Genomic DNA, 144,179 nt, shown 5'->3' on the forward strand with positions numbered 1-144,179 from the left:
ATTTTGAAATGAGCAGCCACTGTTTGGGAAGGGGAATTTGGCCAGAGAGCATGTGTTTGGACCAAACCCCTATCTCAGTGTCAGCCCACTGCCTGCATTGCATCATGTGGTGATGGCACTGGAAGTCACCATGGCACTGACTGTGTCCTCCTGTTTATCAGTTATAAATCAAAAAAACATTCAGTTCTTCCTGTGGTTTTTGCAAAATAACTCCTGTAGAAGAGCCAAGGAAAGGTGTGACAGAACTGATGTTTAATTTACCTTCCTCACCAGGGTCAAGGCAGAAAGCAAGATGAGATGCTGTAAAGAGCCTTTGGCTCTGTCACAAGCCTTCAGCCTGTGGAGGAAGTTCTTTCCCTCAGATCAGCCACCAGCTGATGCTTTGACTCGAGGAGAAGTGAGTACAAAACAAGATGTCTTGGAGGGGCCCATGTACAATTCATGCTGTGCAAATGGGAGAGGGGGGACAGAGAAATCTCCCTTCCCGTGTGTTGCAACCAGCCAACATTTTTAGGGCATATAATGCCATGCTGCAGGCGCTGATGCTCCCCATGCTGTGGCAGTTAAGAGACCACAGCCATGCGCTTTTGGCCACCATCTGTCACCTCCTCAGATGCCCCTGTTGCTGTGGGTAGGCTGTAGCATCAAATCCAACCCTTGGAGCTTACATGAAAGGTAGGGGGAACTGTTCTTTGAGCTGTGGATGTGCCCAGGCTTCAGATCTGAACACCTTGGAGAAATGGTGGAAGTTAGTCCTGATCCTGGGTCTTGGGTCGCCACATCTGGCTTCAGGCCCACTGGGCTAGTTTTGACACAGAGTCAGTAGCTAGAGAGGCAGAGTGGCCTCTTGAGTTGAACATGATGAGCCCATGTCAGGGCTCAGCCATTCAGCTATTTGACTTCACTAGCTTCGTGCACATGGAGGGCCACACTGCTGGGGTACTTACTGAAGCAACCATCACTGAGTCTGAGTCTGCTTCAAAGCCCACTAAAGGCAAAGGGGAGTCCCTCAGTGATTTCGTTAGGGAATATCATTGGGGAACTCGCTATGGAGCTGCTCGCAATAAAGGAATCTCGTTCTTGCAGGGAGTTACATCCCAAAGCAGCAAAGTATATATGTGCTTAACAAACTCAAGATCAGTTCCTTTCAGAAACCAAAATAAATTGTTTCCATGCCTGCCTGGATTCTAAATTAACAGAACAAACAGTCATTTAAAATGAATGATTTCAAGTCAGAGGAATACAAATCGGAGACAGTATTTCTTCTCACTGAAAGAATACTGCAGCATCAAAAAATATTACCTAGAGTTTCGATTGTCTAGAAACTGGGCAGATGATCTTCATTATCATACAGTCCACACACAATAAAACCAGCTCTGACTCCACATCTAACATGTGCCTTAACACATAACAAGGATTGCCAGCTACTGAGGCTCACATCTTTATTTGGCTTGTGTGCAGTTGGAGCTAAGAGAGTTTTGCCCCAGTATACGTTGAGGTGAAGTTTCTCCACTCTACTAAATGCTGCAGGGATCCCAGCCGCTGTGGCAGAAGATGGATAGAGAGGGACCAGACAGCCTTTGGAGAAAAGAGGGGGGGAAAAAAAAAAAAAAAGTCATGAAGAGCCATTAGGAGACCTTCCTACATCTGACGTGCTCTGACCTTCATTGTCAATATTGTCATTGTCGTTGACCTGATGCCTCCATGTCCTGTCGTGCCCAAGAGCTATTCTGTCCTCCCTGCCCCATTCCCTCCCTCACTTTTCATTGCTAGACCTGCATCCTTTCCTGAGCTGTACTCTGTCTTTTTTGCCATCATTGTCAGCCATTCTTTCTTTCACTTGGGCCAAAAAACATTATTTTGCATGGAAGTGGGTTGGAATATATTTATAAGAGATGACCTTCGGACAATTTTATATGTGTATTGAACATATTATTCAAAACGGAGCTCAGAATTTGATACAGACTGTTGGAAGAGTCAGTACCAAATTCCAGTTGTGCAAATAAAAAAAATCTGAGTTCTTAACTCTTCAGATCTGATTGACTGCTGCAGTGTCAACAGGAGTCTTCTCACTACTTTCAGTGTGTTTTTGATGTGATCGTTATTGAAGAAACAATCAAGAAAATAACATGTATAGAAGTTGTTTACCTGGTCTCCAGCCTCTTGATGAACTCTCTGCTACATCGGATAAGTACAATTTGGGCATGTGAAACTCCAAGCGATTGGAACAATGCTGCTATAACTGGGGATTTCTGGTTGTAAGTCACTTGTCTGTGTTATGCAAGAGGTAAAACTGCATAATTTACAACTGTTCTTTCTGCCCTTAATCTGCTCTAAGTTCTCTCTCACATGAACTTTGAACAGCTGCAAGTGTTTTCATCAGCTGTCAAAAACCCCCCATTACCCCTCACCCTTTCCATGACCTAACATGGCTCCAAGAATGTCATGATGATGCCCTGAGATGATCCAGAGGATCTCATTTATTTTAACTGCACAGCTGTTTATTATTCCTTGCCGGAGCAGTAAAGCTATCAATTGTCCAGACGGAGAACATTTTAAAGCACACTAAACAGCAAATAATCCTCTGCTCAGGATATTAAAATATCACAAACCACAAATTTCCCAGTGTTATGACTTTATAGCTGGCATTTCTTTATTATAGCACTTGGGGCCCATCAGCTGAGTAGTAGAGTTTGATACCTTCCTCTATAAACGAGGAGGTGCCTTGCTCAGTCAGCCTTGGCTAAGCAGGGAAAGGATAGCCTTGTGCAGTCTACAGGTAAGGATTGCTTTTACAGTCCCCTACTCATCAATATATCAGCTTATAATCAAGCTGGCTGTGCTCTGTTAATGGTGCATTCTCTTCACAGCACCTGTCTGAGGTACAGGACTCAGTACTGGCAGATGTGCCACGTAGAGACTTGGCCAGTGTATCTGGCATGGAGCACTGTGTCAAAGTGGGTGTTTGCCACCAATCTCTGCTTCATTTTGGGTCCTATCTACTTTTTGGACCTTGGAACTCTTACCCTAGTTGTAAGTTCACAGGATGCCTTCGCCCTCACTGCAGCCTCAAAAGCAGTTGTTAAGATGCCGACTAGGTCATGTTGCCAAGACAGATACTTGGCTCCTGCAGTTGAAGAGAAAACGAGGCTTGGACTAGATTAATTCCAAGGGATGTACATTGATTTCATTGGAGGTGCCCTAAGGGTGAATTTGATTCTTGATTCCTTAATATTTTCAAAATAAAGCAAAATCCAGGTAGGAGGCACTACATTTTTCCTTTTTTGACCAGTTGTTTTAATGCAAGCTGCCATGACTTAAAGCTTAATCCTATAGTTCTGCAGGAAGACAACTGTTTGCCAAAGAAAAGGTGCGGCCTTCACCTGTAATGAGCTCATGCGGCCTTTTGAAAGCTTTCATTAACTTCAGTGATGAGCTTGTCTTTCAATTTAAAGTACCTCCAGCTTTGAATCTCGTGAGTTCATCCATCTGATCTCTCTCTGAAGTGTGCTGGTGTGTTTGCAGAAACTTCTCCCAAGGAACATATCTCTGAACAGAAAAAAAAATATATTTTACTGAATTAATAATAGATAGTCTCAAGCTGCAACAGTCAAAGCTTGATTTCTATGCGAATATGGACTCCAAGCTTTGGGCATGTCTAGGGCTAGGGTTAGTGCTACTTGATATTCAGATAATCTGATTTTTAAACTTTTCAGCTACCGTTTTGTAAAAGATGGATTTCTGGTTATAGAGGGTGTAAAGTGCTACAATAGTCTGGTGGCTGTGTTTGAAGGGTCAAAAAAAGTGAGATGACCATAGGGTTTAAAATTTGGATTCAGTTGTATGGGGCTAATGCACAAGGGAAAATCCAAAAATGGAGAATTTGACCCAGAGCTTCATTGATGGCTAATGTAGGTCTCTGAATCCCCATGGGGAGTTTTCCCTGGACAGAGCTCTGGTTCCACATGCAGACTGCAGTCTGAATTCAGGTTTAGGCTCCTATGCTACAGCATGACTATTCCAGTAGGAGCATCACCTGAACTTGCTGGTGAAGGGGAAGCCTTCTTATGCCCTAAGTATGACCTTGTGAAAGTTTGTTACATTCTCATGCAAAAAGTACTTATCTGAGGTTAGAGTGAACTTCTGTAGTTTTATCACTAAGCTATGGGAATGACAGGAGTATCCTTTTATTTGTGAGAGGGTGAAAGTCTCCTGCTTCCACACCAGAAAGAGATATTTTTCAAGTGTGTTGTTACCTATTAGTTCTGCTTTCCATTTTGTCTGTTATCAGGAAGCACAGAAAACAGTGGAAATTAAAAATGAAAATAACACAAAGTTAAACACACCTCTTTTTGATCTTCAAATTGAGTTACTGCCAGGCAAAGATACATCTCTGATCTTGTGCTATCTGCCCTGGATCGCGCCTCTGTTTAACTGTGAATTGAGTGGAGCTATTTCACTTGCCAGTCAGCTTGTGCAGTAAGTTGGAAAATGAAATTAATAAGATACAACGTGAGAGTCAGATCATGTAAGTGACCTCTCCCAAGGCAGAGCAGCATAGGAAGCTATTTGTCTTTGCCAGGTCCCGTTATGATAGTATCAGACCGCATTACAAGCCAAAATGTAGTGATCCTTGTAAAGCCCTGTCACAGGACTGACTAGTGGCTGTTAGGGACATCAGGCACCTTGCACATGAGCGCACAGGCTGCAGCCACAAACACCAGCACGGGAGAGCTACATACGTCCCTGTGTCTCAAGTTTTGGGATATCACCTATGAGGGTCTTCACAGACTAGGGTTCTTGGAAGCAGCATTATCCAGGACAGGGTGACCCTTGGCTTTTTTTCTTTACTGTGTCCCTAGAAGTGGATGTTTAGCAGAGCCCTGTCATGCCAAGGGAAGGACTAAGCAAGGAGCCCACCTGAGTTGGGGCACTTGGTTTGAGACCGTGCTGCCACCTCAGCAGGAGCTGCTCTGCCTCAGCTGCCTGGAGGATTCAGCATTGCCTCCCAGAAGGGGCTTTGACCCCGAAGAAAGCAAAACATCATCACATGTAGGAGTTAAGCCAGAAGCTGGTTATAGAGGTTTAAATGTCTCCAGTTTACGGATGCATTTTCCTCACTGAACTCCTCTCCCAGGCATTCAGGAAAGACTGAGAAATGACAGACCAGCCCCAGGTCTTGTGGTTCAGCCCTGCAGCATGATGGGGTACCACAGCAGGTTTGCAAGGTGTCCATGCTCAGCTCAGTGCCCTTTACCTCATGGATTACTGTGGCTGAATCTCTGTCCCCTAGTTCTTCCTTCACCTCCTGTGGTCTCATTTTACTGCAATTCTTCAAAGAACCATTCTGTCTTCTCTGAGATGCAACAATTATTTGCTTCTTAAGAGCAGCAGTACTTCAGTTTCCAATGCATAGTAAATGTGGGTGCATTTTGAGCCATAGTAGAAATTGTTCAGTTATTTTATGTATTAAGCTTTTCCATTCCCCTTTAGGAGTTCAGAGGAACAAGCTGCAGCTTCTGCAGCCTTCCCTAGGTAGAGGTGCAGTCACTGGCACTAAAATGGAGCCTCCAATTGCTTTTCTCCTTGCATTTTTTCTCAGAGTTCAAGGAATTAAATGCACCAAAGCCTTAATTTCTGAAAGACAGCAAGTTTGATATACCTTGATTTCCACAGTGTCATTTACTTTTACTGTCTGGCCAACAATTTCCTCCCCTGTGCTCCCCCCCCCCTTTTTTTTTTTTTTTTTTTTTTTTACTAGGCAATGAGAAAGAGGGGTAGTAACCAGCTACCTAAAATACCTAAAATGCAGATTAGCGCACAAGGTTAACACAGCAGAGGCACACTGCTTTCTTCTCCCAATTCTGCTCAGTATTTAAACTGAGATATTGAGTTCCCATGGGGAAAATTGTACTAGAATAGGAAAAGGCGCAGCATGTAGCTAGTATTGGGGCAGTGATTGTAATGAGCATGGAAAATGGAACAATATATAACCCATTCTTAATAGGCTCTTGGGAGGGTTATCCTCTGCTTTGCCTCAGATCCCATAACCAGACACTTATCTTCTTTCTTTTTTAAAAAGGTATTTTTTTTCCTTTTTGGAAAGCCTAGATTCATTTCTATTATTCAGTAAACATTAATAGCATTTCTTAAAGATGAATTATCCCCATGCCTACATCAGCATGTGATGCTAATGAAACAATTTTCTTCTGTCTTTTCTAGCAGCTGTTGGACCACAGTTCCTGGCCTTTCCAGAAAGCTATGAAAGATCAAACGTTCCTGCCCTGATCTGTGGCTGCCTCAGACGGGGAATGCCCTGGAGTCTTGTCCTCAGGGCACAAGTGCAGTGCATGCTGTGTGCACCTTTCACAGCGCTCCCCGCTTTCACACTGGGAGATGAGCCCTGGAGTCATGCTGACCTAGACTTCCACTGCTGCAAAAAAGGTACCCAAAGCCCAGGAGGGAGGCAAGTGGGAAGAGGTCCAGCCTTTCTGTGCACTCAACACTGAGTTATGCAAGTGTCATGAAAAGAAATGCTCTGTCCTGAAATAGTAGTTACTTTCAGCTTTAACTTGTGGCCACTTCAGTGGGCAGCAGTGCTTTACTACTACAATTCCTTCAGCAGCTACTGGAATAACTAGGTTTGAGATGTGGCTATACATAAATCTCATGCTAAAAATATATCAGGTGGGCTATGAGGAGTTTTCCTGTCATTAATCGAGGTGTCTAGCAAAAACAGCAAGGGTAACAGACAAGGTTTATTCCCTTCTGGTGAGGAGGATATCAGATTTGCTTCCTCTTGTTCCATGGAAACAGTCTTCAGTCATCCTGAAGGAGATGTGGGAGAGGGAAGAGGTGAACGCCATGGAAACGACTTCATGGAGGAAGTGCCATCATGTTTAGTTTGATTTACTGGGAACGGGATCTAGACCTGCAGACACTCACTTGCCCCTTTCCCCCTTGTTGCAGTTTATTATACAAACTCCAGCTTCATTTGCTTCAGCTTTGCACAGAACAGTGTGGAAATGATGTCCTACCAGGGCAGGTTCACGCTCGTGATGTACAATCAGTGCAGTTGAAGGTATAAAGGTGTAAAGTGAGGCCCGTGCCAGCTTAGAGGACTGCATAGGGATCTATCAGCCAGACCCTATCTGAGAGCAAATAAAAAAATGTTGGTGACAGGCAACTTTCAAAAAGCTGCTTTGTTGAATGTCAGCTTCTCTTTACAGTGTATTGTCATTTTGGTGCCAGCCCTGACACTTGAGGAACCGACTTGTTATCACAGTGTCATGCTTTTCTTGCTGGCATTTTTCTGCATTTTTTTTCCAGTAAATTCCTGATGTGCCAAATGAGCTATGTTAGCAGGTTTTACCCTTAATGCTTAGGTGAGAGGGGCTGTGTTACATAGCACGTACCGGAAGAACAGTTTAGCCGTTAAAAATTAAAAATCAGTCAAGGGTGAAGCAAAATGAATCCTTTAAGTGTAACCATATTTCTGTGCTGTGAAGTGCTTTCTGCTGTTGGGCTTGTAATGTCCAAGTTCTACTCAGTCAAAAATCATGGCAAAAAAAGTGTGTTATTGTGGGGGCAAAGGCCTGCTATAGATTCAGCAGAGTTAGTTACTGAGAGCTACTTGAGCTCAGCTGAGCTTCTCTACAGCCAGCATCCACCTCCAGGCCTGGGTGTAGGAGTCTGGGGGTGGGATCTTGGCTCAGCCGATGGTGCAGCACAGGTGCTTGGTGTATCGATTATTTAGGGACCTGCTAACTCAAAGTAATGGTTCTTGAGGCTCCCTTTCTTTGAGCCCCACAACTCTCCAGAAAGCAAAACAGAACCCACCTCCCCCCAAATTTAATTTGGAATTCGTTCTAGTTTGTCAGCAAGCTGCAATGTAGGCAATGACTTGTACTAGGTAAGGCTGGAGCGGAGGGGGGAGGAGTGGGGCCGTGTTGCCAGGCTGAAAATGTTTGAGTGAGCTGGCACTAGTGTTGTGGGCACTCGGAGGAGGGAAGGAATAAGCCAAGCCTTCATGACTCGCAGCCCTAGAAAGCCTTGCTGCCAGGCCCCAGTGCGCCCTTACAAGCTAACATTTGGCACGGTTGATGGACACGGTGCTTTGATGTTGCCCACGCAGGCACTGGTGCGCTCTCTGGCCATACAGCACAGCCGGCCTGCTGGCTGCACGTAGGTGGGGAGCTCAGTGCCGCATTAGCCAGCAAAGCCGTGATAAGAGGCTCTTTATTTCAAGGTTTCAGCTTTTCAAAACACAGAAAGGACATGCTTGAAATTCATTCCTTCATGCTGATCCTGGGAGTCGTCCATAACCTTGAAATTTGGCTCTCTTGGTTTCTGCTCTTGCTCTGCACCCTTACGGAAATGATCACCAACACCTGCAGCACACCCACTTGCTTGGGAGCGCATCAAGGGGGCTGGAAGGAGCCGAGTCCTTGTCTTGGTCTTGTAGGCTCATGTCCCTTCCCCCCCCCCCACCCGCCCCCACTCACTGACTGCCAGCAGCCGGAGAAGCTTAGCCCCAAGAATTAAGGTGGTGTTTTGAATTTTTTGTTTTTGTGTGTCCATAACTTACTTTACAATCACTCCTGGCACATAATGCCAAAACTTTGGGCTCTTTCTCTCCAGCTCATGGGCCGTTCAGACCTGTTACTTTATGTCTGTCTAGGTGTTTGGGCATTTGCTGATTCACTCTGCTTGTTGCTGCTCATGGGGGATCTAACAGTGGCCTAAACACCATGACCTTCAGCCTCAGCAGCAGTTGTTTTTTACTACAACAGCTGTGTAACATCTGCATTTTGCTGCTCCAGTCTGCAGACCTCCAGTGCAGAAAGAGGTGAGAGACTGAAGTAACACGTATGGGACAAGAAATGCTCTTTGCACCTCTATCCCTGTTTGCAGCACTGCTCGCAGGAATGAAGGTACATTGCTTCTTCATTGAACACCCCCCCCCCCAAAAAAAAAAAAAACCACACACACGCATGCACGCACAAGGGGAGACTGAGCAAGGCAGGAGCAGGGAGAACAGCTTTTGCCAATGCCCGTTAATGCCATCACTGCGGTGAGTGAGCATGCCACTGTCTCCCTCGCCTTTCCCTAGTGGCCGTGTGAATTCAGGCCTTCCACAGCCCTTCTCCACATCTGCCCCTTTGGCTCTTGCCCTGGCTCAGCGCCCAGGCTGGCTGCAGTGGCAGCGTGTGCCATGCCACATGCGGCGTGTGACTGGCGCAACATGCTGGGGCATCGCCTAGGAAAGCCAAGAAGGGTTATTCTTGGCACCTGACCGGGGGGGGGTCACGAGGGAAAAGCACAGTTCACACTCTCCTGTGTAATTTGGAGAGCAAGCCATTGCTGCACCCAGGTCACCTCAGCTTTTCAGAGCTTTTCTTCCAATAACAGGCTCAGCTGGGCTGCGGCTTTGGTTTAGAGGGACTTACAGCTTAGGCTTTGAACTTGTGTAAAATGAGATGTATGTGGAGCCTTAACACATAGCGAGAGCTTGGTTGCAAGAAGGAAAAAACCAGCATCTTCTCTGTCTCGACTGAACACTCACTCACTTGCACACTCACTCATGCTCACTCCCCCCCCCATATCCACCCCTCTTCTGCACACCCCATCTACTCTTTCCTCGCACCCATTTAAATCCATGCCACCCTCTCATATACCTCATGCATCATCACTGCCATGTAACAGCAAGTATTTCAGTTACTTCCTTCACTTCGTATTTTAAAGCAAAATGCCTTCCCTCCCCTCTATCTTCTAACTCTCCCCTAATAAATATGATCATTTCATCCTGGGAGACCTGAAAACCCATTTCCGAAACTCCCCTGGCAACTCATATGGTAAAACAAAGCTATAAATATAAATAATTATGATAAAAAGGCATAAAATGTGAGACTTGGGTCAAACAAACTCGCATAGTGACACTAGCAACAAATAACTTACACGATAGTTGAATGTAGATGGAAAAAACTGAATACAGAGTAGCTAGTTTGTTGCCCATAACTGTCAGACTTCTAATTTGGACAGGCCATATTTTATTGATAGGAGAGCAAACACAGTCATAATCCATCCCTACCTTTCCTGCTTTGTGAGAAATCCCATCCATCCCCAGGGAAGCAGGAATAGAAAAAACAGTAGTGTGAACGTGATGTGAAAGTATAAGACAGAAAGCACAGTCCCCGTCTTCGCAATACACTTGTTTCCTGCACATCATATGCTAAGTTCAATTTTCCAAAAGCTTTGTTTTATTTTTAAAGGTAACATCTTTATTATTATTATATTTATTAATTATTATTATTATTATGCAGAGATGAGATTTTTTTTTCCCCCTTTGATCACAGAGCAAACAGTTTGCTTTTGAAAATGTTAATGGAGTCCTGATTTAAAACATTTTTTTCACTTTTTTGTGTTTTTTTTGTTGTTGCTGTTGTTTGTTTCTAAAACGTTGAAACAGGCAAGATCTGTGGTTCGATGCCTTCATCCTACACAAAGAAAGATTCTTGAGTTCGGACTCCTAGCCACTACCGGTAGGTCCTGCCTTGCTCCGTTTGTCGTGGTCTCAGTGTGGTTTCGCCAGGTGTGGTGGGTAGGTGAGTGGGAGGGGAGCAGTTGGACGAAGGGAGGGTATTTGTCAGCTATGTCGAGTCTTGGTTAACAACTTTGCCTCCATTCATGGTTGGTGTCCCTGAACTTTTCCTTGAGCGTCCTTGTTTTTCTCCAATTTCATGCAGCGATGGCTCTCTGTACATGCACACTGCAAACAGAAGAGACACCAATTAACAGCCCTGCAGTCACAGAGCTTTTTGACCACAATGAGTTACTTCTTTGTATGTGACGCTAAAATCCCCCCTGCCAGTACACACACTTAAAAAACGTCAGTGACCCAGCAGTAGATCCTGTTGTCATGCAGAGCGCCTGCCTTTGCTGCCAGAGAGATTCTCCTTCTGTATCTCTACCCTTCCAGAGGCACAGACAGAAACACGGGACCTCTGCTTTCTTAGTGTTCTGTGCGTTATTGTTTTTAATGATACATTTATGTATATAAAATAACCATTCCAGTTCAGAGCACTATGTATTGTCTCAAGATGCTGACATCAGCTATAGTAGATCCAAAAATTACCCAGTCACCAAGCCTTAATTTTTAACAAGAAGCCCTTGAGAATCTCAAATCAAAACTACTCTTGCATCTGATCCATCCAAGCCTTCTCGATGTTAAGCTCTGGATCTGGAAATCCAGAGCTTAAATTCCAGCCCATTTTGGCTCCTTCAGCCAAGAGCTGACATCTGCTCTCAGCACCTCTGATTCCTCCTGTAAATCAATAGACAGCCAGCCTGTGAGCAGACACATGCATTCACTGACAGCAAGCCAGAAGCCATCACAGCTTGGCATGGTCACCTGGAAGCACCTGAGAATGAGGTGGACGAAGGGCACCTTCTGTCCAACACTGGCTAAGCAGTGTGTGCCTCTAAAAATGTGTTTGCTGGAGCACAGAGAGCCTGAGAAGACAGTGTCTATCCAAGACATGGCAAATTTCAGTGTCCTGTGTGGCATAAAACATTTACCTAACTAGCCATGTGGACTATTTTCTAATAGCTGTCTGCATGAGGTGTGCCAGATAAGGAGCACTTGCAGAGGGAGAGCTTAGCATCTCACACCAAACGGAGTAGCTCTGATGATCTCATTGCAAGTGTAGTGGGGTGTATATGTGATTGAGATATTGAGGCATTTCAAGGGCCAGTACATCAGAGGTGAGAACTTGAGATGATAGGTCAAGACTGCAAATCACATGCCTGGATCTTAGGAAAAATTAGGAGGGAAAGAAAAGATTGTGTACTTCTTCAATTTGTAAAGCTGTCACATCTACTGCACAGAGCTCAAACAAGGGGGATAGAGCCCATCATGTTTTAGTACTGGGTAATCAACAACAACAAAATTTCAAAATCTATCTATCTGAAGAAATGAAACGAATATTCCCATATCCAGAAAGGCAATGTGAGTGCTTATATTTATAACCTTCCCTGATTTGCAAATAAATCCTGCCAATTAGATCTAGGCTGCAAATGACATTATTGCTCAGCATTTTACTCCTAGCTAGATAAACAGTTATAGCAGTGTGCAACAATACAGGACAGAGATAAAGTGCAGCCAACTGTGTATTAATAGGAGGGATATTGCATTGAATATATGAGCAGTGAAAAAATATTATTTTTCCCGTAGAGCATCTTTCATCCAAGGTGCACTTTAGGCACATACATTAGCTGAGCCTCCCAATGTCTATGAGCTAGGTACTGCTTTGTAAGCTATTATTGCTTATTATAGCTATGCTTTGATAAAAATGAGGAGAAAACAGCGAGAACAAATGACTTGTCCCATGTGTCTGGGCCTGAATGAGGATTGCCTGGACTGCCCATGAGCTGCCCAGATCAGCTCTACTGCTTGAATGCTGCAAGCAAAGTGTAGACATGGTGGCAACAGAAGGAGAAGGGCACTCACATCCCCTCTTAGCTGCCCCTTACACTTTGGGAGGTATTTGTGATAATGTACTTGTCTGTGCTGGCAAAGTGCCTACCTGCACTATAGCCTTAAGTCTACCGAGACTCCTTGGCAGAGGTGTTGGAAGGGGCCTAATGCTGGAGAGTAAAAGCTTAAAGAACAGTATGAAAAAGATTCAGAACTGAGGAAAACTTGTGCTCATGTTGTCTTGTAATTTCTTAGACTAAGTCCCATGACTTTTTGATATCACTGAAGTTTCTGAGAAAGAAATTTAAGGCATAGTTAGGGTTTGAGGGGCAATACTAGCTTCGTAAATAAATCCCCATACCCTGCTGATCCTTCACAGTGCCTAGTTCATGGTGGCAGCACATTGGTGGTGGGGCACAAGAACTCCCACCGTCCATATTCTGGGCATTTAGGGAACTAACGCATTGATTAGTGCAGCAAGGAGAGGGAGTGGTCTGGAGATAACGTGCAGGTACATAGGAGACAGCGCAGGAACTCTGATACGGCAGATCTTTGCAGTGTACTTTACAGACAAGTCATTTATTCTCGCTGTTTTTTCATTTCTATCAAAGCATAGCTGTAATAAGCAATAACAGCTTACAGAGCAGTACTTGCAACTTTACCAAGCTGAGCTACATGCTTAAACACAAGGGCTGACAATGAGCCAAGTCTGCAGCAGCAGCACACCTGCACGTTCCCGTTCCTCGGCTGTCCACTGCTCCCTGCCTCTCACCATGGACTTCAGGCAAAAACATTGAGTGAGTCGCTAACAAGGCCCACGGAGTATTGAGTATAAATCAAGCTACAGAAGTAAACAACTTTTACAGCTAAAAATTAAAGCAACCCTGTACCAAGCAAGTAACTCGGACAGAAATTAGAAGTTTATCTTCCAGTCTACTGAACAAGTATTGACAAGGGGCACAGCTGGAGGCAGCTGAGACTGGGCTTTTCAGACAGAACTGTCAAAGCATCAGCACAAGACGGGCTGTACCAACAAACTATACCAGAAAAATCTACAGCAGCATTGGACAAGTTTGTTTTCAATATTTAGACACACCTACAGTATCAGTATACACAGTGTTTATATGGTGTCACTAACTACAGCCTGATACTCTCCCACACAACAGGGTTGGGTGCACGGTAGCAAACCTGTGCACACCAAGACCCCCCCCCCCCCCCCAGGAATGTGTGCACACAGGCACATGTAAGCATGCACATGGCATTTTTAAGGCCAGCGTGACATGTTGTGCAACACAAAGTCTTTGATTTCAATTTGTACTAAGGAAACTCGACTGTGACTCACACACAGGGATGGCAGTCAGGCACCGAGAGGTGGGGGAGACGATCTGTTTGTACACGGACCACTGTGAGGGCCCAGCAGATTTTTTTCCCAGCATTAAGCCAAATGCTTATACGACAGCTTTGGAAGGATGAGCAAATTTGGCTGGTACAAGGTTCCCCTCCCTGCTTTTCCTTGTTTCTCCCACCCACCCACACCCACACACCAAGCCAAATACAGCCCATACTGTCTGTAAACCAAGCTTTGGAGCTTCAATCAGATAATCAGCTCTCATGTCCCAGATTCTAATCAACACATACATATTCGCGCTTTAATTGGAATGTGCCATTAGTGTTATCTGCTGTATAGCCATGGGTGTAAATGGAAGGGGGCGACCAGGAGCAGAGCTGTGCCCATGACTGCAGCTTTTTTTATTTTTTTTTCCCCCTCCCCCCAATTCTCTGCATGCCTGCTATCCAGGAGTGCCTAACATTCACATGCACAAACAAACAAATTTATGAGCAGTTAGTTAAGACAAAAAAAAAAAAAAATGACTGGGAGGGTACAAGTAAGCTAGAAGAGGAAAGGGCCCTAGCAAGCAGCCCAGGACACAGGCCTGCTTCCCATAATAGATGCCACAGCTCAGGGCGTCAGTGGCTGCAGTAGCGGGAGGCAACGGCTACTGCATTAGCTAATGCTTCAGTGGAGAGAATTAATTGTCTAAGCAGCAGCTAGGGGCAGGAGGGAGCAAGTGATTATGCACCCTTGTTTTCTGCTTCTAATTACTCTGTTTTAAACCCAGTCCCAGCTGATGCATTTCAGAGCCGTTTGAGCTTGCATCCGTCTGGTGGCTAAATGTGCCAGGTGGAATCACACTTGGTTCAACTGAGAAACAGAGCACAGTATGACAAAAAGCCAAGGAAATGTATGGTTAAGATACATTGCATTTGCTGTCGAATAATATGATTAGGAGTTTTGATTGATGAACAAGTGAGTTAGTTAGTGTGGGGAAAAACAACATACCAAAGATGGTCTCCTGCAAGACAGACCCATAAAAAAGAACTGTGTTTAACAGAAGACTGATAAAGAGTTTTTTTCTTTTTTCTTTTTTCTTTTTTTTTTTAAAAAAAGAACACTGCTTAACACTTTGCATAGATAAAGGTGCTTATGCTTATAAAGCATTTTCGCCAGGCCTACCACATCTTCCTACTCAACAGTATCTTTCCACTTCTTTGAAACATCTGAAGCCTCTGCTTTATAAATCTGGGATGTTGTTACCACAGGGAAATACACTGGGAAAAATCTAGGGGCTGTCATGCTGTTCCCTGCACTCTAATATCCATCACTGGTAGAAAACAGAACAGACCAGTCATTACCAGGGCACCCTCACATCGGCTATCATCCTAAGTCATGGGGGCTGAAGCACCATGAATTTGGAGTTAAGGGACAGCTCTGCTGACTAGGAGGAAGTGTTGTCTTCCACTTTCTGTGGTTGGATTAGCAAACCCAAATACACTATGGTTTGGGTCAGATAAGAAGTGAAATGTAGCTCTTTTGGGAGAGCAAATCTGGAAATGATGTTTTCATTTCCAGATTTCATTCTGATTGATATAATTCTTAACGTAGTGAATGGAAAAGTCTCCCATTGTTTGAGCTGGGTATAGCTGTTTAAAAAAACAACAGGCACCATGGATGATGGCGTTTGTCCACCATTAATCACTTCAGACACTTAGAGAGACTGAAATTGCTTTAAAAGTTTGCTTGGTATCCAAGTGACAATTATACTCAAGCTAATCTGTTGTGCAGTCTGGTCCAATCTATATGTCTGCACTTTAAAGGCTCATTTAGCTTGAATGATCAGTGATCAGAAATAAAATATCAAAAGAAATGTGTTGGGTATGTGTGTTTTTAACCAAAACTGGCACCTGGCAGTACATTAATTACTCTCTGCCAGGCTGTTTGCTTGGCTTTGCCTGTACGCAGATGGGAAAGGAACTTAATATTTCCCCTGTTATTACTCAGTAAGTTTTTCATGCTTTTATATTGATTAAGCTTGATGTTATTTCCAAAAACAAACAAACAAATTCTACCTACACTAAACCAAAAAAAACCCCATCCTATCAGAAAAACACCAAAACCTTTCTAGTTTGTGTACAGTAACTTTCACACAGAACAACTCCAATTTGCTGACCATCTATCTGAATCAAAGTATTCTGTTCTATTAGCATAACATAAAACTGTAGGTGTTATTAAAAACCACAGACAGCTAGATACACACACATGTATATACAAATGGAAAGCAAAGGGAGTAAAAACTATCCCTGAGTTGCTCTATGAGCAATCTGGGCTTTTCCACATTCCCTGTTCCTGCAAACACTTTCTTCACTAAGCTGCTGCATAATTTTTCTGGGAAGTTTCATCTCAGACATAATTGCCATTGAAGTGGTGGGTGAAGTGATTCCTAGCAATGTATGTAACATCTCTGTTTCCCAAGGGACTAGATTCATCCTTGCATACATTACTGTGTCAGCCATCATGTCGCAGTACTAATGCTCATAGTGGTAACCTGAACAAAAGGAAACCTGGGTACATACTGCAGATGAGAGCTGTGACATACTGGGAGGAAAAAGCAGCAAAGCCCACAAGCTGGGGCATGCCATGGCATTCACCAGAAGGGACGTGCAAATGTAGCAGAAGAGTGCTTTGAATACTCCTCAGAGTCATGACAGAGAGAAAGATGCTCTTAAAACAGGGAAGGAATTACCCCTCTTCTCTAACATATTCTCGCAAGCTCTGCTCAGAGACTTTGATGGATGCAGTGCAGACAAGTCACGTGGAGCTGAGCTCGTTTTACTCCCACCCTCCCCACAACCCTCTGCTATCTACAATGAATCTTAGGCTGGAGAACAGAGTCCTCCGTCTGGAGTCACAGTCCCAGACAGCTGAATGCTTTGGGAAGCTGACACGTGCCTTGGCTTGGGAGACTGCCAGCTCTTTGATGCAGCAGCACTCACAGAGCCTGACTGCAAAGCCTGTGGAGGAGGGAAGGGGTGGAGGAGCCCTTAATTTGGCTGCCAACTTCCAAAGCGCTCACTTGCTCGGGAGGTTATGTGACAGGTGTGATTGAAGCAAGCGTGGGAGGATGCAATGCAGGAACGGGAAGCTCTTGGGTTGGGCTGGGTTTTTCAAAATGAAAGACATAGCGGCATTTGCTGCAATGAGAATGCTGCTGTGGGTCAAGCACCTCTGCTATGGCAGGGCTCAGCTAAGAGAGCCACAGGAATGTCCTAGTTAAATGCATGCAAAAGACAACTATTAAGCCATTCAACAGACACTAAGTGCACTACATCAAAAAAGAAGCCTGCACTCAAAGAAACCCTACAGGCAGACAGCAAATACCAGGAGCTAGGAAATGCAGCTGTGAAAGCTATCATTTGCAAAAGACTCACATCCCAGCCAAGGCAGGAGAGAAGGAGACAGAAGAGAAGCTGGGGACAGACCTCATGCCCCAAACAGGCCCTATTCCTTAGCAAAACATAGAGTGGGCTCTAGGGAGACAGTCCCACTAATGCCCAAAATAAATAATTAAAAAGCTTTCAGCTGCAGAAAGGCTATTGAAAACAAGCACAGGACAAGAAGACTCCTCGCCACTTTCCTCTCATTCCTTACCTCCATCTCCTGTGCAAAGGCCAGAGATACTCAAGGAATGCTCAGAGCTGAACTTCCCTACCTGTCCTTTTTCTCAACAGTTCAACAGAAGATTTCACCCTGCCTTCTTGAATTAGCCTTTCACTTATATACACAGACACCCCTTGGCCCCTGGGCCTTTGCTGTGGAGCCGTAAAACAGATACAGGTGCATAGACCTTAGCTGAGGCCTCCACTGTTTGTGTAGTACCTGTCAGCAAAGCATCAGTTGCTTTCTTCCACACAGCCATGCATCTGAGGCCAACCACTGGCTGCAGTGTCCCCAGGATGGCTACTAGTAGGTCAGGGATAGAATCAGAAAGCCAACAAGGAAGAGGCAAGGAATGGACTGCATGCTAGGTAGAGAAGCCAAACTAGGAGCCAAATGGTTACATTTTCATTTTTACCTACTTTCAGGATCAAAATGTTGCGCTTTTTTCGTGCAACAGAAAAAGAACTTGGAGTGTTCTTGCTTCTGAAATCAAATTAGTACCTGTCAAGTATTACAGTCATCTTACTGGAGATTATGGCTCTCCATTTATCCGGTGGGCCAGTCCATAAAAACCAAAATCCCCCAGCATGAACCTGTGGCACACTTCAGGAGTGTGTAGTCAGTTGTAGCAGAAGGGCAAAAATTCAGTTCTACTTCTTTCACTGAAGCCTCATGCTGTGATGGAGGCAGATGGGATGACAGCAGCTCACCTAACTTTGGACATCTATGGTGGAGGTATCTGTATCAACAGTGACTGACTTACTAAAGTCTCTTCACAGACAAGGAAAGACATGTGAGTAAATCTTTTTTTTTATTATTTTTTTTTTTTTTTTTTTAAGGTAGACATACAAAATAAGTCTACAACTGTGCTGGAAGAACATATTTCTCTCTCATTACAATGAGCAGAGGCTCACAGTCTAAAGTCAGGTGAGATAAATCCTACCTGTACTGACTCAAAATGGGACTGGAAACCCACTGAATGATGTTGAGAAAATCATCACATTACAAATTTTTCTGATTCTAATTCCCTCTAAACTTTTGGCCCAGATGTAAAACATAGCTGGAAGACTCCTTTCCCTACCCAGCAGCTTCTCATGTGGTAGGCGATTTAAGTTCATCCTTTTGTACTCCAAAGCTGAGAATCCTCTTTGGGATAATGTGCAGACACAGGAAGGAAAGTGGATGAAACGCTAATAGTGCAGCCCAGCACTGCTCAGAAATTTTGCAGCTACTGTCCTTGCTTCCCGATCTTGCTCCCTAACGCCCCCCATTCCCACACAAGCTGCCCCATATCTGCAGTTGCAAACTCATCCCTCCCCATATCCCATTGATGGAGGGAGAGAGCAGATTCCATACCTTCAATGGGTTTGGGTACAAAATGTGATGAAGGTTTGGTTTTCTTCACTCGGTTTCCCTTCATAATTTGACCTTCTTTATTGAGTCCCAGGAACCACGCTCGTCCGGATTCTTGCTGCCGGTACAGTGTGGAAGAATAAATAACGTAGTAGTTTTCAAAGACAGATTCCTTAAATTTGCACTCTGGTGTGAAAACATCCTGCAGTGAGAGAGAAAGGAAAGAAAAAGCAGTAGAAGGAATTAATCACCAATCTCCTAAATTAAGCAGCACTGAGTGATACACGATGGTCACGCATTACAGTCAGTTTAACGACAGAAAACAACAGGCATCAGCAATGCCAGCTCCCAGCAACAACACAGATCCAGAAAACTCCCTGCTGAAAGAGAAGGCTCTCACCTTCACCGACAAGGAAGAGCTGCAGTTTACAAAACAACCCACAGAAAATGGTCTTGAAAAATGTGCAGGAAAACTCAGTAATCTGTGCCCCGGTAAGCTGAAAATACAGTCAGAGCAATGCCCTTGTCTGCATATCAAGAGCCACAGATTTGTGCCAGGAATCTTGAAATATTGTGGAGGACGTATGTTTTCCCAGATCTCATTTCTAAGGATTTGGGCTGAATACTAAGCAAAAAAATAAAAACAGAATTGAGAAGCAAGATAGTGGCTTGCCACTCTTCTGGTGCTACCAGTGCCTTCCTTTGGGCTCACTCTTACCTTCCCTATGATGGGCCAGGAGTGTACAATAGTTGGTGTCCAAAACACTGTCACTTCTTCAAATACTTGTAGGCAAAAGGTTGCTTATAAGGGACATTTAAGTGGATGTGGAGAAATGGAACACAAGAAACTAACACGCAACTTACTTATTTCCAAAAAGGGCAGGAGAAAATGCTAATACAAAGCCTAGAAAATTTTCAAAGAAAAAGAAAGGATTTAAAAAAATTTTGACATCTAAATGTTACTTCAGATACATAGATGCAGTCTCACATCTGCCCAGGAACAAAAAACAAATGGGTCTGTTAAAGACATCTCCTCCTGAGCCTGTGTAGGTGGTGGGGGAGATTAAAAAAAAAAAAAAGGAAAGAAAAAAGGAGAGAGAAAAAAAAGAGCCCCTATGGGGAAGCTACGTCTTTGCCATTTGTATTGTATTTGCATGAAGTCTCAAGGAGGAAGCTACTCTCAACTGTACCCAGGAGGAAAACTTGATAACTACCACAAATTTTTCAAGACTTAAAAATCAGGGAATACTAATAAACCTTTCTTAAATCAAGAGCCAGCTGGGGGCTCTGTAACAGTGGCCTCAGTTCAACTCTTCACTCAGCCAGACACGGTTGTCAGGTTGCTTATTTGTTTGTTTGGTTCTTTTTCCTAGACTTTAAATTTGACCAGTAAATTCATCCTGGCCAAATGAACTCTCTTACTGGCTTCACTAAAACTACCACGTTCCTGCAAAAAAAGCTTCAGCTGCAACAAGTAAGTATCTTCTGAAGAAACACTCTCATCAAAAAATCCCTTCTGCAGGACACAGACAAGGTAGGACGCTGCGACCCTCCGTACGGGAAGGCAGGCGTCGTCGTATCCATCACTCGGGTAAGCAGTGCTCTCTCAAACAAGCTCTACGCTCAAGCTCAGCAAATCTTTTGCCACTCACAAGACTTAAGGAGTTTCTCCAACCTCCCTAACGGAAAGCCCATGACCATCATCAGAGCAAAGCATCTGGAGCATTGCCACGTATTTACTGCAGACCTCATTTAAGAGTGAACATTTTGAGCATTCAGCAACACTCAGGAGGTATGTATTCCCAAGTGCTTTGGGGGTTATATAAAGTGTTGCTGGTATGACAATAAATCCAATGTGCAACCGACCTATGGAGCCAGGCAGACTTGACGTCGCAGAAGATAAAGAGCAGCAGAAAGCACAGAGCTGTGCCGCGTGCATGAAGTTTGCATCAATCATTAGCACCATGCAGATAAAAATACTTTCAGCCTAACGGGTTGTTTTGCCCTGTCTGAGGCAATCTTCCTTGCTGTAGAAATAAGTATTTTAGGAGAAGGGAGTGAAACAAGTTGAGAGAGATCCAGATGACTTAGAGCACTGTAAAACAGTGTTTGAATAGTTTCCCAAAAGATCAGTGTTTAAGCACTCCTTAAATCTGCTCTTTATCTCCAGGCTTTGTCTTGCCTTGGAACACATAGCTCACGTGGGAGCCAGGCAGGTTTCAGTTGACTTCCTCACCAGTCTGCACAGTGTCACCAGGTAATGTCTAATCTCCACAGACTGCAGGGCCTGAGGCTCTCCTGGGCATGGAGAATAAACTAGACTGGACAACTTGATCCCATTCCCTATGGCTTACTTACCCCCATTAATAATAATAATAATAATAAAAGTATTAATAAAATTATCTTTACATGGACTGAAAAGTTTGCAGCCAGTGAGGGAAAGCTACTAGGCTGCCCAAAACATGGATTTTATAGTGCGTGGGATATTTGGATTTTCCACATTTGTTTTAATTTCAACTTGGAGAAAAGACTATTCTTTTAGTTTTCAATGAATTAGAAATTTAACAGCAAATGCTTTTTGAAAATGTTCTATCACAAAATAAAACTTTTAGATTCTATTTAGAAGTTATATAAAATTGAAAGTTCTAAGATAAATATGTTTTAAACTTACTGCAGTATAATGTTTTCTGTAGTTCACAGAAGCACATACCATAGCATATATCATGTGTACAAAATAAAGCAGTAAAATTATTCTGTTAAAGTGGATATGTTTAAAGACATCTACTTAAGGAACATTTCAAAAAGTAAAGCAAAAAAGGTGATTTCTATTAAGAGTTTAAGCCTCCTCAAAATAACACAAACAAAGAAAACTCTCCAATTGTTTTTTGTAAGTTGGCTGGTTGATTTCTCCTTCCTCACAATTTAGTTGAAACACCACTTTAGGGCAGTAACAATTGCAATAACACCAAAAAACATTCCAGTTATGTCCATTAGGCAGTTTTAGAAACCCCACAGATATGACAGATAAGTTCTAGCTAAATAATGCCATTTTTGTTCATTACGAAATTTTTTTTGTTATGCATATCACTACATCAGCAACAGCTGGGCTCCCACTGTGCCATGCAAAAACAAACGTACACTGGGATAATATTCCTTCTACCTCCAAAATGGTAATTTAGTATGTATAATTCTATATTGATGACAGACAGTAAAAGCCTCTAAAATAAACTACACACACAAAGTCACGCACGCAACATAAAATGGGGCAGGCAGCAGGGTGGTGCAGCGGAAAAGCACCGCAAGGGATCCTCAGTTACTGTCTTCACTAACCCCTTAAGAAACGGTCTCAGTTTTCATGAAAACACTCAAAAAAGTTCCTTTCCAATTACCAGCCTGTCACCTGCCTGGGATTTTGAAGCTCAGCTGTGGCTTTCCCCGCCATGCAATCTCTCACCAGAGAAGACGACTTTGTGCCTGCAATCCAGCAGATGCTTTTGCTACGGCAAAGAAAGCAGAGAGAATCCAGCTCCGTCCTGTGGAGCCACCACAGGGCTCTACAGGTTCAAGCACCAGAAATCTCTACTGCAGACCCCGTAGGGTCTGCCTGCAAAAGGAAGGCAGATGGAGAACAAAAACAGGCTCATGGAAAAGAGGTGGGACAGACAAGCAGGACATGGACAGTACTTTTGAGGGGCTCAGGCCGCTCTCCTAAACACTTGCACATTTGGCACGTCTTCTAAATCTATTTTGCACTCACGCTTGTATATTTTTCTTCATCGCTATCTTCTTGGCAGCCAATGTCAAGTCTCCAACATTTACAACGAACAGCTATATTGTGTCACTTAGTTTCTGCCCACATCTCTCATTGAGGGGTTAGTAGAAATCAGTAATAAAGAGCTGTTTGGATACTCTAAAATTAGTTGTGGTAATTATGTTAAATCAAGTGGGAACTGCTCTTTCAGTTGTCTCGGACTGAAAAGAGCTGGACAGAAATAGGAAACTGCAGGTGAACCTAACATGCTTCAGGCTAACAAGGTAGCTCTTAACAACAAATGCTTCATAGAGTGAAAACTCAGATAACTGAAGGCATTTTTGGAAAAGCACTGAACTACTGGCTAGACCTCAGAGGCAATTTTTTTTTTTTTTTTGTTAAGATGAATTCAGTTTTGATAAAACATGCTAAATGGGCAAACTTAGAGTTCAATGTTTTCTCTTCATCCCAAAGGTACCAAGTAGCTTAAAAGCAGCAAACAACAGCAAAACCTCAGAGCATCTCCCCCTCCACACTTCTGACAAGACATCCTCCGCCAGAGCTAATGGTAGGATAAGCAGTACCCACTTTATAACTTGGTGCAGAGACCTCTCAGAACATCCTTATAATAAACCCCACTCATTTAATTTCCCTGCTCTTTACTTGGTGGAAATAACACGACCAGGTACAAGACAGTGAGAAGACAGATGGCTTCATCTTCCAATCAATAGCCTTTTTAGAGTCTTTAAATAAAGCAATAAATTGTGACTCTAATCTTTCGTAAAAACGCTATTAGACTCTCAGTTCCTTGTCAGCACCACTGTGAACTCAGCTCATTCAGAAAACCCACCAGTTCTCCTCATTAAAGATTATATTTGTGATTTAGAGAAAAAAAAAGTTTTATCTTCACAAGAAATATATACTTTTAACAAAATAATTTTTAGGCAGAAAGTAAGTAAGTAGATATAGATCCTGAGGCATTTTGTTAAATGTCTGTAGATATTACTGAAAACATTTTGAAAAAAAAAAGTTCTTTTTTAAAAATGTTAAACTAAAAATCTGCATGAAATATTGGTAAAAGAAATCTTAGTAATTTCCATGCAAAATGATTAGCATCTGCCTGCAACTTGTTTTCTATATTTCAATCCAATCCTTTGAACAAAAGGCAATTCTAGTAAGATAATTAGATTGGTTTTAAAAAATAAACATGTCTGGTTTGTGCTAACTCCATTTTTCTTATATTTGAAATTGCAGAGTATTTTTTTAAAAAGGCAGCTATCACACAGAACATTAGGGAGACATTCAATGACACTTTGAATCAAAGAGGAGAGCTAAATGGACACGACTCTCATTTGGGGGGTTTTGCACTATGTCAGGCCTGCTCAGGGAGGGCATAAGGTACCATGGATTGCTCCCTAAGTTGTTTCTGTTTTAGAAAAAAAGCAGATGTTCAGTTTATCCTTGATCCCAACAGTAGTAAGTGCCATATGTAGATGGAAATGTGGACTGGATGTCCAAATGCAAGCTTAAACAACCTCGATATAATCTGGGTCAGGCTGCTCCTTCAGGAAATTGCTGGCTGCATCTGCCGCCCTCCTCTTTCCTTCTAGCATAAACTCAGGGTGGGATGTGAAAGGACAGATTTCTCCTGACCTGTCATGGTCAGGTAAACCTATCCCAGGCTCTCAGCCTCGAATGCAAAATGTTCAACTAAATTCTCCTTTGCACTTCTGCAAAGCAGGAGAAGCTCTGCAGACCTCTGTGGAGAAGCGTGGCTATTGAATGCGGGCATGAGGCGGAAGTCAGGTCCAGGATACTCGGTGAATGCAGTCACCCCCTGAAGCCGAGTCAGCATTCAGCTCCTTTGAAAAATGCCCACCGACACGACCACCCAGATGCAGGCGAATGGTCAGTTAGGGTGATGGATTACTCTATATTCCATCGATGCACGCACGCACACTCAAGGAAGCCATTAGAGGAGCCTGTCTGGGAAACCTGCAGTCACCCGGGGATTGCTTGTGATTTCTGGGAGCTGCTGGCTGCCAGGGGAGCGATTACTTACTGCGCTTGGCGGCTCTGCCACCGCTCATTGAGAAACAACGAGCCGGGAAGCTGTCCAGGGAGGCTCCGCAGATGGGGCATGCAGCCGGGGCCAGGCAGCCGCAGCCTAACTCCAGAGCGACTGCTCTGCATGGAGAGCGTAACGGCGCGGCAAGGTGACACCACGCTCCAGCGGTGCCGGCACAACGATGCCGCTGCAGCAGGCCGCCCTGGTGCTGCTCCGAGCGACAGGGAGCAGTGCCAGCCGCTGCCCAGACGAGGCTGGGCGCTCCGCTGCGCTGGCACGCGGGGTGTCCTCAGCCAGGAGGCGCAAGGAGTGGTTCCCCACATGCGTGATGGCATGGTGGCACTTGGTACGCACTTCTGCCTGACCACGAGGGCCAGCGAGTGCCTGCCCTCTGATTTGCCTGGGCCAAGCTCTGACTGGCACAGAGGCACCCACCGTTCCCCGGTCGCAGCAGGAACGATAACAGGTTTTCCTGTGCTGCACTCTAGGACAGCAAAGAAGCCAGTGGGAAGGATGTCACTGGCTGCTGTATCCCAGCTGCTTGCTCTCAGCATCCCTCTGGACTAGGAGACTTGTTTGTGCTGTCTGCCATTTCCTTACAAACATTCTCAAAATTGCCAAATAAATAAAGATCTCTTTTTTTTTTCCTGAAGATCTCCCTTTATTATAACCCAAAGGAGAATCTCAAATATACACATCCACACACAAACCTAATGACTTAATAAATTTAGTCACTGAAACTAGCAGCTATAAAAGAAAAAGCCCATTCTGCAAGTAGTTTGTGCCACTGTTTAGGAAAGGGATGTTAATTATGAGTGTTGAAATAGCTAACAAACACATTCCCAGAGTAATAGTTTTTCTTTTTTTACAGCACTTACGGGTTTCTCTTTACGTTCTGCACAATTACTGTGCCAGACCTTCAGATGGGATAAAAGCACAGAACTGCACCAAAGTCTATGGCACAGCAAGGATCCCCTCACAGAGAATCTGGCTTAGGATATTCACTGATGTTCACGTTAATACTTAATGTGTTCATCAAAAACACATTAAGTAGCCTCCTGTCAATAGCGAATCACAAGCATCATCAGAGCTATCAGCAGATGCACTTAACTAAAGTTATTGAGGTAGACCATAGAATGACTGGATCATGTTCACTGTCTGTACGAACTCTGCTGCATTCAAAGGAAAAGGATGGCACTGGAAAAGAGCACGTACTTTACTTGGCTCTTATCTGGTAAAGCCCATTCCACATTGCCCACTGATCTCAGCCAGAGCAGAGTTTAATCAAAGCTCCCTTTGATGCCATGATCACTGAGCATCTGACATGTGACCACAAATCTCATATTGACAAGCTTGTTCTTGGCATACTTGTATTCCCAGGATAAGTTTCTAATCACATAGTTCCTTTTCACAGGACACACCCCACTGCAAACAACTGCAGCAGTCCCACAGCGAATGACACCTTATGTACAGTCTGACTGACTTCAGTGTCCTCCTACTTCCCTGTAGTTTCCCTGATGATCTAGGGTTGCATCTATCTGGAAATAGTTTTAAAATAATTATAGCTGAGCTCTCTCTTGGCACGTGATCAAGAACTGCAAATCTGCATCCAGACTTTACATCTCATTGCATCTTTGTCCAGGTGGCAGGTGATATTCTACTGTTCACACTCCACTTTTTCTCCCCCTTCTAGGTCCATAAGAGATTGGTGCCAAATCTTTTTGGTGGGCTTTTAGAAGTAGGAGAGAGGAGATACATTTTAAAATAACAAGCTGCTACAAAAATATGGGAGTCTATAGCCCTGCTACAGAACACAGATCCACTTAATTATACAGTACAGCATCTGCAAGCTCTTTGGCTCTGCCTGGGACGCCTGGGGGTTGAAGGGAGCAGGTTTGCAAACAAATAGGCAAAGAAATCTAGATTAGGACACTCGTCCAGCTCTCTGCACTTTGTAATTAAGCTACAGATCTTTGTATGTGAATACAAGCTGTTCTAAGGCACCCTTTGGTGTGTGAGGCTTGATTAAACTACCCATGTAACCCTAGAGAAGGTTTAAGGATGCTGCAGATACAGATGCGATTGCAGCTCATGTAGATGTTTGCAAGGTAACACTGCATCAGAGCAGCAAGGACATCTGCCTGGGCGCACGGCTCAGTATTGACTGTGACAAGCCCAGTGGCAGGTTCTGCAATACACATCAAGCTTTCTGCCTCAGCTAACTAGTTACCTTGATCAAAACGAGCTTGTACAGATCTATGCAAGCTACAATCTCCCACTGGCTACAAAGCAGATAAACCAAGGAGTTTGGGGGATCCAAATTCAAATCTGACTATCCTATCACACCTCAATACAGTGTTCTCCTGCTTTAAGCCCATTTTTACTAAGTAGTTCCTAAGGTTAAAAATGCCCCAATTTATTGTACTGGCCTTTGGCGGGCTGCTTATCATCCAATGCTGATATGAACACAGCTTTCAATTTAATGAGTGCTGACAGGAACATAACTCAAGATGACTCTGAAAGCTGGACTGCTCACTTCCACGTCTCCCTGGAGAGCAGTAGGTTTTGCTACACATGCCTGGGCAGGCTCGGTGAAAGAACAGGCTCAGGGAGTAAGATGCGGGTACCAACGAATAAACAGCTTTATGTACAGTATTATCCAGGGATGACAGTGCGCTGAGCAAATCGCAGACAAGACACAGAGAGCAAGTGGCGTATTTTGTTGTTTGCTTCATGATGGACCCAAAATTTAAGTTAATGGCTGGATGGAATAAATTTTAGTCTCTTCTCTTCAGAACATAAAGTCTATTTGAATTTTAATTGTTTGGGTTTTTTCCCATAATTTTGGGTCTTATTTCAGGCTGAAAATTCAACATCTTCTAAAATTTAGAGTTGTTAATAACTGGAGAAGTGATCACACTATAGCTCATTCAAATGGCAGTTGACCCATGCAGTTCTGCATTACTCTTCTAAAAAAATAATTGCTTCCTAAAAAGGGGGTTTTCTGACAGCAGCCTCTTGTGCTCTACTACTGCTAGCTTGGGCATGTCGTGAATCCATTCCAAGACCAACTTCTCGGTTCCTAATCTGGGAATCCCAGTTCATCTATTGTCTTCTCTGAATTCTATTTTTCTGACAAAATATCTGAAATTGGAAACAATGATAGAAACTCCTTTTACTCCGAAGCAGGAGCCAGAAATACATCTTTGCGTTCAGAGATAATGATCATGAGACAAGATAGAGATATGTTAGTCGCACACAAGAAAAACAGATTTCCTAAATTAGCATCTTACTGCCTCAGCTGCTAAAGCCTGAAACAACCATGAAGAAAAATAACAATATAAACACCCTAAAAACTCAGCCAAATGGGATGCTTTGAGCCTGTGATCTCTCCATAAGGCCTGAGAGAGTTTCTTGGCATCAGTTTGTCCGAGTCTGAGTACAAAGCACCATAAATTGGTTTGTGGCCTTTGGTCACTTTTACAATATTGCTATTTTTCATACTGTTGATAATAATAACAATGTATTAAGTAAAATAATGATTATGCATTTATAAATATGATCCTTTTGTTCTAACATTCTACAGAAACCTCTTAGTTAATAATTAGCTTTAAATATTTTATATTTATCACATTCTTATTTACGTTAAGATTAGCCTCAAAGGCTCAAACCAGAGTACCAATGCTCTGGGCATTTAAGAAAAACACTCTCATCATGACAGAGTACAGGGAAGAGCTCTTATTTTCTACATTTTTGTGCGGAGATTTTGAGCAGTGGAAGACCAGTTGGTTTGCTGAGAGTTTTGTAAAACAAAAGATGTCAAAGTTAATATACAAATTAATTTTCCCCGGGTCCCAGTTCAGTTTCTTACGTGAAACTCCTCTCTCTCTGATATGGGCAGAAGATAGCAGGACTTGCCAAGAAGCTCACCAGGCCTATTACAACTGTAAGCTTCTGATGTACTAAGATTGCCTCTTCGCTTTGACTCTTAAATTCAAACTGCAAGACTCAGTAGAAATGCACCATCATGGACATACTCACTATCTTTTCTAATGCTGAAAAGATCTCTCCTGCATTAAACCAGTTTCAGAGTTGTCATGACCAGGGCTGGAAATTCAATTTCTTTGCTGCTAAAACTTCCATCCTGAAAATGAGTGGTGCTATATTATTAATATTTTGACAACTTACTGACAGGTTGGCTACAACTGGCCAATTAACTGCAAGCCCTGTGGTCTAAAACACCAGTGGAGGCTGGGGTAAGCTTGTTTTGGACAGACAGGATCTTACAAACCACAGGAAATTTTATGAACTGTCACAATCAATATGGTTCTTTCCTCCCCCTTGTTACAGCTGTAGCAGCACCTACACACAGAGAAAAGAAAGGTTCACAGTATATTCTTAGGTCAAGTCCAGCTCTGCTACCCATCAGGAAGGCCAAAGGAAGCCCATCAAGATCTGTGTCTCAAAGCCTAGGTTTGCAAGGTTTCTGCTGATTCAGCTAAGCAAAAAAAAGATAGTGGTGTTTTCCTAACAACTTCCAGGACAACACAAAAGTGTCTGGCCCATCTCTCCGCTGGGGGCTTCTCTACCTTCAGCCAAGCAAAACACATGCCCAATGCTTCAAATCCTTCTGCTCATTGTCCAGACCACCATCAAATGTGCATTTGTGCTATAAAGGCAGTCTGTGAAGAGAAGCTATGGGCAAATTTCTGTTGGTCCTGAATATTATTTACTGGCAGTGAAGAGAGCTTGTTGGTGAACTTCCATCATATAACTACAACATTCAACTGTAACTCCTGTGAGCAGGCTCCTCTGCTGGTCCTTCAGATTCCATGTTCTTGAGCCAGATGCTCTAGGACCAATGTCCCATCTGGAAGTCTTTACATTTTTACTGTGTATGAAGAACCTGTCTTTAGTTATATATGATACATAGAGAGAAGATACTCAATATGAGGAATGAATTAGCCCCCAGTTCCTCTGAACATTTTTAGGGAGAGGTGGAGAGAGGGAGGAAAGGTGTGTGTGAGAGAGAGAGAGAGAGAGGAAGTGCAGATAGCCCTTTGTTCATTTATTTCCTGGGAATCAGAAAATCAGCCAACTAGGTTGTGATAGAAGTCCTATCTGTGTATTGACCACAGTATCTCTGCTTAGCCTGAAAGAGCTGACAAACCTCACAGCCCAAAACAACTTTCCTGAGAGGACTACGTTTATTTATACCTTGAGTGGATTTTCACTGTAAGTATGCTCTGATAGCCTTGCTTTTTTCCTCCTACAGTGTCATTTTGATGTGAAATACCATGTGGACAATACACAAGCATTTTGTATGGATCCAGACTATGCCACAGCTCAGATTAGACTGTTTTAGTGTAGAAAGTCAAGTGATCCATCGTAGCTGACTCTGCTTCCCCGGAATCAGACAGATGGAAGTATATCGTAAGGGAGTTTTGATAGTGGTTATAGTGAAATTTTTCACTTTGCTGCTAGAGTACTCAGATTAGCTTTGGCATCTGATCCTGTTCAGAAGCCAACTAATGACTGCAATTTCAAATCTAAAATAATATAGTCACTCTAGAAAGAGAATAATATAATACAGTGATTCTATTTGGCATAATGCACAGTAAAGTAGGAGACCATTTTATTGTGTTACTAATATATAGAAGACTGTACAACTGTCTTTAAATTATACAGCCCAAAATGGATCAAAAAAGCAAGCTAGAGTTAAGAATTGGTATCTGCTATTTGTAGCTTATTGCAAGAGTCTCAGATCCAGGGCTTACAGTCAGATCTGTGTACATTTGATTTTGGTTTACAGAAGTTGTGTCTATAATGCAAGTCATGGGGTGCAACAGGAACAAATGCGTTGACTGAAACTGTTGGTTGTGAGGATCCAACATCTGCATTATACACATGTCAAGGTAGGTTCAAGCTGGCCTAGCTGTCATCTGGTTCCACAGCCTGAACATCTAATACGCTAGGGGTACTCCTGAAGTGTATTCTTCAGTTTAGCTTCATCCAAAATGCAGTGTGTCAAAGGCCAGTCAACGATGCAAACCAAAGAACAGTAAATGAGAATGATTGGAGGATTTGCTCCAGAAGTGTACACTCAGAGATTTCTTGCAAGCAAAATTATTTAGCAAAACTCTATCATCAGATGATATATTCAAACTAACAGACCTGAACAGTAATTTCTGGCCTTAGAGTCTAGGTCGGGTCAGTAACAGGCGTGCAGCCTTTCACCATGTTCAAAACTGCCATGTAGGGAAACAAACAGTATAGCTATGAACCGCTCTCAGCGTATTTCAAAACATGAAAGCATTTGGAAGGTGAAAACCTGTGAAGCAGAAATTCAATCAAGCAAGTGGGAGAATGCTCATAAAATCATTGGACTTTATTTACTAGTTTTACACTACTGCTTTTCTATTGACTTAACTGAAGCAATTATATTGCTAATATGCTCAGAAAAACATGCAATGAGCCTATGCACTTAGAGGAATATACAGAAAGTAAGAGCACCACGCAGAATATTTTACTTAGAAGAGGGCAGTAAAGAAATATGAGGCATGTGAGGCACAAGAAAAAAATAATGAGAGCTGTGAGATTTTGCTTTTTAAGCTGGTCATAAAAAAAAAGCTTTCAGCTGACAGGGATTCTTTAAGAAGACTCTTTTCTAAATTTAACTTTGGTATTGAAAAGTCTTGGGTTTTGTTCTTTTGTTTTTTTCATTAGCGTAAACTTGATAAAAAATGAGGAGTGATAATCCTGGTGCTACACATTTTCAAAAGCCATTTTTTTAGCTTTAGCCTCTTCAGAGGCTGCAGATAACATTTGCATGGATACAAAGCCAGAAAGAATGTTCCTTAAGGGCAGAGCTGGCTATAAGGTCTAATATGATAGGACCGAGATTCAAAATCAGCAGCATTCACATTAATAGCCATTAAATTATTTATTCATATCAGTCAGGCTCTGGAAGTCAATAGAAAGACTAGATTGCTCTGCACGGCTCAACTCATGTAAACTTTTTTCGCATGACGCTTTCAGCTGCTGTTCTGAGCAAGGTACATTCATTTTCACAAGTCCTGAAAACACATTAAAGCTTTTTTTTTCCTTCCTTCTCCAATTTTCTAGAGGATCAAAAAAATCTGTGCACCCACTACCATATATATCCAGGAACAAGTCACTGTGGTGCAGCAGAGCCCATGCTCCAACACAGCAGGACAAAGAGCGGGCAGCGTGGAAGGGACTCCCTGAACTATTTGATCCAGTCCTTGCTACTCATGACACCAATTCTGATCAAAGCTCCATTTCATAACCCTTTGGTTTCTTTCCCCTGCTGCTTATACTGCTAGGTGCTTTCAGAAGCCCACTGCAGCAAGAGGTACAAATCTTCTCTTTTCCAACCAAAATCTAACCCAAAGTCCCCAGTGAAAGAAGAGTCAGGTTCATGGGTCTCAAGGGCCTCCTGCGGAAAGGCAACCCAAACCACCCTGGAAGGAGCAGCCCCTACCTTCAAACACATTTGCCCCCTTCACTCCACCAGTCACTTGGAGAAGCTGCTCTGGCCTTCTCACCATGACCATGTGAAAAGCTGAGACAGGTTGTCACCGATTGTCACGAGCCTTACTGTTTTTCTGTTTCTTCTCAATACTTCACAGATCCAAAGTTGCCTTTCTGTGCCTCCTCCCTCTATTCAATAACATTTATGAAATAGCCCATCACATCTTGTCTGCTGAGGCCAGAAAGACAAGCAGCAAGGCCACAAAAATAACTGGAATTGCAAAAGCAGCCAACAAAGTGGCATTCTGCACTAAAAAGTTCTCAGCTTTTTTTTTCCCCCACTTGTGTCCTGAGCCCTACTGCTGACCTTGATCCATTTAATTACTTCCATAACCAAATTACACTGTAGTAGAATGTAATTATGCAATCAAGTAATGAGCTGGAGTTTTGCTCTTGGTCTTGTGTGCAAAGCCATCTTTGAAGATGGCGATAAAAGAAGCGATCATTACAAAAGGACAACTCAGCCCCATGTACCAATTACCGGGCATGATGCAGGGGACAATATCAGCTGGCGACACTGATACATCAGCTGCTTCTCTCAGGCAGCTGGCAACTCTCCCTGTGTTGCAGCCTCACAGTGAGCACTGTGGATTTCATCCCGACGCCAGACACGCTCACAACAGGCACGGTGGGGAATGGGGCACCGTTCCTTATGACACCAGCCTCTCCAGTGAGCCATCTTGGTTTCAAACACTCGTATTAAAATTGACTTAAGAACAGCTGTACTGAGTCAGACTAACTGTCAGGCAATGGGCAGTAGCAGATGCCCAGGTAAAAGTGTAAAAACAGGCCAAACTTGTAGCAGAAGCTTCCCTTGTTTCCAGAGGATGGGGAGCTCACGACTGCCAGGTCAGGAGACAGGAGATATGGATCAGATACAGGAGCTGAAGTAGCTCCTCATGGAGAGGCAGAAAGGGTCTGAGAAAGGAAAGACTTCAGAAAATGGGATGGGAGTGAGGTTTCCAGACAGGGCTCAGTTCAGAGGAGCATCTCCAGGAATGCATGTTGCTGCCCAGCTCTGGAGCAGCAGAGCCCCTATTGCTTACTGATTTCACCAGTTCTCAGGAGATGGAGTTGGACCTTGACACTCTCTTTGGTCAAAATGATGGTGCTCAGCAGGGAACTGGTAAAAAGATTCTGTTGGATGACCTTTACAGCCACAACCCCAGCCCTGCTGTCTCACATTCCTTCTGGTATTATTTCCTTTCTTGACCTTCTGGTATTACTTTCATTTTTGCTATGCCATACACTCTGTTACCCGTCAGGTCTCGGCCCATGGAAAATTATTCTGTGTTGCATTAGATTTGGGGGTAGATAGGAGGAAATGACAAAATAGAATGTGGTATTTTAGAGAGAAAAGAAATTAACAAATGCAGTTTAGACCATCATGATACTTAGCTGTTTCATGTTAGGTCCAGACTGACATAGGCAGTTCTACAGGACAGAAGCAGGATCAGTCCCATAATGCCACAACTAAGGGTGGAGGTTTGTCCCCGCAGGGAACAAATGGTACCTCTCATCTGAATATTTCCAGCTAAGTTCACTCCCACAAGAGTACTATGAGGGATGGAAGAAGACTTCATCTCAGTGAGGAAGTAACTGAACACAGAGAAATGAGGTCAGTTGCATAAGATCCTTGGAAAGGCTGTGTCAGAGTCAGAATTTGGATTTTCTGAATCCAAGCCCAATTCTTTAAATGTAAAAGCATTTCTCTACCCTGTTCATGACAGTACAGGAAGGCAGTGGAATACCAGGCAAACTAGGATTCACTGCAGGCATGAAATGATGCCCTTTGCTGTTCAGCTTGCATGAAAGCTCCACTTTATAACACCTTTGGAGTTCAAGAGACATTGCACTGAGTCACGATGCTGCTGTGGCCTGTCTCCTCTTTCTGATTCTAGTAGTAATAGCATCAAATGTTTTGGGAAACAAAATAAAGTTGTTAAGCAACGATGCCAAGCAAATACACATCAGAAAACCCCCAAATGTCCATGGAAATGAATTCCCTATCATCATCAGCAGCTTATCCCTTTGCAAAAATAAATAGCTTTTTATGTATGCAGTATATGTGCTAGCATGTACTCTACAGCTGACAATGTTCAGCCTCCAGTGTAACTTGTCAAAGCCTGATACGCCTTCCCTTAATCAATGTGGCAGGCTTCTGAACACCATGTGCTTCAAGCAGTGGGCTGTTGTCCCTCTAGGCAAAAGAATGAAGCACGCTGTCATTCTTGCTCCTGCTTTTCAACACAGGCATCTTCTAGTGATCAAAAGCCAAAACAGAGCTGGATTCAGCTTCCCCAGCACAATCCCTCTAAGTCATGGCTCCTGAGAAGGCCCCAAGAAAGGGTGCCACCGCATGCCTTGGCTCAGTGTAAAGAAGACAAACTAGAGAAAGTGATGGCAGACAGTAAGGGACAGCCACAGTGCTTCAAAAGCCTCTTCTTGTCCCTGCTCAAATTGTGCCATTTCATGCTCTTCATTTTGAGCAGAATAGGATGAGGGTCTTTTCTGGCTATTGTCCCAGCATGAATCACACAAAAAGTAAATTCTCTTGTATTAACTGCTCTACACCCCTGCGCAATGCTGGGACAAGGGATCAATCTGTGCAGTGACTAGTATTGTAAAGTTAGGAAAATTCATGGTCAGACACTCACTCACTCCCTGGTTTACAAGGGGAATTGCTGAAACTAGACAGTTTATGAAAATCTGATGACCACAGAGCAACTGGGGACACTTGGGGTGCAGCAGGCAATCGCTCAGCTTCAGATGCCATTTGAAAACCAGAAGCGTGCACTCAGGGACAGGGCACCAGGGAGATGTGTTTGCATTCACAGTTCATGCATAACAACTGCACTGACTGCACTTTCGGGAGAAATGTGCTGGAGACAGCAGGGAAGCACGGTGATTTCATCTTCATCACATTTGACAACATCCCTTTCAGGGATGATACTGCAGGGTGTTTCTTCGTAGGGCTGTTTGGATTGGGACAGGGATTGTTCCCTCGTGTGCTCTTAAGGGTACTGGTGTGCTCTAAGATCTGTCCCTAAAGAACTGTCCTCTTTCCAGTCTCACAATATGGGCAATGCCACATCATACAAACTTCTTCCCCTTCCTTCTAGGCATATTTATTTTTTCCACTTCTGATTCCTTTTTCTCTATTCTCCAACACTTTATTTCAACATAGAAAACTTTTGCTTCTTCCTGAGCCACAGTTTTATGCAACCTAGATCACTCGGAAATTCAGCTGCTCTGCCGAGTCCTTCAGGCACAGATCACACTATACTGTATTTTAGAAAACATTTAGGTGCAGAAAAATCTTTGTTTCAATTTCAACTGATTATAAGAAGCAACTTCTCTGTGGCCACTTCCCTCATAATGACATGCAGAAATGTGATACAAGAAAAAAGGACTTTTGAAGCAAAATAAGAAAGAGACATGCTGTTTTCCCACTATAAACTTTGCTCTCATAATGTACCAAGAAAGTAACAGGACCAAGTCAGTGTCAACCTTCAGCTGCAACAGAGAGCTGCAGTCATGGCAGTCATGGAAATCTCCAAGTACAGGTGAAATAAGTTCCATATAATTGTCTTCTGCACATCTATTACCCTCTCTACTGCAGTCTTATATCATGGTGCAAAGCAATGAGAGAGGCCCCCTTGACTGGCTGGCTAATCACAGGGGACAACATCAGAGCCCTGAACTGGATCCAACCTGGGCTAACAGCACACCTCATGCCTACCATGAAATGGCTACGGTGGTCGGCCACCTGTCTCTCATCTGCTCTCACACATGCAGCCAGAGTTCCTGGTACATAAGCAGCCATCATCACCTTCCCTGACATGATAATGGCAGGAATTTAGGAAAGCCTCCAAAGAAGAAGATATCCGGCCTGTGCACTACTCAAACAACCAGAGTAGGGAACTTCCTGGGAGATCTTTTGCAGTCCTGACCCCACTGCAGGAGAGGGGGGGCAGCTGTGCAGTTACATAGCTCCTACCCACCTTGCAAGCTGTGGGAGTGCTTGCTGCTAAGGTTTATCCATTCCTGTCACTCCCCTACATGAAATACAGATATATGCAGCAGACATACATATATTTAACCCATCCTGGTGCATCAGGAGTGCTGCATAGATACTGCATAAAAAGCTTACATGAGTTCATGCAATTAGATAAATCAGTTGTGAATTGTATATATTGTGCCACCTACACATGCACAGTGGCTGTTTGTGTGGGACTTGCAGAGATCTACCTGCCTGGACAAAAACCTCAGCAACAGTTGAACCTGTCTGCTTCTGCCTGGGAGAAATTTTGGTGTGGAAAAAGTGTAACCTCTCCTACTGCCAGCTAGGAACCCCTTACTCTACCCTTCATTCCTCTACACCACATACAACTCTCACAACAGCTGGTAAATGCTGACAAAATGTGGCTCCTGCCCAAACTCATGACTGTTTATTGCTGTTGCTGTCAACTGACTGTGTTGAAAATAATCCAAACTTCAACAGTGAGACTCTTTGGCCAAACAGATTAATTTCCATGAAAAAGCTGTTTCCAAGGAAGGAAAGAGAGAAAATGTGCAGTGATTGCTAGTCAGGTGCAACTGTACATAGAAATTTAAACCTTGAATGTAATCATTGGGACTGAACAGGGTTTGCACATAATGCCCACACCACACAGAAGATATCCCTGCTCTTATTAGAAAAGACTAGGAGAGCACAACTTCACTTCCATTGCCAGTCAGCTCTCTGCTGTATAATCGTGCAGTCCAAAGCAAATTCACTGACAGCAATCCCAGGGACTGGAGTGTGGCAGCCCTGGTCTCACAAGGAAAGTTCAATCAGAAATTGAAACAATCTCAAACACCATCCTCAAAAAAAAAAAAATAAAAAAGGATAATCTCACTGATTCAGTAGTGCGGATCTATTAACCCACAGCACTCATACAAAGGGAGAAGCAAAAACAATTTTTTTTCTCTTAGTAGGAAACTGCTTTCATATAATCATTCCCCTGGTTACTGGGGTCATCACATCTTAAGCCTAAAAATACAGCAACATATAGGCAAAATTGTGCCTGGATCCCTAAGACACAAGCACACAGAGGCATCTCCTCTCTTCTCATGCTTATCTTTGTACTTAAACACACACAAGCAGAGAGAATTTCAGTAACTCTTGCTTGTCCGTTCACACCATGTATCGCTTTTCCCAGGGTAATCAGAGACTAGACCTTGGCCAACAAAGGTGACATCACCCCTTGCAAGAGAAAGCAAGAGAAAGCAAACCCCCAAACCAGCTCAGGAGTCTGGCAGACATAATACATTCAGGCCCTCATTTCCAAGGTGTCTTCTCATTTTTAGAACAGATATAGTCACTTGCCACAAAATAAAAACTCATTCCTCAGGAAAGCACATGTCTAAATAGGTTTAACGTTCACTTGCACACTTATCCCTACCTCTACTTCAGGAGAGGCTGGCCATGCAAGATGAAGTAGCGAGCAACCCTTGGGAAAAGAGCAGAGGGGCAGCGTAGCAGCGGGTATAACCTGGGCAGGGCCTGGCATAGAAGGAAAAGGCGACAGAGTGTGGCTCGCCAGGTTCCAGATTTCATAACCCATCAAAGGTGGCTCAGATCAGTCCCAACACCAGAGATATTCTATGACAAAGCAGGGGACTTGACAGCTCCAGGGCAAAAGGCACATTTTTAGTAGAGGATCTCTGCACAGACAGCAAGTTTGGTGCCAGCGCATTACACAGTTTGTGCTTTTTAGATTTGAATTTGTCCAAATTCATACACTTGCAGAGAGGATGAAATTAGTGTTGTAGTTTGTTCTGCCTGTAAAGATTTCATTGCACTGCATCTATCTCCTAATTGCTTGGGGGTGCGGAGAGCAGGACAGATACCCTGAGGGCATTTTTGACTTCAGAGCAGTCCCTCTTGCAAGTAACTGAATATCTAAGGCGAGAGATGCTCAAAGTGTGGATACCTTATTGATGGTGTGGGGACTAGAAAAAACTTCAACATGCATTAAACTAATCCTGGGTGCTCTAGCTGACCGTCTCTATCTTTCATTGAAGCATCAAGGACCTCATCAAATTCTGAACATCCACCTTGATTTGATGGTGCCTACATAGAGCAGCAAGAATTTTGGTGCAAGCTGCAGTGTTAACTGAAAACACAGGTGGTCATTCTTGGAAGACCTCTGTTCCTGTGATGGACAGGACAGATTGTAGCTAGCTGTGGCTGATAGCAGGATTTCCCTGCTGTTCCGTAAATATAAGTATTATAATTAATTGCAAGTTTCTACACCTTCAAAGAAGACAAACACACTTCCTCTGGATAGGTTAAACTTTTCTGAGATTCCCCGACCTTGACGATCCCTTGTCAGAATCCTCTTCTGTATTTTAAATGCTGTTGCTATATTATTGATGAACCTTTCAGTCACGCCTAGTGAAAATCCTTTAGACATTCAGGATATCAGAGATTGGCTATTTGGACAGGTGACAAGCCCATTTCTGCTAAGCCAATATTTTTCAAATCAAAAGTCACCAAGCAATGGCAATAACAGTGAAACAAGATGAAAGCTGGAGATATCATGCCGGCTCCCAGCTGATTTCCTGAGTATCTTGCCAGCCAGAGTGTGCTTCTGTGCTTCATCAATTTAAATTGGGAGTTTCTGAAAACAAAAAGTACTCTCAGCTTCTAATCAGAGCGTAAAGGTCCTGCAACTGATCAGCAGGCAGTGAACGCTCAACTGCACTTCAAGAAACTCATTCTTCTGAGATCTTTCTCCAATAACGATATTTTCACTGTGCAGCACTTGAAACCGAGACAAATAACCTCAGCAGCAGGACAAATAAACTCTCACAACAGTAGATCCTGAGTAATTACTCTGGGGTCCCCCACAGCTGGCCCCTGTTGCAGATCAGCTCCCGGCACAGCTCCTGCAACTGCTTTTGCTGCGGGAGGGAGCTCTAACTGGAGCCCAGCACTGCCTGCCTGAGTGTCCAGCTGGTCCTTCCCAGCTGCTTTATTTGCTGTCTTCCTGTTTAAGGTTCCATCTTCATTTGGGAAGATTTTGCATGTTCTTGGCCCCAGGCTCTCAACATACCATGATAATACAAACCAGTGAATAACAGAAATGGTTATTACTGAAAGACTTCTTGCTACATTACTCTTCATATAGACTCTCAATTTACATCAAAACAGTCACCCTTCTCCTAACGCATGCATGCACACTCAGTAAGCTGTGAAAGTACAACTTTATTACCATGGATTTACCTCAAAGGGTAAAACTGAGCCAAAAATCAATTCAGGTTTGCTGACAAAAAGCAAAATGCTAATACTAGTGTTAGGGAATCAAAATGTCACTCTTTAGCACTTGCATGAATATTAATCATCTTATTTTCACATAATATTTCCTTTCTTTTGCTCTGCAGCTACTTTGCAGAGTAGCACATACCTTTCTAAGTTTGGTCTAGAACCAATTCATGCCATTTTCTGATGTCAGATGTGGTTTCAAGTTTGGGGGTCAGAGGCCTTGGGATTTAAACAAATTGAATTTGAATGCTTCCTTGAGTTTTGTCATCAGCTTACTAATAAGCCCCAGGTTTAATGGCTTCAGGTGTGTATATGCAGTAACATAGGAGATGGTCACATGAAGTTTGGCCCTAGATTTTGACCTAAAAGCATCAGCATTTCCTGCTTGAATTACAGATGGACAGTACCAGAATACGTTCTTGGATGCCCATCTTCCAAGAGACGTTCAGCAATTTCAGCATGTAGTTCATGTTACTCACTAAGGTCAAGAAACAGCTTAGGCGCCTAGCTGGACTTTGGCACCTGAATCACCTGAACACTTTCATAAATGCCACAAAGCTTGTGTAAGTATCTTTTCACCTCCAAATACTCTTGGAAATAATGTAAAGGAAATAGAAGACTCATAAAGATCTATAAGTAATCTGTTAGTGCTATTAAAGACTTATAGGCTAGGGTAGGTTATATACACAAGGCTCATTAATAACAAAAGGACTTGGGATGGGGCCTAAATTCTAACGCAGCAAAAAATGTCTAGTAAACAAATTTCTGTGTGCAAGACTGGATCATAATTCTTACGCTTGTTCTAAACCATAAGGAAATATTCAACCTCATCTCAGCAACTGAGAAGATTACAGAACAGCCATCCTGCAGAAGTGCTAAGCATTTGTAGCTTTTTTCACATGGTGACTGCCCTGCAACAGAGCTCGGCAACCAGGCCCTGGAGGACATTATCTCTGCAGGGGAAGCATTAATCTTGGCTGTACTTGCTCTCATTGTTTGAACTCTTTCATGGGGAAATACGCTTCTCTGATTAACTGGGGTCATTAACAGTGCTCAAATGACTTGTAATGCAATTGGTAATCAAACAGGTCTCAAAAAGTGGAAAAAAGAATTGAATAGAATTAAAATATACTCAATACCTAAAGCTCACCCTCCCCAGTCAGTGATATGCCCTTGCCACCACTTGTTATGTGTGTACAAAACTTTAAGTTGGTGACTGCAGGTGTACAGATGAGGACAGAATATGATCCTGAATGCCTTGGTTTAGAAGCTAGTCCTGAGCAGTCAAGCATCCTAACATGGTCTTAAGCTTCCCCTTCCATAATATCCCTAACTGCTTGTTCCAGTGCTTTCTTAAGAGTTTGTCGCAAAGTTCTTCCTTCCTTTTTTGCTAATAGTTAAGTCTGTTGCTTTTTGCCCTTCCCACAATGGACACAAAGAGCAATTGCTCACAATTGTCTCAAGAACAATTTCTGTGCATGTGAATGCTGCTATCATACTTGTCTGTCATTTTTTGTGCCTATGTATCATTCTTGAATTGCCCTCCTCTGAGAAAAAAACAAACAAACAAAAAAAAATCCCACTCTCCATTCTCCCAACATTTCATCTTTTTCCCAATGGTCACATTTCTAAACCTTGTAACTCTTACAGTTTTTATCTGGACCACTTTTTTTTTCCCCTTCCTTCCTTTCTCTGCCTTCTTTTTCCAGCTCTTGCAGGGTTTTCTGAAAGCACAGTGCCCAGAGCTGGCTTCAGTACTTCATCTGAGACTTAGCAGAATAGAGTAACTACCCCTTCCCCCTGGCATCCGTTCACAGAGCCCAAAATGGCAACAGCCCTTTTTTATAAGCTTCTCATTCATTCTTGATTCATGTTAATTTGTGGTCCACTGTAAGCTGCAGCCCTTTTTCTGCAGTGTTGCTGCTACTCAATATTTTTCTTTCTTTCCTCTGCACTTAAGTCTTCCTTCTGAAGTAGGAAGGAAGAAAGAGAAAATCATCTTTATTGAATTCTACATTATTGATTTTGGACTACTTCTCCCATGTATCAAGGTGGTACTGGAATTTTGACCTCACCTTCTAAAGCGCCTCGCAGTTTGGCACTATCCACACATTTTTCTATGGGTAGTCTCCATCTCCTATCACATGCATCATTAACAAAAACATTGAGGAGATCCAGACTCAAGACAGACTGTGCAAGATCCATCAGGGTGTGTTTTCCATTTAACTGCAAGACACTGATTGTTATGCACTATGTGTGCTTCTTGTAAGCGTGTGTCCTCCCATCTAACATTAATTTCATCTAGCCTATCTCTGCCTAGCTTGCAGATGGGAATTCCTTCTGGAGAGGAGAAAGCTTTACTAAAGTCATTATGCATCATATGCAAATTCTCTCTTGTCCATTAGGTCAGCTAAGTTACTCCACCAAATAAGGCAGTTGCATTGTTCTGAAATGATCTGTTGAAATAATATCTCATATATTTCATACTAATGCAGGATCAGAGTTATGGAACAAGCATGCAGACCTAGCCACCCTGCGTTCTGACTGTATTCAATGGGTAGATGCAGTGGAATCAAGAGCAGAATAAAGCCTGGATTTTTCAAACCTATATACCTTTTAGATACATAAATCTTTCTGTTCTGAACTGTAGGTTCAGGTAGTTAATAATGGCACTCAAGTGTGAAAAAAATAAAGGTAAGTCGATAAAAAGTTGAGGGACTTTCATGTAGCTAATTCTTTCTCTAAACAAAGCTTTCTTTGCAGTATTCTCCAGCTGTATAGCAAGTACTTCCCCTTGGAACAGCCTGTGTCCTTGCCTTCTCCTTTTTTTTTTTTTTTTTTTTTTTTCATCCTGTCTTCAGTTAAGTCTTCCCAACCTAGCTCCCCTGGCTGGTATTTGAAAGCTGCCTAGCTAAGTGATATGCCCAAAATGCTTCATTTGCCAGAGTTGGGCTATGAGAGCTGGATGGAAGGGTAAGCCCTGCGGGTAAGTAGTAAGCAGGTCCCTGGAAATGGTTCAGATTTTGTTAATGAGCCTGGCAGGTGAATGGAAGAAGCCAAGTGTCTATTTGGCTTATCAGCAAGGACCCTTTCTAACCTCTAGTTAATTGCCTTTTATTGATTTTCAGAGCAAAAGAAATTTCTGTAAGATTCTGAGCAAGCGTAGGGGCCATACTGGACCTAAATAGTTTGGAATCTCCCCTACTCCAACATTGAGCAAATGCTCAGTTTGCATTCTTCTCTCTCCTGGGACCAAGTTTCACCTTTCTACAGGGCTGCAGACAGGCATGCGGCAAAGAGAAGGGGACAGGAGATAGTTGTCATATTCTTGAGAACTTACTAAGGAGAAATATAGATGAGCATTCACAGCCCAAACTATTTGTACACTAAATGTACCCAGCCTAGACAGAGATCTTTAGAGACAGGCTCATGTCCAAATTGCTGTGCTAGCTCCTGTAAGGGCAAACTGGCGTGTCTGCATAGCATCTGGCCTGGGTCTAGGAGCCTGGGCTGTACACAGTGCTCCTATGGCTCTGTAACATCATCATCATTTGTTGCATCATTCTTCAGTTAGAAGTCCTTGAAATGATGAGAGGATTGCGGTGAAGACCACTGGCGATATTTTTGTAGCATGTGACTGAGGTTATAGCTTGTGTGCATGTCTCAGGATGCAAGACCTGCCAGTATAATTTTGAAGGGCTGCACAAAGATTGGAAGAAAACAAATCTGGCCTGCTCTCTCCTCCAGACTGCCTTCAGGGAATGGTCGCTGGAGTGAATTATCCCCACAACTCAGGGGGAACCAGGTACTTCACTCCAAGAGAGAGCCTGGGAGTGAGCTGCCATCCATTCAATGCAAATAATCAGGAAAACGGCACCAGTGAGCACAGTGAAGAGCTAAATTATCTGACAGCACACAAGTGTCAAAAGAAGAACCTTTCTTAAAACTGAAAAACAGCCATCACATGAATTACTGAGAGAGAGGGACCTTTACTTCTCCTGTTCCCTCAGGCAAGCACCAATGTGCTAACTGCTATTTTATTTCATTGCCAACTTCTCCTGGTCTCTTAAGGGGCAGCCAGTTCCAAGGGGTACAGCACCTAAAACCTCCCTGTACCAGACTGGCTTCTGCTGCTAGTGGTAGCTAACTATCGAAAACGTAACCCAAGTCTCACAGTATGCACTTTTGTTCCCCAGAAAGCCAGTGACCGGAACTGCATGAAGTGATTTTCCTTAAGAAAGAGGAGTATGTTTCTAACTTAGCTGAAATTGAAAAAATTTTGAAGCTGAAGCCCCTCAGGACCTGGGAATCAAGCATCAACCTTTTATTTATTGTTTTTGATTATTTTAAACATTATAATTTTCAAAGCATGAACAGTAATCCCAAATGAAGTTACTGAATGTGAATTAACCGTATGAGGACACTGTCTAATACAGATATTAGTATGGAAAACATGAAGACAACCAAAGTCTCCAGGAAGCTGCTACACCACAGAAGTCTGTGACTTTCTGATACAGAAAGATGTGAAGGACAAAATTTAAGTTTCTGGAAGATACCAGGTAGTTTCAGAGGTATTGAGAGTTAATGTGAGTAGTGATGAAATTCACTTGATAGGGCTCTTATATTGAGGTTTAAATCAGTCTCTCTTTATTAGAGACCACGATCCAATGGACAAGAGGGATGGGGCTGAGGGGTGGCAGATTTTTTCAATTCTAGCTACTACAATTCTAGCTAGTTTTTAATTGTTTTTTCTGTATCTATTCTGAATGAGCAAGATACAGGATTAGATGGGGCTAGAGAGTTGACCTAGTCTGGCATTTGCTATGCTATGTTTTTTTATTATCCCAAAAAAGTTGACTCTTCTTGTGTTTACCATACTAATGAATGCACGAAGCACCACAAATGACTGAGTTTTGCAGACTGCAAAGCAAGGGTTGACATATAATAACAAAAAATAAAAAGGCAAAGGAAGAAGCTGACAAGATATGCTCTTTTCATTTACTTGACACGAGTAGTTTGGTTTTTAATTATGCATGCCACTGCTTCACAGGGTGCTGGGGACCATTCCACTGCAGTTTATTCTGAAAAGTAATTTAATTCTCAGTAACAGGAATCTTTACTGCTACTCTGTCACCGCTGCTAAATCCTCTCCGAGACTGAGATAGAAATTATCACTGGTACGAGAGTGGACAGGCTCTGTGCGAGCCAGGGAAACATATATAGATACATACATGTATGCATACACAAGCACATACAGTGACAAATTACCTACTCACTATGAAACGATTAAACCAACTTCAGGCACTTAAAATGTAAACTGTAAGTACATGAGAATGGATATATTTATGGGCAAACACATACTACAGTACCACTGTTCAGTACAAGTTTTGCAGACTTAGATAGTAGATATACTGTAATCTTACAAGACTGCAGAATGGCAGCCTGAGGGCCCTGCATTCAGGGAGCAGACAAGAGTCCCTGTTTCTCATCTCCCAGTTGTCTTAGTTCTCAGCTGGGAGAAGAGTGTGTAATGTTAGATACTGAGCCATCAGGTCAAAACAGAATGAAACACATTCTTTGAGCTTTTGATGATTTTACCATTACCTGCAACTAGTGACCGAGCTCTGCTGAGGCCAAGAAGATAAATAGCTACTGAACCAACTGCAGGGAGGAAGGAAAAAATATTTGCAAAACTCTAGTGACATGGTAATTTCAAACCATTGCCTCTGGGCGCTGCGCTAATGAATGACAGTATGACTGGTTTTGCAGAGTTCAGCTTAATATTGATCATGGCAGACCAGAAAATCTTTTTCTTGTCTAAAAGGGCATAAACTGTCAAAACCATCAAGGTAGTCTTCAGACTACATTTCCTCTTTTTTTGCCTTCAGTGAGTTCTAGTTAACAACTGTGTTGGACACAGACAACTGTAACCACAGATTTTTTATTTATTTTTTTTTTTTTAATGCAAGTTCTCCTATGTAGGAGTTGCCATATCAGATAAGACTGGGGATCTGACCAGTAACACACTCCATCTCTGAGCAGCACCAGCTGCTCCAGAGAGCATGTCAATCCTGCCATGGCAGTAATGGGATAACTTAACCTGCCTCAAGAAAAATTTCTTGTGTACCCTCCGAACTTAAAGGTTGGCTTAAATAAAAAGTCATTACATCACAGCTCCTGGGGAAGCCAAATCCACAGCCGCAGCATTTTTGAACGTCTGTGTCCTACCACAAAGCAGTTCATTGCAGAAAAGGAGATTGAACTGATGCATAAAAAGGTAATAGATTTTTAAGTAATAGAAGGCAAGATAATGTGGTCTATAAAGGGCCATCATAAAAAATGTTGCACACTGACCAAGGACAGAAAATGAAACAGGCATTTCTGGCCAGACACATCGCAGCTGCAATGGTAAAAAAACTAAGCATAGAAATGTTACTACTCTGTCAGATCCTGACATTTGTTTCTGAGGAACCATAGATTTGAAAGTCCATATGGACATCCCCACCAGAGGGAGGCCCTGACCCCACAAAACACGGGGCTCTGCCTGAGGAGTTTCTCCCATCCCTCCTAAGTGGGAGAGGGACAGCTAGATTAACCTCGAGCAGCACGTTTGATGTGCATGGAAACCCTGCCAAGGCAGCCTGTCACTTATTAAGAACATTTGTCAAGGTTGTTAAACAACCTTGACAACAAACCCACAGGCAGCAGCAGAAGGGGGCCTATGATGCTCCCTGGATTTGCTTTATTAAATGTAGCTTTATTTGATTCAAACATTAAATGAACTGGCTGTGATCTCTCCTGTCTGAGGGCTGATACGAAGAGTTTGAGAATCACAGCCTGCACAGGTGGCTGGTTGTCACCTACAGAAATTTTTCCAAAACCTTCCCTGGGGAACACCCACAAATGCTGCCAGGGTGAAAAATAAGCCTGGCAAAAAGCTTTGTCTAACTGAGAACCGTGCCCCTAGGATGGCATTGCTGAAATCATGGGGTCAGAACAATGCCAGCCACAGCCTAAAGCTCGAAATGATTTCAATGAATTGGAGATGATTTCCAGCAGCTAATTTGGAATAAGTTCCAACTTAATCCCCTGGATGTAAAGGAGATAACTTGTTGCTTCTCCTTCACAGCTTGGATGGATGTTGCCCCTCCATGAGCTGCCATGGCCAAGCGGAGTACTCTTACATCCCTGTGCTTGATTTTGCATGAACCACTGCTTGCTTTTCTCTGGGGCTTTGGTAAACCAGGCCAGGCTGCCAGCGCTCTAATGCTGAGCCAGGAAGCCTAAGACACCATGGACACTGGAGCTGCAAGAAGCACCAGTTTCTGCATATGGGGGAGGTTCTTCTTAGCCCCTGGGGAGATCCCTCAAGTCCCCACTGTTTAACAGTGGCTTTAAAGAGGATGAGAAAAGGCTCAAGGCTTGAGGAGCAGTGAGGCTTACAGGGGAACCAACTACACTGTGAAACAACAACCCCTGGGGCTTTGCTAAGAGGATCCTACTCAGTCTTTCCATTTGCTGCTGAGGACAGACCAAGCTGCTGCTCCCTAGGATGTGCTCTTGTTTACACAGCAGGGGTGGATTCATTTGGCAATGAAGGAGGTCATGTACCATACACTGAGCCCACACGGGTCCACCAGCCCACCCTGCTCCCCCTGCAACCCACACAGCTACATCCAGCCCTGCCTGCCAAAGTGGTTTACGGGACTGACTTCTGGGATCTCCAAAGTACATGTAGTTCCCATTTTTCCAGGCTCCTTTTCAGCTGAGCTAGTGAAGGAAAACCAAACAAAACATAGCACTTCCACCCCACGAAAAAGCCCAAAGTATACAAGAAACTTCTGGAAAAGAAAGTTTCACTAGGAGCTCTGACATGCAATCTCCAATCAAAGCGAGTGGGAGGGCATGCAGATGAGCACCACAATAAAATACTCCAACAAGGCAGAGTGTGGTGCTGGTCCATACCTCTGTGCCTCAGTGAAGACCTACCCTCACCAGCTTTGGGTTCTCCAGCTGTAGATCAGCTGCCTCTCTCACTCACTCTCATTGAAGAGTTTCCAAGCTCTTGTTTTTGTATGGCATTAAGAGCTCAGTGGAACAGACTAATTTTCCAACTATCCCTTATCACTTTGGTTATTGAAAAGAAGTCTGGGAAGTGGCTTGATGACAGACTGCAAGAGCCCACGTAAGACAACTTCAGATTATAGGACACTCTAAGGCAAAGACTTAACCTAACCTACTGACTAGCAGACAAGACAATAAAAACTGAAATGATGAACGTTCGGACCACAGGAGTAAGCACTGGGCATCAGTTAGTCCCAAAGGACTGTCCCCGTATCTAACTCAGTTCTGGGCTCCTCTCCAACACAGACTTCTAGTTAAAAAAACATTTTTGGTTGCTTTTCCTTTTTTTTTTTTTTCCTTCACTTAGCGAACAGCTGCTGGAAACACCAATTAACAAGACAAAAACTTCCAGTTTTGCTCATATTTTCATAGTGTGTTTATTAACCTGCCTAGAGTGGGTAAGGAATGCTGTCCTGCCCACTGACAGTAGAGAGGACTGGGATTCAAAACATGGGATATGCAGAATAGATAAAGTAATAATTTCTCTCTAACTATATAGGGTGAGCCTTAATTAATTTCCAATTCATAATGCTGTTTGCAGTGTTTGGGTAAATTCTGCTATGTAAGTATTAGGCATTAATAGGTATTGTAACAGCAGGAGCCTGGCAATGGTTTAATTAACTAGACTATTAGCACTATTTCTGTCTACATATACATAGTTTAGTTGTATTGCTAGAAAATTCTGGGCATTAGCGTGGTTTATGGCTCATCATATAAGCTTAGTTCTGCTCCCCCTCACATACACATCCTTGTTCTTCCTCTCACATTTAGCCTGAAAAGAACCATTTTCATCAACTACAGCCAAGGAAATCACTGTAATAGCATGTGTGAATGCAGACCGAGGAATTACATACTTTATGAACAGAAAAGGCAGGCAGGTGGATTCTCTGATGGATATACTTTTATAGATAAAAGATCTTTCTGTGTTTGAAACATATTGTTTGTGAAAGAAGAAGAGCTGCTAAATAATCTGTCAAAATGTTCTGAGCTTTGGTTTGGATTTATATATAAAAAAGCTTTCTTTACATAAAGTTTGAAGATGATGCCTCATTTCTATCCCCTTAAATTGTAAAATTAACATTGTTATTGTGGTCTTTGGCATTTTCTATTATGTGCTTTCAATATGATCTTTTGAGGGAAGCATTTTGTGGAACTACGGTGAACATTCTGTGAATCAGTATCTATTAAAGGTCAGTGACAGCTATCTGCAATAATAGAAGAGTGGTCCATAAGGAACAGGATGTATTTGTTTCCAGGACACTCTGATGTCTCATCAGAGGTGATACTGAAGTGCCTTATGTCACTCCTCACAACTTTGAGATAAGCTACATTCTTATCCCTAGATGTTCAAGATGTATTATTAATTTCTGCCTGGCTAAATCGTTAGGGTAGTTAATGGGTAACCCATAGCATATCAACCATATCAACCATAGCAGCTGTAGGCCAGGTCTAGAGATCTCGAGAGAAACTAACCGACACTTCTTAGAGTTGATATATTTTCATATATCAGTTTTCATCCTGACGTGGAATGCAAACACCCGTTTTCAGACGCGTGTGAATTCACCTTAGAATAGGAAGACCTCTAGAATAAAAAGAATGGAGATAGAAATCAGAAGGTCAGAACCTGAACCTAATAGGCAGTTTGATGCAAAACAGCCTGCAGAACCCTTTTCACAATGCAGATAAGGTTGAAAAAAAAATAAAGATTATTGAATTCTGAAGGCTTTTCCATTCCCAGCCAGTCTGAAGATCAAAGGCTGCACCACCTACTCCCTAGAGAGGGAGAGGAACAATGTCAGTGTGCCTTAGCACATATAAAAAGAGGTACTGCTTTGTTTTGCTGAGTTTTGTTATCTATGTATTGGGTGAAATCTTAACATAGAATATTGTCCTTGATAGACAACTATATATACATATATCTTTAGGTTTAAGGCACACACTTTTTTTTAATGTCTTTAAGCACGGATAATTTAGAAACAAATCAAAATGTATCAGGATTGGAAAACACTCTTAAAATGTAAGATGAATCTAAATTGACATTGTTGGTCTCAAATTCAAAAAAAATCCTTCGGTGGCTACAATAGGGACTCACAAAAACAAAAATTTCAAAACTGGGCCAAAGTGCTGCAGAAATTTGTAAGTTCAGCAGCTGGGTCCATGCTTGCATTTTACAAATGACTGCTACAGAACTTCTGTTTAGAGACAGATCTGTAGAACCACAGCATCTCTCTGAGCTGAGACCAGACCAATATCAGTACAACGAAATGAGAACTCTTTAAACTGCCTTTCTATTCTCCAGAATCTCAGCTTTCACATTTTCCTCTTTTCTTAAAGTCTTTAGCTTTTTCAAATGCAGACAAATCCAGGACCATGAACTGAGTACAAACGTATACATGCAAGATGGCCATTTGAGTTTCAGAAATTGTGGAAGGGTGGCCCAAGGAAATGTGAATTCCTTGACTTCAGAAGTACAGGTGAAGCTCACGTTGTAGGTAGAAGCTGGAAGGCTCCTTCCACCTGGACCATTGTGCCAAAGACACACAATAGTCCTACAGTAATACTCTACATCATCACCCTGTGAAAATCAGATCACTGACCAACAAAAGTGACTTCTGTTACTCATTCGAGGTCACTGAGGTTTTTCTTCTCTTCCATTTTGTCCATTCACTTAATATTTTAAATAAAAATTCTCCCTTTTCCACTGTATCTGACAGAGTGGGAGTTCTAAACTCTTTATAATCTTGTGTTTTAAATAGGAAAGTAGTTTTAATGGAGAAATAGGATTCTCAGATATCAGTAGAGTAGAAGGAATGGACTGATCAGAGGGGCTGATTAAAGGGCAACATGGCAAGCATACACGTATCCCATCCCAAAGGCTCAGTCATTATTCCTAAGCAAGTAAACTCCAGTAGCACCAGTCAGGAGCAGTAAAAAAGCCTCCTGAGACTTTTACGGAAATTATAGGCACTTACTGTTATTTAGACAGTGCCATTAGTGTGTACCCTGTAAATAGGGTACAAAGAGACACACAGTCTGAATCTTCTCTTCCCTGTACTGGTACAGAAATACAGCCATGACAAGTCATTCACTGAATGCTGGTAAGACTCGGAACCACTGGCCATGTTCCAAGGAACCCACAATCCCAGGGAGACTGTTGCCCACTCTGTGCTGAAGCAGGGAGCAGAGCTGGCTGCCCACAGTAAGACTGGTGAAGGGAGTGGACCAGGCTCTCTCCAATGCTTGCTCAGCACAAAAGGCATAACTGGACTGCCATGCCCAGGCACAGCATGTGTGGTGTGGGTGTTCCATCTAGAACAGCAACCTCACTTTGCAACTGCTGCTTCCCACAGCAAAAAAAAATTACAGAAATGACCATCATTTCCTCAGCTGCAGTACACTATGATGACCTGGACATATTCCTTCAGGAATTTTGCAACTTCTTCTTTCCAGCCATCTGAGACACTTTCTCAGTTGGGGAAAGAGTGATCTCATTACCTTGCTGTCCACCATGGAAAGATGCCTGTTCTATCTCAGATGAGGACTGAGCCCCAGACTGACAAGAGAAAAGGCTATTGCAACAGGTTTTACAATAAACACAGAAAGGTAATTTAAAATGATGTATAACTTTTGCAAACCAGCCGCTCACTCCACTGACTCTCTGCTTGGAAACCTAAGCCAGATACTGCTCATGTTGTGACACAAGATTAACTGCAACACAGTTTCTCTGAGGTCAGTCATCAGGATGTGTCTGTCCACCTCTCCAGGCATACTGTCAGTGGCCACATCTAAGGAAGACAGCCTTGTTCTTCTAGGAAAGTCAACATATTTTTCAGTGTTTTCACCTGAGCTTTGCCTTCAAGCTCTCAGTACACAAGCACTACCTCTTCATGCCACCATCTAACAAGCAAATCTGCAGGTAAAATTTGCCAGCTTTTTACCATAAGTACAAGATAAATGACATTAAATGTTCCCTTCCTACTTGAAGGAGCAGAACTTTCTCTGAAAAGAAAAAGTCTCAAAACAAATGAAGATGAGCTGCTAGGGAAAGAATAGGAAAGTAATCCCAAAGGGTATTCCAAACTGCATTGCTTAAACTGATGTTTCTTCGACACGAAAACCCAGTAAAAACATCCAGCCAGTTCTCCTTTCTGACAACATAATATTGATTTGAGAGAAATTCGCTGCATGTAAATGAAGCCATTAAAATTCCCCATTCTTTGTGATTAGTCTTTTATTATCTTTTACTAATAAAGCAAGTCTTTGAGATGGGTAAGAGTAAGAGGAGATGGAATGAGAAAGATAAAGGGGTTTTATGCATCTCCCCCATGTGACACCAAAGCATCTCAAACAAACGGATATACCATGAGATCCAACAGTAAATCCTCAGTCATGTTCCAAAGGAACCTGAATTAGTTTAAGAGCTCCTTTTGCATAACATCTGCAACTCTTTACTACGTCCTGCAAGTACCAAGTGCTGCTTCCTCTTAAACAAAGGAGATTTCTGCTGCAAATTTTCACAGATACAGGCCTTTTTCCCAGAATAAGTAAAATCCCCTGGAAAAATCTTACCTCCTAACTCCAACAGCATGCAGCAATAATATATTTGTGAACAAAGTAGTTTTGCTTATACCTTTCATTCACTCTATTCTTTAGCCTCAAGGAATTCAGAGTAATGCACAAGTCATAATCTTTGGTTCTGAAGATGTTGTGGGGCCCATATCTACTACTATTCTGCTCTCTAAAAGAAATGAAATGGTGAGATATGTAACCATCATAACACAGCATGGGGTTTCAGAGCCTCACATCACATGCCAAGCTAAACAGTTGTCAGCTACTGCATACACGACATTGGGAGTGAACCATTAGCCTTGCTAGAAAAAGGTGGGTTTTTTTTTTTTTTTTTTTTTTTTTTGTTTGTTTGTTTTTGGTTTTTTTTTTCCCCCACTGGGAACATCTGGAATGTTCTCAGTTCAAAGCAAGGCAAGACATTGATGTACTGAACACTCAAAAAAAAAGTCAGGAAAGGAAGAAATAAAAGTGGAATCTGTCACAGCAGAAAGGCCATTTTCAATCAAATCACAATGTTATGACATATCGATGCCAAAATCAATTTTTTGTTTCAATCTATCTAATCGAAAAATTATAACATCTTGTCAAAATTGACATTCTCCCCTTGAAAAAGTCTAGTTCTATGAAACCTGGATTACCAACTAGAAGCAGCATTAGGTGAAAGATCTGAAGTAGCTGCCTACCTCACCCGCTCTGTCCTGTGGATTATGCAGCACCTGGCTTTGCAGGTACTCAGAGATGAGCTTCACGCATGGCATCAGCACATGTAACCTTCACATTGGTTCCAATTCTCCCTCATCTGCAGAACTAGGAGTTCAAAATGGAGTCTGGCACTTTTGCAGCATCTTTCAACCTAACATGCCTTCCACATTAAACACTTTTTGAAGAAATGCATTCTTCTTTGGGTGAAACATGAGTATAGCACATACTATCCTCTGTGGTCTAGTTCCTTCTACCTTTTCAGGCCATTTACATTTGAAGGCAAAGTGCCAGCTAATCAGAATCATACTAGACCATTACATAGCCACGGACGTGAGGAGGCCTCTGTATTTATCACACTCAGGATAATACCATTCAAGTGCTATATTCTACTTGTGTCTTTTACTAAACCCAAGGCTTCCTGAAAAATAAATAGAGCCTGCTTTAATATTGTATAACACAGCACATTAACGAGAGACCGAAAACAGTTTCCATGTATCCTATACAGACTGATTCTGAGATGAAGTTCTCAAAAGTCAGCCTGGCAAATACAACATCCTTTTACTGTGTGTTGTAAAAGGGTAATAAATTACAAATGTCAATATGTATAGTAGAAATCCAAGCCGATGGGGCAGTCTTGTGCTGAATTAAAACAAGTATCTCCTTGACTACATCTGAGGGAAATGGCAGTGGCATCATATTTCATTTTAATAGACTGCAGAGAAGTTTGCCTGGGGAGAAATCAAAGTGACTTGATTATCCCATCACCTTAACTAACATCTTATCAACTTCAGGCTCTATCCCTGAACCAGTTTAAAATTCTATTGTAAGAGGCTTGCAAAGGGAGAACTAGGATAAAAAAACACACAGAATAACCACTTTACTGCAACCCTTTATCTGTTACTGTTACAAGGAAATTAACAGTTAATCATAGGATTTGTAGAAGAAAGAGTACAGAGGAAAAAACCTACAGTAAGGTGCAAAAATGCAGGACCTGATGCTTGCAGCCCGAACGCAACCAAAATTCTTGTTTGTGATCCTGGTACAACCCGGATGTGGCATGCAAGCAAGGCTCTGTGATTCAGACTGTTGTTCCAAAATGCTGCACCAGCTTTGCTTAAAGCACTCCACCACCACCTTCCAGTGCCTCCATTCTTTCTGTCCAGCCTGACATCCCAAGATGACAGCAGGAGGGACAAAGCCTCTGCTCCTCTCCTGGAGACCCGGTCATCCACTGCTCATTGACTCCCTGCCACAGGTCAGGATCTACCATTCACACAGGGCTCCTTGATGGTGGACTGCCTCAGCCTTCCAGGGAACTTGCAATTGAAGGTGGAGAAGACTGACTCCTGCAACCCCCTCAGCTGCTACCCTACCCACCTGCTGCAAAGATGAAGCAGCCTGCCTGCTCCAATACTTCCCGGTGGCTTGTGACAGAGATACACAGCCTACAGAGATTTATGCATGATTCAGAAAGTGGTAGGGCTGCAGAGACAGGACTCATTCTTTCAGAGGCTTGATGGACCTATGCAGAAAGAGCCATGGAGTTGCTTTGCCTCCCCTCTGCACTCAACTGGCCATCTGAAATAGCTATCAAGTGAGAAGGAGCTTGCTGTGTTTTCAGTAGAACTCCCCATGCCTTTGAGGTTTGAGGCAGTTGTACAGAAAAGCCCAAGGCAGTGATTTGTGATTATGAGAAGAACTAAAAAATACATTTCTAAAAACAACTAACATTTGGCAATCAGTTTGAGAGGAGGAAAGGCAGCATTATGTCTTGCTGTTTCCCTCCAAGTGGGAGAAAAGAAATAGCTGAAGGAAAGAGAAAGTCTGACATTCCCTAACACTGATATTTTTCATTTTACGTAATCTAAAACTCAAGAAATGTGGACTTTTTAAACAAACTAACATCTTTAGTTATCTATTTTCTCCTCTCAAAATTTCATCAAAACAACGACTTCTTTTTCAGACAGATCGTCTTCTTTTGCCTTCTGCAATGTTCAAGACCAATCACAAATCCTAGCCACTATCTTCGACAAAAAATGAAGCCATGAAACAGGTGGTTCCTCCATGCTACATCCTGCCAGCTCATGTACAGAAAAAACAGGATCGGCGCCAACTTCTATCACCATCTTTCTATACATCTATTTTGGTTCTTATGCAGCATCCATAACCATGACAACTGCCTGCCCAAACTATCAGACATATGCAGAAGCTGTCTGATTGTCTAGGCAGCAATGCTTTTAAAGAGGAAATCAGCTGAAGGAAAGCCTAGGCTGAATTCCCTGAACTATGCTGCACAACTCAGCCCTGTTAATGATGGGAGCAAGCAGAAAAAAACCTGCGCTCCCCACTAACACTGGGAACTCTGGTTCCCTGTGGCAGGAGGAAAGTCAGAAGCTAATGTCACAGCAAAGCATTTCCAACACTTACACACAGACTCCACTCAGCATATCACCACAATCAGGATGACTCAAGGAATCTCATTATTGCAGAACATTTTGGAAACTATCAGAGCTGGCCAGTCCATGGTCCATGTAGTTCTCAGTTGTTTCTCTGACAGTAAGAAAAAAAAATGAAGTACTATGTATTCAGTCTTATCCTGATCTCTACAGTTAGAGAAAGCATTAGAGCTCAAAGCTCTTTTGCAGTCTTCCTACACAGCACTGAGCAGTCCATAGACCAGGTTTTTCTTAGCTGAACCAATAAACAGAATCTGGATTCAAAAAATCTGCTACAGAATCTGTAATATCTTTCATACAGCCCAGCGCTGCTCCTCAGCTGGTGAAAACTCACAGAGCCCTTTCTCTCTGCTAGAGTCGCATTCAGTTCAATGTTTTTAGTCCCACGCTGTTGGAACACAGAGGCTGAACTCTTAATAAGTCAACGTTATCTGGAACAGTACGTATCAAAGTCAACCAAATAAACTGTCAAGAAACCAAGCAATAAAGGATGACAATGACTATGAGGCTTATACTCCATTTGTCCCACAGTTTTTCTCTCAACAAAGCAAAAGCAAAGACAGGCTAAACTGACACTCGGGCTCCAGGATTAATCTGTTCATTACACTTGAGCAGAAGAGAGAGGTACACAAGGACAAAGCTTGCTGGGGATGGATATATTGTACTCCTGGTATTGATGCTAGAAGAAGTCAGAAACTCTACCATGCAAGTCTCAAAGTGAATTGATAAATGGCCTAGTGTTCCTATTCTGGACTTTCTCAGTTAGATTTGTTGACAGGCTAGACACAGTCTGTGCTGTCAGGGAGGGCACTTTAGAAAATGGGGTCATGGTCAATCAGCTTGGCATTGCCACAAATCCTTCTCAAAAGTGAGCTATGAGGTGGTAACTTGGGATATAAGAACAGACGGGTTCCTAAAGTGTGACAGTGCTTGGGACTACCAGCATGTGTTCTGTTACACTTGCATTTTAGGAATAATCAACTGTTTTCCACTTTGTTATTACACTCATAATCCTTACAAATATAAAAATAAAAGAACACTTGCATTTTAGGAATAATCAGCTGTTTTTCACTTTATTATTACACTCATAATCCTTACAAATATAAAAATAAAAGAACAGCCTGTAAGTGCTGGGATACTAGTGTTCTACACTTTCTTTTAGGTCCCATTTATCTAATGGTGTTCATCTATGCAGTGCTGATAACTCAGAATTATATTGTATTATGGAATTTTGCTGTTGCAGATGAAACTATTAAGATTATCTGACAAATTTCACAATAACCCTCTGTTTTCCAGTGCTTACAACTTTTCCAAGTTTTGACTGTTTTACTTATAATTTCAACTATCTCAAGATGAATTCACCTGGAAACTTTAAGCCATGACAGTTCCTGCATTTCTAGGAAAGAAGTAAGGAAAAATATGTTTATTTCTAGTGAAATGTTCTTGGAAAATCCCTCTCACCCTCATCCTATGGAGTAAAGAACATTCACTCAATCTTTCACTAAGTTGATGATCTGTGAAAAGAAGTTTACACACGAGTACAGGGGAGATATGCTGTAGGTCAAGAGCTGTTCATTCCTACTGATTCTGCCCAAACTCCGTGTATTCCAGTGAAAAGAATCCTGGCAATTTCAGCTTTGGATGGTTACAGGCTGTGCCTGATCTGAACTGACAGCAAAGAGATTTCTTTCCCTCTACCTTCTCTGCTGGGTCCTGACAAAATGGAGTTGGCCAATTTAAATATAAATGAGACAAAGTTGGACCAGTAACCAGAACGAGAAATAAAAGAATCAGAGGGGAAAATGAGGAGGACAAGAAGTAAACTGGGACTGACAGGCACGGATCAAGAAAAGGGAGCTACTGAGATTATCAAATATCAGAGGGTAAGACTAAGGAAACACGAGCAAGGAGATTGCTGATAAAAAAGAAAGGAGATCAAGAAGGAATCAGGGCTGCACTGGATGGGACAAAGCATGGGGTTGAACTGGGCTGAGGCAGAGGAGAACACTGTGGTGGAGCTAAACGTTCTTGATGGTCCCTAGGCTGAACATGATCCCAAATGATGGCATTTCTGGTTTTTCAGCTCAATACTTCATAAATTCAAAAAAATATATATATACACAGAGGCCTAGTACTGACAAATACTATCAGATCAAGTGTTCAAAAATATAAGAAATGCAATAATTTCATTGGGGCAGAGTAAGAGTCTCTCGCTGCTCCTATTCAACCTTATATAAATAGTAAAACTTTCACTGATACAGGGACTGGACTACAGGTATTTCATATATTTGAAGTATCCCAGGTGCCAACTTAAAAGATTACTGTCTCTCTCAGTCCAACTACTGATGCTTTCCATAAGCTGGAACACCTCTCCCAGGAGAAACTAATAAAGCCCAGCCTCAAAATACCATATTGCTTAATGGTTCTATCACTCCTCCAAAAGCAGTGAGGTCTCTGTTTGAAATGTGAATCCTCTAAGTATTTATTTACACAAAGTGGAAGAATGTCATCAAAATATCAAGCCCAGCAGTCCCAATTGCTGCTGTTTCACATATTCTGCTTGGACATAAATGAGTAATCCAACAAGAAGTAAATACTGTCACATGCTTCTCTTCCAACATTTTAGTCTTGTTAAATTTTTTTCCATCTCAGGTAAATCAAGGAACTCAGTCTTAATCCATGTCTATTTTCAGGACTGCCAATGAATAAATATACTGAAGAAGAGAGGAGCAAATTTACTAATTGAAAAATTATGTCTATTCATAAGGACATCCAATCCTTGCACAAGCCTCTGGGGAAAAAAAGGGATAAGAGCAAAATCTATGCATGGCTTTTCCATCCCTGTTGTCAAACTGGGACAGGAGAGGACATGCAGGTCTCCGATTCAGGACAGTACCAAGGGAACAAACACCAGAAACAGCTTCCTCTGATACAGCAGACTTTGGCACTCAGTTTCTTTCTCCTACATGCTCCCCTCCCAATGCGTGAAGGCCAGTACTGCAGAAGACTCCTAGCTCAGCTTAACGTCATGGGGTTTTTTACATTTTCTGCCTTTGTTGGCTGTATTCCTACACAATTAACTCACCAAGTGGATATTAGTAAAAGGAAGAAAAACAAACCCAACTGACTTAAGTACCTTAAGTAGAACAGGGAATAGCTAGTGTCCATAAGCTCAACAGCTTGCAGAATATTAATCACTAAGCCACAAGTGAAGTGAAAACATCATAAACATTTGTATCTCCCAGCAAAGAGCAAGGGAGACACTGAAGATAGAAGGAAATGAGCAGGTAAGTTAACTTCAGCTAGTTGCGAGGGGAAAAAAATTTTTTTTGCTGATACTGTTCAGGTGGAATTGCCAGTGCAGCTCCCAGGTAACAGTATCTCCCTTTCTAAGTTCCTGTTGCTAAATGAACAAAAGGTCTGCTATGTATGAGCTCCCACAAGTTTCTTGCTGAGGAACTGTAATAAATAGGGTGGAAGGCTGAGCTCAGGTATCAGCAGACAGACAGGTGACAAGACTCCCCTCTGCCTTTGCCTAGCAAGATGACGACTCTCCCGAATGTCAGACCAAGGCAGAATTTAGAAGTCTTTTCCCTTAGCTGTGGATGTGGCCAAAGTACTGAAACTGCTGGCCACCACTCTGACAAAGGCTGCACTATGGGCACCGCGGGGCACTTGCTGAGCTCCTCAAAGCACTAATGCACATCAGAGACAGAGCCAACACAGGGCAAGGGGAAGTCACTTGGTGATATGGACCTTTAGCAACAGCAAAACAACTGAAGTCGTTTAAATAGGCTTACACTGCAAGGTCCTGGTAGCACTATGAGGCATGTTTTATAAATTTCTTCTTTTTGTGTGTTCAAATGCACAGAAGGCATCCTGCAAAGGTGCATTTATAAGTGTGTTTCCAAGGCAATACTTGCTGTGCTTTCTCCATTTATAAATATATTATTTATAAAATCACTTACATTAAAAAATCTCACCATATTTGGACTTTTTATTAAGCGAGCTATTAAAAAAAAATAGCTGTTCCAAAACAGAGAAAAATAGCAGAGAGAAGGTAACCTCCTGGTTCACACAGTCCAGTCTCTGACAATTGCAGGAAACAATATCACATCATTCCTTTCGTAAGTCCTTCAAGTTTCATTTTTAAATGAGTTCCTGGGTTGTAGTCATTGCAAGGCAGTGGCTGTTTGTTCCTGCGCCAGCTTTGGCCTTTGGTACACTGCTAGTCTATACCACCAGTATTACTTTTACAGCAATCTAACCTATTCTCCCTCTCCATTTTGCCAGGAACTAAACAAATCAGCTGAAGGCAGATCATGCTAACGGACCTTCTCTGCACTTGCTCTGCTCTGCTCAATCTTTTTAACACAGCTAATCAGAAACGCATGCAGAAGATGAAAACATTGTCTTCGGTAGCAAGTGTGTGTCTCTAGCTCTCTGCAGGTAATCTGTGCCTACTAACATCTTGCACTGTCATCTGACATTTTCTTAGTTGCATCTCACTGGTGTCACACAGTTGTATGATGTAATTAATATTGCCAAGGTTTAAGCAGTTGTTTCCAGTAAAGTTAAATAGTCCAGAGCAGAAACTCTTATTATCAGGCTGCAGTCTCTAATGTTTGCTTTAGACTACAACTTTTTTTGGTGGTTGTTTCTCCAACTCCAGCCACCCAGACTTACCCTGTTCTTCCTATGCAATATTCCAGCTGCTTATTGCTTTGACAACACAGCCCAGATCAAGGTCACCTGCAAGCTTTACCAGGAGCTTTCCTCACCCAAACTTTAACAGCTTTGCTGTCAGGCCAGACTAGACACACTAGCGCATCCAACCTGTTGTCATCTCTGCTGCAAGCTTCCTCACACCCTCTATCATCTCTTTTGCTAGTCCTTCACTTTCCAGCTGGACTAGTAACACATGTGGCATAATATCAAATGTTTTAACAAAATCCAGATAAATAACATTTGCTGCTTTCCCTCTATCTAGGAATTCCGTTATTCTATAAAGAATGATAACATATTAATCTGTACAATCTACCAGGCTACAATTTATCTCATTTACCACATACCTCCATAGTTTTAAATGATTCTTTCCTTTTGGTAGTACTGAGGTCAAAGGAATGAGCCTGTGATGCTTATTTTGCTGAATCTTAAATAAAAGTCCTTCAATAAGAAGCACATTTCCACATAACCTTCATAAAACTGTATGTCAACAGACTTGCAATTTGATATATTGGATCTTGGGGCACTGCTTCCACCCCAGATGCAACGGTTTCTTTTGCTTAGGCATGCAATCTCTCCATCCCCTCTGGCTATGTCACCCTCCTTACTAAGAAATGAAGAGAAGTATTCCTTCTGTTCACATATTTTCAGGACCTCTTTAAAATCACCTTTAACCTCTACTAGCACCTCAAGGCATGTTCAGCCCACTTCTTTCCTGCTTTTACTTTAATTGCTAAATAGAATTTTACTGTTTTCTTTCTTCTCTCTCTTTTTCTATTTTGAAAGATCTAACATCATTTTATTTGGTGATTCTTATTTTGCCCATGTGCTTTCTGAACAGAAAGTTATAGTTTTCTCTGCTGAATCATATTTTGCATTTTTGTGGACTTTCTGCCTACATCAAATATCCCCCCCCCTTTTTTTTTAATCTGTTAGATTACATGTCTTTCCCTACATGATTTTTCCTTTGTTTGGGATATTAATTCTATAGAGTTTTTTCTCTCTGATTGAAAAAAAAAGGCACTTCTGCATTCAAGTCCTTAGCTGTGCAGCCTGGTTTGCTTCAATAACTAGTTTCCTTCACTTTTATGAAATCATGAATCTTAGTTACAGTTCAACGCTTAGCCTTCCATTTAATTTAAATTGAAACAACTCATGATCCCTCAGCTGAAGTTCACTTTCTATGTCCAAGGCTTCTATAAGAATCTCAAAATTTTGAAAATCTTAATTTAAAATAGCATTGCTTTTTCTTAGTTCAATAACTATTTGGAAAAGAAATCCATGAATTATCACATGGGCCCGGTATTAAGAGCAGTATTGTCCTCCAGTGTCTATACAGAGAATGAAAATCTCTCAGAATGACATGATTTCTGATAGTCTTTTTCTCACTAATACTATGAATAAGATTTTTGTGTCTCAAACGTGCTATAATACATTGAAACCCAGTTTTTGTGATTGACTTTATCTTAAACTAATTTCATCACAAAATTACAGCCAAATCTCATTAAAGCAGGCTGACTACATATCTCTGCACCTATGTCTTCAGCAGAGCTCACTTGAAAAAAAAAAATAGGACAGTCTATATCCTGCTCATTCGTACTGTAAGAGGGAATTATTTTCCCCTTTAATTCCAATTAAAATAATTAAACTGTACAACCCATAGCACCCTAGCAAAATTCTGTATGCGCTAGTATTATCAGTGCATCAGGCAGATGACACTGGCAACCTAACACTCCTGCTAATGACACAGAGAAAGGAACCCACTCCTTGGCAGAGAAGTCACTTACTGGTCCTATCATTGAAGGGAAACCCTCCCTAAGGCCCAGGGCAAGGACAGCTCCTCCAGGGCACAGCCACCATATGATGTAAGCATATGCTGTAAGCAAAGTAATTCAGACTGCACTTCTCTTTTGATGTTCTTATGAGTCCACTTCAGTCATGCTAATATAAATCAAGACTGATTTGCACAGTGTCCCTAGAGTAATTCACACCTTATCCTGGTGAAAATAGAACTGGGATTGTCCTTTCTGCCTTCTCTGCGAGATGAAGAAAGGAGGTGTCTAGGCAGTCAAAGCAAAATGCACTGCTAGCATCTCTTGTGATGGATTGTTAACAAGCTGGGATAAACTCTTGCCTTTTTCAGGTTCCCCATACACCCTCCCTAGAGAAGCCTGTGGCCCAAGGGCCTTTTGCAGAGTCCCCACAGCCTTAGGCACAAGATGCTTTTACACCTACCAGGAAAAGAACCAACAGAAGGGCTAAATAGCAGGCAGTAAATGAGAAGAATAAAAATTCCCCCTGCGAGGTCACATATAGAGGCCATACTGTCAGCACCCAGAGAGAATGAGGGCAAGGAAATACATACAACCTTCAGTCAGGAAATGGAGCAAGAGAAAAGGAACACAGCCACGTCCCCCTTGCTGCTATCCTTCTCTGCCATGCTGGAGCCCAGCAGTCAGAAGTCTGATGGATGGCACATGCCCTAACTGACCTGGAATCACCAAGGAAAAGAGATCAGCATCATCTTAGAGCTAGAAGCCTAGACGCTCTCTTAATCAATAGTTTAAGATCAGATGCACCTATACAGAACATGCACAATGAATCTGTAATCCAGCAGTCCTGAAAGAGATGCAGTGCAAACCAGAGAAGGCGCTTCCAGGAAAGCCCAACAGGTGTAAAAGGTGGGTTAAAAGGATACTGTCATCACCAAAATGAAAAGTTGCCACGACATCTAACAAAGCTAGGATGGAAATGCTGCCAGCATCCTTCCTGCAGGAAGATTGCTGCAGGCTCTCCTCAGCTCCATGACTAGGCTTCACAGCAGATCACATCTTTTTTAGAGAAGATGGTTGAGAAGCAAAGTGGCAGCTTCAGGGCATTTTACTTAAGCACCTTCTACTAATAGTTCATTTGTAGAGACAGGCAGTTAATTAACACACACTCATTGGAAAAGAAAAGCTTTCTTCAGTTCCCAAATTACTTGTTATCCTTTTTAAATACGGGGATTTTTTTCTTCTGCTAGAACAGAAAGGTCCCTTGCACACAGTATTAAACAGGAGGGTTCTCTAGAAACTGCCGCCCTTCCCATGTTTGGTTATGGGTCAAATCAAAGGACATATCGTGAACACTAAAGACGGTGATTTAAATCATGCACCTGCATCTAAAGTCACCACACTCTCAGAAACCTCCACTTGGCAGATCAAAAATAACTGGATTAGTATACTCCAGTCATCAGGTTGGTACTTTGTACCAACAACCTTTGGGATGCTTTCTGTTCATTGCCCATATTCTGGAAAAAATCCCATTTTTAGCCAGCAGAGCACTTCTTGTATGCAATTTTCTGCCTTATTTAACAATGATATCTTCCCCTCTCTTAACATCTCACCTCTAACTCAACCCCCAGCCCCACAATCACTTCTGCTGCCCTTCTCTATATTCCCTCCAACCTCTGACTCATAAAGGAAGATTTACTGGGCTACAGAGTCACTTGTAATAATGCCTTCTGTTGTATAATTTCACTGCCGAAGTTAACTTGAGCACCCTCTGTGCTACTGCATTGTGGCTTCGAACAGTCCACTGTAACCCATCTGGAGGAATTTTGCTGAACACACTCAAATCACAGAAGTGTTGAATGCGTAACAGCAGCAAACACCCTTGCAGAAAGAACATAGGCAATGGGGGAAAGTGAAATAGAGATAAAATGGTGAGGCAGCACTACTGACTTTAATAACTTCTGCTTTGAATATGCCCACAGTGATCAATGCACTAATGTAGAAGCAATTACAAGCCACCAATGCATAACCCCTACTCTCCCCCCACCCAGGAATCAGTAGGAACAAATCTCCAATTGCAATAACATCTCACAGATGGTTTCTGAAGACCTGTTAATTAACACTGCAGTTTCCAAACTGAACAAGATAATCTCTGTAGATTCACTCTGAGTACTAGCCACAAATGAGTTCCCTTTAAAGGCAGATCATTGGGAATGTTATCTCTTCGCTCTGAAATGACAGTGCAAATTAAGTGGCAACATTTTTATTACTGATGATTGCAGGAACATCTCTGAGCTTCTGAAGTGCCTGGGAGTACAGCTGGTTCACAGCAACGGAAGTAACACATATATCAATACACAATTCATTAAAAGTAGGTAATAAAAGAACAGCAGGTATTATCCAAGAGATGGAAACACAGCAAGGACAATGTTGGTCAGCTGTACCAGCCTTCTGACCATGCATCACTGGCTCCAAGTATTCCTTAGCACAGACAGACAAACTAGTTTTCCTAGCCAGCGTGTTCAGACTGACAACTGCTATAGTGGTGATAATGACAAATAGTAATTGCCACCAACGACTAGTAACGTGGCTGGATGTGGATACTGGCCAAGAGGTGGAGATTTATTAGGATTGTATGAAGTTAGACAGAGAAGGATTTGGACGTAGAAGGTAGTAAATTCTGTATCACGCAATAAATCTCCTCTACCATCCATCTGCCAAAGTCTTCTCTACCATTTCTGCCAAAATGTTTTTCCTCTCATTGTTTCGTCCTATCTCTTGGAAAAAAGGCATCTTGTGGAACAAAGAAAGGAAACTATTAACACAAATGCAAATATGCAAAATTATTTGGGAGGGTTTTTTTTTTTTTTTTTTTTTTTTTTTGCTTGTTTGCCTTTTTAATGGTAACCAGATTGCTCTTTTAGAAAAAACAGGACATTCAGCAAGTTAATGTCTTCAGTCTGTATCTGAGCTCTCTGTTAAAACTGCTGTGCCTCTCTCTTTTTTCTTTTAGCACCAAAAGACTGATACTGCAATACAAAAGACATTCATGTACCATAACGTAGAAAGAGGCCCGTATGCTTCTGACACACTGAAGACTGATTATTACCTCTCTCTCTGATTTCTGGCTTCCCTGGTAAGCTTCAGTGGCCTTTGCAGATGGCTCTGAACCTTTCTGCTGGGATATTTATGCACTAGCATATTTCAGCACGTTGCTCTGCTGCTGCATTCGTTTCACAGGGTCTAATCTTGGCAATGTATTTGCATTTGCACATTAAAGCCATCTAAACAAATTCCATACCTTTATTCCATTCTGGGACACTCTGTTCAAGTTTACTGATGGGAATATTGTGAAAATGCTAACAATTAATGACAGACAAAACCAGAGGGAATTTTGGTACCTCTAAGGCATATAAGACCTCAGTGAAGTATAATGAAACAACCTTAGCTTAAGATGCGGATTAAGAAACGAGAGAAAAAAAGCATATACATATATATAGTATATATTTAAAAAGTATATCTAAATAGCAGTAGAACATAGTTCTTGGTAAGTTGTATTTTTCACAGTGCATTGTTTGAAAAGAAAAGGAAACAGCCACTATAATGACATTGTGGACTTAACAGTTCTATGGCCTGCAGTCCTCCATGCAGCTAGAATAAGATAACTCGGTGTAACTGCTGCTTGAGGAAAGCAGCCTGGCTCCCTTTATCTTGGTCAAAACTGTCAGTACAGGAATTGAAACACAATGACTACTTCCAAGACAGAGACGCTCAAACTCAAACTGAAAATACATGCCACGCAGATGGTGTGACATGAAGGAAATGGTATTTCTCTCTTTGTTTACCTTCAGGTCAGACAGTTCACAGTATCCAGCTATTAGTACTCCAAACTGTCCAGTTCTGCTGTCTTTACCGTTCTTCTTTTAGGTTCATGAGAATACTCCACCTTTACTAATAAGACTTCAGCAGCTCTTTGCGGTTACACCTCCTTGCTGTTCCTGACCAGTGGTGTGCCCCTGCTACAGCTATGTGATGCAAAGCCACAGGTTTCGTTACTTGCCTGCAAAGACTTGACTGTTTTCTGTGGGGCATGGGACACAGTACAAATGCTGAAACTACTAAGGAAGTCTCCTCATATAAGAAAAGACCTTGTCTAAGATTGCTAATTTCCTGTCCATTAGCACTGTCAAAAGTGCTCCATGACGTACAGACCACTTGTCCTTTTGTCTGACAAATCTGGCCTTGAGTGAAAACTGAAGATTTGGCAGGAAAAAAATATTAGTCATCTGGAGGGACTTCAGGATCAGGTTTGTAAGAGTCAGCTGAAGTGAACATGGTCTCCCTTCCCTGCAGGTAGTCCGCACACATTAGCAGTGACTAGATGTGTATTCACAAATCTTTAGGCTAACCTCCTGATGGTGTGAGATAACCAAGGACCACCCGATCTCCTCAGTAACTTTTGTATGCTGTCAAAACATCCTAACATTACTAAAAATGAGAGGCAGCCCTGTAAAAACTGCTTGTGAACAATCTGCAGAAAAGCAATTATTCGCACAAAATGATAGGTCAGTAATTGAGACGAAGCAGCAAATATATCTGAGAAAACTTACAAATAGAAGGATCTTTGCCTGCTGGCAAAGTGTTCCATTATGAGTGACTGGTGTCACTATAGTGACTTCCTATGGTTTGACTTCTGCAGGAAGTCTAATTTATTCAGTTCCTAGCCAGGTGAGTATCAGAGAATTTGGATAATCTCTTTCATTTCTTGGCTTGGCATTTCAGACTCTGCCAGCCTCTCCTGTCCCTCCTCCAAATAACACGTGTGTAAGGGCCCAGTGGTTACTGAATGTCACTTTGTCTAGCATTTGTTCTTCATAATTCTATTTAGTCAAGAATACATGGCACATTTATTTGTATCCACAGCAGGGGAGATAGAAGATTGGATGCAACCCCCTCTAGAAAAACTTGTGTCCTCACTCTGCTCTTACACACACTCCACTGACTTTAACTGAAAATATACCTGGACTAAGGCAGATCTTTCATGTTTATTCAGTCTCAGGCATTCCAAACAGTTGTCATGATTCTTTGCAAAGATGATTATAGTCTAGGGCATGGGTAGGGTGAGGGAGGGAAGAATAAGGAACCTCGAAGTCATCAGTTTTTGCTATCACAGAAACATTCAGTGCTGAAATAAAAGCATACTATTCCTCCTATTCTTCAGCAATGCTCATCAAAGATAGAAAGCTTGGAGATTAAAGGTTTTTTTACTCTTGGTGTCAGTTTAAAAATCCAACTCTGCCAAAGAGTAATTACCCCAAGATTCCCAGGACTTTGGTCATGCTGACTAATGCCATCAGCCTATACTATTTTGAGAGAAAAGATTAGATTAAAAAAGATGAACACAGAGGAAGAGTCCAATAGCAAGGCAGGAGACTAAAGAATTTGCAACACAGTTCTAATTAAATACCCGGATCTTTCATAGAGACCCCACGTGCCCTTGGTAGACATGCATAAACTTCCTACAACACTATTGTCCTCTTGTCAAATGGGCCTGTCATCAACCTCCTTGTTAGACAGCTTTGCTAATACATCCACCACTGTCATTAGCGGGTGTCTGAAGGTTATAATAAAGCAAAGGTTCATTCAGTTCACCCTTTTCCTAACTCACTGCTCCTAGTCTTTCTTGAAGACAGCTTTCCTTCTGCCAAAGGTCCCTCTAGCCTATCATTTTGCTGCTGGCAGGGATCTGCAGTGGATGTGTTAATGAAGCGTGTAGCAATAGGGCAAGAGTCCTATTCTCTAGGTCTCCAGTAATCTGCGGTATCCTTGTATTTAAGAGCCCTCCTACGCTATGGGAAAAATATTCTTTTTCTTGGTTTTAAACTTGCTAATGTTCTCCTGAAAACCATCGGCAAGGGTGCTGAGAGAGTGAGGTTCACCGTCCTCCAAAACTCAGTGGGGCTATGTTTCCAAAGACTCATCTCCAGGCATGAACCACTCTTTTTTCTTTCTCTTTTCTACACGTAAGTATATATATGACACCTTCACTGCCTTTAGAACCTGCTCTGCCTCAGCCAGTGTATACGTCTAATAAGTCCCCCATTTGCTCTGCATCACATCACATGAAACTTTACAGGCACCTTCCAAACGTTGGTTAAGAGTACAGTCAGTCAGTCAGCATATATTACCCTCCATACAGAATAGATGAAAACCCTACAGTCCAACCCAGACAGCGTGCTTCATTAAAATATTGCTCTAGGTAAAAATGATTCAACCAAGTTTGACAGAAGCCTCACAGCTTGCTTTCCACAGAAGGCCAAACTGGCCGATTTAATTGCAATGTTTATCTTGCAGCTATTATCTCAGCCTTGCTCAGAAATCTACAGGTACTCACGCGCTAAAGGTAATGGATGTCCCAAATAGAAAAGGGATAAAGTTACCAAGATACTGTTGGTGAGGGCAGGGAAGATCATCTTTAAAAAACAAACACAAATATAAAAACAATTAGCAGCAAAACTTCCTTAGGAGTGCTTATTTCAGTCAATTGAGGTTGAAAAGGCAGTTATTGAGTTGCTGAAGGCTGTAAACATCAGCAACATGTTTCTCCCATTCATTTATTTGTTGTAATCTAAAGACCAGGTTAAATCAGTTCTTGTTTGCAGTTGGACAGTTATTTTCTGCTGACTCCACAGTGACACACTAAAGAACTATTCAATGGCTTTTGTTATCTAGATGACAGAAAGGGCTCAAGAAAGTAATAGGAGTTTTGTTAACATGCATTTCTAAAAAGATACCTAATCAGGAAAAAGCATAATTTTAAATGCTTTCAAGCCAGAGAATACTGTAGAAGGAAATAAAAATTACACATTTGTATTGGATTTGTGGATAATACTCAAATTTACTGAAAAAATCTTTATTTTCTCTTATAATGTATATTTGACAAGTCAGACTATTGTTTCTGCAGGGTATTAGGCTAATATATTAGATGATTTATCTAAATGAGCAAGAATCACATGTAAATCTACTTTTTCAAAAATATAAACCTATTTTTTAACCTCAATTTATTATGACAGCCTCAGGGTTTTATAATTTACCTACCTAGCATGCACTCCATGTTCTTCACTAGGCAATTACCCATTCTGAGTATGTAAATTCTTCTTTGTCCTATCAAATGTGAATTTAGCTCTGTATATCTGACAGTGTAGTCCACTGAGGCATTCCTCCTTCCTTCCTGCACAGAATTTTCAAACGAAAAGTGGTCTATATTTGCATTATAATCAAAAGATTAGGGGCAACTAGGATGTTCATTTTAACAATTATACTGCAAATTCAAGTGGAAAATGAAAGAGAGCGGCAGTAGGAAGATGAACAATGGCACCATGCCTCACCATGCACTAACAATCTTTGCATCACTGGCTTCATCTTTAGAGGACTCTATTTGGATGGTCAAATTCTTAAGCACAGTCATCAATTAGTGCTTTGGAAGATTAGATAGACAGATGGCTCCTACAGAGATATGAGTTAGAAAGATGCGGAGAGGGATATTTTAACTAGATGGACACCGCCAAGTTTTGCAGGGAGCAAGATGTGGGTCTGGATCAAAAGCTTGTCCTCTGCAATCTTCCAGGGAAAATCCTTCTTCAGTTCAGTCAACTTCTTAAGCACACGTATAACTGGAGGCACAAACATCTTCACATTGAATTAAGGATGTGCTCATGTCTCTTGATGACTTAGTTACTGTATAAGGCCAACGAAGTACCCAGCAAGAATCAGATGCATACGACAGGCTCCTGACTCAAACTTCTAGCAACATATGGGAGGAACTGGAACAATAGCCACCATGGCCTTCTCTGGACATATTTTGAGGAAAAAAAAAAAAAAAAAAAAAGGCCAAATGTGAATGGAGAATCCATTCAATGTCATCAACTTACAGTATGTTTAGAAGGCCTCTGTTGGCTTTTGTTTGTGTTCTGGACGTTTCAAAGACTAGAGATTCAAGTGTCAGGGAAGGAAAGTTCATTGTTAACTGTAAAGAATTTTTAAATTTAAAGTGACACTACTGAGGACAGATTATACCTTACTCTCTGAACATTTGATTGATGACTACTGGCACAGAGCAACAGGACACTGTGAAAGTGAAGATAAATAAAAAGATGTAATCACCGCGTGCTGCAGTATGTCTCACAGGGTCTTTGGAGCAAGGTTACTCAGTTTCTTCTCATATAGCTGTGGCTAAAACTTGTCTTGCAGAGAGCAAAGGTGTTGACACACTCCTCCTCCTGCCCTGAATATAAGCTAGGGGCCACCTCTCTCACTGCACATGGGAGTCCCTTGCTATAGAGAATAATAGGTTGATTTTTCAAGGGAGACCTGAGGAAGGAGATGACCTAATACCCTGCCCTAGATTTCAATGGACTCTATAGATGTGACTGTCCAATGTGGCTATACTAGTTAGGACTTTTAAGTCCTACAGGCTTCCAATATTCACTTCTCTTGGAGGAAATTTTCAGAAGTTCTCTTGGGGCTATATAAAATTTCTCTTGGAAAGTCTCCAAATGAATGTTAGGATAATGTTCAGCACAAAACTGGGCTTTGAAGCCTATAAAGAAAAGTGGAAGGAACTGCAGAGCAGGTGATTACTCTGAAATCCTTCTGGAAGCAAGGAAGCCTCCTGTATTTACAGCATCATTGATAATGAAGTAACTAGGTGCCAGAACAGAGATTTAGTTGAAAAACAAAGATGGTCAGGTTCCTAGTTTATTCTCTCAGGTGGCACTGGGTCAGTCTATCCCATTTAGAAGTCAAATAGGGATCCCCTATCTGCCTGCACCATTTCAATTTGCCAGATCTGAAAACCCAAAGCCTCCTTTCTCCATTTATTTTTAATGAATAATAAAGAGGTTAAATGGAAACTTCTTCCAAATGCCACTGAAAACACCTAAAGCATAAGCACACTTCTGTGGTTGAGGAACTTGGAGCAAATAGGTCAAAAAGGCCGAGACGACTGAACTTTGAGACAAATGCAGGTAGATCTGGAGCAACGTTAACCTGGGAAGGGTTCAGATGTGAGATGCTCACATGAGCTCATCTCTGTATAATAGCTCTAAAATTCTGATAGAAAATGTACATGAAGGAGAAAATCTTTTGAGGTAAAAAACAAAGCAAAAAAATCTCATGTTGCCAGGTAGTCACTCCCTTATCTGTTCAAGCTCTTACACAGTGCCCTCAACATAGCATTCTAGTGCCTGTCAATCTTTAATACACTTATCTCTACGCTGTCTCTGTGGGAGCAGGAAAGAAATCTCATCTCCACCATCTAGATGTGCAGTTGAGCCAGAGAAATTAAAGGTTTTATTTAGTCACTAAATATAAGTTTCTAGTGCCATTTGAAATGTCCTGAGGCATCTGAGACACATGCAAAGGGCTGGTAGGTGGGACACAGGACCTATGGGAGCCTTGCCATAGTCTGGAGTCCAGGCAGAATGCACTGGCACATTCCAGAGGAAATAAATATCTAGGTTTAGGTAACTGAATCAAATCCTAAGTGACTGGGCCTGAGGTCAAGGAAAAGATTTTGTGGCACAGCAGGAAATTGAACCCTACAAACTGTCCAGCTAGTACTCAAAGCACAAGACCTGCCTGCCTTCTGCAAAGTAATGACACTTAGGCTTTTTTCTGATGTTTTGATTGCAGGCCTGGACTATTACTAAAGTTAAGTTTCATGTGCCTGGGACTTTCAAAATAATTCCTTATCCTGGCTCAATATGAACAGAACACATCCATTTTCACTCAGTCACTTCCCAGAAGAACCCACCACCTACGGAATATGGATTAATTTTCACTCAAAGGCAGTAGAGTAAGTCAGACTGCAACACAAGCAGCCAGAATCATTATCAGGGTGGCCTTCTTTCAGACTTCCCAAAAGCTCAGACCTCACACTGGAACATGAACGTACCACCTCGTGGCAGTATTTACAGAACGACTCATTCCTTGTAGCTTATGGCAAAACCCTGATGATGATTTAGTATCTTATAATGAGCTTACTAAGGAAGAATGGGAGGATGGTCAAGGTGAAATGTAGCATAGCCCCTGTAGGAGTGCTATTAGTCTTGATATGTACAGCAAATAAGGTTCTCAAAGAGCTGCCAAATCAGAAATAAGCTGTATGCAGAGAAGCTGTGCTGGCCTTGCTGCAGGCTGTTATTTTGGTGCATTAGGCTGAGAACAGATTTGCAAAACCACTCAAGCAATTCGGACATTTGATTCCCCTTTGAAATAGCTAAGTGAAAGAGGTGATGGTGAAGCACCAGGCTGTCAGGCCTGGCTGCTTTGCACTCCCAGAGAGCAGCTTCCTACAGCGCAAGCAGCAGCAATGCAAACATTCGTTCTCTGCCATGTGCCCCCACTGCTTTAGGCTATGTTCACATACTGCATGAAGAACACAGCGCTTCAGACTTCCCTGGCTGTCACTGCCCCTTGCCAGCCCACCCCTTCCCTAATTAAGTCTCTCCAAGTGAGCCAAGCTTTCTCACAGTTTGAACAGTTACTGCTAATCTAGGTATTTTGGACAGAAAGGAGACTGAATGCATTCATAGATCTGATCAAGCTGCACATTTGCAAGGGAGTAACCTCTGACAAGGATGAAGCAGGCAGGTGGGCTGGTCTCCAGCCTTGCAGGTTGGCATCCCAGTTTCTACCCAGAAACATAAGTTTAACCAAACCATTCCCAAGAACCAGGCCAGCTTCAGTCCTATCTTACAGCCTTGCTCCTTAGATAAAAAACTTACATCAAAATTCTTCTCCCAGCCACGTCGGATACCCTCCATTGTATGCACAACTACAATAGTGAACAGAATCTGATCAATGTCTTAATTTACTTAAGCCTGCTGAATATTTGAAAGAGGAGAATTATTTTTACATCATTATTTTTATATGTGAAATCTGATTAGAATAATCCTTGCAAAGCAGAGCATGATAAGTGAACAGAGTAGGTGAAAAAAGGTAATTTTCAAGAAGGAAATTGATTTCTTTCCATACTTCCAAATTTGAATAATAAACTTTCACAAAGAACTCCTTTGCAAGAAACTCCTGGAAATACAAAAAGTAATTAAAATACTTTAAGAAGTCATCTCTCAGAGCTCCTTACAAAAATGTAGATTGTTGCAGAATAAAATGTTTGCAAGACTCACACTTGGAATCCAGTGGCCAACAGTTTCAGAAAGCTGCAGGAGAATTTGAAAACCTCCAGAAATCAGTCAGCATCACCCAAGGAACTGAGGCTATGGAAATCTGGGTGTTTTGCTTGCTTTTGTGACTAAGGAGTGCTTGTTCTGAACTCCTGCAAAGACACGCACTGTGATGCTATGATGGCTTCCAATTTCCAAAACAAACGCTATTTCTTTGAGATTGACCTAAAGACAGTCTCAGATAAGCTAGGGTAAATGCACTCATCTCACTCATCTGACTAAATGAACATTCACAGATTTAGTCTCAGACAGCTCAATAAGCTATTGTCTCTGCTCCTGGATTCCCCTGGCTGTCACTACCAGTGGCTTCTACTGGAGAATGACGCTGAGCTGAGTGCACCCTATGTTCTTCCTATGAGGGCCTCTCCTATCTTCTTCCCAGCAAGAACAACAGAACGTACTGGGTGCTGAACTGGGTGCCTTTAAAATGTCTGACTATCCATGCTCAGTTTTGCTACGAACAAATCCTTTTCTTGAAAGACTTGGCACTTCAGCTCCTGGAGATATCCAACACTTAAAATTGCTTCTTTCCAGAATGCTGCTGCAATCTTGAGTTTCTCAGGAGCCATTTCCAATTCTCCTCCTGCCATCTTGTGAGCAGCCCTTGCTCTTTGGGTGGCTGAAAAAGAGGTATCTGTGGAGCTCTGAGCAACTGCACTTGACATATGGTATTAAAATGTGCAAGGGAAGATGGCTTGCAGAGTATGACTCTCCTGTGGTTCTTTTGCCTACTCCCATCATCTTCAATGAAGATTACTAGGGACATAAATGCTGAGGAGCCAGAAAAGAGGTGAAATGAGGAAACAGAGAAGGAAAAGCAAGCCATGCCTACACAGCACATAGCTTAGCTTTCAAAGCAGACTGATCTGCTCAGACACAAGATACCATACAAACAAATTGTGTTGCTGCTGAGGCACCATTTCCTTGAATAACCAACAGTGATATAAAAGAAAGCCTGTGATTAAGGCACAGAATTAAGATCAGGAAGAACAGAAGGCCTAATCCAGTCCTCACACATGATCTTGGGCATGTCACATTGCTCCTTTAAGCTCAATTTCCTTAACTATGTGACAAAGCTCTCCAAGGTAAGAGGAGAATTAACTGAGTATGTGGGACAATCCAGGAACAACTCACAGTTAAGTGATAACAGATTCGCTTTAGGACCCACACCACCGGCCCCTGCAACTCCTGCTGCCTTAATTCTTCGCACTGCCACTGATCCAGATGACCCAGACACCCTTGGAACAGCACATCCCTGAAGCTGAATAATGAGATGTAGCTTTAGGCAAAATAATTGCATTTAAACTGCTCTCTATTCATCTGACACATGAGAAACACAGGCTGGATCCTTTACTATGCTGACGGTATTTGTGTGGTGTTTCCATCAGAGACTCGGAGTGACACAGTATCTCTTCCATCAAAAGCTGGCATTCAGTACAAGTTCTCTTTCCCCTTCCTCCTTTAAACCCTGGCAGCTATCACCAAACTACCCTGCTTCTGATGCCACCCCAATGTCTTCTAGAGTCCTTTCCTTTGCTCCATTCCCCTTCCCACTCACCACAGCATACTGCCTCCAGCATCCACAGAAAATTCTGTCACAGGCAGTAAATTGTGATTCACAATCTAAGCGACAGGATTTAAACTGGAAACAATTTCTTAAGTGCAGCAGCAGTGTGAGCATCTTGGCAGGGTGGCCAAGCTGCAGTCTGCTCTTAGAGGTGTCTTTTCCCCCCTAACCGCTAAGAAAAGGTTCACAGGTGTGACTCCTGCAGTGACACTCTACTTTCTCCAGCTAGTGAGATCCTGTATGCCACAGTGCTTGCTCAGGCAGAGCTCTGCATTAAGCTCAAGGGCTGGAGAAAGGGGGAGGGAGGGAAGTTCCTTTACAAGGTCTCTGAATACTTCTTTGCTAAACCGGAAAGAGGGAACATTCATTCTCAGACAGGTCCACAAGCTGAGAAGCACTAGATGGAAGTGGCAATTTAGGTGCTTTCCTATTGCATCTGATGTCTACAGGATACCCACAAACATGCACAGAGCATCACTCAAGGAAGCACAGGTAACTGTTTAGCTATAATTCCCAAAGTGCAGGACATGCCAGGAGAGGTTGAGAGGAAAAGGAACAGTTTTGCCAGAATGCCCACAGCAGCAACAAGAGGTGAGAGAAAACAGAAGGTGTTTTGGACAAGCAGGTACAACAGCTATGAGCATTTTTCCCCTAAGAACTAGGAAGACAATATACCACAGCACAATGGATCCCTTGTGGAGTGGGCTGGTTGCACAGTACCCTTCTCCTGAACCGGCTGGATTCCCATTCAATGGGAAACAAAGCTCCAGCCAGTCCACCCTGCCCTACTGAAAAGCAGCTGCCCCTTTGCAGCCACTTATCTGGCAGAAAAACAGGCACAGGGAAGAACAGAGGTGTAAAGGGGGCTGTGGGGAAAGTGATGGTATCTCCCCTAGTAGCACTCGATGGCAGTTCTCCTTGGCACTGACCACTAGTTAGCTAGTGCCAGGTGAAAGAAAGGAGCTCTTTACAGAGCACATGAACCCACTTAGAGAAATACAGTGACAACATGCTGATTCCTCAACCCGAAAGGAACGGGAAAAGTCACTTTAAAGATACATGATGCCTAGCACAAGCACACAGACCTTGGACACTGCAGCAGGGATGCAAGAAACTGCTCTTCTCAACTCTTGCTTGCTTTAAAGAGATTCTTGCTGGGGGAAACAATTGACCAACATGACCACTGCACTTGGTGGAATGTTCAAATTATCTTGAATCAGGCTCCTCACCTTACCTTGCATATGCCTAGAAAATTGGACATTATCTTTTTCAGCACTTCTGTACCTAAGAGCCTTGTTCAAAATCCCTAAGGTTCTATTTTCCTCTCTTCCATTTCATCATTACGATGATTTGATGGTGGAAGAGAAAAAGCTACGCAGAAGACTTGTGCTGATTTCTATCTCGGAGGCTTTAGAGAGAAATAGGCAATATTTGCCCAGCTGCAGTAATTCCTTTGCAGTGCTCCAGACAGCATCTGGGAATGTGTAACGTGTGCATATGTGCATGCAACTCCCACGCACTGTTATCAATAATGCATTTGATGTGCAGTGTTCAGAGAAGCCAACCAAGGAAGCTTCTTAAAAGAGAAGTCAACCTTCAATCTTCTCAGGAGGAAAGCAATGAGAAGATAGAAAGACTTACAATCTTCACGCCATGTCTTATTTATGTCAAGAGGGTATTCACCTTTCAGGAAGCTTTTAGCATGGAGCTGGTTCCTAGGTATGTATTTGGGGGATTGGAGAGTACATTGCTATGAATATCAAAATACTTTCAACTTTCTGAGATTCAGATGCTAACTTACAGAAAAGAGCTGCATGAAAGCCTACCAGTGCTTGTTGAGTTCCTCTGCTCCTCAGATGTCACTAGCACACCAGAGGTAGCAGGATGCCCTAATGGTCTCTCTACTGCTTTCTTGATAGCTGAAATGTTAAAGTACTACATCAGCTTGTGACTCTGGAGGGAGAGGTTGAATTTATCAATTTCAGAAGGGGACATTTCATTCAAAAGCTTTAGGGCCTGTCAAGCTTCTCCACACAGAGTAGCAGCTGCATATGTAACAAAGGATGTGATAAGTAGAAAAATCTGTAGCGCATCAGTAGGGAAAAAAAAGTCTCTTCTTAATCAATGAAAAGCTGTCTTACGCCTAGAATCCTTCCTGGAGTGGAGAAAGTCCCCAGATCTACATAGCATCTGTCCATCAAGATGAATCTTTCCTTTATATATGTACCCCAAAGTTCACTGATACTGGATTAATAAAAATTGGTTAAGGGAAAAAAAAAAAGCAACAAGGTGAGCAGCAGAACAGCTTGGAAGGTATAACTAAAAAACCGCAAAACTGCAAGTAAGTGAAATTAGTCACAAGAGTAAAAGATCAAACATGTAATCTAATTACAGGCAAAAGGGGACTAATACACCAAAAAGAGATTAAGGGGTATTACTCCAACCACAATTACTTGGTTTTCTAGCCCTGTGAGAAGTGCGCAGAAGACTACTAACAGCAGAGAAAGTTGCATATAAGCTTGGAAAGTAAGGACTAAACCATGATTTTAGCTCTGCTCAGAACCATCACTGCTGGCCTTAGTATCCAGAAAAGCTAGGATTTCCCCCGCCCACTTACGGCTGAAGAAAGGTTACAACTTGCTTCTTGCTGCTGAAATTTGAAAATCTCCAACATCCATTCTTACACAATCCCATATCTCAGAATTCTGTATGCCTCACCCTAGGCCCTCCTCCTGTACCATTTCAGAGAAGAAATACCACCAAAAATGTGTTAGAAAAGAATATTTTTTTAAAAGCTTTTTAAAGTTTGGCCAGAATCTAGCTAGCTTATTCTTTCATTCAAAAATTACAAGTTGGATCACATATTTAAATATCCCAGTAACATACATCTAGCAAATCTAAAAGAACTCAACAATTTCCACTCAGTGCTGACATTTTCAGCCTTCCACAAGGGTTAGAAATACCTATGAAAAAAAGGTCAGACTCTTTGTTAGTGGACCCAATGGGTAAAAAATGCTTCTAACCTTTCATATATGTTGCTTTTCTCTTGCTCTCTAACCTGCTGTCAGAGGCCAGAACTGGACTTAGCCTTTGTGAGCATCTATAGAAAACAGACTTGCAAGGTGTCTTTGGTGCATCTCATACCACAAGTCCAGACACAAGGACCAGGCATGGTTCAGGCAGGGCTAGAGTAGGCCCAAGGATGCAATCAGCTCATCTGTGTGCTCTGTTGCTGGGATCCCTTTGGGCACTGCTGCTGGCAAGATGCCCTTCTGCTCTTCCCCACTCACAAAGGTGGAGACTGCACAGACTGCAAAATCCTTGGAACAGGCACATTGGCCATCCCACACTCTACAGAGCTGAGCATGCTGTCAGCATGCAACACATCACAACAGTGACTGACTGCCAGTAGTACAAACAGATTCCTTCAGTCCTGCTCATGTCTTCACAGATGAGTTCACTTCAAGAGAAGTTAGAGAGATCTGGAGTTCTCCTTGAAGTAAAGGATAGCTTTCAGAAAAGATGCCAGAAGATGCAACCAAATTACAAAGTGGCTAGTCAATGCCTCTACTGCAGGGCAGATCTGGGAATGTAGATTTAGCAAAGCACCAAGGTGCAATTTAAATGTTTTGCTGAACTGGAACTTCTATAAACATGTTTCATTTCCACAGCTACTTTGGTAACTTCTGCTGAGTCCACTTACAACACTGATTTCAGGAGGCTTGTGGTATGCTGCAGCACCATGTCATGTAACTAGAGGTACCAGAAGCCAGCCCTGTGTCTTGGGACTCATAGAACCAAATAGCTACAGGACCCGAACTTAGACCCCATGACTGAGAGCTGAAGAAAACCATTTTTTTGCTTTGCAGGTGCTTGGTCAGGATAGCATCCTTTCACAGCAAAATTACAGATGGCTCAGGCTGCCATACAGGCCTTTCCACTACAGCATATTCCCCACTGATTCAGCCAGTCTGGCTTGAAATAGCCCAAGTATTTTGAACTTCTATCCCTTTCCTTTGGAAAAGTACCTCACAGCTCAATAATAGTCCCCATTAAAAGAGGTTTTCTGTCATTTGGCTCCTAGTTATAATACTGTGCACACAGTCAGCAAGGTTTCTTGGTTTTTTTCAGCCTGTCTATGACTGTCATATCTTCTGCTTTCGCCTCCAGAGCCATTAGTCACTGCTTGGCAAAGGTATGCCATTCACTAGTTTTATTCATTCTATATTTGACTTTGGAGTTATCAGAAAGGAGATCCAAATCACTTCATTAACACACACCTGACCTCAGCCAAACATGTCCTCGCTCAAACTTTCCTCTTTTCTTTTCACATCAAACCTAGAGTTGTGGATTCAGAAAGGATAATATTTATCCTCCCTCCACCACAAAATAAAACATTATAATCCCACTGTCACCCTTGACATGCTGGAATTTTGACTACATTTTACTTGTGTAAAACAGACATTGTCACTATCCATGGCCATAACAGACACTAGATAAACAGTATTAAAAAACGAACAAAGTGGGCTGGAGAGTTTCAGGAAAAGCAAAATATTAGCCCAGGGAGAGAAGCTCAGTTACTGAAACGTTCCTACATCTCCTAGCCAGCAGAATGAAAAGGGAAGGCAACAAATGGGATTTCTGCAACTATGTCTCCAGATTGATGGGGGCCAGGGTGTGGGCAAAGATGAGCAGAGAAATGCATCTATTCCAATAAAAATCAGAGCTGCTCTTAGCCAAGTAGCTCTTGCCACTGAAGCCACTGTGGATGAGACCAGTTACCTAAGCAGCTCAGTCTGCAATGTGGAAGGAGCTGAGCACATGTAGCCACCTGGGCTACCCAAGCAGCAGGCTCTGCAGTAGAGGGACATGGGAAACACGGTAGTTTTTCCCATGACCTGTCATCTTCCATTCACAAGGCTCTAACACACTACATTTTTAAGCACGGTAACGTAAAAGTGACAGCCAACTTTTGCTTCTGTGGGCCCTGTGCCACTCTGACAGGCAATGGGTTGGCCTGCGTGAAAGAAGTTTGGCAGTTCTCAGCGTAATTCCTTGTAGAGAAACGTCTAGGTCATTGGCACACAAAAGTAACTCTTTTATGACTGGACATTGACGCATACAACGAAGGAAGCAAATACAGCATAACCCTGGGAGTCAAGGTACCTTGGAGAAAGTTCTGCCACACCAGCTCCATGATAGCATGGAAAGCTAGCTACAGCCTGGCCTAGGCTTTTTAAATGCTGCTTGTCTAGAAGGAAGATGTTACCCTTCCCATCCAGAATCACAGAATGGTTGATGCTGGAAGCAATCTTTGGAGATCATCTAGTCCAACCCCTGGCCCCCTTGCTCAAGCACAGTCACCTAGAGCATATTATACAGGATTGCATCCAGGCAGGTTTTGAATATCTCCAGAGAAGGAGATACAACATCTCTGGACAACCTGTTCCAGTGCTCTGTCACTCACATTAAAAAAAAAAAAAAAAAAAAAAAAAAAAAAAAACTCATATTCAGGTGGAATTTCCTGTGTTTCAGTTTGTGCCCATTGCCTCTCATTCAAAGAGGAAAATCCTTTCCTCAAACAGTGTTCATAAAAAAAAAAAAAAAAAAAAAAAATCACAGCTACTCAAATTCTTCCTTATCAGACTTGATTATGTTGTACTTGCAACATGCAATAATGATATGGACTTTCCTGCAACCACTGGCCTACATCTGCTGCAGCGTGACACTCAGAGCACCTTAGCCTAGAAGGCTATTTGAGTTTGCTGGGATGAGTGCTCCATTTATGCCATTTCTGCTAACTACGAGCTTCCCTGCATGCCATCCCATTTTCAGTCTGGACATTTCCTGAATTTCCTTTCTAAATCCAACTCAATAAAACTGTACTGCATCAACAGTTCTGATTCAACCTCATCATTTCTCTACAAGGATTAACTGATTGCACACCATGCACCAGAGGAAAATGGACAAGCTTTATACAGTGCTACAGCTGCTTAGCAGCTGCCCCCACTGCTTATCAACTTATCTAAGGTCAGACCCATACTTCTGGCTTCAAAGAAATAAGCAGAAGGGACACTCCGCAGAAGATGGCAGCTGACTATGATTCATCTTTGAGATCTCTACTCTTGCCTTCCTCAACAGTTTAGAGCAAACTTCAACCTTCCCCTACCATGTTTTGCTCTCCTCCCCCTTTCACACTTCAAGGAAGTCATGTAGGATTGAAATGCTCAACCGCAATCTAAACATTTTGTTCTGATTTTATTAGGAACCATAAAGCAATATAAAACATTTTAAAGTTGTTTCAAAATGGGAATCTGTAACGTTCCTTTGGGAAAGTGTCAAAATTAGATGAGTCAGTACTACCGGCGCATTTTTCCCTGATTTTCTTCCAAAATGAAACTTCAACAAATGATTTTAATGCATCCCAATACTGACAGACCACTGTTTACTAGAAGATATGTCCCATTCTGGCTTCCCTGGATGCTGTTAGGTGGAATGTAACACCTTCCTAAATGTCCTGCTCAACTAAGACTAAGAGAGAGCACCTCTTATGAGGCATATATTTTTCTCATAATTTGTGCTATTATTTTATAAGACAAGGATCAGCTAGTTAGAAAAACAGGACTATGTCCTGCTGTTACCAATTTTGTCCTCTCAACAGACTCCTGCTTGAATAGCCAAACACCACAGATGAAAGTTAAGCCTGACCCACCTTGAAGCATCAGATTCAATGTGCCATGTGGCACTCTCCCCTCCTGGGAGCCCTGCTGTGGTGCGGTGATAGGAAAATTTGGGAAATGCAGTCCCTCAACTAAGAGGCCAAATAGGAAACCTGCCCAAAAAGCCACAGTATTACAATGTCCTGGCTCTCCTGCCAGCTCTCCTTGTCTGAAGAGCAGTCCAACTGGTCCTGCCAAGTGAGGTCATACCCATTTTTAGGGCATGCCAATCCTACTGCCACATTTGCTTTTACAACACCCTGAATAACCATCGAGCCAGTGTGGGCCAGCATCGTCATTGCATGACTTGCACTGTACACAAACGAGTCAGTGAGGAGTTTGCACTGCTGTGATGGAGAGAGACCTGGACCATTCAAGATCTTCTAAAGTGATAGGACAATCAAGCAAAGGAAAAATGGTGGTAGCACCTCATCAATGAAAGAGTGATCACTTACAAACACAGATATCAAAAGCAAAGTTTCAATGTTACAAGGGTGATGTGCCAGAGCGCTTATTAGGAGGTGTATTTAGGAACATTCAAGACAAGGCAGGAATCTGCTCCCAGTGCCTGTCCATCCTCAGCAGAACTGCTGACACTGAACATCCATTTTGTTCCCTCCATAATGGTATTTACAATTAAGCCAGAGGACAAGAGGAGTTTTATACTTCCCAAATAATGCCTCTGTTCAACGTGCTTCTTTAGATAGCCACCGAAGAGCAGCACATGCTGCTCTGGAGGGAAATTCAAAGTATATTGAATTGGGTTCCTGCTGTGCATTGCCTTTGGAGACATTTTGCTCTCTCCACTGACCTGGTTCCTAACCAAGGCACGTGAACTAGGAATCCCCCCAGTATGTGTGCTTGCTTTTGAAACTTGCAAAAAGGCTATGAGCAGAATACCTGCCTCACATAGCTGTATTTCTGAATGAATCAACTGGGATCACTGGAGGTCAAATACAAATTAAAGAAATGGCGTTGGCTGGTGCAGGTTTAACGATCCAAGCCTATTAGGGCAGAGAATACAACACAATTGATTACAGCCAATGACCTTGAAGTGATGTAAATAAGAGTGCAGCAGCCCTAGAGGAGTTGTAGTGAAACAGTTATAGCATTGCAAGGAGATTTAAAAAATTCAGTTAATATGCATACTTCTCCAGATGCTTGTTTATTATTATGCAAGACATGTTTATTATGCAAAGTGATAGAACAGAATAAAAAAGCAGAGAAAGCAAATGAAAAGGCACAATGCGCTCTTAATGTGACCTGGGTTTTTTCAATGCTGTTTAGTTCTTTTTCTTTTTTAATTGTGCATAATCATTCTCTTATTAGCAGGAATCTTTGAAGTGATTCAAGCTCTAATTTCAGCATTTCAAACTCACAGGTTTATACTGTAAAAATCATACTGAGTCCTTGTAAGCGACCTATTTTTTCTTCCTATATATTCCATATCTCTGCTAGAGCTTTCTCAGTCTTTCCAATAAATTATGTATCATGATTTGCCATTTCAAAAATAATTAGATCTTAGAGTTAAACAACAAGGAATATGTGAGAGCAGTATATTTTAGAAGAAAAGTGTTATGCACTTGGGGCAAAACCCATCTCAGCTGTAATGCCACTGAATTATACATATCATACAGAGAGCTGCAATTTCAGAGTACTTTGAGTGACTGGATGGGCCTATAGTGGCTCTATAGGCTCATGACTAGCATCTGCTCCAGAAGAACCACATTTACCTCACAGCCAAAACAACATTTTGTGGACACACTTTTCCCCACACTCCTGGGAGCTGCAACAGGGGTAACGGTGCTAAAGCCGGGAGCCAAAGATAGAGTGGAGAAGTGAGTACCTCTGCCTCACAGAGAAAGGTCATACCAACATTAGGAATCAGTTTGGTAGTGGAACTATTAATTTTAGATAGACAGAAGAGCTGTCCTCTCACGTTATGATTAAGCTGTAAATTCAGTGAAGTAGGATTTACCTCCTTGTTCTGTTTTTCTCTAGCCTCTGCAATAACCAGCCTTTGGTCTGGGCTTCCCAAGTACTAAAACAATATGAATAATACAGCCTGTACTTCATTCTTTCCATACACTGTTGCTTTGGTATATAATACTAACAGTAGGTCCCTATGGGAGAGTTGTGTTGCTCCCCAAAGCAGGTGCTGACAAAAACTTTCAAGCATCATCAGGGAATTTACAGCTGTTCCGCATTAGAAGAAATCTCAATAGGAACACACCAAAGACTTTGTCAGCTTGTTATGAAAATAGTATTTTGCATCCTGCTCTATGCAAAGGCAGACACCTCAAGTCACCAAGAGCCTGATTTTCTTGTTTGCTAAGCATCTAATTCCCCAGTAGCGGTCAGCAACTCTGCAAAAAAAAAAAAAAAAAAAAAAAAAAAAAAAAAAATCATGTCTCAAGTCTAAGTAAACAGTGCATAAAAGTCCTAAATATCTGCTTCCCAAACAAGCTGGTTTTGACATGTAACGCATTTAGAACTCAAAAGTTGGCTAGAGATCCATGGCAGGCTTTAGGCAACAAATAAATCCACATACTGTCCCTGCTCATCCCTAACTGCACAGAAGAGATGAGGAAAGTCATTACTAAAGGCATCAACGTGGCCAAGAACATAGGAGGGTCCTCAAAGGGACTGCATGTTTCTGCAGAGAACCCTCTCGCTGAGTTTGGCTTTGGAGGACCTCACTTAGCCCTGCTTTTGTGCTGACAGTCACTAGGAAAACTTCTTCCGAGGACTGGTTATTCTAAATTCATTCATTCAAGATTTCCTTGGCTCAGAAGAAGCTGGCACAAATTGTCTCAGCAACTAGGCTGATAATAGCCTGTATCCAGCTCTGGTTTGATCCAGGGCAGAGGATGTTAGCCAAGGTCTTAGCTGGCATATACAGATTAAACACTACCGAAAAATAAAAAACACAGAAGATATGTTCACTTACAGCCATAAACAATCTAGACTCAAGGTGGGGTGGAGAGCAAGGATTACCCTAGACAGTTGCATTTTATCTTAGAACAGTCTCAAGCTTTGGGGTGTCACAAGTCATCCTAGCAGGGCTAGATCTAGGACAAATACTAAGTGAGACAGCCAAACAGCAGACCAAGTCCATTTTTCGATGGATCTGTGTGAGTAAACTGTATCTACAGGGAATTATTGACTTTTTTCAGAAATCCTTCTGAAAAGGCTTGGTAAAAAACAGGTACACACATAACAAAGGAAACTGGCCCAAGACAGAGCAAAGCTTTAGCTTAGGGTCTGGTAAGCAAAGGAACAGGGACAATATGTCCTTTGGTGTAGGAAGCAATGAGATCCAGGTGACATGGCCAAAGGCCTTGCTCGCCCCCGAGAGAACAGACTGTCACGTCCTGCCAAAGCAATTCTCCAGCACAGATTTTGAGACTGACATAGCTGTGCCAAATGGTGGCTTGGAGTAGGATCCCAGTCACACAAAGAAAGCTGCAGCATCCAAGAGACTGCTTGTACAGGCTGAGCACTTCTCAGTCACATCCAGTTCTGTTATAGGACCCTGATCCTTGCCTTTGATGCTATGAGCAGCTTGACCCACGATCCCAATTCCTAATATGCTTTATCCACAAATTTTCTTTTCTTACCTTGGGATCTGCTTTAAAGTACAGAGAATTCATTGATTTACTGCTGCCACTAGTCAATACAAAGAAAACTGGGCCCAGCAAGCTTCATCTCCTTGGAGTAAAGATAGGCCAGTAGCATCCATTTATCGCCCTTTCCTGATGCACTAAAGAGTAGATGGTCTATCACCCAGACCTCCAGATCTGCTGAACTTGTACTCTACTTTCCTGCATTCCTTGTTTCAGAAGTACTAGTGCTACAGGGAGTCTCAGTTTTGAGCTCAGGTCTCTTTACACTTGACATAGCACAATCACAGGGTAAATCTTCAGTCCAGATCCCTACAGCTCTGTGCCTAGGGTGAAGCATGCATGCTAATGCAGTACCACACTAAACCTGGTGTTAGCACCTTCTACCTTCAGGACTCGGATAGCTTTACAAACAGAGGAGATTTTCATTGTTAGTAAACTGACGTAATTTATTTAGAGGCAGTCATTTATGTTTACTGGGCTATGAAAGAACAGGAAGCGTCTGGCATCTACAGACATCCAGATTGATCTCTCTGTCTCTTCTTGACAACCAGCCAGTTTCAAGACTTATCTTGCCAGGCATACTAACGTAATAACTTGCCATTTTTTTCCCTGTCCTACTGGGGAGAAAGTTTTGCTACTTCCCAATGGAAAGGGGGAAATCCTAAACATATGAGTAGTATAAAATTGACCCAGGAAAGAAGACAGATGATACGGGTTAGGAAATATTGCATAGGGGCAGGTTGGCCTTTTCCACCTCAATCAGCTTCAGCTACATTAGCAGCATTGAAAGAACTTAGTTCTATGAGAGAGCATGATCTTACAGGGAAAGTACTCCAAAGTACAGCCACCTAGACCTTGCTGTGTAGAATGTCTACATGAAAACCTAATTGACTGCTATCAGAGAGGTAAATAAAAGCTAGAGCTGCAGATTTCTCTGGCGTTTTGATGCGTAGCCTACACACATTTCAGTAATAATATTTTTTTCTGCTACCAGTTATGAAGTATTGTGCCTTTTTCAAGCTGTATCTTATGTGACAGCACATTGCACTTACTGGAATGCTAACAACAACACAGATAGATACCAACGGTTTTAGTCCTCTGAGCCAGCAGCCTTTTACTATTCCAGGAACTAGCGTAAGCATTGGCTTTGTCTGAGAAAGAAGGTAGAGTACATCCTTGGAGCCAAAGGTTTACAGCAAAGCACATAGGAGCTCTAAAAGGACAACCGTCCATACAGCTTAGGGCATAAATGTTGATCTACCTAGCCTATCTCCAACCTTACACATGCTTTTAAAGCAAAGTAAACGCTTAGACGACAGCAGACTCACTGTACTACAGATTTACACAAATGGAGATGAGATTAGAATCTAGCCTATACACTTTAAAGATATCATAACTACAGAAATGAGAAGTGTATTACTAACCATCACTTTTTACTATGTAGAACTAGAGCAAAGTTATTTGAAGCATAAAAAATTCTGGCAAAAGGTTGCCATATTTAATAAATCACTGAATCAATTATTCACTTTGAAAAATCAATTACTTACTTCAAATGAGAATCTTATGAATAACCTCATGCCCTTTCATGCCATCTAAGAAAGTTATAGGGGAATTAGTGAGTAAAAAATGCCTCACTTATCTTTTATGTGCATTAAAAAGACCACACAAATATAGAGAATTCTGTGCAGCTGAAGCACTATGCCAACAGAATAGTCTAGAATCATTTTAATGAAGTCAGTGTTGCTAGTGTGGATTTACACAGCAGTCAAAAACCAGAGTACGACCCATTAGGGCACTGCTTACAATTAGTTACACATGTGCAATTCAGAAGCAAATCCTGTTCAGTCCAAGCAGTTTCACAAGCGTGAAACCAGCAAACTATATTATGACCTACATTAAGTAACTACCCAAAGGAAAACAGAAGGTAAGAAAATATTGCCACAAAACTCCACAGAGCCACTATAGAGAGAATACTGCATGGCTTTACAGCAGCCCCCACCAATTCCTGCTTTTAAAGGTTTTCAAACACGTGATCATTTTCAGAAAAAAGCTGGCTAGAAGTCACAATGCAGTGTCTTCCCCACTGCCTACAGGCCAAATCATTGCAGGAGCCCAGCAGCGCAAAGTACTTACCGAGCTGTAGAGATATCCCTCAGCGTTCATGGCAACATATAGACCTGCCTTCACCCCTTGGATTGCCACCACACGAAGACCCACAGGAATTAGATTGAAAAGGGCTGCGGAAGGAAGAAAAAAGCAACAGTTAAGGAGTCATCACCCTGCAGAGCCACTGCTGTCTTTCCTCCGGGCCGGGCCAGCCCAGCCCACCCCACTTCTGATTCTTACAAAAGATGCTGGAATAGAAACAAAAGTCCTGCTTCTAAACACAGGAAAGGTTTGCAGCCATTAGGTCAATGCTGAAAGTCAGTTTTAAGAAGTACTGAATTCATCTGCCTCCCAGGAGCCTAAATATGTCCATCAGTGTGTCTGATCTACTATCTTTGCAATGTCATGGGCTCAGATACACACCCAAGCTAACACTTCTTAACAGTGTACTGTGGGCCGGCTGAGCTATAGTAACTGCACACGTACACATCTTTGCCTGTGGCAAACACAAGGTAACACAACTTAGTTTAGTTCACTCTGAAACAGACTTAAGCCTAGCCACATTTTCTCGCGTTTGCCATATGCTGAAAGAGTATACAGACAGCTACCATGGCCAGAATGACGCAAATTAACGTGACTGTGTGACTGGTCCTCTGATCTCTGCTATCAAAGGAATAAAGAAACTCCAGGACTTGAGCACTCCTCCACATTCAGAAAAAGCATTGGGTAGCACAGAAGAGGACAACAGCTTTCAATACTCAAAATTACAGCACACGTATTATTGTAATGTCAGACTTTTGCTACGTTTCTAACATAACCAGCTCAGAGGGAAGAGGACTATTAGCGTTGACAGACTGAACACCGATTTTTAGCATAGCTTTGTTTCAAGTGAGATTTGTAGGACAGGAGCACCCAGACGTTGCAGGACCCCTTCTGCATTAGCTTAAAAAGAGCTAACAAGATCCTGTCCGAGGGAGCTCAGAATGTAGAAAGATTGGACACAGGATCAGGCAGAAACAAGGGTACAGATAACATTGAAATGTTTTATGCAAGGCCTCTCCAAAAAAAACTGCCCTGAAATGAGAATAACTTTTCTGGTTCCCTAGTCATGAGGTCAGACTGCCCCTTCTACATACATCCATTCATTAAGCATTTCATTAAAAAAAAAAAAAAAAAAAAAAAAAAACTCATTTATTTGTAAAGTGATTATTTGAAATTTCTCAAGATACTTGGGGAGTCCAAATTAGCCTCAGGGGAGACTCGTTAAGGTACAGAATATGGAGGAAAGACTGAGTGACACAGCCTGCAGTGAAGCACTCTGTTTTCCAGTTTACTGTAAGGATATCATCATCTAGCTGATTCACTTTGTAGATAATTTTCAAAATTTTGCCTGACACATCACACTGGTGTGAGCACAGCACAAAGGAGTCTTTACATAAAAGTTGCAGGAGAAATGGTCCTGCTTCCCACTGTGCCATTGCCCAAGCCTCTCCTTGCCTGGCAGCAGCATGTTCCACAGACCACCACTGATTTAACCTCAGCCCTGGAAGCTAGAACTGTTTTTGCCAGAATGGCCTATTCAAAGTACTACTGCTCTTCAGGCCTGGCCAGTATTAATCTTGGTATGACAAAAAAGGATCACTCAGGTGCAGTTCAGCTCCAGCCCCCCTCCCAAAGAGACCAGTTACATGTAGACATCCCAAGAAACACACATGGATTTTACTCAAACACAGGAAGGCGTGCACCCAACAAAACATGCTTCCTAAGAACCTCCCTCATGTACAGTCTGTGAATAATTGCAAAAGAGACAGAAGTTTGTTGAGAATGTTTCAGAAGATATAAGTATTTCAAGTAAATAAGGGAAAGAAGGAAAGAAAAAGCAATGAAAATATGGCCTGATTCTTTTCTTGAAGCCATAGTGCAGATAAGAGCTTCACTGAAGTCACAGGAATCACAATTTTAAAGAGAAAAAGTAGGATCCAAAGGGTGTGAGAAGAGCAATGAGAAACTGGTTATGTTCTAATTGATTGGGTGGATTTGCTTAGAGGTCACAGTTGAATACCTTTCCAGGTATTCCTTTAAGGTATCCGAAAAAACACAAGGAACACAGCAAGTAACTTTACTGAAGATATTTACTGTTAGATGCCCTGGCTAAGGTAGCTTTAGGGTTACCACCAAAAAGGGATTCATGAATCCCAACTTCAAATGAATCTTCACTTCTATCTCTCAGTTATTAAGACTAGATAACTCCCCTACATGAGCTTCCTAAAAGAAAAGCACCTCTAGTGTGGCAAAATGAAACCCACTCCTAGCCCCATTTCATGCCTTTAAGCACCATATTCAGTAAAACATCAAAGTACATGCTGAAGTGCCACAGAAGCCAGTGCCTAGATTTACATGATTTCATGGGAGGGAGGAAGGACTTCAACAGCTGGATATGGTAAATGAAGTCCAGTATGTGTGTCGGTCTGTAAACAAGGGCAGTGCTGTTTTGATACAGTCTGAAGATGAGATAAATAGCTCCAGTGCAGCTACTCTGCATTAAAGAGCATTTTATCACAGTTCTACTGGTAAAAAGCTCACTAATCAAAGAGAGCTTATACTTCTACACTTTTGTCACTATCATGAAGGTCTAAAATCCTCTGCAAATAACAAGTCTATAAGCAATTCCCCATGTGATTTTTCCCCCTGCTGAAAAATGGAGCACATTACTGCTAATAATGAAACCAAATGGGCATCATCATTCATTCTCTACAGCCAATTTGTCTTGCATAGAAAACCTGTAACAGATCATTCAAAGCATTCATTAGGCAGCAGAGGATAATGCCCAGAATCAGCGGGTGAGAAATCCCACTTGGAAGCACACAGGGCCTCCAAATCTCTTTCCCCCACACATACACAGTAAGGCAGGGGAGAACAGCAACAACTTGCTGAGCTCCATGTTAAAGTAGACAGACTGCTCCCAGTTCCCATGCTCTTTGGGACTGTACTGCAGATCGCACAAACGCTACCCACAGTCACAGCTTTTAGGCACAGCAGAGCGTCTTCTACGTACTGCTGAGCAGGGAAGCTAGCGGACAGACAGGCACGTAGAAGAGTGCATCTGACACAGGTAACTGACAGCCAAAGACATTTTAAGAACCAAATATTCTCCTCTGTTGAAGTATTTCTGGGTCAATCCAAACTTTGCAAATTCTCAGAGCTGTTTCTGCACCTAAATCTAGAAAAAACCCTTAGGAAGTTGAAGCATTTTATTGTCTCTCTCTTTTTTTTTTAAGTGCATGTTTCAGCTTGTTTTGGAACAGATGTCCAAGTTCCACTGTAAGAATGTAAAAAAAAAAAAAACAGTAGCAAAAAAACCCCAAACAACCCCCCCCCCACACACACACATATCCCTCCTCCACAATCAACCATGAAACCAAGTTGTTTCATTTTGTGTCGGGGGCAGGGGGAAGTTCTCCTTAACATGATTGGACAGGAGAAGGAAACTAGGTCAGGTAGGACTGGCTGCATGGTTTGTTGACTTGAAGAAAAAAATAGTAGCATCAGTAGATGCTTTTAAAACTCTTCCTCTGTTGTAAATGGTAAACTTTCTATGCTATCTATAACTGTATAAGAGACGGACATGCTTTTTTATTTCACACAGGGGGGAAAAAAAAAAGCTATTGACTATTTCATATATTGACTATTTCTGCTTATTTTCCTTCATTACCATACTCATCCACTGGTAGATTTACACCTGATCCTGCTTTTTTGATGCTAATAGTTTTAACAAGATCCATCTCTAAACTGTTCAGCCATCAATGCATTTTTTCACTCTCATAACAATTTATTAGATGTTCTATATACTTTTAAACTTTGAATGCATATTTGTTTATCAGTCTGGCTTAACTCATTTACAGCAATGGAAGAGTAATGTAAGGAGTGCCACGTAAAAGATGTAGCCCATACAGTCAGCTGATAGAATAGCAGTAAGTTAGTCAGAACAGCTAAATTAATTTATACCAGCTGGTGGTAAAACTGGTTTTGGGGCAGTATGTGCTACTCATGAGTAAGAAAGAACTGATGAAGGACGCAACAATCAACAGCAGCCTCAGCTGCAGTGAACGTGAGGATTAAGATATTGACAGGAATAAAGAAGGCCACTAAAACAGTTAAGAGGCTAGGGCACAAGATACACAAAGCAAGACAGAGAACTGGGTTTGTTCAGCTTGAGGAAGAGAAAGTGGTGGCCATCTGACTGCAGTCTTCCACAACCTAAAGGGGAGAACAGAGCCAGTCCCTTCTTAGAGGAACACAGTGAAAGGACAAGCAGCATCAGACAAAGGTAGCAGCAAGAAAGATATGAAAAATGTTATTCTCAATGATAGCTGTGGAGTACTGGAACCAGAGAGGTTACAGAGGTATGGAATAGCTCATCCTTGGAAACATTCAAAACTGGAATGAGGCAACCTGATCTAACTCTGAAGACAGCCCAGCTTTGCTCAGGAGGCTGGACTGGAGACCTCCAGAAATTCTTCCAACTTTAATCTTTCCACAGTTCTATGTGTATGTCCAGCAAGCCCCAATCTAAAATATCCTTGTGTTCTACACATACAGTCAACGCATAATTGGTAAGTCTCCAGATGCAATGGGCCTTTTCCATAGGATTGGACGAGTTGATCTACCCTTACCCATTGCCTATTTTTGAAAATTTTCAGATGTTCAGCAGGATTATACTGGAATACTAAGGAGTCAAATGGTTCTCATGAAGAAGGGATATTACCTTCCTCAACTCAGGAAAGAACCATAATAATGCAAGCACCAGTAGCAACAATCAGTCCTGAAAAACCATATGAGATCACTACAGTCAGAAAGAAAAGGTACTGCCCCAAATTCAGCTTCATAGATGACATTACTATGAGCACAGACAAGGGTATCCATGAAAATGCAGTCTGATTAAAAAAAAAATGTTTTCACATATCCCAGTGCAAGTAGGAAGATCTGTCTTGTGGCTTATATTAACATGGCATGCCTTTAACTGCATGGTATAAGGAACAGATGTCTCATGTGCTTCACGGGAAACTGGCTGGATGCCTATTCAAATGCCATTAGAACTTGATTTCTGGGTTTTTTTTTTCCCTTTTCTTTAAGCAAGAGGGGGTGGAAAATAAATGCCATCAGCCTTTCAAGAATACATATAAAATGGGCACCAGATAGATAATAAATTTAAAAATTGCTTAAATATTATCAGTTCCCCTTATATAAATAGCTAGATTTTTATTAGAATTTTTAATTGCATTAGACATCTAAGGGAAGCATCAAGTCTCATTTTAAATGTTTACTTTACCAGAGTAAACCAACCTAATGTATTCCATGAAAATTAAGCTTCCTTTCATAATGCTAATTTGAATAATCCGTGTGCTGCTGTAGAACACGGAGCTGAGATGTATAGAACATGGTGTTCCACTCTGTATTTAATAGTGTTAAGACAGCTTCTGCATGGAGAATATATGACCATTGAGCCTGGAAAAGATTCTGCTGTGGCCATCACGATTGTCCTCCTCTGACAGTGGATGTGAATTAATCAAAATCCCCTCCAGGAATAAAGGAATATTATTTGTCTACCCTTTGATGAATTTCACCCTTGCACAGAAATACAGCACATAATTCTGACTGGTTGGTCAGGAAACTTCTGGAAAAATGTTTTTAAATCAGAAGAATAACAGTGAGATAGATCTGAAACTATTCACATAAGTTTTGACTTTTTTCTGGTCAGAAATTTAGAGGTTTGGGGGGAAAATTGTACAGGCAAAAAATAGTCAGTGCACTTTACATTGGCATTTCCAAAGTGGAAAAAATATGGTTTCGCTTTGAAGTAACCTTTAATTTTGAAGCTTCATATAATGTAAGTAGTTGAGTAGAACCTGAGGATGTACAAAGAGAGTGCATGATAAAAATTAAAACTCATTGAAAGCTCATTCCTTATTTCATTTTCAGGAGCTAAATTATCAGATTAGGTTATTTTCTTCTCTTTTTACATACTAAAGTCATGGGATGGGGGAATACTTTGGCCCCAGTCTTACCTCAAAAACCTCACAGATGACATACTGACTCAAACTTTGTTGTACACCCTAATTTTGAGTGACTAGCTTGGCACATTTCAGCTAGATATCTCCTATCTCACCAAGTTGCCAAGGCTGGACTGCACATCTAGAGATTTATGCTCTAGAAGCATCTTTAAGCCCCCCTATTTCCACTTACAGAGACAGGATGGAGATGGCTCAAGTACTCAGCACCTCATCAATTTTGATCTCTAACATTTCTAATGGGATCCACAGATGAGACAATTCCAGGCCAATATCTCAGTCATACGGACTCACAAGGTACCCACTGCATGGGCCTAGATACAGCCAGAATCACCTTTTCTCATCTCCCTTACTAGACTGAAATGTTGCAGAACTGCTCATGTATTTTATTTTCCTCTTGTGTTTACCTAAATTCATCTCTGCTTCCATTTAAGCCCGTTACTTTGTTGTTTGGTCCTTACTGATAGATGAGGGTAACGAATTTCTATCATCTTTAGCAGCTCTTTGCATGTCATTGACAAACGGGCTTCCAATGGGATTTTCCTCTTGGAAAATGGGACTGAGAACATCCTATTGCTTCTTTTTTAAAAAGCAGCTCATATGACCCAACACTGGGTCATGACTCATGTGTAAAAGCCCACTGAACTCATCACATGTGTTAGTGTTTGCCTGAGAAAAATCACAAGGCCAGACCCCACAGACCAGAGCGGGGGGGGGGGGGGGGGGGGGAAGGGGTCCTTTTCTTGATCTCACATCCTCTGATGCAAATTACAAGTTGCGTCATTGTAATTTGTGATATTTCATATGTTAAACACCAGCACACGAAAAAGAACCCAAACCTGATGCTCACAGCATGCTACTGGCCAAGCCTGTGATGAACACAGCCTCTTGGATCATTTTGCAAGGGCAGCGCAGCCAGCCTTCCACTATTTTTGAGTTGTTGTCTTCTAAAAGCTCCTCTTCCCATGCTCTGCTTTGCACATGGCACCTGGCCCCAAGGCTCAGTTGCCTCAGCTGGGGCAGTCTCACCGTACCCAGCACCTCCATCAACGCGCCCTGCTCACTCTGCAGCATTTGGCCAAGCACTGCTTACGTAGATCCGCATTCACCTTACGCTCTCATCCAAGCACATTCTTCACAGGATGTTGCCAAGGCATTGCTACGTGGGCTGTGCTATAGCAGAAAACCCTTGTCTGCATCTGCAGCTCAAATCTTGCCTCCTTCTCTAACGAAGGATGTCTTTGAACCATCTAGGAACTTCGAGTGAGGACTTGTCCTCAAATAAAGTAGGTCTCTTCTTCCACGAAGTACCTAAGGTTTGGTTCTATCAAGCCTACCACATAGATCAGCTTTATTTCATCACTACTAATGACTGGGAAGAGAATGACTCAGACCTAAGACTTCAGTCCTACTCCATTGATAGAGGGCAACTGAAGCCTATGAAATGAAGAAATGCTGCAGAAAACACCTCAACCTTCTCTAACTTTTCAAGGACCTTCACTATTTGGCAAACTACTACTTTTGCAAGGAAGATAGGCTACTTGTGCATGTTTAAACCAATGTGGCTCCTGCATATCAGCATGATTTTTAAACATGCATGCCTCTGCTGCACTTTGCTATGCTTTGATGGATGGTATGAATCGAATCTCTTTCGACGGGGTTTTGGAAGACCACTTCGTTTAGGAAAGGTCATTCAATACCTGAACCTTCAGATTAGGCATAAACACTAGATTTTTAATATAAAGCTGGTTTTCTCCAGCCTGGAAATTCCTAATGCTTGTTGAATTTTTCAGGATAAAACAGTAAAAACAATTTTCTCCTCCTGGCAGAGAGAATTCCCCATATCCTTCACCCACGTGGCATGCATATAAATATAATCTTCTTTCTCTTCTGGCAGCTATTCAAATCATGGGTTTTATTCTCCACCCCACCCAGATGGCAGTTACAGAATCTGGCGGAAGGGATGGTGGGGGAGAAACAAGACTGGAGAGGAAACATATGATATTATACAGGAGAGATTTAAAGTGAAAGTATAGATAAAAAATGTGCAGAAAACAGCTGGCTTCTTCATAATTTGATTTTTTCAAAAATGAAGCTTCATAAGTGAGCCCCACTACGTGATACATCTGATTGGAATTGGGTTGCAAAACAGGCTAATTTTTCTTACTGTAGTCGCTGTTTTCGTCCTTGGTCCCATCAATTGTACCATCTGGGTGCATCTGCAGGAAGTATTCCTGCTGGCTGAATAACCTTGTCACAATTCCTTTCAGCTGGGGTTCTGCAAAAATAATAATAGTTATTAGATATACTAAACATGCACCAAGTGGCAAGAGATCTAATTTGTGTGGCCCCCATAAAGCCCTCAGTGAATAAAGCAGTACTTGACCGATAAGACAGCTTTCTGCAATTCCTTTCAAATGTAGTTGTAAAATATTCATACATACATAGACATACAGGCATATAAAATGCAGATCAAATGAGCAGGTAAAATGCAATGCATAGTTGGTGCAGCATAAAGTAATAGATTTATGGAACACCACCTTACTGAAAGTAACCTACCAACTGAATGTCTTTAAACAACTTACATATTCTGGATATGCTGTTCATTTAGAAGAAAATTTGTTAGCAAAGTTGCAAAGAATTTCTTATTGTTTCTTATTGTGCCTGTGAAGCCAAGTAGCTTGGTTTCTATATATTCGATTCACTATTGTGTAGCTCCAGTTTTATGCCAATGAAAATGTATTTAAATCAATGGTATTATAGTGCTGCAAAACTAAAGTAATTGAGTGCTGAATCAGGCTGCACGAGTCCAACTGTGTGGGATTTAGGGATCCTAAAAGGAACAGATGAAAGAAACCTCTAAAAATGACCTCTGAAGCATTTATGGCCACCTTAAAAATGCCTGTTTTAAAATCCCACATGTTGCTCCCTTCCAGTGATAAAACACATGACACAATCTGTCTGGGAGATGGGAATTGCCCTTTGCCTTTAGCAGGGTCCTTTCCAAGCCTCAGTTCATCACAGGATGGTCAGTCATGGACTGAATAAAAGCTCTCTATTGCCTACACTATATTTTATGACCTTTCTGGGAAGGAAAAGGAAAACATGAGAAAGAAATAATTTTGTCACAAGATGACTTAACATGTCAGAGGTCCATAGTATTACCATCAGTCTCCCTTCTGTCTAACTGATCAAGCACAAATCAAGCGGTCAAACATTCAGGAAAACTTCAATTTATCATATGAATCTTACAATTTGGCAGACATTGCTCCAATAATGTAAGACAGCTGGCTATACATGAACAGACAGACACACTAGCTAGATTGCATAGTAGATTTTCCTTGTGTGGCAGCAATTTTTACTTTTATGTGACCACCCACCAAGAGTAAATAAATAAAAGCTAGTTACTGCTGGCTCAATAGACAGGAAAAATCCAGTGTAGCATACCAAAATCTAGGCAAACTCTTGTCTTTCCTCCCTCTAGTGAGACTGTTTAATAAGCCATAGTCATTATATAACTCTGGTCACGTTGCGTGTTAAGTGTTTCCATTAGGATCCCCCATCTCTAACAATTTCTCAAACGAAAGTTGTAGAGCTCGATGAGGACAGCACTACACAACCACTCAGCCTGCGTTTCGCAACCATCAAACTCCTCCTTGCAGTAAGTAGGGACATTAGATGCAGACAGGCTGCAAGTGCAAAGGATGTTTTAGCTTTGGCAGCCCCTTCACCAACCTGGGGAGAATCAGGCACTATTCTGCATCTGCAAAAGCATTCGCCTGCCACTGAATAAATCAGTAACAGTTTCTATGCTATCTTAAAAAAAAAGTGATTTCGTAGCAACCAAAATGTTGTACATTGCAGAAAAGGCTTGTCCCTCTGTGACTCAACCCTGGGATAGGGGAAGTAAATAAGTACAGTTGTACTAGCCATCTACTACGAGATGATGTCAATCGAGCCAAAATATATCAAAATGAGACTTAGATTAAACAAAATGTTTTGCTTTCGTCTTACTAAAGGTCTATTTTGTTGGCTGCAGATGCTTTAACTTGCCTTAAAAAAAAAATAGCACATAGAAGCAAAAGGGAAGGAAAAGGTGTATTTTCAGGCACAGATGACTGCACCACCTTTCTTGCTCCTGCCCACTTTGTCTTTTATCTACAACCCCAATAGTAAAGGCACCTACTAATAGGCACTTTCTGATATGAGATCTGTGTTTGAATCCCTGAATGAGTCTCAGTCTCATTTTTACTCTCTGGTTAAATTTTAATGTGAAAGTACTTCACACAAAATGGAAGGGCTCTCAGCAGGATAGACTTAGAACAAGCTTCTGCAGCCTGAAGCCTTCTGAGTGCTAAGGAAGGGGAAAGATCTTGCCTTAAAACCCCTCAGGTAGAGAGAAGAACTGACCCCTGTCCCCTCTTTCTTGCTCAGGAAGATGTTTAACTAAACAGTAAAAATCCCCTTTCCTTCTTTTGCTGAGTCCAAACCAAATGATACAAATCATTTTGGAAGGATGTGGAGACTTCTCCCATTTTTCATAAATACAGTACAGAGTAAAATATAGGGCAAAACTGCTCATTAATAGTACTACCTTATAATTTTTAGAATTTATAAGAAAATCACCTGAGGTCTGCCTGCATCAGGGATATAGACAAAAACACAATGGTACCAGAAGACTGCAGATGTCACCACAAAGAAACACAGGCTAAAGCCCCAGTGTCCCTTTTTTGCTACTGAGCTGACAAACACAAGGTTAGGTTTGACTCAAGCTTTGACAACTGCCCTCTTCGTAATCCAGGGCTTTTCCAAATCAACGCCTGCCAGAGTACAGGTTGGAGGAGAAATTTTTGTCTTACTTGTCCTTTTTTTCCTGATCTGACCTGGTTTTGCTGAAGTTTGAGGCTTACTCCCAAACTCAAAATAAAATTCAAGGGGAGTGAAACCGAGAGCTCTAAGCCATGTATAAAAATCACCACATTTCTCCTGGCCCTAATGCAATTTGACAGCAGTGGTGTTCCTGTCTCTCCATGCTGCACAGATCTTTTTCCACGGGAACATCTGTGCTCCCCAGACTCGCTGGGGAAGCCCTGCAGCGCCAGCTAACGAAAGCTTTTTTCAGAAACTAAAGCATCATAAGGCACTTCAGAGATGTGCAGCTTTTGCCTCACCCAGATTCTGCACTTCCTTGGGTCTCTTTCTACATGAAAGAGAAAAAGCACTGGTAAGCTTACACCTTTGGGTAGTTACCTGAACTAAATGTAGAAATAGCATGGAGACATGCATAAGGAGCACAAAGTCCTCTCCTTTAATACTGTCTGCAGCCTAGGATGGTTAAGGAGTTGCCTAGGCAATGACTACTACAGACCTCTCCACAGTGCAGGTTCAACACCTGGGCTAGACTCCCCTTGCATCCCAGAACTCACCAGGCAAGGTAGGACAGGTTAGCAGGGCCTCAAAATTACAATCAGTGGAGAGATGCAATTAAAGGGATCAACTCAAATAGAAACAGCAATGGCAGTGATGGTATTAGCCTGAGGAGCTGCTTCCCCCCAGGTACTTTGGTCTGGGCATAAAGTAGGATATTGGCATCTGTTATTCCTACAGCTGCATGGTTAGTAGGCTTACAGACAAAGCTCTGGGTGAAGCCTGTTTTTAAACAAGAAACACAGATTCACCCATCTTTCTCCTCAAAGCTCACCACAAAGTTACTACCTAAAAAGAGACCACATAATCACAAGATAAGATTTCTCATGCCAGTCTAGAGGCAAAACCACTGCACTTGACTTCTAAGACGCTCCTTACTTGCATCAGGCCATATAGTCTAGCATCACTTCTTTTCAGCTACAGAAACCAGTAATTCTATCATAGCCTCTCCAGGATTGCTATCCCTTTTGCTGCAATTATCATGTGGAAAGTGTAAGTTTCTAGAAAATAAATCACAAACCAGTACCTCTTCTGCTCAACTAAGAAGGGTGGGACACTCAGATAAGACAGAACAAAAGGCAGTAGATAATGAAATAAACTGAATGCTTTTCACAATTTAGCAAAAAAAAAAAAAAAAAAGGGGGGGGGGGGGAAGAGAACAGCCCTCCCTTACAAGTAGCATTCCTAGAGATCCAATAAAGCTGGGGGGGAGGGTAAAGCCAATAAAGAAACCACAAAACCTTGATACCTTTATTAATCTGAAGTTCCCTCAATGATACTGCCCCCCAGCTATAATCAAGAGAAAAAAAACATTATATATATATATATATATATATAGACGTACACACATACACCAGCACAGCTAAACACAAACCCTGCCATGAGCATTTCTCTTCTGTAATTCACAGAATTCATCAGGAATCAAACTCAAACCTTTCTAACCTCACCCTTCTTGTATACTGAGGACTCAGCTTCCCTCGCTTTTAAAGGAGCGGTACTGCTTAACACACTTGGGATAAACCTATTGCTCTCACTCAGGATTTTCTGGATGCTCCTCTATTTTCTTTTGTAGGGAAAGCTGATCCTACAGCAACAGACCTGAACTAACATGTACAAGACTACTGCAGTGATTTAGTGGTAGAATGGATATAAAGAACAAGTTACAGTTTTTTTGACCCCAAGAATAAGCACAAGAATATTTCCACAAAGTGTGTATTCCCAGTGCTGACCACATGCTATTAGCATTCCTACATAATATGCAGAGGGATATTTTTGCCCTTATTTTATAAGCAACATCATTATTTATTAGGATGCTTACATTAAGGATCACATTCTAGCCGCTCACACACAGTTCTTCAGGGCTGGATACGCAAGGGAAGCTCAGCAGACCCTCTGCTTTCTCTGACACAGCTGAGTTCAAATTCTTCAACTGGTGCTCCCCAAAAGTCCAAGAGCAGGTCACTCCCAGGAAACATCCCCACAGGCCCACTCCCAGCAGTGAAGAACAACAGGGAGCAGGAGCTAAGCTATAGCTCTGTTCCTGGGCTGCAGCATCTCACAGTTTGGGGCTTTGCCAAAAGAAAAGGCATGGCCCTCAGCTGCTGACCCTTCTCAGGGTAGTCATCCCATAACCTACTCACCACTCTAGCTGTATTCCTCTCTCCCTTCACCTTCTAACTTCCTGATGCCTTTACTACAGCTGAGGCTAAGTAAGTCATGATCTGATATCTAATTGCCTCATCATTATTTAAGAGGTAATGTGATGCTGACATTATTCAACTCAGCTGCCCTGCTGTTAAGCCTTAAGTTATCTCAGTCCACCACAGGCTGCTGTGCTTTCTGTTACGAGCTCTATACAGAGCTTTTTACCACCTGGGGCTTCCTGAAGGATGTGATAGGTGCAGGTGTTCACACATATCTTGTTTGATCTCTAGGGACATGTTCATAGGAGGCCTGAGGATCACATCCAAATCAGTTACCCCACAGTCACATCCCTTGCTCCCAAAATGCTGAAGCTATTTGCTGCATGCAGTAGGGTAGAGAATAAGAACTCTGGCAGAGACACTGGAAAAAAAAAGTTTTGTTTTTTAATCAGAAGTGTCACCAGTTCTTCAATGACCTCTTTTATTTTTCCATTTAAGATGAATAGGGAGCTTACTCCATATCTGCAAAATAAAAACCATACAAGCAGGATACCTCCCCTTAATGCAGAGAGGAGCTGTGAGGTCATGCACCAATCCTGCATGCAGCAAACCCACTAAGGGCACTAAGTCCTGATTATTCTCATCAGTAAAGCAGCAGCACAAATATGGCTTGGCCACCTGCAGCAGAACAAACCCCAGCAGGAGGAACACTATACTCTGTAAAGCACTGCAGGGCAGCTCAGTCGAGCCCTCCCCGAACCCTTAGCTCTGGAGGACCAGCGAGGAGGGCCCAACACTGTTTTCCAGCTGGGACTCCATTGTGGAAGGCAACCTGCCAAGAACCCATTTCTTGCGGTTCACATAGGACCTCTCATTACTGGTATGGGACTGCAAAGGCTGAGGCAAGCTAAGTCCCACTTTGCCTTCGGCTGGAAAATCTAAAGAGATCCAGCAAGACCCCGCTCCTAGCAGTCATTTAGTCTGACCTCACTGAGTTAATGGCACAGATCTCAAGGGGACTGGTTTTTAGTAATCTCTTAAAAGATGAAGGGCTTAATGACCTTTCAGGGATTTGAGCCACTGGTTCCAAGGATTCTTGCAATTCACAGCAAAGCTGTGGTTGGCAGGCAGGCTGCTCTTTGAGACTGCTGGTGCAGAACTGCTTTAAAATTCACTCCAGAAGTTACTGTTTCGGGTACCAGAGGTACTCTGAGTTGGTTATGTCTCAAACTCTGAAGCACTTGGGCTACTGTTTCCTGTGCAATAGGCTGTCAAACAATAAAGGACTGTGCTGGCTAAGGCGGCAAGCAGCTATTCTGTAGTCAGTAACCTGCAAAGAGGTAGAAGGAAGATACCTACTGCATAGTTTTGACAGGAGACTTCTCTGTTTGTTCTCTTCTTCTGCAGTAGAATATGCTCTGACTCAATGTCTCTGCCTGGTTTTAGCTCTGCAATGTTGCAACGGATTCCTGAAGCAGGCTCCTGAAACAGCCCGGCCTGGTACCTGCTGCATTGCAAAGGACACTGGTCTGGCAAAAGGAGAAAGCATCTCCAGGGCTGATCTGAAACGCCCCTGGGAACAGTGTTATGTTCTGAGCCTGTGCAACAGTTTTGCTGAAGATATGACTGTAATGCATCTCAGGAATGTATTTCATTTAAATGTTTTTAAATATTTATTTATGGCAATTAAACATTTTAGGTTGGAATTTACACATTCCATTATTCTTTTTTTTCTTCCATTCAGGCTTTAGCTGTCATAATGGGAGGTTGATTTATGACTCACCCAACCAGCATTCAAATCCTTAACGCACCAAAACCAGCATTCAAGTCAGTGCATAAACTGCTTCTAATTTACTTAGATTAACTCCACGTTTAAAGTGCCACCACAGAAACTGCAGTTCCCTTCTCCTAAAAAGGAAGGGTTCTAGAATACTCGATAAGCTAAATACTGCAAACACATGCAGATGGAGGACACCAAAATGCCTCGTTTAGAACTACCACATTAATGAAGACTTGTATTAACTCAGCACGAAAATGCATCAGTGAGCTCCATGCAGATTACTATGGTGACAGGCATCAGCTCAGAACTCAGGGCAAAAGAGAAGATGAAAAGCTGAGGGAGAAAAATGTTCTTTTCCCATCCAGTAACTGCTAAGTTCTCTAGGGTGCTTTAGACTTAAGACGTGGTAAGTGATTGTCTCCAATTAAATGCATCACTATTGGCGCAAGCTTAATAGCTCAATTCGCTAGGCTGATTCATTGAGTCCGGCTCAACTCACAGCTGCTGCACCAGGAGCTGCTGTCCTTGAAGATGAGGGGTGTATTTCTCCAGGACAGTGTGTCTTGCCCAGTTTGTCCTGGCTACACAAACTGTGATCACAACAGAGCACTAGCATTCAGCAGACGCTGCAAACTGGTGTCTGTGACTGCACCAGCAGTGAGTCATGCACAAGGCAGGTCGAAGCATCCTAAGCCATGCACGGGGATCCTGGAGGACGCTCAAACTGTGTCATTTGGGTGTGCAGGTAGGAAATCCTTCCTTTGCAAATAGGGCACAGTGCTGCAAAAGGCCGAACATTTTCAACTCCCACAAGAGTCACTAAGTACAGAGAAACATACAGGCAGGGGCAAGGAGGACATTTCCCAGCCCCACAAATGTTTGCCAAGATGTTAGTGGTTAGCCAACACAGCAAAATTGTTCTGAGCAGAAGGACACACTCAAACTGGTAGAAGCCCACAAGCAGGTGGCCTGGAGGGACTTCGCAAGTCAGCCTATAGCGTCCTGAGTAACAGGCAGGGGGAGGACAAATGAACGTGTGTCCACAGAGACGAGGGAAACAAGCCATGAGCAGCATTAGTGGGCATGTGAATTTGAACGCCTCCTCCTCAGACTGCCTGCACAGAGCTCCAACACCAGTAGTCCATGACTGCAGGATGTGGTGCCAGCCTTCATGGACCACACTCAGCTGCCTGACCCAGTGCAACCAGAGAGCACGCCATGATAAGGAAAAGACTGCTGTACAAGCATCAGGAGAGGCTCTGTAGCAAAGTCGTCTGTCCAGCCGCACCTTGCAAAGCTGCCACAAATCCCTTCTGTTTAGATACAGACATTCACCTTGACACATCAGCACACCGCCCAGCCTGTAGGTAGGATGGAGAAATGTAAATAGACTGACTGATGGGAAGAAATCGGTTCCTGAGGTCTGTGACTCTAGAGGCATCAAACAGTTGATCTCAGCTTTTCTCTTGGTGATGCAGAACGAAGGGCATGCCCAGCTCCAGTTCACAGTGATTATAGGGTTAGAGTCACCCTCCAACTACAGCAAATTTATTCTGAGAAGAAAATGATTCTGAGATAATAGGGCTGCACAGCACACTCATGTATTTATTCATCTCAAGTGAGAACCTCCACCCAGGCCAAATAACTACAGAGATAACTGGTGTTTCCAAGATGCATTACATGAAATAACAGGCTATGCTAACAGGGCTGGCCTCTGCATTTGAGGGACATGCTTCCAAAAATGCTGTTTCCCTAAGTTAAGGGGATGATAGATTCAGGATGATGACAGCAGCCATCAAAGGCATCTCCTCCTGTAACTGTCAGTGTGTCACAAGAGCAGAATGGCAACCTGCAGGCAAAAAGAGCACGCAGAGGAGTGTTTTCCTTTCCTGTGCTGGTGCCTGAAAGGAGGAATAGTAATAAGCCCTTCAGCACAGTGCACAGCTGCCTCCCTGCACCCTTCTACCAAGGAACAGACATGTACTAAGCTTTACATTACACTTGCTTTGCTCTTACAAAGATGAGTCCCTCCAGAAAAGTTTATTTCCCACGCATAGTGTATATCGATGTTATGACTTAGGGAGGAGTCACCCTGCACCTCTCCAAGCTCTTGACCCCATAGAAACAGCCATGTGAGGTCCAGGGCTCAAGAAAACAGAGGACCAAAGTCTTGGATGAATTTTCTTAGAAGGCAAATGTCAAACTAACGTGCATCACACACGTGAGCACACACGTTCTGAGCAATCTCTGCACACAAGTGAAGGATGGTCTCTAAGAACGACCACAGGGGAAAGCAATGGCATGGCAAGAAGATGATCACTGATACCCCAACTCTGCCATCAGGTATCTTGGTATGGAAATTGCTGACTACTTCCAAGTAAAATTGTCCAACTAAGTATTATCTCTGTCCAAAAATACAGAGTAAGATCAGCTGAAGCTATTCACAAACTCCATCTCATCAATTAGGGAAAAAAGGAGTTCTTAGAGGTAAATGTTTTCTCTTTTTTCCCCATTGAAATAATATTTTCTTTAGAATTTTAATGAAAAAAGTTAAGATTTTAAAACAGCTGGACGTGAAACCCAAAGTTTCATTTCACATTGAATGAAGTATTTCATTGGACTCAAATCCCCTCCATTCCACACACTTCTTTTATTTGACCAGTGAACTGAAAAATCAATTCTTCACACAGTTACACTCCTAGTTTTGTTTTTCCCACCCCCAGGACATGTTTTGTGCTGCTCTGTTGATCCAGCATGTTTCACCAGTCATCAAACTTTCAGAACGTTTCCCTTTAAAGAGCAGTTCTCTATACATGTACTGACTCCATCTCTAATGAGGAGAAAAGCAAAGCCTGATAGAAACTGAAAGCAGGAAGGAAAGACATAGAGTTATTCCAGAATTTATACAGTGTGAGCCCCTTCTAGGTAGAGAGGGGGAAAAAACAAGAACTGGTATCTGGAACAAAAGACCAGTGAACAGACTTGGTAGTTAATGCTCCTAAGCTGTCATTTTCTAGCAGAGTCAATGGCTTGGCTACTGAAGGTTGAGCCATGCTCATAAGTATGGAGAGCAAAGTGAACGAGATGTATTATTTATTTTAAGGAACTCCCTGCAATTATTCCTGACATATTGTGTAATTAGCCAAAATTACAGCATATTCACCACGACTGAAACAGAGGGTAACATAAATATTGTGTGTGTGTCCACAATCGCAGAGCGTACTTCATTTGCCTACAAACGTGACTGCACAAACTAACCACACGCGTGCCTCTTCACAGAGTGCAGAGTGAATTCACTTTACAGAAGTCAATTTTCCTGCAAAGAAAACTTAGGCTTTTTAAAGAAACACGTTGGGGGTTTCAGCACAGGGGTATGATTGCATTAGTTGGCGTTCGGGGTCCCTTTACTCTTGCAATTCTAGGAGTCCACAACCTGGTGACATTATCACACGTCTGTACCCCAAGTCTGTTGTAGGGCTCCATGGTAGAGTCCCCCAGTTCCCCTCACCTTGAAGTGCCTCACTCAGGTTGCCAGATCACAGATAATCCTGAAGTGAACAGTGCAGAAACCATCCCCGCTGTTCATGCCTGTCGCTACACTGTGAGGTGTGCTGTTCTCAGACACTAAATCTCTCTGCTTCCTCCATCAATTCAGCAGGCCTGAAATACTGCAGAAGCAACAAGATGTCCCTCATGCAACCAACACAATACTACAGAAATGACTACATCATTCTTCCACTCTGCCCCATACTCTCAGAAAAGTAAATTAATTAAAATCGAAAATGGACAGAACACGCTATTAACAAGTGCTGAGCAGAAATGAATCACTTAAGATGCTGTCAGTCCCAGGCAGGGTACCTGCTCCTACCAGGTTATGCGAGCTCACGTAACATCCCTGTATAAGAATCTAATCACTGCAGTCCCAACGCACTTGTTTTGTGGTTAATATCTCACTAGAAACGTTTTTTCCGATGTCAGGCAGTCCGAGGGACTCCACTGGCACAGGCACATTCGCTAGCTGCTCTGTTGGTCGTCTGCCCCACATCGTCTCAGGAGAGAGCTGTAAACCTAGAGGTCCCTCACTGGGAAGTCTGTGCTCATGACAACACAGGCCAGATAGAGGGAAAAAAAAAAAAAAAGAAAATCTACATCTCCAGCAGGCCTCTGAACACAGCTTCTCCTTCTCTAGCTGCCCGTGAGACATTTACTGTGTGAGGGCTCAGATCTAAGGAGTCTCAAATGTCATCCGGTAGCTTTCTAATCAGTCCGAAACTGGTATTTGTCCCTAGCTATAAAATCTAGAATTTATTTTATGGAAAGAAAAGAAGGATTTTTGAAGAAACAAAAAAATAGATATCATAGAAGAAATGTTTAAAGAAACATAGAAGGTAGAAGTGGCACGGAAAGAAATGAAAGTCAAAATAAATGTTTACAATTTTTAAAATAATTATGCTGTGTGTTAGCCAGCAGGCAGAACCCATATTGAAAAGCATAAAACTAAACTATAGAAGAGCCAGCAGAGTTCTGGTAGTCATATCACAAGCTCTGCCAGTCCTTTTAGCCACTGTCACAGAAAATCTCCACCAAAACATGACATGGGTCACCAAAGGATGCATGCCTGAACGCCTGCAGATCGATAATTGAAACGGAAAGCGTTCAAAGCCAGCGATAAAGACCCAGATCCTGTTACAGGCCCTGTGCCAGGGAAAGGACTGTCACAGGACTGGGTGGCTAGTCCAACACCCTTGCTTGCCAGGACGTGCTCCCTGGATCTCCTGCAGCCTGGCGGCCCCCAACCCCCCAGAGAGCCACGTTCAGCAACCAGCATGCACATCCCAACCCCCAGCTGGTCCCTGGACACCAAGGACTGCTGTGTCTTTTTCCTAATTTCTCCCTGTTCTTCAGTTTTCTGGAAGATGTGACCAGCTGTTTGCAGCCTAGCTTCACTTATAGCAATTCTATATTACTTGACCTTTTGCAAACAGTTTTGCTTTGGGAGGTGAAAGAAATGTATTTATTTGGCAGTTTTAGCAATACAGGTGGCAACTGCTAAGCAAAGAAACTATCTGTACAGCCAGCAAGGGGAGGGGACTGCAAACTATGCTGTTCTAGATAAATATAAATGAAGTTAACATGTTCTATTAACCACAAGACCTGACTCTTTTCTTTCTCCATTTCATCCTAAAATACTTAAATATTTCAAGTTTTCCTTTCTTGATAAAGGAACTGTTTTGCTCTTTATCATGACTATGATCAGCTCTCAGTTGGAAAAGAGTGACTAGTAACAGAATTATATTGCCTCTTAGTGGATCTTTTGCCAGTTCATACCATGTGGCCATGTACTGGATGTGGTACATCCCCTTAACAGGGCAGACTGCAGCAAAGAATAAGTGGTTTCAGGACGGATCACACGCTGGAGTGATGGTGAAAAAGCAGTGCTAAGGGGGGAGACCCCCCCCCCACTTCACCTCTGCACAGCAAGATCCATGCACACTGTTAAGCTCTGTGCTCTCCATCACCATAATGGCTGTATCCAGCTCCAGATCTTCGTCCTCAAATCCAGTCCACTGTCGCTGGAGACAACCAGCCACTTCACATCCTCTTTCTGACATCTATCAATTTGGCCACACACTTCGGACAAGACCTATCATACCAAAACACCCTGGGAAGCAGGCTGGAGAACGCAGGCTGGCAGCAGCGTAGCTGCCCCCTCCTTTCACTTGGCTGCCCACCTTCTAGGCAGCGAAGCACCAGAGATCCTTGACTGAGCAAATCTCTTTAGGAACATGATGACACCAATGCCCACCCAAAATACAGTTTCCCTAAGTGCTCATTAATGCTGAAGGGGCAGCAGTGCCAGGCAGACTCTTAGGGGGGCATCCCCTGGATTAAATCCTTCCCTTTCTCCCACGCACAACTTCAGGTGCAATACGTGCAGAAGCTGCAGAGAAGGGCAGAGCTGCGAGGGAAATGCCTACCTTCCCCAACACTGACCCAGCCTAGGGTCTGAACAAGAGCTCGATAGCCCTCCAGGATTATAGCTCTGCCAGCAGCACCATAACCTCTTCTGGCATCTCCTTAGAGGGATCTCAGGGACAGCAGTGCAATTGCCTCACACAGTATTGGGAAAGGGGCAAACTCACAGCAGCCCAGCAGATAAGGAACAGAGCTGAGCAAGCCCCACACAGTGACTAGTGCCAGTTTCAGCATTAACCCCTTCCTCACTCTTTCAGCCCAGCCTGCTCCACGGGGAAAGGCAGAGAGCTGCAATAACCAGAGGAGCTGTGGGGATCCAGCCTTCCCCAGCCCTGGTGTAAGGCACCACATGGTAGCACATGCTGTGGAGCCTAGGGACAGGAAGGGGTCACTACTCTGGACACTCAGCCCAGCCTCGTAGCCTGCGTCTGCGTCACGTCACCTTTAACCATAACATCCTGAAGTAGCTGCAAGGCAGCAAAGGTATCTGGCTGATCTCAGGGCACATCTAGCTTCATTTTCTCAGCAGCCAAGTCAGCTTCAATACGATGGCAGAGCACCCCAATTCAGTACTCCAGACAGACAGACAGATATTTGTACGTGCTGCAGTATGAAAGCTGGAAAAGCCGGAGTAGTCTGCCTGCAAACTGAATACTACAGCCTGTTTCTGCAGCTCTCTTCCAAAAGCTGCCTTCTGCTTTACCATTTTAAAGATGTATCCTAGCTGCTATTTTCAGGGACCGTACTGTCAGGGAACGGTAGACCTACAGACCTGCTACTATGCTGCAAGAGCTCAGTGTTCATACTCACTCCCACCAATCCACAGATCCCCCTCAAAGATCAGTCACCAGGAAGTCCTGCTAGTTCTTCTGGCAGGGCAAGGGGCACAAAAGTTTGTTAATGGCCTTACTACAGCTTTTAAGTGTCGCAAAGTAAAAGAGGCCTCCAGAAAGGCCAAGTTATTTCAGAATTCTGCTGTGTGCCAGAACAGGCTAAAAGTAAGACAGACAGCATTAATATGAAAAATACTGTATTACTTAGGGAATTGAGATGAACCGTGTATTAACTGGAGACAAGAGTATAAAGATAAGATTTCCTGACAGATCGCAATGTGTGCAGCCTAGGTACAGAGTGGATGGTTTTAGTATTAGACATTTCACAAGACACTTCCAAGATTAAAGTACAATAATAATGCAGCCATAGCAAAAACGTTACCATAGAATTGGAGCAACTCAAAATGTATTGCTGTTCAGGCAACAAAACGTGGAGTACGTGAAAATACATGTGTATTTAAAAGTTAGTTCTTTCGAGTTGCTCTTTTACTCTTTTGATTATCTTCTCCTGCCAAGCTATGGAATTCACAAGCATGAAAGGGATATCAATCTCTTGCATGGTTTTTTTCTCATTTTAATAATTGTTTTGACTTTAATAATAAAGGTAAATCCCAGTTTGGCTTCTACTGTGCAGAAGCAGAAAATTCCCAGAACTAATGTTTACATGCTGGTCAGAGGCATGAAACAAATGCCTAACCGTCCACAGTGTTACCTGGCAGTTCATGGTGTGCACGTTTTTGCAGGGGAAAGCAGGAAGGAGGGTAAGCCCAAGTGAGTCTGCACTTGGTACTCAACATAGTGGGACTCATTATCATATTTGTCTCTCAGAGGAGTAAGATGCTTACAATTTATTCAGTTCCTGTGGCAGCTCAGCTCTCTACTCTGCCTGAGTCAAGTTGTCGATTTTTTGAGTAGTAGTAGCTATCTGCTAAAAAAAAAAATACAGTATCTGGTCTACTGAAATTAGTCTATATTCATGCTGAATTCAGCGACGGAGGGAAGGATGGAGGGAAGGATGGAGGGAAGGATGGAGGGAAGGATGGAGGGAAGGATGGAGGGAAGGAAATCTTGTCTTCATTTTGGTATTTTTGGAACCCAAGCCTTTCATTTTTTACTTTAAAACAACATTTCATTTTAAAGTGCACCTAAAGGTTAACAAAAAAATGCATATATAAAAATCCTCCAAATGAAGCTGAATCTTTTTTTTCAAAAGAAATTATTTCAGTCAATGATAAACTAATTTATTTTGATCTTTTATATTCTGGGGAAGGAAAATAATAGCTCAGTAACTGCTTTTCCCTCAAGTTTTCCTTTCAATCAGTGACTGAAGAATCAATCATTCATACAGCTCTAATGATGAACCTCCCCTACTAGACAACAATTTTCACTGTTCCCACAAGCACAACTACCCCCAAGGCCATGGGAAAAGAAGACGTCCATCCCTCTGGTAGTTTGGATGACTTCCATGGATTTTCTTGGCATCAGCCATATTCAGTCCAGACCAAGTAAAAACTGGCTTACTGACCGACGTGCTCACCTACAACCTGTGTTGCAAAGTCAGCTGCTGAGTTTTCTACATGCTGGAGTAACCTGAGAGCCTGCAGTTCCTTCTCCAGCTTTTTGAGCCTGAGAGACTGAGCCTGGGTTGGTATCTGACCTCCCCATAGTAACCGAGCGCAGATACATGGAGTGACAGTCACCACATCTGCAAGTCACGAACATGGGAAAGACCTCCCCCAGGTCTCCATTCGACAAAATGAAACCAATTTGCCAAGCTGTCATGAGCAGAAGGAAGCCTTTTTCTCCCCCTCCTGATCATCCCAGCACTCACTAGCACCTGCAGATCTGCAGCACAGACTGACCTCATGAACTACAGACAGCCTCAAGCAAGGAAGACACATGTCCCTTAAAGCTATGCCCCTTCCTCACAAACATCAGTTACGCTTGTGTTTGGCCAGTCTCGTGGCATACAAGCATTCACCTCAGCTAGTTCTTCTAAAAGCCCTTGTCAGCAAGGTAATAACCAGGATGAGCATTTCCAGGCATTTCTGTCCACCCCTGCCACTCCTCACATCAGGATAGCAGTGGCTCATGGGGGACAGTATCAAATTCTGCAGAGGAGCACGGCAGAAGCATCTGATGGACTGCCCTTGGCTATGTTCACGCATAGACACATATTCACACATTACAGAAAAGCGTTGGGATCCACTCTGAATGATGTGCAATCAGCAGCTAAGCACGGAGGAAATACAGCCGGCATTCAGACACTATGGCAATGGATGGGCCAAATTCCACAGCCTGGGCAGGTATTACAGCTGTTCTGAGATAAATAGCTTCGTAAAAAGACAGAAGGACTACGACAAATTTAACTGAACAGTCAGCACACAGAACTAAAAAGGCTTTCCCCCCCCCCCCCATGAGCTTCAATCGTCTTTTCACCCTGTATGAAATCAGAAAGGACTTCAGGATATAACTCAGGGAATTTAATAGCTTACGGAGATGATGTTTTAAAGGAATTTCTGTACGAATGAAGTCCTTCCACATCCTTCAGCTAAACTTGCTATTATATTTTACTTAAAATGCTGCATAAATAGCTACTTACGTACATTTTAAATTCCAAATTTCCATCTATTACTCAAAATCAAAAATACCACAAAGGGAAAATATGTTTTAACTTACTGCATTTTGTCTACCTGTGAGCCATTTCCTTCACTTTGAGAGAAAACTTCAGATCCTTAAGGAAAAGCATTCTCACTCTAGAGAAATGCAAAGTATGTATCAGAAAAAATAAAGAATAAAAAACAGAATAGTTTTTATTTTCCTGGGGTAAAATCCCTCTTCAGAGGCTATGGGTTAGCATTCTGAGCTGGAAACCTACCTACAGGTACAACAACTGCAGGGCTGCAGACGATGCTGTGCAGCACCTGGCAAAGTCTGTCCAAAGGCTGACCGAACGCAATTATACCCCCCTCCACCGGCGCTCGCTTGGACAAAAGGCCCATGAATTCCCATGGATGCCCTGCCCAATACTCCATTCTGTTCCTACTTTTATACAAGGCTCCCAAAACACGCCAGCTCAGTCATCCCGCAGCTCGGGGCTATGTCAAGCTGTAGCAGGGGACATGGTGGCCCTTCCCAGGCCTGACCCCCCACACACACACCTTAGCTCTCCAGGATGGGCTCTGATTGAGGAGAACACAGGTGAGGCAACAACCACAGCCTTCACAGGCAAGCTGGGCCCACCAGCCCAGAGCTTCTTACAACAGAATCACAAAACAGTTGTGACAGGAAATTGCCTGACCAGGAGAGGACTGGACACTTTAATTCAGCCACAAAGTGGAAATGCCACTGTATATTGACGGAGCAGATGTAGAAAGAGCTGCTTGGTCTCGTCTTCTGCATTTACCTCTTGGATCTACCATTTTCTGATTGCACAAAGACCCATCTCTTGAACCTGCACCACGAAACATGCTGTATAGCATGGTTTCTTCTGAAAATCTACCAAGTTACTATAGTCAGAGTAAAATTTACAATCTTTCTTTATCTGCACTTTATGCAGTTATGCATGTTCAACGTGCACACGGTTTGCTTGGCACCTTCACAATTGCTGCCAATAGCCTGTATTAACTCACAATAACAGGGTTAAGCCCAGGTCTCCAAATTTTAAGCTCTGTGCATAGCACAGCATGCTTATTTGGCCTATCTCAAGCTGTCATTTCATACGTTAGAGCTAAACACATTCAACAAATATAAATAAAGAGTTACAAGCATGTGCACGAGAGCGCTGCCTTTGCCCATTGAAAAGCTAGGTGAAACTAGTGCCAGTTTTACAACATGGTGCTCACTGCATCTGAGAAATGAGATGTTTCTGCAGTCTGCTTTCTCTAGGCACTGATAGCCTTGACTATACAAGATGTCCCTGCACAGACCTAGTTCCCCAGAGCTCACTAGAACCTGGGATTACTCATGCCCAGGTGAGTGTGAATTTCTACTGGATGAGAACTCTCCATTCACATTCGTGAGCAGGAGCATTTCACTCTCGCTTTGCGCAAGTTGTGAGGTAGAGCATAAGGTGTCAACTAGTGCAAAATACAATTCTAACATACATCTTCACTAAATATTTTAGTTACAGCAATGTTTGCATCACATATTAAAAACAACTAACGTAAGCGCACACGATAACTTAAAAAAGAAAAGCTTCACAGCCAAAGCAACGAACAAAGGAAACGTAACCACCATTAGAGTGCTATTTCTGCAATGGTGCAAGTTGTTACAACTCAATCATTGCAGCAGTGCAACCTCACTTGCAGCTGGGTGGTTCAAAGCATAACACACTGGAACAAGCATCAGGAATTAGGTCTGTGTGTCAGGTAACTGATCTATGCCTTGGTCTCACCATCCGTAAAATGGGGAGATTTTTCTCCATTTGGTAAAGCTTGTTGAGTGCTGCAGATGAAAATCACTCTTTGAATACTGAGTATTTTGACAGTTATTCCCTATTGCCATAAAACAAGGTCACATTTAAAAAGGTAAAGATAGTTGCATTAGCAGTGCACCATTTCCAAATGGGATTCTACCTTTTCGAACGTGGATGTTTCTCACGTTCCTTTCACTGTCTTACAAACTACCTAACTAGCATATCATTAAGTAAACATAATTACTGAGGTTATGGGTCACTGCACAAGGTACGCATGTTTCTTTAAACCAGTTTCAATTCATTTGCATGTCACATTCTATGCAAAATAGCAGCTCCGCAATGAATAAGTTATCTAGACAAATATACTCCCTGGATAAAACTGAGTAGCAGCAAACCAAGCGACTTGCTGCCTTCTGAACAGCACACCTTATTGCAGGAATATGACGGACGAGTGAAACAATTCTCTATTTGAAGATTTAAAGAGGGAATTAAAGCAGGCACAGTCCACAGCTTAGGAAAGGACACTCAATAATTTTTTAAAAACAACTCCTCTACTTCCGTAATTTTGTAAAATGAATACAGTATAGGTTACAAGTGATTGACAGCTCTATTTTACATGGGCATGGATCCTTATTTTATGTCAATAACATCACTGAACACCTTCCTTAGCATGAAAGTCTACGCAAATTAAAGGAATTCTTAGAATTAAGCAATTCTCTGCAATCTTTCAGTAAGTCCAAAGGAATCAGAATAGGACATGTGCAGCTGAGAGCAGTAAAAGACTCACTATCCACACTGCTGTAAAAGTCGCTCAGACTTTAATATGATGAAGCATCTTAAAACCTAAGCAACAGGTTCAGTCTTCACAGTCCTTTTAGTCCTTAGCTTGAAGGACATCATTTAATAGCAGGTGGAGATGGGAGCAAAGAGGAATGAAAACGGGCACGATCAGTCTGCCTGTATGAAGCAGTGAGACTCCCAGATCCTGCTCTGGACCCTACAAGGAGTAATTCCTGAGACAAAACAACCATGCTTTAGGGCCAGAACCATCTTTAGGTTCTGAGATCACAGAATAACCAATACAGAGGGTAGCCCAGCAAGCTACCACAAATTTGCATCTTCTTTTGTTACGATAGGCAATGAAAGAGCTTGGTTTTCACAGCCTAACCCGTGCTTTCCAGGTCCTGAAGCATTTTGCTGGCTAAATATAGTCCCTGGCCCACAGTGTGTGAATCAGGGATGCTGACAGCAATACAACAGATTAATTAATCTTTCCCTTTTGTTGACAAGAGTAAGTGGCCTTCTGCGATAGGAGACTTTCCCCCTATTTCTTTTTGTTCCTCACTTAAGTACAGGTCAAATACCTCAACTTACAGACTAGAAAAGCAGCTGCCTGTTAAGAGTAACCTAGCTAGCTCTGACACCTTGCTGCAGTCGTGCCTGATAGATTTCAGATGTGGAAAAAGGCCTTCATGAAAAGATGGATTGACAAACAATATACTAAGTAGGAAACGTGGGAGGATTACACAGGCAAAAAAAAAAAAAAAAAAAAAAAAAAAAAAGACTGACAGTACATCCCTAAGAGCTGAGCTGCCTTTTTTTTCCTTAATCTTAGTGGTGATTTATAGCAATAAGAAAAAAAAAAGAAAAAAATAGCAGTTCGATTAAGAACTCATAGAGGGCCTACTGTGGCTAGGTACTGAGTTCCCATGCCCACTAAGGAGAGCTGAGAGCACAAAGCACCACTTGGAATTTAAACTGTGGGTGATGGGACTTCACCGTGGCAATGTAAGCAACACGTATTGCAAGGCTGAAGTTTTCCACGAGAAACAAAGTCTGAGTACAAAAAAAGGGAAAAAAAAGAAAAGGGAGACTACCCCAAAATGCATTTTTAGGTTCTTGTGAGCTACATATCAGGTTTAAGAGTCATGCGGCTACCACCTCTGAAGCTTTCTAGGGTAAGAAAATTCCCTATGCAACTCTGCTCAAGAAGTAGCACTTGATAGATCTAGTTAGCAAATAGCCACAATTCTAATTGATCCGCAGTTTATCGATTTCCTTGTCACTATGCAGAAAATAAGAGCAGGCTATTTAAAAGCTCGAGCGTATCTACAGGGAGGTGGGAAAACACGATTCTGGGTTAAGCTACCACGGATTAAGCCGCCGAGTCTCTCTTGCCAGGGGACCCAATTTCCTCGCGCTTCCCGACAGCGGCTGAGGGGCTGCTGGCCGCAGGTCGGTGCCCATCGATCCCGAGCGAGGGGAGCCGGCCGCGACCCAGGCAAAAGTTAGGTGCGGAGCAGCCCTTTCCGCGCACGGCAGGAGGCATCCAAGCGGGCCAAGGCCCGGGGCGGGGGGCGCCCTCGGGGCAACCCCCCGGCTCCGCAGCGGCGGCGGGGCCGGGCCCCTCGCGCGGAGCGGCTCCCCTTGGCCCGGCCCACGGTACTCACCCGGTCTCCTCCTCACCGGCCTTTTCCTGCCGCTGCAGAAGCGTACTTTGCTGAAGACCCCCAGGACGTGCCTCTCGCAGAGGGAGCGCCCGTCCTTGCTGGGGCTGGAGCGGCGCTTGGAGGCGGACACCCGGTCGCTGTTGGACTCCCTCGCCTGCCGCTTCTGCCGGATCAACGAGCTGGCGATAGCCGCTGCCATCGCCGCTCATGGGCCCCCCGCGCCGCTCCGCTCCGGGGGGCGCCGGCGGGCCGGGCCGGGTGCGCTGGGGCCGAGCCGCCGCTGCGCCCCGCGGCCCGGGGGGGCGGACGGCGACGGGGTCGCCCCGCTTAACGCGCTGCAGCCCCGAGTCCTGGCGCCGGGGAGGGCTCAGCCGGCCAGGCGGAGCAGGGCGCCGAGGCTAACAACCATGGCCGGGCGCCGGACCCCGCTGCCCATGTGTCTGTCCCCGGGGAGCGCCCGGCAGCGCGGCTACAAATCCCGGCGCGGGTGGGTTTGTGCCAGACCCGAGGCCGGGCCGGGAGCGCCCCCCGCGCCTTGTAAATCCGGGAGGCGGCTGTCCCGCTTGCAAAGGTCCGCTGGTGGCAGCTGTGTCCAAGGAGGGGGGCGCGGAGGATCCGCGGGGTCCCTGCGGCGCGGCGCGGCTCTGCTCTGCTCCGCCCGGGCGCGGGCGGCGGCGCTTCCTCCTCGCCGGCTGCCCTCCGTCGAGGGGCCGTGGGACGAGTCAGAGCCCCTTCGGCTCGCAGGCAGCCCTGGCCCCAGCGCGGTGGCTCCGCGGCGGGGCGCGGCAGTGCGCGCACATGGACGCGGCTCCGCTCCGCTCCCGCGGCCGGGCTCACGGCGAGCCGCGCTGCATTTCTGTTTGCACTCCTCCTCTTCCTCCTTCCCCCCCTCCCCACTCCGCTCGCAGAGAGGGCGGGAGGGGAAGAAAAAGCAACAAGAAGAAAAAGCACCAGACCAGCAAACAAGCAAAAAGAGGAAATACAATAAAATTAAATTAAAAAAGAGGGGGTGGGGGAGCGCCCGGCCGCGAATGCGGGCTCACATCGCCGCAGCTCGGCGCCCCGCGCTCACAGCGCCATGGCTGGCGCAGCTCCCCCAGCCCTGCTCGCCGCCTCTCCCCCGGCAGCGGCTCTCCCCGACGGCAGCAGCCCACATCGTCCGGCGCGGCGGGAGGCCGCGGGGCGCTCAGCACCGGGGCGGCTCCGGCCCCAGCCTGCCGCGGCGGGGACGGCGGCAGGAGGAGCGATCCGAAGCGGCAGCAGGAGGAGGAGGAGAAGGTGGTGATGGAGGGGCGGGGGGGGGCCGCTGCTGCTGCTCCGTGCGGAGCTCAGGACGCTTCGCGGTCCCGCCCGGCGGCGGCAGGGCGAGGAGGAGCCGCGCCGCGCCCGCCCGCCCGCATCCTCCGTCCAGGCCCGGGAGCGCCGGGGATCCGAGCCGAGGCGGGGGGAGACGGGAGGGAGGGGCTGGGGAAGCCCCCCCCCTCGGACGCCCACGCCGCGTGGGGCCGCTGCCAAGGCGGCGGGGAGCCCCGCGGCGGCCAGGCGGGCCGGTGCCGGCCGGGAGCTGGGCTCCGGGCGCTGGGAGAATTGCAGCTGCTCCCGCTCGCCCTCCTCTACGCAATCCTACGTGATCGAGGTTTGGATGAGAAAAATCGCGCAGGCAGAGCGAGGCAACTGCAGCTCCGCGCCTGCTCTGCCCCTCCGCCCGGGCAGCCCCCGGGCCCGGCCCGCCGCGCTCCCCCCGAGCCGCGGCCGCGCCCGGAGCGGGGTCGCTCCCGCCCCCCCCCCTTCCACCCCCCCCGAGGGAGCGGCGGCCGCCCGGGCCGCCCGCGATTTCTGCAGACACCTCGACCGCCTCCTCGGCCATTTCGCAGATGCCCAGGTAGGGCTGGAAGTACCGCGCCTCAGCTCCCTGCATTGTGGAGCATCTGCCTGTGCTAGCAAAAACAGGGCAACAGCTCGCAGCTCCTCTAGGGCTCTGCAGCGACGGAGGTTTGGTGCCTCTCCTGGGGAGCGCAAAGCCCGACAGAAGTGGTAGGCGCTATTGGGCTGTCCCTTGTGTAAGTGCCTTCCAAGGCAGACCACCACTTTCAGAGCAGACGGCTCTGCTCAGAGCAACCCGCATGAGCTGGGTTGGCTCTCTCATATCTCCAGCTGCAAAACTGTACTGAAAAATATTTAAAATCGAGAAATAGGTCCCTGGTTATCTAGATAAGCGACTACTACTTATAGAACACCATAAGGATGGTGTTTTCCAGATTTCAGATTCACATATGCTAATAGGTGTACCTGCAGAAGGTGATGAGCATGTCAAGATACTTTGGGAAGCACACAGCAGACTGAGGTGCTGGGAGAGGGAATCTCAGCCGGGAAGAGGAGAAGGTGCCCGAGGTTCTCTTTGGCCACTGACAATGGCAGGATTAGACTGAATTCAGTCCTGACAGTGTCCAGATGAAGCATGTATTAAGAGGAGATTTTAAACCCACTGGCAGTGACCTCCGGGAGTTATCAACTTCAGCAAAATAATCAGTGTGACTCCTTGGTGGCAAGACCTTTCCTTTGACCAAAATATTTTAGTTCTAAACTAATACAATGTATAAAAAAAAGAGAAGTATCTGAAACACCTATCTCTTTTAGCCATAAAGATCAGCTAAACACTGACATTACTTCCTGATTTGCACTTTTAATCCTACACGTGCCAAAATGAGGTGGGATCAGGTTTGCCAGGAGAACAGGGGAGGAGTATATTCAAACCATTTGGCAGATACAAATGTTTGGCTGTTGATCTGTTTTTAACTGCTGCCATTTTTTTTTAAGTAAAGTGTCCCAATCAATAAAGAATTTTCTTCCTTTTCCTCTAACTAAAATACTTAATTTTTTAATTTTCTCTGCTGGATTATTTCACTTGACTTCAATGAATATTGCCATACAAGGTACCAGCATGGCCTAAAGAAAGCAGTTTGCAATCAGAGAATCGTTGCCTGAATGGCCAGTGAATTATCCAAAGCTCCATCTTCAAAGGATGTAAGCAAAGCTTGTATCTTCCCAAGAGTTTTTTCCACCTATATATAAAGATACTTCCTGCCTATAGCCTTCAAATCTCTGTTAAAGAATGCTGTGTTAGCCACACCCCCCATGTTAGATAAGTTTCACATATTTTGATATGTGATACCTTTGTTTTCTTGTGTAGCTGCAAACTATGAGAAGCAGCTCTGCACTTAAAAATTATCCTAATCAGTGGTAAAGTTGCTAACAGGTTTTTCTAGTGATTCGTTGTTCTGAGAAAAGACTCACTGTAACTCAGAAGAAGAGGTTCTTACAGGTGTCTCTGCAGTAATGAAATCAAATTAAAGCAGAGTTTATCAAACTGAATATCATACTGCATTTGCTAACATACAGGTCTATGTCTTTATTTATATATGTCCAAATAGTCCATGGGGTTTGGTTCGGAAAAAGGGCACAGTGCCATGAACTCCCAGTGACACTACTGGCATGTGCACCTGCTCTGTACCATTGTGGATCATGCTGCAAGTTCACAAAATTTTCAGGATAGACCGTGCATTTAAAAACACCATGCAAGCCCATAGTGAGCTTTAGCTAAGCTACAGCTAAATTAGCCTTAGCTAAGCTAATTTAAGGCCAGTCTCACCATGCTCCTGCACCGTCATTCTTGCAGGTGGAATGTGCTATCTCAAATGGACTGCCAAGTGCAACAGAAAAGATTTCACGTCCTCTGCTTTCTGCCAGTAGAAGATTTCTCAACTTTTGTTTGTGTAAACAGGGCTGAAAAGAGCTCCCCTGTCACCTTTATCAGCTGCTCCTCTCTGGGGGGGGTGCAGCATATGCTCCTCCATACAAACTAGCCCCTACTGAATTTAGGGACTGTGTTCTTTCCAGTCTCCAACAGGAATTGATTTTTTTTTTGACCAGATTGGCCCAATTTAGCCATTTTTACTTAAGGCATATATCTATGCCTCTCCCTTCCCTCTTTTCCCCTGAGCTCCCTTCTCTTCTCTTATTCTCATTCTGGAAATCTGCACGGCACGCACTTTGAATACGGAAGGACAGAATAGCACTGATTCATAAAACGAAAAAGAAAGATTGTTTTGATCATGCTGGAGAGAGATTCCAGCATTCCTACTGCAGTTTATGAAAAAAGGTTCCAGCCTGTGCACATGAGCAGGCAGAGGGTCAGGTTCCCCATGGCCATTGGAGAATCAGACTCTCAATGCTTATTAAATACCAGTCACTCCCCTACGCATTAGGCACTTGGTATGGACAGAGGCCAGTATAAACATTTCAAGAGACTGTCATTTATTAGGCTTTGTTCATTTGATAAATAAACTCTTCTGTCCTCAATGCTGAGGTTTAAAATTAAGGCCTGGCTGAATTTCAGGGCTTTGGTGGCTCGAATGGAGAAGAGATCTAGAATAGCATTCCCTTACCTTCCTAAACAGAACAATCTATCTAGGTCAAAACGGAGGTTATTGGCATCTTTCCTTAGTGAAGTGCAATAATTCCCGCAGGGCTGCTAACAGAATATCCTGTTTATTTTTCATAGAGGCTTCAGAATCCATAGGCTATGTTCTGTAGATTCAGTCATTAGGCATATCTCTATTTTACTAATTCTGCACATACCAAGCTAACTACAGGTAGAAGTATATTTTTTTCATGTATTATCTGCATAGCTACTAAAAATGAATACCCAAAAGTTAAGGAAGAGATTTAAATTTAATTCCCATTTAAAAAATTTAGGCACATTTCTGTAGTTGAATGGGGAAAAGAAAGACATCCATCTCTGTCCAATAATTATGAATGGCCTAATTTACCATTTTATAGCAGCATAGCAACAAATCTCTTCCAATGGGAAGGCACCACTGAGTTTGAAGGTCTGCATTCAGCCTCCTCTAAAGGAGCGTATCTAATTTCCACACTGAAAATTACATCTAAAATATGTGTATTGTTAAGCCTGCTTATTAAGCAGAATTAAGCCCGTATCCATGTTTTATTAACTTTATTCTTTACAGGGTAGCCCCTTGTTGCATGTCTAGCATAATTAAAATTCAAGCAGCTTTGGCATTCCCCAGTCTCTTCGCGTGGGTGGACTTTTTAAAAAAACATGCCTGGGTAACCTGATAAAGAAAAGAACTTACAATATTTTGCTTGTTTGATGTGCAAAGTAATTCTGTTTACAATGCATGGCTTTATATTTGTGTTAGGATGCCTAATAAGAATTCACATGGCCGCTTAAAAAATCTGCTGTTCTAGGAGAGAGATCTGGTCCTAAAACATCATCAGAGTAGAAAACTGGCTGGCTTTCTGGTCTTTTCTTGCACAGCTGAGCTCTGAGCTGACTAGGCCCTTTTAATAAATACAGAAGAGCCTACATCATCTGATTGCTATATTAAAATAATTTATTTAATGGGCCTCTTACCCCCCTTTTTGGTTTCAAAGATTCAATTAAAACAAATTTGCAGCTCATCACTGGAGTATTCATTACCCTACTCGGTGTCTTTAAAAACAACTCAAGCCTAGCGAGGATTCAGTGCAGAAGTCGGGCTTATTTGTGCCTTAAAACAAGTGGCAGGTAAGCAGTTATGCAGCTTGCAGTATGAAACTACTGCTAGAAAAATAGAGCCACAAGGAACACAGACACAACAAAACCAACAGGAGCCCAGAAGAACAAATGAATTCAACTGAGGTTTTATATGTACATATATATGCATATTTTTCTTTTTAAGAGAAGATTTCTACTTAACAACAGAAGCTTTTATTTCTCCTCAGTTACTTGTTACCTACATCAAGCAGAGGCAGGGGGACACAAACGTATTACTTCTCTGAAGGCAATCGTGGCTGTCTAGGAATAAAAATGTCATCATGCACTTTTCTTCAAGAAGAAGCCTCATACATGGCTGAATATACCTGGTCTCCTAGGTTCTGGAAGCACCTGTTCAAGACAGCAGGAAAGGAAGTTTCTCCCCCACACAGATTATTTTCTTAACTCTTACTCTGCCAGTATCAAGCAAGACCGCAAGTGTAATGATAGGATGGGGCAATACAATTCTCACGCTGGGATCCACTCTGCCTTCGTGCAGGTGCACCAGCATAGCCCCAGGGTATCTGTATCTGACTTGGAGAATATTTGCAGCTCCCAAGTTCTACCCAAAGTGACAAGCAGACTCCTGTTAGCCCAGATATCGAGGGTACAGCCACCTCTTGCTACTGTCTTTTCCTTTGCTAGTAAAATAAACATAATGTTTATTTCTCTACCTCAGAAAATCCATCAAAATTAAACATGGATGACCATGTTTCAAAATTCTGCCCTTTTTAGGACTTCATGTTTTAAACAACACAAGCTGCCTGCATGGACTGGGCTGAGCAAGCCAGCCTAGGGTTGATTCTGTGCTCCCTAGATCTTGCTGTAAAGGTTGCCTCCACAAAATGAAGCCTCAGTATGATTAGCAGGAGAGGGCATCTGAAATTGTTCCCACATATGAAGAGAGACCTACTGACAGTTAGGTCAGCACGTGGCCCACATACTAGACTGAGATCTGGGGCTTGTTCAAGATGGGCTCATCTCAAGCCTCTACCACATCACCCCAACAGTTTCCTCTATCCGTTGTTCTGCCATTGCCTTCAGCAGTGGGATCAGGATATGAAAAAATCCTGTCCTCTCAATGATGTGCTTTAGTTGTGCCTCATTAGTGGCAGGAGTCCAAGCAAAAGTGCCTGCAAACACCTGCCCAATGACAGCTCCCACACTGCACTTCAAGTATTAAGGCAATGCAAGGAGGAGGCCATACTAAGGGGTCAACAAACAAGAAGCAGTGAAAGGATAGGCATTTTATTTGCAGATAATCTTGTACGAGGCAGAGCTAAGAGCCTTCTCTTCCTGTGTGAGGGACACTCATCCAGCCAGGTACTCTAGACTTAGAAGCACCCATCTTAGCATATGGGAAGGAGACTCGAGCATCTCCTTGCCTCTACTAGAGCTGCTGAATTTGGAAGACTAAAAGACAGGACAAGTGGCTGCCTCCCTTCCTCACACATGGACACACACTCCTTTTCCTCAGTGGGCTCCCCCGCTCCCATCCAATAGCTCCCTTCATTTGCCTCCTTACAGTCTTTTTCATCTCTGGCCACATAGATAGCCCTACCACAGGGCCTCGAAGGAACTGCAAGGGAAGTGAGCATGTGGACCTGAGATTTCATCCCAGATCTTATGTGTATAATAACAACACATGAAAAAGACAAAAAGAGCACATCTTCTGTGCCTTTAACGCAGAGCAAGGGGTTGAGGTAGAAATAGGTGAAATAGCCACGACAGAACAATCCCAGTTGTAAGCCTGAGAACGAACATGCAGTCCATGCTCTTCTCTCTCTGAAGCTTGCCCTTTCTCTTCCAGGGAGCAGAGAAGAGCTAGAAGACCTAGCAGGAGGGCAACTGACTTACTCGCCACTCAGACACACCATACTAAATTCCCACCCAAAACACAGCGGTGTAAAACCAGATGAACTACATCATTAGCTACCAGAAACGCCTATAGGTAGGTAAAGGCAGAGTTTTGTTCCATGTGTCCTGTCCTTTAACTCAAGAAAGGAAGAGATTTGTATATTTTACACAAAAAGAAAGTAGAGCTAATAGAGTCAGATCAATAGAGTATGGTTAGCTGTGTGCACCCCATCAGCAGCAACTGTGTTAGCAGAACTGTTGTGGATGTGTGCAGGGCTACTCCTCCCGACTGAGGCTGCCCACAAGACTGACCCTTCAAGATGGGAATCGAGAGCTTTGCTGCTTGCTGTGCAGACTTGGAGTTTACAGAGGGCATTCTGTAAATTAATTCCAGGCCTTATAGCACCATTTTCGTGAACAAGACAACTCCTAATAATCCTCCCCTTCCTAGGACGGATCAGCCCTCCCTATCTCTCTCTTTGAGTCTTACATGACTGACAGCCTGTAGCACATTTTGGCCTAAACTTTCAATAATGCGGTAAGTGCCCATTTCCCATGGGCATTGAACTTGATTTTGTCTGACTTTACATCTCACTTGCTCGAAGGTGATCTGGTCTGGATGGAGAGGGGAGTGTGGCATTCAGTCAATTGCAAGCAAACCCTGAGGGCTCAGGAGATCTAGGGAGCCGTGGTGCTTCCCTCCTCCGTGTGAGGAAAGCAAGCTGCTCATACTGCGAAACCTTCTCACGTTGTAGCCATACAGCCAAACGGTGATTCCAACTAAAATCATTTTCAAGTGTGTGGGGAGAAGACTTTCAATTTAAAGTTTCCATCAAGTTGACTTTGCTGAAAGTCAAACAAATCCTTCCTGATTAGATCTTGGCTGAGGCAAAACAGCTCGATTGCATGATTGAGAATGATAGGAAGGACGGAAGGGAGGGAGAATAAAACCCCTATCACACTCCTCCAGCAGGACTGTGGGGCCTTAAGTTTCTCAGCAAATGACACTAACTTTGTTAATGCACAGGTATTGTACTGGTATACACCGAGCAGGAGAGGAAGACAGAGAAACTGTCAAAATGAAATAACAAGTTCCCTCTTGCTTCCACCCATAAATCTCTCTATCTGTACACAATGGATTTTGCCAGACCTAAAGAGGCCTTGGAAAGTTCTCTGACCCCAAACTTGTCCCTTCTCTCTTTATGCAGTCTCCAAATCTATAAGGAGTTCAGAACTTTCAGCCTTAGCCAAGCCACATCTCAAATCCTGCAGGGTTGGAAGAGCAGTGCTTCAAAGGGGCAGCCTATTACTCTGTCACTTGACAAAGACTCCTTGTGGTTCAGGGAGCTCATGGGAAGCACAGTGACTCTGACAAAACCTGGTACAGCAACTCTCATCCAGCTTTGCAGAACAGGAGTGCTAGGACATTAATCCTGCTCTCAGGATGCCTCTGAAGTTACATGCATCCAGACTGCATCTCATTTAACCAAACCTGCTTACTTCTCCCCCATACTGTAGGGACATGCTCAACACTAACATAACTAACAAATTACAGGTGCCATACAGCTAGGACAAGTTTTGGAGACTCCCTCATCTTCCACTGACATAAAGCACGAGGTAAAAAGGAACTGGATGAACACATCACTTCCCCCACATACACCCCTGGTCCAAAACACACCTCTTGCTATTTTTATTATCATTTCTTTCTCTCCTCAGCAATATATCACCTTTTCCCTTTGCCTAGTAAAATCAAATCCAGTATCCCCTCTCCACTCAGTCCCACAAATGGTTATTTTGATCCAACTACCAATAAAGATCTCAATGGCCTGGAAACAAATCTAAGTTAGCCAAGGATTCAAAAAATAATGGAATAATAATTAATGATTGCAGCAGATCTAGCGAAGAGACTAAACTGAATTGACTGGGAAACTGAGTGCATACAAACAAGTTTCATTTTAATGCAGGCGGCTATAAGATCAAACCTCCAGGGGCAAAGAGTGCAGGCTATATTAATTTAAGACTGGGCACTGTTTTCTGGAAAGCAATGACTCTGCCTAGGACTTGGGAGTCATGAGAGATATATGACTGAGCAGGAGCTTTCTCCACAAGCCTCCAGCTAAGCTGCCATTGGCTATATGAGCAGTATTAACGCGGAGTAGAAGCCGAGATGCTCTATTACATTTGTACCCAATGTTGCAAACACTATTATCACAAAACTCACAAAATCCAGCTGGTGTACTTCAGAAGGGACATTGCCAAATAAGAAGGGATCAGAAAATAGCTGCAGGAGGCCTGAGGTCTACAAAGAACATCTGTATAGCAAGAGACTTGAGCAATTCAGTCTGCTTAGTGCAACAATAAATACAGCTACAGGGGATTCACACAAGGCCACTCTGAAAATGCTCTTGTTACTCAGCTGTACTTTGCCTGCTAATACTGTATCCACTTAAAGTTTGTTGTGGCTGAAAGTCTGGCTGCATTAGAAAAAATGCTTGAGATAGTCTGTATCCAAGAGAATGATAGAGGTGACTTGGCCCTGAGTGATAAATATCTCACTTCTCAATACGAACATTTTTGAAAGGAGGGGCTCTTCAATCTAGCAAAGTCAGAATGAGACATGGAGTCTATAAGTCAAGGCAAGGCTCATGTTTATTGTTAATAGTAACAGCAATTCATCAAGAGAATTATATGGCAAGAGTTCTGATGGATTCTCTATCATTTTACCCTAATAGTCAACCTCTTTCAGAAATAAATGAGCTGATATCATAGCACACAGGGTACAAAGGACCCTGGAGAGGTCACCCCTGTACTGTGCCAGCAGTACCTTAATCATCGCTGACAAGGTTCGTCCAATCCCTGCTTCAGGGACCTGCAGCAGTGGAAATCCCATGGGTCCCTTGGGAATGTTTCTCTGCACCACCCTCAGCTGAGAAAGGCTCTTCCCAATGTATACTCCAAATCTCACTTTTCTAGAATTTCTTGTCTTATTGATATTCCTATCACAGAGAACTTTCTAGGACTGCTCTATGGAGTCCTGAGTTGAGTAAAACAGGAGACTAGACTATGCAATCACAAACAGTCTCTTCCATTTGACTTCTGAGACTCACCTACTGTCATTCAGTATTAGAGCTAATATGAATGGAAATCCACTTTGCAAAAATCTTAAGGTTTCAAAGTTAGGTTTCCTCCCCACAAGGAATGAAAATGAGACTTTTTGGATCTCACTGTGAAATGTCAAAAGAGCAAGAAAGCATACTGCTGCAGGAGAGCTGATGAGCACTCTCCCCACTCTTGAGACCAAGACTCAAGTCTCTGTTTCTGCATTAGGCAGAGCAGGTGCATGAAACTGGACCTTCATATTGCTGTACTACAAGCTCTTCTGAAATGACTGTTTCCTTTCTCCTTCCTGCAATTTTGACAGAACAGAATTTTTCACAGGAAAAAAAGCACCATTACAGATTGTTAGGATGGATCTTCTATAGGCACTCATCTCAGCCTCCCAACCTGTATCGCTAATATGTCTCTCACATGCGAATTGCATCTTTGGCCTTTTCTGCCCTCTAACTGCTGAACGCCAGAATTGCTCAAAGCAGAGTTGCAACAGCAGTGCTAACCACTTTGTAAGGCTCTTCTGGGGCTTTCCAAGAATAGTTTTTGGACATTGCCAACTTTGTTTCCTTGCTTCCTTTATTCTTAGCCTCTCTATAGATCCTACCTTGGACTAGGAGTTCCTGGACTACACAATTTCTTTCCTCTTCTCTGTTTGGCCTTGCCTGCTCGTTTGCCTGTCTTTTCTTCATGTATATGTTTCTTTGCCACTTCAAGTAAAGAGTTAGTGTCTCTCTGGTCTTACTACACTACATAACACAAAAACCACTATTTACTTAAATGGTTACTGGAGCCCTGCTACAGATAACAATGTATTGATAGAATTTCGTATCCAGAGACCACCCTTGTAAAACAGCAGAAATGGGTGGAGAGTGCAATGTCTTTCCAGCACACACATATCAACAAGTCATGGCCCCTGCCTGCCCATCAAAGCCACTTCCCAAAGTCTTCTCTTTTGAATGTAGCTGGGTCCTCTGAGATGGGAGGACATGATCCCCCTGAATTTCCCTCTTTATCCCACAACAGTGTTGCAAAGTTGGGAATGCTCCTTTCCCAAACTGTCCTCTGAAGTTCTCCTTCCTCATCACTCTCTGGGGCAGTGTCAGCTGCCCCTCCTGTGGCACTTGAAACAATGGCCATGGTCTTTCCTTGTCACCAGTCCCATTGCATTTACAGGAACCTGTAGGCACTTCTGGGGCAGCTGTCAGCTCTGTGTGATGCACCAGCCCCCATGCCAGGGGTAGCAGGGAGCCTCATTACTAGAGCTAGCAAGGCAGCATGCAGCGCTCCAACAAAAGGTGCAACAGCATTGCCAAGTGCTGTCAGATGCAGGGAAACCCACAATAAGAGCTTTCATCTTTCATTATGATTGAATGCTTCTGCTTTAGTCCATTGGAAATACCATCTTTTGAGATGCTATGGGCTCATCAAGCTTTCAGTATTGTTCATGCAAAGTAGTATAAACCAGGGAGCAAGTTATTTGAATTTCTTTTGGCAGAAGCTTACTCACAAGACTAGCTGTGCTTTGCAATTAGAAATTGTAGGAGTGTGGGAGGGTGGGAAGTCTAAATTAAAAGCTACTTAAGTGGATGCTTGAGTAATTATTGGGAGGCTTCTGAAGAGACATTTTTGTCAGTAATTAAGGAGAACATGGCATCGCGCTGGGTACAGGTGGCAATATGGCAACAGAAATCATCAGCACTCCATGTAGAGTTGACCCATTAGCTCTATAGACACATTGGGATTTTCTGCCCACAGAGCATCCTTCAGAGCTGAAAGAGAGCCAGGGAGACAGAGAAGCTGAAATTCTGATACTCTTGCAGTCTCTGATCCTCTGCACCAGGGAACAGGATGCAAAAAGTTATTTTTATGAAGCCATCTAGCTTCCAAGGCTTCTGTTCCTCAGTAGAGGTAGACCTGATTGGTGCCTCTAGTCTTCAGCAGCTCCATGGGCTCTGGATTCTTGGAAAACCTCCCTATTCAAAGGAACTGGAACAAAATGTGCTAAGTAGTCTTAGCCATGAGAAGGCTTGGCTTATGCCTCCCAGACAGAAGCTCGGGCAGGTCAGTTATGAGAATGACTCCAAGGCTGCTCTCTCTTCCCTGGCTGATTGTCATAAGCCTCATGCAGAATCTGATACCCATTTGCTTGGCTTTTAGGATCTTTCTGCTCTGAAAGAGTGTCCATGACACATGCTGCTTTCTCAGTGCTGGGGGGCAGTCATATTATTTCTTCATTTCTCTACTAGAGATACTTCTAAAAACCGGTGCCTCCAACACCCACTCTAGGTCCCCTCACATGCTGTAAGGTGTGGGATGCAAGAAGGTACCCCCCTATGAAAAGACTGATTTGACAAAGAAGTGACTAAGAAACAGAGCTACTTTTAACCCTGCAGCAATTTCTTCATGACAAACTCAGGCATTTGAGAAATTAAGCCTGAAGATTTGTAGGTATCAGTGCAATATCTCCTGCTGTATTAAAGATGTATGTAAGGAAGTCTGAAAACAGTAGCAGTAAAAGGAATATATGCAAACATGTCCTTGTGGAGGAGCATATTTCATAGATACTTCATCACCTTCAACAACTTTTAGGTCCTTGTTATTCATCAGCAAGTCTTAACTGTCATGAGTTAGAAACAGAGGCTGAGATTTTTCAAAACGGACATGAATGAACTGGGCTTCCAGATCTCACTGACAGTCCAAGGACCCCCTGAAAAAGCTCAGTCCTCAACCCCTTGCACTCCTAATGATCTGTCCTGAAGTTGGGATGTGCATGAGATCATTTCTGCAGCATTCACCACCTCTAGCCCTTACTAAATGCACCAGATTGATTCCATTCTGCAAAGTTCCGCTTAAAAAACAAACAAACAAACAGAAAAAAACAGCCAGCATAACAGGCAAGCACCAGACATTCTTTCTAGAAAAGACTACATGCTAATCCTGGTAAATAATCCTTATTATTTGCACTTGGATAGCTCCAACAACAAATGCCACCCTATCACTTTTCTTTCTGACCCCTGGCATAAAGCAGGGGTCTGAAAAGTCTTCTTTCTGTTGTTATTTATTTAATCATTTCACATGAATTCTGTCATATTGAATTTGGCCCAGCTTCTCAATTATATTTAAAAAATAGAGCTTTCACAAACCTTCAATCAAACAGAAAATACACCCACAATATTACACAGCCTAAATGAAAGCTTTTCTTTTTAAAACAAAGGATGTTCCCTTGTGTTGCTTGAAACCCTGGCACTGGAGCAATTAAGAAAGTGAAACTGGCTACAAACTAAAGCAGAATAGACATGTTTCATAGATCTTCATTGCTTAGGCAGAAAGAAACGTAAACAGGGCATAAATTACAGCAGCTAGAGGACAGATAAGCTGAAGGACAATGCTGGCACAAGAGCAAATGGTTAGAAACTGGCCAAGAATAAATTTAGACTAGAAATTAGACATGGTTTCTAGCAATAACAGGAGTAAGACACTTCCAAAAGGACTACTGGGCACATCTCATCCTCATCCTGCCCTCATGCTCTCATTCTGCCCCCTCCTTCCCTTTTGAAAAGATGCTGTGACACAGTCTGCAACAGCAGGAGCCGTGAGATCCTTCTCCTCCCACGTACCACCAATACCAGAGGTCTTTAAAACATCCCCTTTTAATGTTCGAGGAATAAGGAAATATTTAATGCACACTCAATAGATTTTTAAATGAACACTGTCTCTTTAATCTTTGATAATGCTTCTAACATCTTTACCCCAATAGCCTCACTCATTTAATTGATGAATTACAACAAACAAGAGTAATTACTGAATGTTTTTATTTAATTGTGTCATTAAGTAAAGAGAAAGAAAATAAAAACTCCTAAAATACAAACGTTCTTATGTAAGCTTTGTTAGGAATGTAATGACAGGAGGGTATTCAGTCAAGTGTTTATACTGTTACTATCGTTCAAACATCAGCCCAAAAGCTTATCTAATTTGAAAGCCACTCCTGCAGATCTTTGCTATCGATTGGTGCAGTCTGCAGGGACAACATTTTCCATAAACTCATTTCAGAATAGGTAAGCTGTCAGGCTGATCCCTCCTGCGTGTGGAGGCTCCCCTGCCAGCTGGTAACCAGATCTGTCTGAATATTTCATTTCAGCTCATCGAGTACTTTGGGAATATCCAGTATCATCTTGGGGTGTACTCTGCTGGACTGGGTGAGATAGGGAGACAAAGTACCAACAAGGATAGAAATGACACCCTTGAAGAGCTGGTTGAATTTAAAATCTCTCACAGAAGTCTGCAGTGAGCTGCAACATGTTTTTTCCCCATCAACTATTTAAAAGTGCTTCTTCTCCAGACTTGACACTTCTTGGAGCTGACTGTAAGGGATGCTAAATGTCAGCCTTCTCCACTGGTCCAGAAACAACTGTGGACCCATAGGCCTATGGCAAAGCAGGGAATTTACAACATCTGCTTAAGCATTTACCTTTGGATATACACCACAGAAATCTACACAGGCAAAAGGTGAGCTCCATTTGCAGATGGTTCAGAGAAGGAGCTTCAAGTGACCTACATCATCCCAGAAGGGATCCACTGACTAGGATTGCTAGTCTCTCAACATAGCTACTACTCAGCCTAAGTAAAACTTATATTTATGCCTTTAATTTCGGCACTGAACTGCTATATTGCCAGTTAATGTAGGTTAGAAGTGAATTGCTACTGCATAATGTATGGCAGAACAACAAATACACATTAGTTACATATCACAAATCAGATAATTAGCAACCAAGATATTCTTGCATATGTTCGAACTCTTATACAATGTAATAGGACACTGTCAAAATAGAACTCAAATCACAATGACACTTCTGGCCTCTGGCACTTTAGGCTTTTATTGTAATAACTTATAATTTTCTGATTTGTATCTTCTTCCCATCCCCCCCCCCAGTTTTGTTAGTGCAGGAATTACAATTATGCCAGCTCTAAACCTAGACTGGTTTTTGAGCAGTCTTTCTGCCTATTCCACAAGCACAGCACTGAAGTTAGTGAGACACAAATATTGCAAATCATCCTTATTGACTAGAGCAAGCACCAAGTTAACAGACTTCAGTTTTACTCCCAGGTCAGCCACCAACCTGCTGAGTGACCACAGGTGTGCACACAGCTCTCCTACACTTCAAATTCCTCCCATACATAAAACAAGATAATACTTCTTTTGTGAGGCATCACCATAGGAAAGCTTATGAAGAAACTTTTCAGGAGGGTTAAACTGATTTCAGGTGCCCAATGGAGGGTGAGATTTATCAAACATCATCCCAGGCTCACAACAACTGAAGAAGAAAAACAGGACACAAACATACCGAGCAAAAATGTGGTCCTAGCTAGGCAGCTTTGGTCAGCCACCTGCAGCAGAAGGATGCTGGAGACTCCCACGAGCAGTGAGCACCATGGCTGGGCTGTGCCACCATGCTTTTTAGGAGTGGTTGGAAACTTTTGGTGGGAAACAGCTGGTTGGGAGCACGCAGGAAGCTGGTCATGGGAGCTGATTGTGCTACTGAAAGCCCCTGGTGTGCTGCAGCTCTCCAGCTTGGATGCCTGCAGACAGCCATGATACATAAGGGGGAAGGTTGGCTGCTGAGGGTCTCAGTGTCTGGCCCAGGGGAGGTGCAACCCAGGCCCAGGTACGATTTCTGCAGACCTGGAAAGGGATCCTGGGGTGACTCTCACCCAATGCAGGAAGCTGCACCTCTCCAGTGCTCACGGAGCCTGACAGGAACCATCCTGTCCTGCTCTGTTTCCAAAAGAATCAACACGCTCTTTGGCTGACACATTTCATCCTGTCCCATCGGCATCCAGCTCTGCTCCTCTCCCCTACAAGCTATGACCCTGTCATATTTTATCTCTCCCTGCAAAGCTACAAAGAGAGCACTCGGCATCACTTCCGCAGAGGAGCCTCGGCCCCACAGGTCACACTCTCCCCACTCTCCAGCTATTTCAGCATATTTACAACTCTCAGGATTTCTGTCTCAGTTGTAAATGACAAGGTTGCCACCTTGCTCCACCAGCACTTTTTTTTTTTTTTTTTTTTTTTTTTTTTTTTTTTTTTTTTTTGTGCCACAGTCCCTCTGCATCCGGTGCAGAGATACAAGAATTTGGCAGCCTAGAAAGAGGAGGAAGACAGAGGTGCCGAGGAAGGCTGGGGCAGACGTGAGCCTGTGCACCCATGGCTGCCTGCAAGCAGGCGGGAACTGCTAGACAGGTACCAGAAAAGCCCTGTCCTTGCAGTATACTGAAAGGAAGTTCAGTCCTTTTGCTCCTGTGAAGTACTGTGGCTATATGGAAATATTTCCTACTGGAAAAGATCCTTTTCCATCCTGCTGAGTAAAAATCCTGCATAAACCACTACGGGATCTGACTACAACTTGATGGCAAAAGTGACAGTGTCCCAAAAGGCTATAGAATTAACCTCTCGGTGTAGGCAAATTTAGAAGTTCTACAAGTTGTTTTGTTTTGATTTTTGTAGGGAGAATATAAAATGATAAAAATAGAAAATATTGCATTGGATCACCATTTTTTCCCCTCCAAATAATTATATGAATTACAGAACTAGAAAACTATATTGGATTCATCAAACTATTTTATTTTGCTTCAAATTAATCTTGCTTCATCTGCAGAATATTTAACCCTTAAAAAGCTAATTTGGGGAAAAAATAAGCTTTCCAACTTTATTTATTTTATTTGGGGGGGGGGGGGAGGGAGAGACTACAAAATATCCAGGGAATTTGTCTCTCTTGGCAGAATTTTAAAGTGCATTGATTCGGAAGAAAGTAAAACTCCCTAGGTTGACTGGAAAAGATTTCATTTCTTCTCCAAGTCCAACACGGATTTCAGCTCCATTGAGCACACTGATCATCACAACACAATGCAGCAGCTGAGCTGAAGTTTCTCAGCTTCCAGTTCTGTTTCCATTAATCTGTGAGTTACATCAAGCCTACTTTGCCCCCCTTTCCACAGGAAACAGTGCTGGCTAGGTATTTATCTGAATTTTTCCTTTGGTAGCAAACACAGAAAATCAGAAAATCGCAGGACACGAGAATCTGTGATTGATAGGCAACAGAGGTGGGCAGCAGCCAGATAAGTGAACTCGAAAGGGAGAGAGCCTGCTGTGAAAGACGAACTGACCGCACCAGCTTTGCTGCCTGAACTGAGCAAAGTACATGAATCACCAGCCAAATGAGAAGAAAACAACTGTCATTTTCTTTTAATCAGTCTGTATCTGTCCCCCAGGGTTGACCATCTACCTCCACTGATACCTGGACCAAGAGACAAGAAAAGCCAGCTACTGTCTCTGGCAGCAGACAGTAGTAGTGCACACTCTTCATGCCAAAAGACATGTAGATATCCACAATGAGAACCACATGGATTTAAGAAAATCAGGATAAAAATCAGCCTATAGTTACATCAGTCCAGATGGGTACATGCACCCCTGAATTTGCACAGGAAGTACACCATTAATGATTTTTATGTTAAATTATGTCTTTTTTGAAGTCTCCCTCTCCTCCCATTCCCTGATTATCATCATTATTAACATCTGCAAGTGCTTTCAAAAGACACATCAATTAACATAGGACACTATTTCTATACTGGCACATTTTTCTAGACTTTCAGTTCTTTGTGTGACAGAGCTAGTAGTGGGCTGGTACCTGTATCAGGCCCTTTTGCACAGACAGCACCACCTGTGTCAGCTCTGAGATGATACCAAGCCTTGGGGCAGAAGTGCCTCCCAGGGGCTTGTCACAGAAGACACCTGAATTTGGCGTCTACTTGAACAGTGATTTGCTTCTTAACTTACAGCTTGTGAAGCAAGTCTCATCAAAATCACTCCTCCCACCACCAGTCAATATTGATAGACCCAGGCTGAGAATGTCCAGCTCATTTTACATCTTCCCAGAGGAGAAGGGTTAAGGACAGCAGCTCATTATCTCATCAAGCACATGAAGCTAACAAACATATAGGCTGGGAAGGTGGGGTTACTAGGAGCATTCTTGCCCCACTGCTGAACTTTGGGCTTTGCAGATATTTGCCCTCTCTCCCTACACTTGAGTCATGGGTGTCACCTCACATCCAAGTTTTTGCCCTAATGTACAGGGGAGCTATATCCTCCATGCCCCAGACTCTTTTGGGAAGAGTAGATATTTAGAGCTGTGTTGGGACTGCACAAGTTGTCTCTTCATCTTTTATGGAGAACAAAACCACACCTTGAGACACCTGTAAAATTTGCAGCTTACCTCACGCTTAGCCGGTAAGAAGAGTTAAAACTATGTGTACCTAGTGAGCCCATGAACTGCTGCAGAGCTGAGACAGGGTTAAGCAGAGACTTCACTCAATCTATCCTACTTCTTTTCTTTGTGGAGTCATCTTTTAACACAAGAAAGAGAATCTGTAACCTTCACCCCATGATTTCAGAGTTGTCCTTACAGACAAACTCTAGCATGTCTCCCGTTATAAATTAAGCAACTACCCTATGAGCAGTAGTAAGCTCTTAGCTTTTGCAAGGAGCGGAGCCAGTGGAGAGGAGCAGGACGTAACTAATCCTTTGACTGTAGGCATTAAGAGAGGCTGACAGCAGCTGGTTCCCTCTCACACCCCTGGGGTTCAAAGCCAGCACTGGAAAACAGCTGGGTAGGGCAAAACCCCAAATATCAAGTTGTGCTAGAAAGGGTGCTCCTGGGGACAACGTAGCATCCCACGGCACAATTTGTGCACCTGCGAACATCAATAATATCAAGCGCAAATGCATCTGGCTGTGACCTCTCAGCAGCTAGGAGCTAACACCGTTGCCGTGCTCCAAGGCCAGAGGCGGCACCCCGAGCAATCCAGCCGGTCCCACCGGCGCATGAGAGCAGCAGCGTTGCAGGCGAGCAGGCGGCTGCGATACGGCAGTGCCGCCCAGCGGAGGCGGGGGCGGCCGGCAGCCAGGCCCGCGCGTGCGGCACCGCTGCAGCGCTCCCTGCACCCGGCACGGCCAGGCCTCCACGCAGGCATCCCCAGCCGCGGCGGGGGGCAGCCCCGCGGTCACAAAGTTGCGCCCGGAGAGGATGGCCCTGGCTCACAGAGCTGCTTGCCGCCACCTGGATAGCATGGAAGTTTTTCCCCCTCCTGCAGCCTAGGCGCAGATTATAAACATTGGGGGTGCCAGCTCACCATGAAACACCACAGGCTAACTGAGCTCTAGTCTCTCCCCTCGGACAGCACAACAGTGTTTCAGGGCACTGAAGGACAGCAGTGGACAAGGGCAGAAGTAAAAAAGTCAGGCCAGGAATTCCATGAAACCCACTGCTCTGCACATGGGCATCTGACATGCAGACCTCAACAGCCCAGCCCCTGCAGGACTCAATGTTCAGGGAGCCAGGAGGAGGGCTGCCGTAGCCGTGTGTGACATTGGTGCTTACAGTTTTCAAGCTGGCAGCTTTTGCCAGGGCACATCACAGGCTTTGGGAGGAGCTACACCAGCTCCCAGAGTGGAGCTGCAGCATGGCTGTACAAGCAGGACATCCCCCTCTTGGGGCAACAACAGAAGTGTTACTGTGGGGTATGCCCTGACCCAGAAGCATGTGCTAACAGGTTGCTGAGATGCCATCAGCAAACACTGGGCATTAGCCAATCTAGGCTGGCTCTAAGGTCACAGGACCTGGATGTTAAATGCAGAGGAAGGTTTTTAACAACTGGTTAGAAGGTCTTTATCCATTTAAACTGGGGCGTCTGCATGCCATCCTTCCCCAAACACCACGCTGAGAGCTCGATCGCATTCACCTCTCAAGCATCTTCCTAATACAGTCGCTAGTTCCAGACATCCCTCTGCTGTTTGCTTGCTCTGCCGCAAGGAGCTGGGCCTCCTGCTGGCAGCAGAACTACTTTTGGAGATTTTGCTATGGGCTAGGACTTGCTGTAGGGTCAGCTTGGGGAAAATAGCGTTGCTGGAAGCAGGAAATGCTTCTCTGAACACCTATATTCAAAAGGAGCAAGGGAAACAACGGGATCTACTCCAGCCCGGCTTGACTGGCCCGGCAGAGCCCAGGCAGCTCGCTGCCCCGCTTCCCACCAGAAAGATTTTGCAGCCCCGGCTGCTCCCTAGCCCAGCAGCCCCGGTTTGCTGTGTGCAAATTAGCACCTTGGCCATATCTGCAAGAAACTTGTCATACTTCAGACACTGAAACCTGAGCTGCTTTCTGTTGAACAGGAACATGAAATAAATAGATGGTTTCAGCTCAAATTTGAGAAATACGCATCCCCTTGAAATTGGTGGAGAGAGATGCTCAACACCTTCAAAGGCAGGGGCTAAAGGACTATGCTAGGAAAACCTTGGTATTTCCTAAGCAGGATCTTTTCCTGCGCCCCAGACACCCTTCCGTGCAGCGTAGAGGCACCGCGGAGCCCAGGAACCCGCTGCCAGCCGCAGTGACCGACTGTGTAATGCAGGCAGAGCACTGCCACCTGGTGCTCACAGGGACACGGACACACACACGCCAGCCTCCACTATGCCACAGCACCAGCCCACTTGCTGCCCACAGCAGATCTAGCACACGTGCTGGGAGATGAACCAGCAACTCCAAGCCTGTTTTCTAAGGAGAGAGTTTCTCCAGTAATATTAAAGCTCTTTAACCTCCTCAGGTCCACCACTTGCTCCTGTTAAGGTGTTACAGCTTTGCACTGTACTTCGCAGGGCTTTGCCTTCGTATTATAACTGGCTCATGAGTTCTCGCACTGTTGACAGCTTTGGCACAGAGCATGGGCGCCCTAGTGCTGCAGGCTACAGGCCAACAAAATCTTCTGTGTGATCATCTCCACATTTGAAAAAAAACACATTTGGATTTTGTTTGACCAGAATGTTTGGTGATTTTGTGCCATCTGGCAGTGTTAGCTTGAGAAAAAAATCTGAAAGAATCAAAAGCAAGTAAAATGTTTTTCTCTGCATATGTTTAAGTCAAACACTTGACTAGGTGCTAAAAACTCATTCCTCCCCTCCTAACCTTTTGGCACTGCAAGAAACCCCAGATCTGTTGTTCTCCCAGCACTAATTTAATCCGTCTCTCCCCTTTGTAGCTCACAGTTGTCATGGTTCATACAAAGAGAATCCAAGTGTAAATTCTAAGGTAGAGCTGCCTGCTACTAAAGGCAAAGGTCTGTAACTTATACTGAAAATGCCTACCCACCTCTACAGACCTCGCTCTGCTTTACAGACTCCAGAAAACTGAGTATGTACCAAGGTCACCCTCACTCCCCGCTAAAAATGCAACCAGCAACAGGGTGGAATAAATCACTCATTTAACGGTGATGGAGGGTGCAGAGCCGCACCGTTTACCCTCCCTGGCAGAGTGGGCCAGGCAACAGCATGGCAAGAAAAGATAGTTTTTTCAAGCAGGTCATTTACAGCCATGGCAGAAGCTGACCAGAACCTTGGAGCTGATATCATTAACCATCTTGACCCTGTTTTTACAGTGAATCATACAGTGTTCTCATGTCCTGCTGTCTTCCATCCAGTCAACCTCTGTCCCTGTCAAGTGGGTCCCATTATAGTCCTGTTAAAACTCATGGGGACAAATGGTATTTTAAAGTCAGAGGTTTTGGTTCCTTTCTCCATCCTGTAAAGGACAGGAAAGATCTTCTTACATACTCCTTTCTCCTAGCCCAGTCCTTTCCCTGCAAGTCAGGACGCACTCAGAAGTGGGAGGAGGCAGCTGGCAAATTCTGGACCTGCAATTGCTCAATGTACAGGATTTATAACAAGGGAGGCAACTTCTGCCCCTTTACCATCCACCTTTACACTTGTCATGTACAAACAGCAAGAGCTGGAAAGCTCAGGTTCTGCTCTTTAGCTGTCTAAACGTGCATCCAGCAAAATCTGGTGAGCGCCTCTGGGTTCATGGTCAAGCACTAAAGGCCAACACATAGAAAGATGTAATGCCACAACAACTCTGGATATTACAACCTGCAGGGTAATGTAGGTGCACAGATTACAAAGAAAAACATGAGCTAACTAGCTTGGCCTTTTTCTGATCTGCTTGTTCATTTGTCTCGAAGCAAGCTGTGAAAGTCCTTACTCACACTGTTATGCATAGCTATTTGTTTTTGTTGCCTTGAGCAGTTCTTGCTCTGTCAGTCATGCAAACCCATCATTTGTAATTTGTACTATAAAATAGGAAATTAATGTAGGAAGCAGACTGCATACAACTTCCTACCACAGCATTAATGTCAAGAGATATATTCCATTTTAATGCTAATGCATTGTGCTGTATGGGCTAGTTGCTTGCTTGAGAAAAGGAAATTTCCATGGACTTCACAGTCCCACACCCTAACTCTGCAGCAAGCACTAAAAATAGCCTGCAGGATCAAATCTTCTAAGGCTTTTCAGAAAACATATCTATTCAATATTTGTTCTTCAGGAGACTGAAATTGGGAGAAAATGACCACAAAAGGGCCACAAACGCAGTCCCACAGATATTTCTGTTGGAATGTCCATGAATATGCAGAGAAATACTTTGGTTATTGCTTTAACTCATGCTAGAACAAGTACTGTAGAGCCAAAGTTTAAAGGAATGTATGCTCTAAAAAAGAAATGGCTTTATTAATACCTGCTCTCTATCTGGCAAGCACAGTACGGACTGACAATGTAGCAGTTACATCTCTGGCCTATTTAAAGAAATCTTTGAGGTTACTTTGCCCAACAAAATCACAGTGATAGAGCCCATTATTTCTCATGCACTGCTACTTGCTCTCCTGGGTACTATTTTCCTTTCCAGTATTGTCTGTTTATACAATTAGACATTTCCTACCCAGGGACATGGCCTTTGCAGTATCATAGATCACAGCAAATAACAAGTACTGGCAGGATGCTGCAAATCCTCAGTGGGCCAATGCTGAGTTTTTCTCTTTGCAATTTTTTCCAGTAGATTTTGTTTTGAACAAGAGGTAGGAACAACAGAACAGTCTCCCATGTACCAGCAACAGCACAGCACAGGTCTAAGAACATTGACTCTATGTGGAATAAAAAGACTTAAAAAGAACATTGTTAGTGCTGGACCTCATCAACTTTATGCCAGTAGAAGTAATTAGTGGTTTTATAAAATAGCTTCATTTTAGAGGATTCTTCCAGTTTTCCTGGTGCTAAGTAATTACAAGAACTTCCCAGCCAACCCAGTTACATTGAGGTGAACAGAAGTAAGTGCAGCTACTTCTGCTGATAAAAGTAAGAGCAGAAGCCCAACTCAAGCATGTGAAGCCTAACCAAAAGCCAAGGAAAGACTAACACAGCTCCCACTTACACTGAAATTTGTGGAGTCACTCAGGACTTAGCCAAAGGCCTCCAGGAGCAAGCTGAGCCCTCGCTCACATTTCTCATGCTGTTGAGATGCAGCTGCACACATGGACACAGCACCATGAGCTTCCTTACTGGCACCAGTAACAACCTGAACACACAGCCTGGAGCTCAGTGTGCCCTCACTGCTCACCCACCACCCAGCCTCGACAGCAGGCTATTACCCTCAACAGCACTCCAGCTGTATTGCAAACAGCACACAAACTGGCTTGCCTAAAATTCACACGGGTATGAACCACAGACATGTCTTTATTGCATCCCTTACATATGGGCTGTCCATGAGCTTCCCTCTCCTCCTTTCACCTTTCAACAGCCAACCCAACAGCTTCTGTCTCACAGCAGGAAGAAATTTTTCCTCCCTAGAGCAACTTCTATTGTTTGTAACAGTCATATTTCCTCTGTCTTACTTTGGCTATGTCAAATCAAATTATCCTAGTGCACTTTTGAATGTTCAGCTCTCCATTTCTGGAGCATGTTCATAACTTGCCTTTGTCGCTTTTTGTTGGAATCTCAGTTCCTTTTTTTTCAAATGAGACCAGAATTACCTGCAATACTTCATACAATATCCCTCAAGTGCCAGTAGGAATAATTCTATATCTGCTGGGAAATTATTATTTTCTTCGTGATTCTACTTGCGGATCATTAATCCGTAATTAGCTGATAATAAGCCTCCAGTTCCTCTATGTGTCTGCACAGACAGAGAAAAGTGGCTCCATGACAAGCTTTGCTTTTTGCAACACAGCATAACAGCTAAAGTATGTGTCCAGGGTCCCCAGTGCAGTCCACACTGTCTTAGGCAGTATGGAAGTCCCTCATACTATGTCCTGCTATCGTTACCTCTCCTAGCTAATTGTGGGCTGGCATGGTGCCTGCTTGTGCTTCACCCTCTGGCAGAGTCCAGCTGCTTCTTAGGGAACCAGGTATTGGCCTGGCAGGAACTACCAGCCTTACAGGACCTGGAGAGGCTCTGATGCAATGTGCCTGCAGAGTGGGCCCGTGTCTTGTCATCATGCCTGTTTTCCTGTGGTCCTACAGGCATTTTCTTGCAGCCAGTAATCAAAAAGATTCTCGGTTAATAATTAGTTGTCATCATCCTTGATCATCTTTAATGAATGAAAAGGCTGTCTGAAAACCTGCTGGGCCTGAGAACAAGGTTCTGTGATCAGGGCATAGATGTGCATTCCTTCAGGGGTTCCCTTAACTCCTTAGTGAGAAATTCTGGGACTGCTGGTTGAAATCCCCCTTTCATTAACTCCTCTTGGGACCTGGAAGCCTGAAAAAGCAGAAAAAGCCTGAAAAAAGTAGAAAAAAGCATTCGCTTCCACTAAAGATGTTGTATGTGTCACAAATGGGGCACAGAACCACTTTCCCTTTGGAAAAGGCATGCAATGGGTCTAGAGACAATAGCAGAGAGAAAGCAAACAGGCCCAACCTGGCAGATGCTTTAAATGAGTTTTTTTAGAGCATGGATATTTGGAGCTCTCGGATACAGGCGCCCGTTTTCAGGCTGTCCCCCCCACCCCACTCCACCCCGGAGGGAGGGAGGGAGGGGGGCTCTTGGTTGCCTGCCAGTTGCTTTCACTGCGCCTGTTCTACAAAAGGGGGTTAAGCTGTCCTCGCCACTGTGTCACCAACATGCTGCAGAGTGCATGGCCCATTTATCCCTCCTGAGTCTGCTGCAGCACTGCCAGCTACAATGGGGATTTGGCTTCTGACTGAGACACCAAGGTTTTGAGAAGGGGAAGAAGCTAATGAGAGGTTCCTGTCCTTCAGATGCATGAACAAAATTGCACAGCTTTCTAAAAGAGATGAGCATTTTAAAGAGAGTAATTTGTTTTGTTTTGGTTTTGTGTGTGTGTGTGGGGGGGGGGTTAAAAGTCAGATTACTTGTCTAAGCACCAAAATAGGCTATTAGGAGCCCAGCTTCACCTTCCCAGTATTTGGCTTTGTAGGTGAAGATAGCAACATCTTCTCTGGCCCCAGCAGCTCTATGGGGAGAGGCCAAGCCAGCTCCATTTCCCCGCTTGCCTGCAGCTTCCTGGAAGCTGTGCAGCCAAGTGGCCACAGGGAGGCATCAGACGGATGCGCTGACTCCTCATTAAACCAGACAAGGAAACAAAAGGCCTTGGGCAAAATTACCTTAATGAAGCTGGCAGTTCTGCATGCTAACAGGACCTGACACATAGTGTTTGAGGCACAGCTGCACAAACACAATCACTAGCACGTGCAGACCCCTTAGAAGCATAAGCACCCAGCAAAGCAAATACCTGTTTGAAATGAGCCTAGATATTGATGCTGCAGAGCAGGCAGAGAGTTTACTTTTTAATTAAGCATATGGTCATGGAAAGCATCTGTGCATCGAGAAGCCTTGGCCCTTCCCTGCTTCTGCAGAAATCAGCTCCTCCTGCCACCAGCAGCCTCCACATCTGGGCAATAATGTCAGTGACATTCTCATTAATACCCACAGGAGGCATGGCAGAGAGAGCAACTACATGGGGTTTTCTTTTGTTTGGGGTTTATTTTTTTCCTTGCAGCCTTTAGAAAACATCACTGACTTGCAGGTGATGAAAGACTGAAACTACAGAGGTAAAATAAGCAGAGAGTGGTTTGGAAAGCAGACAAAAAGAAAGGATCTCATATACTCCAGAAGATAAGCACTCGGCCTCTGCAAAGCTACGGCTTGCACCTTTTGGACTTGTATTCTAGTTGTGTCACACCCACCCGCAGGTAGCCTGGTATGCACCAAGCACAAGTAGCACTGTGACATATGGCAATTAACATTTTAAAGTAGTGGCTGCTCCCCCTCTGATCAAATCCAGTTTGAGTACTGGAGGTATGGAAACTGTTCCTTTGCCGGGCTTGGAGTGAGCTGTCAGCAGGAATTCGATTAGCCTTCCTAGCTGTGTGAGTTTTGCTTCGTTACGGAAACGTACCTGGACATGTTCAAGTATAGTCCTACTCTAAAAGGACAAAAATGTCTTGATGGGCTCCAGTTTCCTGATCGTCTGGAATTCACAATACACACTCTCCATCTGAATTACTTCTCCCCACATTTTACTTACTTAGGTTGAGCTATACTGATCAGACATAAATTTGTACCGAGGCACAAAGGCAGAAAGAGCACAGAATTTTGCACAACTGATTCATTCAGATAAGCACGCAAAGCACTTGTACAGTATCACAAATCTACATAAAAACACTCCTGTTCACTTTCTTATGTTGCTGACTTCATGAATATTACTGCACAGACAAAAAAAAACTGAACAAATAAATAAGACTATAGAAACATAGGCCAGTATTTTTGAGATATGGCTGCCTCCAAGAATAGCTGTCAGTCACTATTACTAAATTTTGAACTTACTGAGGGTTATCATCAAAATAAAAAGTAGGTACACATCTCTAAACCAGCTCTGAGTTTTCAAAGCTATCTAGCAGATTTAGGTACGCATCTCACGTTAGCTTCAAGAATAAGTCAAAATTAAAATCCTATATAGGACTTCAGAATAAAAAATAGTTCAGAGTTAAGGATCTTTTTTTTAAAAGATTTTTCAAAGAGATGAAAATATTTCAGATACCCTCGAAGTGACAGAAGCTAGGCACATCAGGGGCTTGGCTAAAATTAGCTTCTTCCTCAAAATGTTTATGTTATAGGGATAACTGCATTAATTGGAAGAATACTTCTAACTACAGTCCAAAACAAGAGTAGTCCCAGTATCTCCAAATAGGATATAAGTTTAACTGGAAAAGCCTCATGGAGGATGGTCAGATATGGAATGTTAATGTACTGAAATCACAGAATGGTTGAGGTTGGAAGGGACATCTGGAGATCATCTAGTCCAACCCCCGTGCTCAAGTAGGGTCACCTATTTGAGCTGCTGGTAGGCATATCTAACTATAATCTATTTATCTTGGATAAAAAAAACAGCAGAGAAAATATAATGCTTGAGTTGCAGTGTGTCTTACATGACCATACTGGCTACTCTGGGTATGTGCTTGAGTGATGAACACATCAACACTGCTACTGCAACTGGACCTTGCTAGATTAAAGCTAATTATAAATACCTCTGCATAGCACATCCCCAAACACAGTTCAAACACATCTTAAAGGACAAAACTACAAATCTGCTAGCACAGGAAGACAGGGAGAGAAAGGACTCCAATGACTGCTACTGAACACTCCAGGAGACGGCATTATTGTGAGATGATGCTCACAGAAGCAACTCGCTCATGGAGGGGAAAAGAGGCTCCAGAGGTGATATCGAGTCCTAGATCAGAGATCTCAGCTCTGTGCCCCGTGGGATGAATCTGCGCCCAGTTCCAGGAGAACAACTCCTTGTGTTAAGGAGGAGGAAGAAGCCAATGAAATCCAAGAGGCAGCAGGCAGTACATGGTGCTGAGCAGGTTGTTTGCAGCAGGAGGCTCAGAGAAGCCAAGCTGAATTCCAGTGCTGAGACTGTCCCCTGCGCTGTGCTCCACATGACCAGGAAGGGCTGGTTAAGTCCCAGGGACAGAACCTTGTGGAAGGCTGTCACTGCTGACCTAT

The 144,179-nt window shown here is 43.2% G+C and overlaps 1 protein-coding gene across 1 annotated transcript; it reads right to left on the reverse strand.

Moving 5' to 3' along the window:
- Positions 1-10,047: 10,047 nt before the first annotated feature.
- On the reverse strand, positions 10,048-115,941 carry FGF12 (fibroblast growth factor 12). Its single transcript, XM_062582969.1, has 5 exons — positions 115,716-115,941; positions 95,357-95,467; positions 87,149-87,252; positions 18,828-19,026; positions 10,048-10,768 (listed from the first exon to the last, which is right to left on the reverse strand). The coding sequence occupies exons 1-5, from the start codon at positions 115,912-115,914 to the stop codon at positions 10,650-10,652; spliced, it is 732 nt and encodes a 243-aa protein (XP_062438953.1). The 5' UTR covers positions 115,915-115,941; the 3' UTR covers positions 10,048-10,649.
- Positions 115,942-144,179: the final 28,238 nt, after the last annotated feature.

This window comes from Rhea pennata, chromosome 9 (assembly GCF_028389875.1).
Source record: "Rhea pennata isolate bPtePen1 chromosome 9, bPtePen1.pri, whole genome shotgun sequence".
Lineage (NCBI taxonomy): Eukaryota > Metazoa > Chordata > Aves > Rheiformes > Rheidae > Rhea > Rhea pennata.

What these genes read in the sequence shown, in the direction of transcription:
- FGF12 (XM_062582969.1), bottom strand. Translation starts at nt 115,914, where the DNA reads ATGGCAGCGGCTATCGCCAGCTCGTTGATCCGGCAGAAGCGGCAGGCG. An exon ending in GCCGGTGAGGAGGAGACCGG is followed by an intron (nt 95,468 to 115,715) that starts GTGAGTACCGTG and finishes TTATTTTTGCAG; the next exon opens with AACCCCAGCTGAAAGGAATT. An exon ending in TGTACCCAAACCCATTGAAG is followed by an intron (nt 10,769 to 18,827) that starts GTATGGAATCTG and finishes TTCTGTTTGCAG; the next exon opens with TGTGCATGTACAGAGAGCCA.